Raw genomic sequence first — 111,312 nt, 5'->3', positions numbered from 1 at the left:
AAATGATATTGATAGGACCTCTCTGCTGGTCCAGTGGTTAAGAGTTCACCTTGCAATGCGGGGAACACGGGTTTGATCTCTGGTCAGGGAACTAAAGATGCCATGTGCCCCTTGCACCATGCCTGAGCCAGTGTGTGGCAAGGAAAGATCCCGCATGACAAAATGAAGATCCTGCATGCTGCAAGAAACACCTGACACAGTCAAATAAATAAATGAATATTTAAAAAGTTATTGACAAAAAGCCCAAGTTCTGGAAAAGTTGATCTTGGGATGCTGGCTTATTAGGAGACTGTTGATCCTGCTTCTGAGAGTGGAAGTGGCTGCAGCTGACAGTTCCCTGGGATGCAGACTGGGAATTCTGATCTATGACGAACAGTCTTTTTTCCCATTTTAGTGGGTAAAAGAGCAAGATGTCTTAGTTCTGGCTGCTATAACGTACTACCATAGACTGGAAGGTTTACACAGTCCTGGAGGCTGGACAGTCCAAGATCAAGTTCCCAGCAGATTGGGCCTCCGGTGAGGGCCCTCCTCCTGGTTTGCAGACAACTGCTTTCTTATTGTGTCCTCACGTGGTGGATGTTGTGTCCTCACATGGGAGCTCTGGTCTCCTCCTCTTATAAAGGCACCAATCCCCTCATGGGGGTCTGCCCTTATGACTTCTGACCTCATTTAAACCTGATTACCTCCCAAAGGTTCCATCTCCAAATACCATCACCTTGGGGATTAAAGCTTTTGGATTTTGATGAGACACATTTAGTCCATAGAAGAGACCATAAACTGCTGTGATTTATGTCAAACCTGTTGCTTCTTCCAGTGAGTTGGTGAGGAATCTTATCTTACAAGCTTGCCCTTTGGCAATCTTGGCAAATAATGTAAATAGAGCAGAGCAGATTTATGGAAACTGACACGTCCTCTCTGCATATTCTTGGAGACATTTTTCTTTCTCATTATAAAACCAATGTTTTGAATATCTAATACAGGTCCCAGGGAACTCAGGCTGGCATATACCATCTCTTCTGAAAAGCAACATTGGAACTCAGTCTTGGGCTGTGGAATATAAAAACCTGAATGCAGGAAAGGAGCAACATTAATATTAAAACCTAAACCTGCTGGGAGCACTTTATATATATTAGCTCATTTAATCAGCTTAATGACAATGTGAATAAGTACTATTATTAGTCTCATTTTACAAATGAGGAAATGGAGGCATAGAGAAACTAAGTGACTTACCCAACTTACACAGGTAACTGTTAGAGGAAACAATTCAAATTCAAGCCCTTTTGTTCGGTAGATCACACTTTTAACCACTATTTTGATATATTGTAGGTAGGCAATAGTTACTGCAATAGATAGCAATAGCATGACAATAGCATTTCTTGTTGATTCAAGGGCTTCCCTGGGGGCTCAGTGTTAAAGAACCCACCTGCCAATGCAGAAGACATGGGTTCAATCCCTGTGTTGGGAAGATCCCCTGGAGAAGGAAATGGCAACCCTCTCCTGTAGTCTTGCCTGGGAAATTCTATGAACAGAGGAGCCTGGTGGGCTACAGTCCATGGGGTTGCAAAGAGTCTGACATGACTTGGCGCCTAAACAACAACAACTGGTTCTAAAATTTTTGTTATACTTCATCTTATTAAAAAAATAAATCAACATTCAAGATAAGATTTGGTTACTGGAATGAAAACACAGTAATTTCCATAGCTCTTTTAAAAAGATTCAGCTGGGTAAATATGATGACTTCCTCAAACTGATCTTTTAAAATGGATTGAAATAAATGTTTTTCTAACGCTCCATGAATCTGCTGTGTGTGTTTGAATGTGTCTATGGTTATACCTGGCTTCCCAGGTGGTACAGTGGTAAAGAATATGCCTTCCAGTGCAAGAGATGCATGAGACAGGTTCTATTCCTGGGTTGGGAAGATCTCCTGAAATAGGGAAGAGGAACCCACTCCAGTATTCTTTCCTGGAAAAATTCCATAGACAGAGGAGCCTGGTTGGCTACAGTCTATGGGGTTGTTACAGAAAGGCGGGACCCCTTCCAGGGCCCAAAACTGGGCTCTTATCTAACACTCAGAAGTGAATTGTCTGAGGAGACACATGTGCTGTCAAAGCAAGAGATCTTATGGGAAAACGGCACCCAGGCAGAGAGCAGTGGGTAAGGGAAACCAGGAGAACTTCTTTGCCACATGGCTCACAGTCTCGGGTTTTATGGTGATGGGATTAGTTTCTGGGTTGTCTTTAGCCAATCATTCTGACTCAGAGTCCTTCCTGGTGGTGCATGCCTTGTTCAGCCAAGATGGATGCCAGCAAGAAGGATTCTGGGAGGTGGTCGGACATGTGGTGGTTCCTTTTGACCTTTCCCAAACTCTTCCAGTTGGTAGTGGCTTATTAGTTCCATGTTCCTTACCAGGACCTCCTGTCCACCCCCCCAAAATGCAGCTGTGACATCAAACCAATACACAGTTCCATTTGATTTCATTTTGAATGCATGTATGCATACCTGAAATATTTAAGAGGCCAGTTTTGATTAATGAAAATTTGATATTTCTGAATGTTTTAGATTAACAGTAATAAAAAATATTGTGTGTAGAATGCCAAAAAAAAAAAAAAATTAAAGATAAGAACATTCATTCAGCCTCCTTGACCTTCCCTGAGTCCCAAAGACCAGATTCAAATGGCTGCTATTCAGGGAAGGGAGGGGATACAGAAACAGAGGAGGAACAATCAAATGGTGGTACAGCCTTGAGACAGGGTCCTGGTTCCTACTCAAGAAATATGCATAGCAATGTCTTTGAGTTCTTCTGCAGAACAGGGGCCCCCACCGAGGTGGAGGATGGTAACTTCAGGCTGAACACAAGAGTCTTAGAGCACCACTCTGTTGCCTCACCACCAACCGATCAGAAAGAAGTCACACACCCTGCAGCCCTCTCCCCAGATGGTGCCTTCTGTTTCTTGGGACCAGGAATGACCATCCTGTTAGGTCTCCTGTTTGGCCCCTGTCTACTTCATCTCTGAGAGGAGCCAACAGTTTCAAACTAAAGTGCTGTTATTTACAAGGGTGAATGCTAGTTTCAGGCAAAGAATACCTTGACTTAGATCAGGTAGAGAGAGACATCTGCTCTGCTAGGCAGGCCTATGCCCATGCATAGTAGGAAGAAATTACAGAAGAAAGATACCTCCGCCTCAATTCCCAAGAAGTATCTTGAGTATGAAGTCTCTCAGGGGGGAGTTGTTAGGGGAAGCACACTGACTGAAACCCCCGACCCTGGCCAGGCACCATAGTAACCATTTACATGAGTTGTTTTAAGACAGGAGGTCCCGGTAAGGAACACAGAACTAATAAGCCACTACCAACTGGAAGAGTTCAGGAAAGGTCAAAAGGAGACACCACATGTCTGACCACCTCCCAGAATCCTTCTTGCTGGCATCCATCTTGGCTGAACAAGGCATGCACCACCAGAAAGGACTCTGAGTCAGAATGATTGGCTAAAGACAACCCAGAAACTAATCCCATCACCATAAAACCTGAGACCATGAGCCATGTGGCAAAGAAGTTCTCCTGGGTTCCCTTACCCTACTGCTCTCCACCCGGGTGCCTTTTCCCCATAAAATCTCTTGCTTTGTCAGCACATGTGTCTCCTTGAACAATTCACTTCCAAGTGTTAAACAAGAGGCCAGTTTTGGGCCCTGGAAGGGGTCCCCCTTCCCGCAACAGGATCACAAAGAATGGAACACAATTGAGCGACTGAGTACATACACACACGTGGGTATATCTACCTAGAAATATGTCTATCATGATTTTATCCTAAGGATATGAAACTTTAACAAACATTGACTTTTTAATTAACATTAATTTTCTAAATATTTTGGAGATTTCAAAATATCTTTCTGTTATTGATTTCTAGTTCAATTCCACTGTGGTTATAGAACATACTTTGAATGATTTTAATCCTTTTAAATTTATGGAGATTTGTCTTATGGTTCAAAATATGATCTAGTTTGGTGAATGCTCCATTTGCACTTGAAAGGAAGTTGCCTTCTGTTGCGGTTCAGTCGAGTGTTCCACAATGTCAATAAGGTCAAGTTGGTAGTGTTGTTCAAGTCTCCTGTATCCTTATTGATCTTCAGCCTGCTTGTTCTATCAGTTATTGAGAGTGTTGAGAGCTCCAACTATTGTGTGGATTTATCTATTTCTTCTTTCAATTCCATCAGTTTTGCTTCATGTGTTTTGAAGCCCCATTATTAGGTGCATAAACTTTTAGGATTATTCAGTCCTCTTGATAAACTGACCCGTTTGTTGCCATCAAACATCTCTTTGTATCTGATATATTCTTTGTTTTGAAGTCTACTTCATCTGGTATTAACATAGCTACTCCAATTTCCCTTTGATTATTGAAGTAGTATGTATAAACACTGTACATATAAGTAGACTTTATTTGTTAGGGTTCTTTAAATAAACGTGTATAAATATATACATGTACATATAAAATAAGTTTTATTATTAGGAATTGGCTCATAAGATTATGAAAGCTAAGAAGTCCAATGATCTACTATTGCATGCTATAGACCCCAAAGCCCCTGGTGTAAATTTCAGTTTGACTCTGAAGGCCTGAGACCCAGGAGTGCCAATGGTATAATTCTCATTCCAACATCAGGAGGAGACCAATGTCTCAACTCAAGCATTCAAGTAGAGAGAGAAAATTCAACATTTCTCTTTCTATTTGGGCCCTCAATGGGTTGGGTGATCCTCATCTATATTGAGGCCAATCTACTTCATTCTATCCACTTTCAAATGGGAATCTCTTCTGGAGAAGCCCTCACAGACACACCCAGAAAAAAGTGTTTAACTAGATGTTTTGCATCTTGTGGCCCAGTCAAGTTGACACAGAAAATTGACCATCACAAGTCCATCCCTTATTAAGTTTTGCACCCATGCACATCTCTACGCTATACTTAATCTCCAAATGATGATAATAATAAGGTCATAATTCCACCTAACTATCTTACATACCACTGAAAACATACTCATCCTTTCCCCAGAAGAGGAGGTAGAGAACTTGAGAGATTCTTACTTTTCTCTTCAATATCCTGTTAAGTACTATGATGCAAAATGAACAATACTTACATACATAATGTAAAGTATGTTGCATGATAGGGAAATAAGGGAGAAAAGAAAAAAATTATATTTGCTTAATATACATGCAGAAATTCATGACAAAGCAAAGAGAAAATATTCATGGCAATTATAGCTCTCATCTCTACTATACAGCTGGTCATGTGGTTGTAGCTGGTATTTTAGTTCTCTTCTTCAATTACCAAATCTGTATTCCCTCCGCCTTGAGCAAGCACCTCAGCTAGCTGTGGTTCTTTACCCAATGGAGTGACCTGCACCTTCGTTCCTAAATTGTCTGGGCCATTAGTAGCCCTGCCTGGATTAGGTTGTTGACCTTAATCACAGGGCATGATAGCACCAAGAGAAGCCCTAAAAGATCTCCTGTATTCCAGACATGCTCTTCTTTCCTTCATTGTGGAGTAGTAGTTCAGTTTCTCCTTGGTAAACAGGATCAATCACACCAGTCAGACAATTACTTCTTTCCTTGTCTGTTGATTCAGCGGCATGAAGAGCCCAAAGTGGCCAGGTGTTAGTCTTAACTTCCTGTTCAGCCAGGTGTTGGTCTTAGCTTCCTGTTCAATAGAATCATTGTTATGTTCCCTGGTGGAAACATTTACCCTCCAGAACAAAGAATTCTAGGCCTGCAGGTCATAAGATCATGGGAGCAGAAAACAGAATTTACTAATGGATTACTTGGGATAATAATAGTGAGTGACACCAGTGAGTGAGTGATGCCACCCCCATTTCCATCCCTTGGTTCTTGGATCTCTGAATAGTGGACGGGAGAAATAGTACCATTTCCTGGATTTGGATTCAGAGCATGTACATCCTTCTGCAGATTTTTTACTAGGAGCATGTGCCTGTTGAAGCACTTCTTTTGCTGTGAAGGGAGTTCCTAGATTAGAAGCAATCCTGTGTGGAATACCGTGACTGTGGATGAGACATTCCATAAGTCAACAGATGTTAGTTTTACTAGGAGTATTGGATGCAGAAAAGGCAAATCCATATCCATACTTAGTGTCAATTTCAGTAAGAACAAAGCACTGCCTCTTCTGTAATATAAACAGTTCAATGTATTAGTGCGCCCTCAGGCTGACCACCCTGGGAATGGTGCTATACTGAGGACTCAGTGTTACTCTCTTCTGCTGGCAGACTGGTCACTCCATGGTGGCTGTGGCCAGGTCAGCCATGCTGCTGAGTCTATGCATGACCTTATCCTTGTCACCACGGCCGCTTTGTTCATGAGCCCACTGAGTGATGATGGGACTGACTGGGGAAAGAGGCTGACTGGTACTGTGTGAGCATGCTAAGTCACTTCAGTTATGTCCAATTCTTTGTGACCCCAGGGACTGTAGCCCCCCAGATTCCTCTGTCTATGGGATTCTCCAGGCAAGAATACTGGAGTGGGTTGCCATGCCCTCCTCCAGGGGATCTTCCCAACCCGGGGATCGAACTCTTATATCTCCTTCATTGGCAGGCAGATTCTTTACCACTGTGCCACCCGGGAAGCCCAACTTGTACCATAGAACAAGTCATTCTTTCTGCTTGATTATTAAAGTCCTCCCCCGCTGAGATATACATTTTGGAGAGCATTTACATGGGACACAAACTTCTTCATTTTTTTTTTTTTTGAAAATTCAGAGAGGTTTATCCATGTTCCTCTTCCCTACATTTCCTTGGCACCAATTTTCCAGTCATGTCTTTCCATGTTCCTGACCATCTAGAAAATCATGGGACACAGCCTAAGAATCTGAGTATAATGCACACCTGGCCATTGCTCCTTCCAAGCAAAGTGAAAAACCAGATGCCCTGCTCAAAGTTCTGTCCACCAGGAGGGTTTCCCTTCCTGCTGCTTTCAGAGGAAGGGCTGTGGTGTTGCAGCCATCTGCTCCTGAGTGGGGACTGCAGACCCATCTGTAGACCAGGTCTGAGTTGTCCCTTTCTCTGTCAGCTGATCACGGCACTCATCATGCGCCAAGGGGTCATGGGTGCACACGGGAGAAAGAGGGCAAGATAGCAGGAGGAGGGATTATGGGCATTTGGGTCACATAGTCTCATAACTTACTTATGTTCTTCAGCCTGCTCAGGCCCAATCACTATACATCACTGCTATTTGATGATGGAGTGCTGCGGTGCTCATCAACTTTCTGGCTTTGTGGTCAGATAACATCCAATTCACAATGTGCAGCTCAGCTCACTCAGTAACTTGGTGACCCACGACTAAGTGTTCCATCTCTATTAAGGCCTGTGAAGTTGCTCAGTCGTGTCCGACTCTTTGTGACCCCATGGACTGTAGCCCACCAGGCTCCTCTGTCCATGGGATTTTCCAGGCAAGAATACTGGGGTGGGTTGCCATTTCCTTCTCCAGGAGATTTTCCCAACCCAGGGATTGAACCCAGGTCTCCTCCATTGCAGGCAGATGCTTTAACCTCTGAGCCACCCTATTAAGACCTAGTAATAGGCAAAGAAGAGGAATTTGCTTCTTGAAAGAAGAGGAATTTGCAGAGGATGGCAGGGCTTTGCTCCAAAATACCAAAGCCTGTTGTAGCACTTCTTTTGCTGTGAAGTGAGAGGCCCACGAGACGTTGTGCCTTTCTTAGTTGTAGGAGCAGCAGGATGCAATAATTTACCCTTCACCATAGATAGGATATCTCCACATGGTCCCATACCACTGGACCCCTAGACATGTCACTGAGGGAGATGTTCTCAGTTTAGGTAGATTTATTTCCCAACCTCGAACATGTGAAGGTCTTACCAATAAATCTAGAGTAGTTGCTATTTCTTGCTCACTAGATCCAATCAGCAATGCAATTGTGTGATGTGATATTTTGTAAAAGAGAAAGGCGATCTATATTCCCATGAATTGTTATGCCATAAATCCCACTTGAGCATATTGTGGTGTGTGATCCTTTTAGTACCCTATTGAACTTGACTTGCTAACATTTTATTGAGGACTTTTGCATCTATATTAATCACGGATTTTGGTCTGTAATTTTCTTGTCTTGTGGCATCCTTGTCTGGCTTTGGTATCGAGGTAATGCAGGCCTTAGTTTGGAAGTGTTCCTTCCTATTCTATTTTTTGGATAAGATTTTTTTTTTGAGAAAGATTGGTATTGATTCTTCTTTACATGTTTGGTAGCATTCACTGGTGAAGCTGTCTAGTCCTAGATTTTTGTCCGTTGGAAGAATGTTGATTACTGATTCAGCCTCCGTACTAGTAATTGACCCTGTCATTTCTTTCTTCTTTATTTTTTAAAGGTTTTTTTTTTTTTTATGTGGACCATTTTTAAAGTCTTTATTGAGTTTGTTACAACATTGTTTTGGACTTTTGGCTGCAAGGCATATGGGATCCTAGCTTCCTGAGTAGGGATTGAACTTGCACCCCCTGAATTAGAAAGTGAAGTCTTAATCACTGGATGGCCAGGGAAGTCTCTGTCTTTTTTAAAAATAACAGTCCTGAGTCCAAAAGGCTGTCACCTATGTCCAACTCGCCAGCTTATCTACTCTGTTAATTGCATGCTAAAATACTAGTTTTTTTATTTCATTACCTTGATCAAGAACTTCTTTTGGTTTCTTCCAAGTACAGTATAACTCAATTTGTCCTCCAACATTTGGCCCTTTGCTATTTAGCTGTCTTTATCTCATAGTAACACCTTTTTAATACAGTCATGGTGCTCCATTCCACACTCTATGACATGGTGCAGATTGCAAAATGGCCCCATAGACCTGTCTACACCCATCCACAGGCCTGGCACATTCTCACCATCTCAACTCTAAGCAGAGCCATGGAGAGTTAGATGTGAGAGAATTATAATTTCACTGGAATGAAAGTAAAGATAAATTTCAACTCCCCCATCTTTCTCAGAAAATTTTAAAAAGTCCTGGTGAACCTGTCCTGCAGACTAACAAGAAATTCTCCACGTTTCCTGTTTTAAGATAGAGTTTCTTTTTGACGGCCGTGCAATTGCGGTGTTAAGGCATTGGTCAATTTAATCCTCAAAAGTCACTTCAGAATATTAGGAGGAAGTGATAGGTAAGGTAGAGGGAAGGATTTCTTATCTTGTGTTTTTTGGTGGCTCTCAAATTGAAAAAGAAACTGTGAGTCACATATATTTAGAAAATTGTGTTCTCCAAATTTATCTTTCTTTCAGGATAAGCACCTAATTCTATAAATAAAATCCAGGACAGTGTGTCCAGAAGGAATACAAACAAGTAATATTGTTTCGTTGGATAAATAAAGTTTGGTAAAGCAGAGGGAAGAAGCAAATGCCATTTCTCAGGTCATGCCTTAGGGATTTCTCTATGTGCACAAACACACGTATTTTTATGATGAGCCCCACTGTCCTTCCGTCACTTTGCTCCTGACTCTTCCCATGTTTTATTCTGTCCTGGTTTTAGAGATACGTAAGGTAAATTAAAAAGAAAGAGAAATTCTGAAGAATGATAATTCTCAGACTGTAGCTGTTGAAAATTTCTTGCTAGAGAGTTTCTCTCTGTCAGGATGTAGATCAAACACTCTGATCACCTTACAGGTTGCTACCATGTCTGACTGACACGCGTTTTCTAGTTTTATATATAGATAATCTGAAGGATAATTATGGGGTTGGAGACTAAGTCAACTGAGAATATAACACTGTTAGAAGATGTTTGCTATAACCTTGTCGGAGTCTCTTGAGGACTCCAGAATAAGTACCTGGTCTTGGATTTTATGTTTTAAGAGTGTGGTGGTATGGGGAAAATCTCATTTAAGCAACCCCCTGGCTTCTTTCTCTGGAAGCGTGTCTCCTTCTTCCCATTTGTGTTTTTTTTGTTTTCCTGTTTTCTGGTAAAACTGCCTTCTTAGCAAAGTCAGCCAAGCTAAACGTCTCTGATTTACCAGCAGAACACTGGCTTTCACAGTTGGGTTAAAGGGCAGAGTGCTGAATTGCAAAATAATGTCATTCAGAGGGCTTCAGAGTAGTGCTGGCCCATTAAGCAGTCTGTGAACATCACTGAATCTCTATCTTAAAGTAAACACAAGTTGAAAAATGATTACATGTACACATAATGGTGAGGCAAACAGCAGGAGTAAGAGTGGAAAACAAATCTGTAATTTCTTCAAGAGTACTTGAATATATGTTTTCTCTATAACTCTTATTTCCCTGAGATCTTCAAGAAGCCTCTCCCCGCTGAGTAACATGCCTGTGTCTCAGCCATAGAAGTGAACCATGGAGGCCAGTGGGGGATTAACCAAAAGAGAGGCATCCAGGGGTGTAGGAGTGGGCAACTCTGAGAGGATGTTAGTGTTTGGGAGGGGTTAATGGAAATACTTGTTGAGGTGAGCAAATCTAAATTTCTCCTGTCACACAACCTGACTGTGACTTGTTCTGTACGTTATGAGAGCAAGCAAGAAGACATCAGTGGGAAATTACAGCCTGTAAGAGGCCGCCAGAACAGCTGAACTGGATCCTCTGACTAGAGGGGCCATGCTGTCTCCATCCTCCCAAGAAGAGCAGCAACATTCACTGAGCTAGGAATGTGCCACTTGGGGTGGGATAATCAGTTGGCTTTATATTGTCAGTCATGGAATTTATGTTAAGATTTATGATTCTCATAATAAATTTGTTACTCATTAATATTTATATTGTATAGTTGACATTTAGTTAATAATGATTCTGTGCCAGATTTCTACATTCTTTGCATGTACAATAATACATCTAATCTTCACAATAGCACCTTGAGGTAGATAAGTATGATCCCAGTTTCAGTTCAGTTCAGTCGCTCAGTCATGTCCAATTTTTGTGACCCCATGGACTGCAGTACGCCAGGCCTCCCTGTCCATCACCAACTCCTGGAGTTTACTTGAACTCACGTGCACTGAGTCCATGATACCATGCGACCGTCTCATCCTCTGTCCTCCCCTTCTCCTCCCACCTTCAATCTTTCCCAGCATCAGGGTCCTTTCAAAAGAGTCAGTTCTTTGCATCAGGTGGCCAAAGTATTGGAGTTTCAGCTTCAACATCAGTCCTTTCAATGAATATTCAGGACTGATTTCCTTTAGGATGGACTGGTTGGATTTCCTTACAGTCCAAGGGACTCTCAAGAGTCTTCTCCACCACCACAGTTCAAAAGCATCAATTCTTCAGCTTTCTTTCAGTTTTCTTTCTTCTCAGCTTTCTTTATAGTCCAGCTCTCACATCCATATATGACTACTGGAAAAAAATATATCTTTGACTAGATGGACCTTTGTTGGCAAAGTCAAGTCTTTGCTTTTTAATATGCTATCTAAGTTGGTAATACCTTTTCTTCCAAGCAGCAAGAGTCTTATAATTTTATGGCTGCAGTCACCATCTGCAGTCATTTTGGAGCCCCCCAAATAAAATCTGTCACTGTTTCCATTGTTGGCCCATCTATTTGCCATGAAGTGATGGCACTAGATGCCATGACGTTAATTTTCTGAATGCTGAGTTTTAAGTTAACTTTTTCACTCTCCTCTTTCATTTTCATTAAGAGGCTCTTTAGTTCTTTGCTTTCTGCCATAAGGGTGGTGTCATCTGCATATCTGGGGTTACTGATATTTCTCCCAGCAATTTTGAATCCAGCTTGAGCTTCATCCAGCCCAGCATTTCTCATGATGTACTCTGCATATAAGTTAAATAAGCAGGGTGACAGTATACAGGCTTGACGTACTCCTTTTCCTATTTGGAAACAGTCTGTAATGAGATCAGCCCTGGGATTTCTTTGGAGGGAATGATGCTGAAGCTGAAACTCCAGTACTTCGGCCACCTCATGCGAAGAGTTGACTCATTGGAAAAGACTCTGATGCTGGGAGGGATTGGGGGCAGGAGGAGAAGGGGACGACAGAGGATGACATGGCTGGATGGCATCACTGACTCGATGGATGTGAGTCTGAGTGAACTCTGGGAGTTGGTGATGGACAGGGAGGCTTGGTGTGCTGTGATTTATGGGGTTGAAAAGAGTCAGACACAATTGAGGGACTGAACTGAACTGTTCCATGTCCAGTTCTGACTGTTGCTTCCTGACCTGCACACAGATTTCTCAAAAGGCACGTCAGGTGGTCAGGTATTCCCATCTCTTTAAGAGTTTTCCACAGTTTGTCGTGATCCACATAGTCAAAAGCTTTGGCATAGTCAATAAAGCAGAAATAGATGCTTTCCTGGAACTCTCTTGCTTTTTCTATGATCTAACCGTTGTCAACAATTTTATCTCTGGTTCCTCTGCCTTTTCTAAATCCAGCTTGGATTTAGAAAATTTCAACAGTATGTGAAGTTCATGGTTCACATATTGTGGAAGCCTGGCCTGGAGAATTTTGAGCATTACTTTGCCAGTGTGTGAGATAATCGTGTGGTAGTTCAAGCATTCTTTGGTGTTGCCTTTCTTTGGGATTGGAATGAAAACTGACCTTTCCAGTCCTGTGGCCACTACTGAGTTTTCCAAATTTGCTGGTGTATTGAGTGCAGCACTTTCACAGCATCATCTTTTAGGATTTGAGATAGCTCAGCTGGAATTCCATCACCTCCACTAGCTTTATTCGTAGTAATGCTTCCTAAGGCCCACTTGACTTCACATTTCAGGATGTCTGGCTCTAGATGAGTGATCACACCATCGTGATTATCTGGGTCATGAAGATCTTTTTTATACAGTTCTTCTGTGTATTCTTGCCACCTCTTCTTAATATCTTCTGGTCCTGTTAGGTCCAGACCATTTCTGTCCTTTATTGCACCCATCTTTGCATAAAATGTTCCCTCGGTATCTCTAATTTTCTTGAAGAGATCTCTAGTCTTTCCCATTCTATTGTTTTACTCTACTTCTTTGCATTGATCGCTGAGGAAGGCTTTCTTATTTCTCCTTGCTATTCTTTGGAACTCTGCATTCAAATGGGTATATCTTTCCTTTTCTCCTTTGCGTTTTGCTTCTCTTATATTCACAGCTATTTGTAAGGCCTCCTCAGCCAACCGTTTTGCCTTTTTGCATTTCTTTTCCATGGAGATAGTCTTGATCCCTGCTTCCCGTACAATGTCATGAACCTCCGTCCATAGTTCTTCAGCTACTCTATCAGATCTAATCCCTTGAATCTGTTTGTCACTTCCACTGTAAAATCATAAGGGATTTGATTTAGGTCATACCTGAATGGTCTAGTGGTTTCCCCTACTTTCTTCAATTTAACTCTGAATTTGGCAGTGATCTGAGCCACAGTCAACTCCTGGTCTTGTTTTTGCTGACTGTATAGGGCTTCTCCATTTTTGGCTGCAAAGAATATAAGCAATCTGATTTCAGTACACCATCTGGTGATGTCCATGTGTAGAGTCTTCTCTTGTGTTGTTGGAAGAGGGTGTTTGCTATGACCAGTGCATTCTCTTGACAAAACTCCTCTGTTAGCCTTTGCCCTGCTTCATATTATACTCCAAGGCCAAATTTGCCTGTTACTCCAGGCATCTCTTTACTTCCTACTTTTGCATTCCAGTCCCCTGTAATGAAAAGGACATCCTTTTTGGTTGTTAGTTCTAGAGGGTCTTATAGGTCTTCATAGAACCATTCAACTTCAGCTTCTTCAGCATTACTGGTCAGGGCATAGACTTGGATTACTGTGATACTGAACGGTTTGCCTTAGAAACAGAGATCATTCTGTCATTTTTGAGACTGCATCCAAATACTGCATTTGGACTCTTTTGTTGACTATGATGGCTACTCTATTTCTTCTAAGGGATTCTTTTGCCCACAGTAGTAGATACAATGGTCATCTGAGTTAAATTCACCCATTCTAGTCCATTTTAGTTCACTGATTCCTAAAATGTCGATGTTCACTCTTGCCATCTCCTGTTTGACCACTTTCAATTTGCCTTGATTCATGGATCTAACATTCCAGGTTCCTATGCAATATTGTTCTTTACAGCATCGGGCTTTACTTCCATCACCAGTCACATCCACAACTGGATGCTGTTTTTGCTTTGGCTCCATCCCTTCATTCTTTCTGGAGTTGTTTCTCCACTGATCTCCAGTAACATATTGGTAACCTACTGTCCTGGGGAATTCATCTTTCAGAGGCCTATCTGTTTGTCTTTTCATACTGTTCATGGGGTTCTCAAGGCAAGAATACTGGAAGTGGTTTGTCATTCCCTTTTCTAGGGGACCATATTTTGTCAGAACTCTCCACCATGACCCATCCGTCTTGGGTGGCCCTATACCACGTGGCTCATAGTTTCATTGAGTTAGACAAAGCTGTGTTCCTCGTTGCCAGTTTACAATGTCCATGACCCCAGTTTGCAGATGTGGAAATTGAAGTAGAGGCAGGTAAAATGATTTTTCCCAAGTCACACAGCTAGTAAAGGGTGAAGCTGGAATGTGATAAAAAGAGTCTTGGAAATTGGTGTCAGGGTGAATCCCTCTAAGATCAGGGTTTGGACAAAAGTTCAGTTGTGGTATGTGTTTCACGTGGCCATTCTACCTAATTTCCACCAATCAATGATAAGGGAGGCTCTTCGCTGGTTGCCAGGGTGGGTGAAGTGTGATAGTGGTGATGGATATGTGAAGAAGTACCAGATAAGATCTTGTGTGAGTGAATTTACACTTGTTGAGAATGTCCTGTAGTTCTGGGTGGCTCAGCCCAAATTCTGTTACAACACTTTGCCCCCTATTCTGAAATTGTCTTGTGGGATACTGTAGCTGATAGGTACATGTGGCTACTTAAAATTAAAAACTTAATTTCTCTGATAGACTAGCCATATTCTAAGGCTAGTGGCTACCATATTGGCCAGTGCAGATATAGAGCATTTCCATCATTGCAGAAAGTTCTATTGGAAATGTCATTTGACTTAAAATAACCTGCCAAAGAGGTCAACTAAACCATATCTCTTGTCTTCTTGCTTTGTTTCATGTGTGTTAATGCTTCAGAATAGCTCCGACTCCATTAAGAATTTAATCAAAGCCATTACCCTAAAATACACCTAACCAATTATACACAGAAACTTGCATATGACTTCAGGTGGGATCACAGACTGTCTGTGTAATAGCTACCCATCAGTGCATAGCAAATTACCTTGGATCTTAGTGGCTTAAAACAACATGGATTTATTATCTCATACAGTTTTGTGTTTCAGGAATCCAGGAGTGGTTTAGCTTAGTGATTCTGACCCAGGACTCTGGTTAGATTGTACTGGAGTGACCAGATTTAGCAAATAAAAATACAAGATGTTCAGTTAATTTGGAATTTTAGAAAAACAATAAATAATTCTTTAGTAGAAGGGTGTCCCATGCAATAATCAAGACATTATTTTACTGAAAAAAGTACTCATTGCTCACCTGAAATTCAAATCTCATTGGGCATTCTGTATTTTATCTCATAATCCAGTCAATGTGTCAACTGAGGCTTCAATCATCTGAAGGCTTTGCCCAGGGCTCATGGATTCGTTTCCAAGATGGCTCTTTAACGAACCTAGCAAGTTAGCTCTGGTTGTTTGTAGAAGGAATCAGTTCTTGGCCACATGGATCTCTTTTTGGGCAGCTTGAGCATCCTGATGTTGGTAGCTGGCTTCCTCCACAGTGGGTGATTCAAGAGAGGGCAGTATCATTTATGACCTTGCCTTGAAAGTCACACACTGTCATTTCTGAACTTTTGTATTGATTGCACAGGACATTTCTATTCACTGTGGGAAGAGGGTTACAGGAACACCAGGAGACAAGAATCATTTGGAATCATCCTGGAGGCTGCCTCCATCCTCTGGAAATTATATACAGATGTCATAGAGTATAAATTTCATGAGGGTAGAATTTTTCTACTTTTTTTTCCTCATAGTTGTAGCCCCAGTGGCTATAACAGTGCCTTATACATTTATAGGCACTCAATAAATATTTGTTCAATGGATGAATAAATGAGACTCTGGTCTAAAATCTCTGACCTAAAAGACTCCTTTGGTTCCTAAAATGTTTGGTGGAAATGAAAGATATTTTCTCAAGAACTCGAGGATGAAGGGCTTAGAATATAGATTAGAGGAATTTATAAGGAGCCACGTCAGTTTAGTAAGTGTTGCTGTTGTTTGCAGAAAGAATCCTAGAACTTGTTGGAAAGCTGGGGATTTTTGAAGAAGGCACTAACATTCTGTTTCTGGACTGCTGTGCTAATCTATAGATTCTAGACTTGAACTGCAACACTTCCAGTCTCCAGCCAACCCTGCTTACTTCAGACTGGGCCCCATAATCTGAATTGGCAAGAGCCAGTTCCTTAATATCCTGTAACTGTTTGTCCTGAGTTCAGTGGTTTTTGTATACTGACAGACTCCTAGCTTTTCTCAAGTCTGGAGTCAAGAGGAGATTCTGCCAGCAACCAAGGACCTCTCTGTCAGTCCCGAACAGGTTTTTCCTCCAACTGCATGGCTTGTCCCTATGTTTGTGCTACTAAATATGAAAGGTATATAGTTATGATACCCCCTAGATTTTCTCTAATTGTTTAATGTACAGTGTTAAATACATTGCACCCTTAAAGCTGTCTATCAGTTCATCTTTATTTCAGAAATCTGAACAAAGGGCCAGATCATACTTGAACTCAATGTTTGAAATTTAAATGTCCACAAGACAAAAATAATAGCAAAAAATAAGGCTGCTAATGAATGACTGTGATGGTGGTCGTGTTAAATGAGTCCTGGACTCTGTGTTAGAAGTTTCTTTGTCTGAACATGACTTCCTGTATTTTCAGGTGTGCATTGTGAAAAAGAGTGAAGAGTTATGATTCAGATGCCATGAAGCAGGTTAACACAGATGCACTTGCACACACACAATTCAAAGAGAGGAATGCTCTAGGATAAAAATGGAAAGGAGATAGTGAGATTTAATACAATGTCAGGAAGGGTCTTTTGTAGAAAATTCCCTGGGGCACAATCTCGACACATAAATTACAAAGTAAGAACAGACAGGTTAAAGTTTGTCATAAGACTGTTTTTTAGAAAGAAAAGAGCCTGAGTAGCAAGTCAAAACTGGCAAAGATATGAAAAGGGGCTATGTGTGGAAAGTAGCAGCAGTCCTCTTCTCAGTGGCAGCAGAATTGTTTGATGTTCTTTTATTTTTTTGGTATCTGCTGGGATGTAAGCTTCCATTGAAGGCCATCCTGTGCAAAGGCCATGTGGCTGTCACCACTCACATCACAGGTTATTCCTTATGTGAACTGGTGAGTGTGGCTTTTGCTAACAGAAACCACCAGGGAGTCTAGAGGGTAAGGGATATACCACTACCTCTAGATCCCCACCCTGGGTGCCACCTCTTTCTTCAAGATATTATAAGTTTGTGAGTTGTGAGGATGAAGACAGGAGTCAGTTATAAAAAAAGCCTAGCAGTTTATTTCCTGATGGTTTACAGACGGACACTTATATCTTTACACCTTCTCAGGAGGGTCTGCATGGCAGCTTCAGCTGCTCTCTGGACACTGATACAAGGGTCCTGTCGAAGTGCTTGGAGCCCTGAAATGGGAAGAAGAGCAACGTCCACTGAGGGAAGAAAGCTAAAGCCCAAGCTTTGCAGTGCAGGGAAGCCTCCACTAAGGGTCAGAGCTACATGGGGCTCAGGTCCCTGGGCTCACATTTTGCCCTAATGGTTAGGATTTGGATCCGCAAATTTAGGAACTATTCTTACATTGAAATAAGGGAAGAGATGCTGACCTTGGGACCAGTAGGTTTATAAACAATCGAAAAATTGAAGTCTGTTGGGAATGGTGCCTACAATGGGATGGAGCTGGGGGTCACCTTACACTCTGGGGAGAGTCCAGTATATGGGGAGCATCAGAGACCACTGATGATGGGGTACACTATGATTTTACAGCTGATGTGGAACTTGGAGTGGCTCTAGTTTCTCTTTCTCTAAGAATATAACAGGGCTCCGGACAGAAACTAGGGTTGGTACTCACGCGTGGTCAGCTGTTCCCTGTCTACTAGCTCCACATATTGGTAGGTCAAATTGAGAACAATGGCATCTAAAATCAACAGGAAGAAAAGTTACTATTTGCTATAGAGGGATTGGCCACAAAAAGTCAGGGCAGACTCTGCACCTGGTCAGAAGTTAAGTGGTCTGAATAGTGAATGAACAAGCTAGGCTCCTCTTGCACCTCCAGGATGATGTGAGGGTGATGCGTGTGGGGTCTTGCATGCTGTGACTGGAAGCAGTTGATTGCCCGCCGCTTGCATGTTACTGGGAAAACTCACTATGTCCTCCAGGGGGCAGCACATTTTGAGCATGTATGGCCCCTGTCTTCCAAAAATTTACAACGTAGTTAGGGGGCTATGGTTTTTCCAGTAGTCATGTACGGATGTGAGAGTTGGACCATAAAGAAAGCTGAGCACTGAAGAATTGGTGCTATTGAAATGTGGAGCTGAAGAAGACTCTTGAGAGTCTCTTGGATGGCAAGGAGATCCAACCAGTCAATCCTAAAGGAAAACAACCCTGAATATTCATTGCAAGGTTTGATGCTGAAGCTGAAGCTCCAATACTTTGGCCACCTAACACGAATAGCTGACTCGCTGGAAAAGACCTTGATGCTGGGAAAAACTGAGGGCAGGAGGAGAAGTGGGTGACAGAGGATGAGATGGTTGGACAGCATCACTAACTCAATGCATATGAGTTTGAGCAAGCTCCAGGAGATAGTGAAGGACAGGGAAGTCTGTCATGCTGCAGTTCATGGGCTCGCAAAGAGTTGGACACGTTTTAGTGACTGAACAACAACAAAAAGGGGAACCTCTATAGGATCCAATAAGGGATCCTTAGGATCCTGGCTTTCCTGGTGGCTCAGACAGTAAAGAGTCTGCCTGCAGTGTGGGAGATGCATGTTCCCTAGGTCGGGAATATCCCCTGGAGAAGGAAATGGTAACCCACTCCAGTATTCTTGCCTGGAAAAATCCCATGGATGGAGGAGCCCAACAGGCTACAGTCCACAGAGTCGCAAAGAGTCAGACACGACTGAGTGACTTCACTTTCTTTCTTTCTTTCTTAAAGGTGGCCAACCCAGTGGGCCTATTCATTGTGGGCCTGATTAGATGGAATGGGTTTTGCGATAAGACTTAATCTTCAGTGATTCACTTACTTTCCTCTTTAATTTTGTAGATCAAACAAAGAGGCAACACAGTGAAATTAAGTGAATTGTCCAGAATAACCTAGTAGAGCCAAGGTCTGCTGGCCCTCCTGCACCCATACACTTTTCACTAGTTATCATGTTGCTGCTAAAGCTCTCAGCTTGAACTGAATTTAGAAGGTTGACTATGGTTTATGTTAATGGGTGATACAAAGGAAAACAATTTGGCAGGGGCTGCAAGCTTGGATCAAAGACCTGGGGAAAAGAGGGAACAGTGACCTGGAATCAGAAGAAGCAGGAAGGACCCAAATAGGGAGAATGGTCTGATGGAAAGAGAATGAGTGTTGGGAATTCAGAAGCTGCTACTGTAAGTTTGCAAAGAGAACAGGTTCTTTTGAGGGAAGATGTTGTTATACATAAAATGAATTTTCTGGCTTATTATTTTTTTTCTTTTGGTCATACCAATCATATTGGTCTTCCCAGGTGGTACTTGTGGTAAAGAACCCACCTGCCAATACAGGAGACATAAGAGACATGAGTTTGATCCCTGGGTTGGGAAGATCCCCTGGAGGAGGGCGTGGCAACCCACTCCAGTATTCTTGCCTGGAGAAGCCTATGGGCAGAGGAGCCTGGCAGGCTACAGACCATGGGGTTTCAAAGAGACAGGTATGACCGAAGCAACAGCACACAATTATACCAGCATTCATGCTGGGGTAGTTTCCAGGCAAAGCAAAACAGGATGGCAAGGAGCAAGCCTGTGAGTGGAGAGAGTGGACGTGGCCTCACCTGTGAGTTTGATGGCTGCACTCCTGATGGTCTCCCAGCTGCTACTGAAGAACGTGAATGAGTGTGTGTGGAGGATCCATAGGATTTCTTGGTTTCTCTTTGACTGGAAGAAATATGTGTTACAAAAAGGGCAACTGAAAGTGGGAGGGATGGGTGGGCAAGGGAAGAACTGGGGGTTTGGGATTAGCATATGCAAATTAGTATATAGAGAATGGATAAACAACAAGGTCCTACTGTATAGCACAGGGAACTATATTCAATATCCTGTGATAAACCAGAATGAAAAAGAACATGAAAAAGAATATATATGTATAACTGAGTTATTTGGCTGTTGAGTGGAAATTAACACAACCCTGTAAATCAACTATACTTCAAGAAATTAAAAAAAGAAAAAACACAAGGCAACTGAGAAGTGACTCTTTATGAAATTCAGCAACCTATAGGCCCCAAGAACAGACATCAAAAGGCCAGTGAGCATGCATACAGCCGTTAATTGTTCTGCTGGAAGGTGTCTTATGGCTATTTCATTCTGAATTTAATTAGGGTGGTGCTGGAGCTTATAGGACTAATCAACAGATGTTTCAGGAATCAAGAGCAGATTCCAGCTGGAACTTGGGGACAGAGCAGAGGGTGACGTGGCAGGATATCCAGTATCACTGTTCTTCCCAGATGGTTCTGGCTCTAGCTGGGATTCTTTGCTATGTGCTTTGTCTTCTGGGATTTGCCTGGACTCTTGGCCTGAATTTTTGGAAGCAGCACCTATTGCACACTCACCAGCTTCATGCAGAACTGCCTGTAGAAATCCCTGGCCCTTGGTAGATCCTGACCATCCAGGAGATGGTCTAATACCCCATAGAGCTCCTGGAGGCCCAGAAAAGGAATGCAGATGATCAGGACATCTCGGCAAGCCTGAAAAACAGAGTTTTCTGCGTCACAGTGCATAATGCTAGTTCTGCTTCCAGAAGGGAAGGCTGGCTTATTGGTGTGTTGGGAAATGAGCAGTAAAGAGTGATGCAAAGGCTGGACAGTCACTGCTACCACCTTCCCAGTTTCAAAGATGGAAGTGCAAACTCAGGAAGTGATGGCCAAAAAGGAACCCAGGATGGGATAACTGGTTTTCAGGTTCATTTGAGACTGCTGTCTTCAGATATGGCTGCTGGTCCAGCCAGACCAGGCTTCCTGGCACCTCTTGGCTATGGGCAGAGGAGGAGGTGCATCTATCTGTGCAAGGGCCACTTACAGTTCCAATCTTGGGATTGGGGTCCCAGAGGTGGAGAAGGAATGAAATCATGCTCTTTTTTATTTCTTCAGCAAAAAAAATCTTCCACCTTCTTCCTGTTAGGGATGCCAGATTCTCAAATAAGAGGATGGCAGTCAGCCTCACATCATCCTGCTCCTGTGATGACAGATGCATGTCGTTGGTGAGTCCCCCACACGGCCATTCCCAGCTGGAAACTCCCAGCCCACTCTGCCCCTTCCCATTCAGTAAAGGAGGCTGGAGCCCAGGCACTGGAGCTCACTTGTCACAGCCCCTGTATGTTCCAAGAATGCCCTTCCTTTCCCAGTATCTCTCCACCCACATGACATGAGTTTAGAGCTGGAGACTTGGTTTTTGACTTGGAGGAACTAATGAGGAAATGTGACCACAAGAATAATAAAAAGGGAGTGCTGGTGGCAGAAGGCCAGGGAGGGTTCTTATTTATTCTGTATTTTATACATATTAGTCTGATTGCATCATTAGCCTGGAGTTATGGGGCCTCTGATCTAAACTGCTCAGTGTCTAGGACACTTCTCCAAGATCCCATACACTTTCCAAAGGGATTACAGGAAGCTCAGAAATTTGGGCTTTGGGTCTCAAAGAGAGAGAGAGAGAGGATAAACAAAAAAGTGCTTAGCCCCACTATTGTATATATGAGGTTATGGAGCTCCCTTGCTTACTGTCCAGGAGGGTTGGCAATGCTTTTTAAAAGGCAAAAGATTTATGCGACCTCAACAGGTGGTGGAGAAAGATGGCCTTCTATTATCTCAGACACTTTGTTGATATGGTTTAGAGTTCTAACAAACTCTGATGAATTTTCCGGAGGTTTTCTTTTTTCTTTTTCTTGAGGGAGTTGGGTACCTAGAAAACTAGTCTAAAATACCTACAGGAAGGCAGAGGGATGAGGGGAAAGGTCATTCCAGGTAACAGAATATTATTTAGATTAGCAACAACCAAGGACAAATAAAAAAGCATTCCCATGGACATGAGGGGAAGAAGACAGAAGAGTTAACTTTGATAGCAAAATAAAATGTGTGTGAGAAGAGGGCATATAAACAACATTGTGAAAAAGGACACTAATAAAGATCTACCATAAAAAAATAAAGATGGCTTGTTGGGAAAAGGCTAGAAAAGTTAAATACATGCCTTGTAGAATGGAAATGGAAGTAGACATGTTCTTTAAATGTATAGAAGTAAGGTCGAGGTATATATTTAAAAGATCTCCTTTTAGAAAAAGAAGCAACCCAATGACAAAGTATCCAAAAGCTAGAGAGTTATTTACTTAAAAAAAAAGAAACCATTTGAATTTTCTAAAATCAAAGACCTAAAGATAGGTCTGCAAGGAGATCCAACCAGTCCATTCTGAAGGAGATCAGCCCTGGGATTTCTTTGGAAGGGATGATGCTAAAGCTGAAGCTCCAGTACTTTGGCTACCTCATGCGAAGAGTTGACTCATTGGAAAAGACTCTGATGCTGGGAGGCATTGGGGGCAGGAGGAGAAGGGGACCACAGAGGATGAGATGGCTGGATGGCATCACTGACATGATGGACGTGAGTCTGAGTGAACTCTGGGAGTTGGTGATGGACAGGGAGGCCTGGCGTGCTGCAGTTCATGGGGTCGCAAAGAGTTGGAAACAACTGAGCGACTGAACTGAACTGAACTGGAAGATAGGTCAAATAGGAATTAACCAATTGGGACGATGAGAAAGCAGAAAAGAGAAGGGTAGAAGTGTCTTGGGTGCTGGGAGAAGTATTAAAGTTTAATTTCCTGTTATAGAGAGTGATGTGAGAGCTTGGGTGCTGGTGTGGGAAATAGCAGTGAGAGGGGCCTGGAGCATGGGACAGCAGCTGTATTTTCTGTTCTACCATTTTTTCAAGGTGTCACCATATTTTTAGAGAAAGTATTTGAATAGTGAAGAAAAGAAAGAGAGAATTTGGAGATTACAGAATTGTATGTTTTACCTATAGAAAAATATAGGGGCAAAGTATCATAATTTATTTGCAGAAAGAGAGCATTGCTTGCATGTAGTTGCTTTAGTTGGTCCAACTCTTTACCATCTTATGGACAGTAGCACACCAGGCTTTTCTGTCTATGGGATTCTCCAGTCAGCAATACTGAGGTGGGTTGCCATGCCCTCCTCCAGGGGATTTTCCCAGCCCAGGGATCAAACCTGCATCTCTAAAGTCTACTACATTAGCAGGCAGATTCTTTACCACTAGCACCACCTGGGAAGCCCCCAAAAGAGCATTACAGGACTGTAAAGAACATGTCGTTATTAAGACTCAATTTTTGCCAAATTTTATGCAAATTTGATGAGGTTGATACCTACTAGAAATGAAAAAGTTCTAACCCAACAACCAGAAAGACTTTAGATTTTTTTCTTTTGCAGTAAAACTGAGAAACATTCTTTTGACCATAAAACTTGTAGACAGACTTGTGATTAATGAAGGCTCAGATCCAAGAGTGTTACTATCATTGAATCAACTATGGCCCAGGAAACCTAACAGGTAAGGCTCTCTGGAGCTGACTTCAGCTCTTGGTTGTTAAAGATTGTTTCAATTATCTGTGTATTGAAGAAAAGAACATCTTTGTTATTTTACAGAAGATACTGAATTGAGTGAAAACCCATAAAGTATTTTTGAGTACAAAATGAGAATACATTGGAGAAAGTAACACTAATACCAGCAGAAAGCTGCTTTCAAAGGTCAGGTTTAGACTCACACAAAAGAAACTGAAACACACAAAACTGGTGGACTATGGACTGAGGGCATGTATTACGAACTGAAATCTGGAGGTCGGGGTGGTTAATAAACTTCTGAAGAGTCAGGAAGAAAGGGTAAGATAAAAAAAAAAAAACTGGAGTGAATAAATAGGAAAAAATTGGACTTGAGAGGTGATTTTTCTTCAGATTCTATTCAATACTTCTCAGGCCTTATTTAGAGACACAACACAGTCACTGGCTTGTAAAATATTAAGGAGCTGAAAAATTAGGTTTATGGTGAATAATGAAGGAAATAAAGACTTTTCATTCTGGAGACTATCACTGAACAGGTAATTTAATAAAGCCTGAATGTTTAAGAAGGATGCACTTGAGGAGGCAGCTAACAGTTTCCATCTCCTCCAATCACACAATGGGAGCAGACAGGTTTAGATGATAAAAAATAGGTTTATGTTAGATGTGAAATAGATTTCTATATTAATGGCAGTGAATAAACCAAGAAGAAATAATAAAATCTAGTTTCCCAGAAGGTATAAAGAAAAATGACCTTCCTTTGCCTAGGATCATTGACTAATCTTTTCTGAAATGAGAGCTGTAAACCAGATCAGGGGTTGACAAAATTTTTCTGTAAAAGACAAAATGCTGAATAATTTAGACTTTGCAGGCCACATGGTTTCTGTAACAACTAATCAGCTCTGCAGATGAAGTGTGAAGGCTGCCATTGATAATATGTAACCAATGGGCATGGCTGTGTTCCAATAAAACTTCCTTTGCAAAAAGATGTTCTGGGTTGAATTTGGCCCATGAGCCACGGGGCGGTTTAATGACTCCTGGGATGAAATGAACTAAGCAAGTATTTTAAGTTTTTGAAATCTTGCACATGAAAAACATAGTGTTGGAGGCATCAACGTTTAGCCCTGTAATGGGTACTGTCATCATCTGTGTTCCCCCAACAGCAAACATTGAGGTAAGGATTGAAGTGTAAGGGATTTACATGGGAGGTGAGCCCAGGAAGCAAGATGGACAAGACAGGAAGGCTACGAAAGCAGATGGACACCAAACTGGTCTGCTGCAAGCACTGCCTGAACCTCTTTCTGTTCACTCACTTCTTCTGGGGAGGGAAGATTCCTGAACAGGTTCACTTACATCTTCAAGGAAGGTCCTTGTTTGCAGGACTATTTCTTTGAAGTAGAAGCTCACGTCTCTGTCTGTGAGCAGATCCAGGATCTTTTTTAGAGCCTTCAAGCTTTCACAGACGACCTCAGTGCGGGCCAGGTGATAGAGGCCTCTGATGACAGATTCTAACATTATCTGCTTGTGCTTCTTCACCTATTTTGAAATAAGGTTTCTTATTCTCGAAAACTGTTCTATGTGTATCTGGAATAGGGTAGGAGACCCCAGACAAGGGGACTGACATTCTGTTAGGGTCATGGATCCTTCAACGTAAGAGCCACTACTTCAGCAACTTATTTGGACCCATGTGTAACCATGGGGTGTGGGTTACTAAATAATTATTTTAAAACTCTACTTGTGTCCATGAATGCTCAGTTGGGTCCAATTCCTTGCAACCCCATGGACTGTAGCCCACCAGGCTCTTCTCCATGGGATTTTCCAGGCAAGAATAATGGGGTGGGTTGCCATTTCCTCCTCCAGGGGCTCTTCCCAACCCAGGGATGGAACCTGTCTCCTGTGTCTCTTGCATTGGCAGATGGAGTCTTTTTTTTTTAATTTTTATTTTAACCACTGAGCCTCTTGGGAAGCCTCTAACTCTACTTACATGAACTACTTTTTTTCCTTCCCTCAACCCCTTTTACCTTGTGAGGGGCTCCAGAAGCTGTATTACCGAGACCCCGGATGGCCATTTGCCTCAGGATGGGGTTGGAGTCCCAAGCACTCTGATCCATCAGGACAAGCACATCCCGTAGATTCCCATGCTTCCAAAGGATTGGCTCCTTCATGAGCTGAAAATGACATACTTCTCCCCTTTAGTTGAGGGAAGGGCCTCCCTTCAGGAGAGTTCTGAAGGCATCACAGCTATGATGAAAGGGCAGGGCCCCAGCTGCTTGTGGAGCAAAGGAAGAAGCCTTGGGTGAATATACAAATCTGTCAGGAACTAAGCTCTAGTGGTAAGCAACCCACAGGTCAAGGTTATGAGCTGATGAGAACCAAAACACCTAGTTAAGAATATATGTGCACGTGCTTAGTTGCTCAGTTGTGTCTGACTCTTTGAGATCTCATGGAATAAAACCCGCCAGGCTCCTCTGTCCACGGAGATTCTCCGGGCAAGAATACTAGAGTGGGTTGCCATGCCCTCCATGCCCTCCTCCAGGGGATCCTCCTAATCCACGAATCGAACTGGGGTCTCCTGCATTGCAGGCAGATTCTTCATCAGCTGAGCTACCAGGGAAGCCCAGTTAAGAAGATAATTCTGATCTAAATGGGAAAATGGAGCATAGGAAACAGGAGTAACTGATGATGTTATTTCTCTGGACTGGTTGGGCCAGCTTTTATCCCAGGGTGTGGAAGGACTGTAGTATTGATATATTTGTTGGTTATATTTTGTTTTGTCTTTTGCAGGTTATTTCTCTATCCTTCTCTGCTTTGGAAATTGATGTCTACAGACCAGAGGGCAGGAGGAGGATGAGGCTGGGTTCTTTTTCCTCTCTGTCTCTCTGCTCAGGTACTGTATCTCTGGCAGTCGTTGGGCCTCTCCACTCCCAAAGCTCCCAGTGAAGGTCCCTCTTCCATGGCTCTGGATCCCATTGAACTCCTGAGAGAGTTACCCCATGGGACCCAACAAGCCTGCTGGGGTGGCTTGCCTCAGAGAAGAAAGCTGTGCCCGTTATCCGGTAGTTCTCTGAGGAGGAGGTCAGGGATGGGAGGAGTTGTTCTGTGATGTCCAGTATGATTCCATGTTGCCACACAGCCATGCTCCTAGAAAACCAAGGCTCCCATTGTAGGGGAGACTTTTTTCTTTCTAAACAATGGAAGACACTTTAGTCTATTTCTCTATCAGGAAAACCAATAATTTTAAAAAGGGATGTTAACAAGGAAAGAGCACCAAGCCTTAAACTTTATAGCACCCTATCTAAGTGCCTGACGAGAGTGTTCAGTTCAGTCACTCGGTCGTGTCCGACTCTTTGCGACCCCATGGACTGCAGCCCGCCAAGACTTCTTCTCCATCACCAACTCTCGGAGTTTACTCAAACTCTAAAGTGTAGTTCACCTAAAACTGTTCATTTGTATCGCTATTTTTTGAGGAATTGTTGAGTTTGGAGCTGATCCTACCATGTCTTCCCAACCCTCTTTGCTCTTTCCTCTGTTTTCTTTTCTCCTTGACTCTAAGTCCTTGGTGACTCAATGGCTTTCAGTGAAGTTGCCTGCACTGCATTTTCACTTTGTCTTCAGCTTTTCCTTTGGTATCTAGTTTTGGAGTATCTGAACATTACCTGGCCAGTGCACAGACTCCTATGTGGTGGGTACTGGGGCTGCTGAGGAGGGTCCACACGTTGTCTCCCTCGTCAGATTCTCTGGTCAGCCCTTCTCTCATAGCCTGGGCCTGCACACACTTTAGAGCTGTAGTTGAGAGCCTGAAAGAGACAGTTGGCATCACAAAAGTAAGTCAACACCATGCAGGGAACTGTGAATTCCTCAAGTCCATAATCCATAATAAATACCATCAAGCTGTCTGTATTCTGTATTTTCATAGATTATATCTTGGCTCTGTATATTGACATGTATGAATCTGGTTACTTATAACCACTATGTGCTACAGAATAAATTTGGCACATTTTGTTTGTTTTAAAAAATGTTCCCCACAATGCTCCCTTACTTCTGGATGAATGGAGGCTGTGTAAGGAAAACACAGGCAGCCTTGATCTCACACTTTGGTGTTGGGGCCAAAGGGGATATTGACATGTCCTGAACTCAGTCAATAATCCCACAAAATCTTCACCTCTCCTGAGAAAATCAAGCCCTGAGGATAGAAAGTGTGAAATACTGTATTTTAGTGGCTCAAACACAGCACCTTGGAAACTAGGATGCATCTCTCAATGGATAGTGCATTGCAATTGTTGGCCAAACAGTAGTTGTGATGCAGTCGCTATTGATTGTGTATACAATTCGTGTACACAAACATATTCAGGTACGGCTCTTTGAGGTGTCCCTGGAGGAGGACCTGGCCACTCACTCCAGTATCCTTGCCTGGAGGATCCCATGGACAGATGAGCCTGGCAGGCTATAGTCTATAGGGTTGCAAAGAGACAGACATGACTGATGTGACTTAGCATGCACACATGCAAGCTTAGAGCTGTAGGTATTTATATATGTACATGTGCTGAGCCTAACTGCTTCCTTGGTGGTTCAGATGGTAAAGAATCTTCCTGCAATGTAGGAGACCCACATTCAGTCCCTGAGTCATGAAGATCCCCTAGAGAAGGGAATGGCAACCTACTGTAGTATTCTTGCCTGAAGAATTCCATGGACAGAGGAACCTGGTGGGCTACACAGTCCATGGGGTCAAAAAGAGTCAGATGGGACTGTGTGACTGAGTGCATGGGCCTGTACAGGCAAGCAAGTGGACCCAATCCCTTGCCCGCCCCCCCCACCCCACCCCACATGCACACTCACTGAGTCTAATTGCTCTTTAAAATGCCTTTTAATAGGTTGATTTGACTTTGGAATAAAAAGTTAGGCAAGAGAACAGGGAAGCAAAGCAATGTGTTACAAAATAAAAATCTACACTTAATAATCCTCCAAGAGCTCTATGAAACAATATAAAATATGAATTTAATAGTTTAAGAAAGCACTAATTTATGACTTAATTGGGATTTTTAAAAACTTTTTCAATGGTTCATGAAATAATATTACTTCTTTCAATTGGTGAAGTCTTAGATTTGAGGAAATACGATATTTATTTTTATTTTTCTTCTTTCCTTGTATGGTGTGTATGTGTATACTCGTGTTGGACTCTTTGTGATCCCATGGACTGGGGTCCCCGAGTACCCCCAGTCCATAGAATTTTCCAAGCAAGAATACTGGAGTGGGTTCCATTTCCTTCTCCAGGGGATCTTCCCGACCTAGGGGTTGAACCTGCATCTCTTGCACTGGCAGTCTCCTTCGTCGGGAGATAGATTCTTTACCACTAGTGCCACCTGCCTTGAATATTACAGAATTCCAACTTTCCTTGAAAGGTTTCAAGGAAAGAAGACAAAGGAAGTGGATGGGCCACTCTAGAGAAGAAGATGTTGCTGCTTGTAAGACTGTTCTGGATGACAGCGCCTGGGTACCAGTTCTGGGAAGAAGGGCTATGAGGCTCAGGGATGGAGGGACCTTGTTTCTAAATGGGTAGTTGAGGCCACACCAGGCCCTTTTCCGGAGTCTTGGGTCAGGGTGTCTCCAGAAGGCCCTCCTGCCTGGCTGTTTACCTGCAGGGGTCAGCTGTCTGCTGCCGCTCCCCCTGCGGCATCACCCGCCGGCGGCGGCTGAGGGTGGAGGTGGGCATCTTCTGACCAAGCGTGCAGCTGACCAGCTTCAGGAGAAGCACAAACAGCTCCGGGTACAGGCTCGCGACAGGGGTGCCCATTGACACCACTTCATACACGGCACAGGCCACCTGCAGGGAGGAAGGGTCTCGTGTCAGGTGGGGCTGACCTTCCAGGCTGTTTTCCCTCCGCAGGATTGCTTCCCAGGTGGACCACACTTGTGGTAAAAGCACACAGAAAGGGGAGAAAATGGAGGGTTTATTTTTCTGGGAACTTCTCAACTCAGGCTGTGTTTTTCTCTCAGGGCTCCCATGTGGGGTGACTCCAAAGTCTAGCTGGCACCACAAGGTTAGGCTTAGGGTCTTTTGACAACAATTATCTAGCTGGCACCACAAGGTTAGGCTTAGGGTCTTTTGACAACAATTAGATGTCTTGAAGGATAATTTGGAAACACAGAGGCACAGATTTTCCTTGGGCTGGTGAAAAATTGGCTTCTAAACATGATCAGCCACAAAGTCATTGCCATATCACTGCCATGATTGTCCAGTATAAACTGGAGTCGATTTAAAACCAGAGTGTAAGAGGGGGAGAAGTGTGATTAATGCTGTACCACCCAGTGCCAGGTGGGAACAAGCTCAAATGTGTGACGGGTTGTCCAACTCACAGATATTGTCTCTATTCTGGCTAGGTCATCTTCTAACTCGTTCTCCAGTTTGTCGACTAAGGCTCGCAAGAGTTTGCCACTGGAGGCTGGGTTCTCAGCCAGAGATTTCCACAGTGTCTTTGTGTCCCTAGTCAAGGAAGGCAGGAAGCTGATGAGGCTCAACTCTTTGGGAGATTCACTTTTCCATTGGATCCACTCTAAAACCACATTATGACTAATCACAATTGCAGGGATGAGTGGACATGCCAACGTGTCTGGGGATAATAAGGATGCTTTATTTAACAATCTAGCATTTGGGCCTTGGGTTGCTGAGGTTTTTTAACATCCATCAAGACAGAAACCTCTCATATAGATGCATTCTCAGCAACCAGAAAGGGGGGAAATAATCACTTTCTAAAACTCACTTACTCCTATTTTAAATATATATATATATATATACACACACACACACACACACATACACAAACATATATACATATACACATATCTAAAATTCTCATCTTCCAATGAGGACATATATTTGAAAAATACTTGGAAAACCATTACCTGTGATTCAAGCACTGTTTCTGAAATTAGTCAGGTGAGATGTTTTCAACTTTTGTTTGCTATCTTTCTCTCAAACCAGAGATTCTTCCCCAATGCCTTATAGAGGGGTCTTCCCTGGGAAAAGGGACCACCTTAGTTTGCATCTACCTGTCAAAGGGCAGAGGCTTCTGTAAAAGGTTGGCAACAACTGCGTCCATGTGAAAGCTGGCTATCTGAGAAATGGCTTCTAGCATAAACTGAAAACTTTCCTCCTTTTGTCTGAGGACCGGCATGTGATGGTAAATTACGCCCAAGATCTCCAACAGCTAAAAAGAAAAAGCCAATGCAGTCACTGAATCACCATTTTTCCTTGACATGGTTGACTTAGGTCATGTACAGTCAGCAAGTTATGGGTGGTGATCAATGAAATAGAAATAATGTTAAGGAAGTGATTGATTCTACACATGGCCTATCTCTTGCTCAGGACAATTATTGATAAATTAGGCATTTATTCTTAAATCAGTTTAGCAAACATTTAGTAAAAGGCAGCATTATGCCAGGTGCTGAGTTAGGCATTGTGGGGATTTTACCAGGGTTGCATAAGATGTAGCCCTTTCTCAAAAGGAATGAATCATCTCATACAGGACTTTGGCTGTACACCCAGAGGCTTGTACACAAAACTGTGTATGGAAAATGGTGTACAAGAGATTCACAGGACTGATAGGGGAATCCAGAAGTAACTGAGGTCACCATAGAGGGACATCTGGTCTGGGTCTCAAAGGATATATATCAATTCCAAAAGGCAAGGTGGAGATGGCGAGGAAAGGAATCCTCGTCAGAAGGAACAAGACAGGTAAAAATGCAAACAGAACACAGAGGGTTCAGAGAGCAGTGAAACTAATCTATCCTCCACTATTGGATACATGTCATTATACATCTGTCAACATCAAAACTAAAAGCTCTAATGTGAACTGTGGACTTTGGGTGATTATCAGTTCAGTTCAGTTCATTTCAGTTCAGTCGCTCAGTCGTGTCTGACTCTTTGCGACCCCATGAATCGCAGCACGCCAGGCCTCCCTGTTCATCACCAACTCCTGGAGTTCACTCAGACTCATGTCCATCGAGTCCGTGATGCCATCTAGCCATCTCATCCTCTGTCGTCCCCTCCTCCTCCTGCCCCCAATCCCTCCCAGCAACAGAGTCTTTTCCAATGAGTCAACTCTTCACATGAGGTGGCCAAAGTACTGGAGTTTCAGCTTCAGCATCATTCCCTCCAAAGAAATCCCAGGGTTGATCTTCTTCAGAATGGACTGGTTGTATCTCCTTGCAGTCCAAGGGACTCTCAAGAGTCTTCTCCAACACCACAGTTCAAAAGCATCATTCTTCGGCGCTCAGCCTTCTTCACAGTCCAACTCTCACATCCATACATGACCACAGGGAAAACCGTAGCCTTAACTAGACGGACCTTAGTCGGCAAAGTAATGTCTCTGCTGTTGAATATACCATCTAGGTTGGTCACAACTTTTCTTCCAAGGAGTAAGCGTCTTTTAATTTCATGGCTGCAGTCACCATCTGCAGTGATTTTGGAGCCCCCCAAAATAAAGTCTGACACTGTTTCCACTGTTTCCCCATCTATTTCCCATGAAGTGATGGGACTGGATGCCATGATCTTAGTTTTCTGAATGTTGAGCTTTAAGCCAACTTTTTCACTCTCCTCTTTCACTTTCATCAAGAGGCTTTTTAGCTCTTCTTCACTTTCTGCCATAAGGGTGGTGTCATCTGCATATCTGAGGTTATTGATATTTCTCCCGGCAATCTTGATTCCAGCTTGTGTTTCTTCCAGTCCAGCATTTCTCATGATGTACTCTGCATAGAAGTTAAATAAGCAGGGTGACAATATACAGCCTTGATGTACTCCTTTTCCTATTTGGAACCAGTCTGTTGTTCCATGTCCAGTAGGATGAGTCAATGTAGGTTCATCGATTGTAGCAAACGTAACCTGAGGTGCGGGATGTTGGAAGTCTGGAGATAGGAGGTGTACTGAAACTCTGTAACTTCTGCTCAGTTTTGTTGTGAACCTAATGGCTTTAAAAAGTAAAATCTAACATGTATACTATCATGTGAATTGAATCGCCAGTCTATGTCTGACGCAGGATGCAGCATGCTTGGGGCTGGTGCATGGGGATGACCCAGAAAGATGTTATGGGGAGGGAGGTGGGAGGGGGGTTCATGTTTGGGAATGCATGTAAGAATTAAAGATTTTAAAATTTAAAAAATAAAAAACAAAAACAAAACAAAACAAACAAAAAAAAAAACTACACGAAAGCCTGGTAGAAGCAGATGTAGAAAACTTTATGGAATAGGAGAATGGTTCAGTTTGGAGCACAGAAAGAATGAAGGTGAGAAAAAAGAGGAGGATAACTTGATAGACAAGACAAAGCTGAATCCGAAAGGGCATTGAGGGTCACCTTTCTGAGTTTGGGTGTTAGTCTGTGTGCAGTAGGGAATTAGATCATGCATTTGGATTTTTGACATGGATTAGGACATGTCTCTATGCTAAAGCAACTTTGCATCCAGTAGATATTTCTCTTGCTTATTTTGGATAGACACGTTTAGGTTAAATATAACATTTTTCATGGAATTGTAATTTCTTAATCATAAATATCCTGCAAGCCTGATTATCACACAGTCCCATACTAGTGATTCTTGGAAAACATTTAGGTCCCTAGCCTTTACCTAGCGTATGAACAACTTCCCCTTTTATGTTTAACACACAAACACATGGATATTCTAAATTTATTAACCTTTCATTCTGCCATGACTGGCCTAGGGCCTGCCACAGAGTATATACTCAATAAATGTTTTTGAAAACAAACAAATGGTTGGGCAGTAGTTAGAACAGAGGTCATTTGTAAAAGTCATGCTTTGGAGAATTCTTTAATTTAGGATGATTAACTCCTGGCTCTGGGGACCACGACTTCTTCCTCATGTTACCCTTGGGAAGGAAGCCTTTCTGAGTTAAAAATTCTTTCCTCATCACTGATCTCTGAATTGTTAATATTTTGATTGTGACTTTAGGAGAGAGAGAAGACAGCATATCCATTTGGAGCTCTTAACCAGACTTCCTGAATTTAAACCCAATTCTCTCTGCTTAATTCTCTAGTTGGGAGGAAGGATTGGGACTTTTCTTTCAGTCAGTTCCTCAAGGATAGCCTTCTTTACCAGAAAATACCTAAAGGGTGTTAAAGAGCAGCTCACAGGGTGGCAGTGGAGTTAGAAAACCCGCCTGGCCCTCAGTGGCCATCTCAAAGGTTCACGAGACCACTCTTCTGCTTGCAGATCTTACAACCCAGTTTTTCACACACCACATGCTTCTGGTTCAGATATTTTTCCTCTGGCCAGAGAGTGGCAGCTTGGCAAGTGGTCATCATCACAGACTAGAGAGGCGATTGAGTCAGGTGAGACGGGCCCTCCTCCTGAGCCTGGTTGCTCATACACAACTTGGGTCTCTGTTGAGGCCTCCTGAGGCTGTGTATGCTCTTGCCTGTGACTCATCAGAGGACCAATTGAGGAGTGATGACCTGCTTCTGGTACTGGCATTTCAGAAGCGCTAGAATCATGCTCAGTTGTCAGACTGGCTGTCAGTTCACCTGGTCTTCCAGAGTAGCTCCCTGCTCCTTCAGGGCGGTGATCATCCAGACGCCACAGGCCTTTGTACACGGGGGGTTGAGGCTCTCCAGACCATCCAGGGTTTCCTCCAGGAACATGAGCATTTCTTCACTGGGGATGAGTTTACTGACAATCTGAGAACAGATCCAGAAAGATTCCTGTCACCAACCCCTCACTTCATATCTGGACCCAGAAAGACTCCTGTCACCAACCCCTCACTTCATATTTGGACCCAGAAAGACTCACGTAACCAAGCCCCTCACTTCCTATCTGGACACCCAAAACATGCTGCCCTTTTTTAAGGATATTAGAAACCACTGGGCTTTCCAAAGAGTTAGCGTATGATCGAGGCCATAGAAACTAGAGAAAATATTAAAATAGGACATAGACACGACCTTTCAGTCTAAGTAAAACTTTCCTTGAAGTTGCTTTCTAAAAATCATTTCATATTTATTAAATTCTAGGTCTGCCAAGGCAATTTCCTCTCCAAACCTGAATTTGCAATATGCCCCATAAAGGAAAAATAATGTGTAAATGACAATTTAAGTGTTGTCAAGTACTTTCATATACATTTCATCTATCATAGAAATGTCTTATGTCTGCCAAAGAGTAGCTAGGAGCTAGGCTTGAGGATTCAGGAAATCTATCAATATGTACTAAGTGCCTGGCTAAATAGCCTGTGCCTTACAGTATCCAAACAGAGGGTGAATTAACAATGAACCCTGTCTTTTGCTTTTGTGTGTTTCAATATTGAGTAGTCAATAAAAGGTCAAGAAAATAAGACTTTGTAATTTTGGTCTCTAGACAAATAATTATATAGAATGTTTGATTATATATGTCTCTGTGTATGTGCGAATGAAAAGGCAGGCAGGGGAGGTGAAAAGTTAGCAGTCTGAATAAATTCCAGAAGCATTATCTGGGGCTTTAACCAAACAGGAAGGTCATGGTTATGAGTTTGTGGGTATGAAAACATTCCTACTCACAACTGAATTCCCTCTGTATTAAATGGCCCAGTGATGTGTGGTAGAACAATCTTTGAGAGGACATGAATTCCTTTTCATGTGCAGCTGTCTGTCCTAGCTGGATTCTGAGTTACCATGGCTCCAAGATCAAGGCCTAGACTCATGTGTCTGTTCTATGGAGCACCAAATGTCTGCCTGGGTCCAAGCTCAACAGTTATGTGTTTTTTTCTTTCTCATATTGGGATGATATTGGCTTAGGAATAAAGGAAGGAAGGGAACCCCTGTTTTTGACTCTTATCGTGCATCAGACACTGTCTTAGGCCTGGGACCTGGTTTCCCTCCCTATGCCCCCATGAGTTTCTCTTCTGTATACTCATCACTTTCTTGTCACTGCTGCTGCCTCTTTAGTCCAAGCCTCCTGAGCTCACACGTGGATTCTTACTCTTTCCTCCAAACTGACCTCACTAGTTTCACTCTTGCCAGCCTATAGTCTAGTTTCAACATGGCAGCTAGGTGACCCTTCAGAAATAAAGTTGTACCATATTCTTCTTCACAGAACCACCACTAGCCCATAAGGGGATTTTGCAATTTAGGAAAAATGCTTTGTTCTCAAGAAAGTTCCCTTCTCTCTGTTATTGTCATGATGACCAATTTTGTTGTTTACTGCCCTCAGTGGGTAATTACCATAGTACACATATAAATCCGCAATGTCTGCATTAGGAATAATGCTGTCTCACACAAGTTGTACATTTCACACCTGCCACATTATATGCAGTGGTTTTGACTCTTTTGTTCAAATCCCTCTGCTGGTGTTTTATTTTTATTAGAGTGAAACCAAGGTTCTTAAAAAGACCTGGAAGGCACTTCAATCAGCTCTGGGCTGTCTCTTGGATCTCATGACCCACTTCTTTCTCCACCTCAGGGCCTTTGCATATACTGTTCCCTCCTTTGCCTGGAATGTTCTTTCCAGATATCTTTGTGGTTCTCTCTTTCAGAGTTGTGATCCCTAGGGGATCTGCCCCCACCTTACTCTTCATTCCCTTCCTTGACTTTGTGTTTCTCACTTATCACTACCTGACATCATATTTATTTGGCTGCTCCATCCACTAGGACATAAACTCAATGAGGGCAGGCATTTCCATCCTAAGATCCTGGAAAATAGTCTGGGACATGGTAGCTGCACAGGGCACATGAGGTGAATGAATAAGTGACTGAATAAAAGAATGAATTGACTGGCCAGTTCTCACAGCAGCTCTGAGAGGGAGGTTATGCATTTTTTTAAGATGAGGAAATGGATCACATAGTGCACACACTTCAGGGGGTGCACAGAGAATACATCTGATGGACTCCAATGTCCTGTTTCTCTCATTTTACCCTACTACCTCCCTCACTTGGAGAGGACTGCATGGCTCCCCAGGTTTCCCAGAGCTTGAAATGAGATTGCCTGTATACATGGACCCAGATTTAATGAATGGACAAAAGTCGTTTATTTCACTAGAATGGCTAGACTGTTTGCCCTCCTCTGTAGAGGAGCGTACACGGCCGACTCATTTGAAAATTAACCCAGAATCATCCTTATGTCCCTTGATCAGTCCTCCATATCTATTACCTTTGCTATTTTGGAGGAAATCTTGATCTGGACCTGCACATCATCACATTGCAGCCCTTCCTGCAAATCCTGTAGTCTTTCCACTTCCAGGTGAACACCTATAATCAACAAAGGGTGACATGGGAGTTCAAAGAACTGATAGGGGTTGAAGAGGCTGTCTATATTTTGACGTCACACTAGTTCAGCTGCTGGATGACTTTCACAAATGCACGAAAGCTTCTCTGATGAGCATAAGAGCAAACACTGATTGAGGAGTTTCTGCATACTAAAAGCATGCTAAATACTCTGATCTCATTTATTACTCCTAGAGATCATCTGAGGTTATTTGCAGTTGAGAAGACTGACGCTGAGAGGTGTAAAGTCATTTGGCCAGGTCATGCAGGGAGTGAAAATAGAGCCCTGGGTTACTGCCCAGGCTCTAACTACTCTGCTCTACTGCTGGCTCTGTTGAAGTTCTATTCTGCAGTGAGCTTCTGTTGAAGGGAATGGTTAAGGTAACCACTGTAATCATTGCAATTGTGTGATTGTTGATATTGACTTGTAAATGCAGACCTCAGTGGTAATGTTTTTCTGTTTGTTGTTTGGAGTTAGTAATTGGTGGAAATTCACACCTGAATCACTCTCTGGGAGGTACCTTAGCCTCCTGGGCGGAGCACCTGGGCTCAAAGTCCAGCTTCACAGCTTTCAATTGTCCAAGCAACTGGTAAATTTCTCAACCTCTGATCTATTATCTGCATTAACAACAGACTGAACAACATCCACAAATATTAAGTGGGCATTTAATTCAGTAAAACACTAGTTACTTGTATCCAGTACAGATTTAATTTAATGATCATATTCTTTGTCTCTCTAACATGTTTATTTGATCAACTAGGAAAGAGTTAACATGAATAATGAAGTATGGGATTTCCTGCTAACAAAGAATATTTAAGAACTGGAACTTTGCATGTTTCAGGAAAATAAAGGAACCTAAAGGGAGAAATATAGATCTGATAGAGCGCCTGAAGAACTATGGACAGAGGTTCCTAACATTGTACAGGAAACAGTGATCAAAACCACCTCCAAGAAAAAGAAATGCAAAAAGGCTAAATGGTTGTCTGGTAGACCTTAAAATAGTTGAGAAAAGAAGAGAAGCAAAAGGCAAAGGAGAAAAGGAAAGCTATAACTATCTGAATTCAGAGTTCCAAAGAATAGCAAGGAGAGATAAAGTCTTCTTAAGTGAACAATGCAGAGAAATAGAAAACAATAGAATGGGGAAGACTAAAGATCTCTTTAAGGAAATTGGAGATACCAAGGGAACATTTCATGCAAAGATGGGCTCAATAAAGGACAGAAATGGCATGGACCTAATAGCAGCAGAAGATATTAAGAAGAGTGGTAAGAATACACAGAACTATACAAGAAAGATCTTCATGACCTGGATAACCACAATGGTGTGATCACTCACTTAGAGCCAGATATCTTGGAGTGTGAAGTCAAGCGGGCCTTAGGAAGCATCACTATGAACAAAGCTAGTAGAGATGACGGAATCCCAAGTCGACCTATTTCAAATTCCAAAAGATGATGCTGTGAAAGTGCTGCACTCAATGTGCCAGCAAATTTGGAAAACTCAGCAGTGGCCACAGGACTGGAAAAGGTGAGTTTTCATTCCAATCTCAAAGAAAAGCAATGCCAAAGAATGTTCAAACTGCCACACGATTACACTCATCTCACATGCTAGCAAAGTAATGCTCAAAATTCTCCAAGCTAGGCTTCAACAGTACATGAATTGAGAAGTTCTAGATGTTTAAGCTGGATTTAGAAAAAAACAGAGGAATAAGAGACAAATTGCCAACATCTGTTGGATCATAGAAAAAGCAAGAGAATTCCAGAAAAACATCTAGTGCTTCATTGACTATACCAAAGGCTTTGACTGTATGGGTCACCACAAACTCTGGAAAATTCATAAACAGATGGGAATACCAGACCACTGAACTTGCCTCCTGAGAAGCCTGTATGCAGGTCAAGAAGCAACAGAAAAGGACATGGAACAATAGACTGGTTCAAAATTGGGAAAGCAATACATCAAGGCTGTATATTGTCACCCTGCTTATTTAACTTATATGCAGAGTACATCATGGGAAATCCTGGGCTGGATGAAGCACAGGCTGGATTCAAGATTGCTGGGAGAAATATCAATAACATCAGATATGCAGAGGACATTATCCTTATGGCAGAAAACAAAGAGGAACTAAAGACCCTCTTGATGAAAGTGAAAGAGGAGAATGAAAAAGCTGGCTTAAAACTCAACATTCAAAAAACAAAGATCATGGCATATGATCCCCTTACTTCATGGCAAATAGATGAGGAAACAATAGAAACAGTCAGAGACTTTATTTTCCTGGGCTCCAAAATCACTGCAGATGGTGACTGCAGCCATAATATGAAAAGACACTTGCTCCTTGGAAGAAAAGCTGTGACAAATCTAGATAGCATATTAAAAAATAGACATTACTTTGCCAACAATGGTCCATATAGTGAAAACCATGGTTTTTCCAGTAGTCATGTATGGATATGAGAGTTGGACCATAAAGAAGACTGATGGTTGAAGAAGTGATACTTTTGAACTGTGGTATTGGAGAAGACTCTTGAGAATCCCCTGGACTGCAAAGAGATCAAGCAAGTCAATCCTAAAGGAAATCAGTCCTGAATATTCACTGGAAGGACTGATGCTGAAGCTGAAGCTCCAATAATTTGGCCACCTGATGCAAAGAACTGACTCAATGGAAAAGATCCTGATGCTGGGGAAGATTGAAGGCAGGAGGAGAAGGAGATGACAGAGGATGAGATGGTTGGATGATATCACCAACTCAGTAGAGTTTGAGCAAGCTCCAAGAGATGGTGAAAGACCCTGAAGCCTGGCATGCTGTAGGCCACGGGGTCGAAAGAGTCGGACATGAACAACAACAACAAAGGAGGACCAGGCAGAGCAATAATAGAATTCCTTTCTTCCTATGGGGTCCTTTTGCGGGACATTTCTTGTCTTATTAGAGTGGTCCTTTAATTCATTTTTTTTCTGGCTTTGATAAAATCATACACCCTTCATGAATTCTCTTCCCAAATCCCAAGGGACTGTCAGATCTATTCAGGTTCTGCTGAACAGTTTTTCCCTATTGACTGACTCTATTGTCTGCCCTCAACCAAATCCCACCTTCCGTCTTTCACACACTTTTAGCATGCAAATTTAGAATTGTTATATTTCTGTGTCCCCGCATCAGAACAGTGTCTGACACACAAAAAGGCACTCAAATATTTCCCTAGGGGCTTCCTTTGTAGCTCCTTGGTGAAGAATCTGCCTGCAGCGCAGGACACCCGGGTTCGATTCCTGGGTTGGGAAGATCCCCTGGAGAAGGGATAGGCTACCCACTCCAGTATTCTTGCCTGGAGACTTCCTTGGACAGAGGAGCCCGGCAGGCTACAGTCCATGGGGTCGAAAGAGTCAGACACAACTTAGTGGCTAAACCACCTCTTTCACCTTCATCAAGAGGCTTAGTTCCTCTTCGCTTTCTGCTATAAGGGTAGTGTCATCTGCATATCTGAGATTATTAATATTTCTCCCAGCAATCTAGACTCTTAATTCTACATCTAAAAGAATGAAGAGTCTAGTGTCGACATGAGTGGCAGTCAAGCTGGCTGGGGGATCCTGGCTGCACCTGGTCTGGAGGGAACTGTACACAAGGCAGGTCCCACCTCGGCAAAACACTTGGTGATTTAACCTGTATTTAATCAAGAAGCCCTGAGTGTTGGTTTCAGCCTGATATTGAGGTTTTAAAATTCCTTCTGTTTCCTGACATTGATAGGTATTTACACATTCCGGCAGAGCAGGCAGAGGTCCTGCTATGCAAGCTACAAAAATCTCCACAAAGTTACCTCTCTTAGAGAACTCTGAAATTCACTTAGCACCAGGATAATAGTATGATTTCCTCTGAAAGAAAACTGTGTGGTAGAAAAAGCTTTGCTAATATGTCCAATTGGTGTGTGATTTAAATCAGACACTCTCAAAACATTCCACCTGCTTTAATGGATCTTTATGACGCTTTGGTGCTATTATCTTTATTTTTAAAAAACCAAAAAGCAGTGTCACTGAGGAAAAAGGATCTAAGAGAGAGAGATAAACTGTGTAACATAACTCAGAAATGACTGAACTAGGGGAGGAGAAAGGGAGAGAGAGAGAGGAAGGAGAGAGACAGAGATGTACAAAGAGAAAAGCTGAGAAAAATGAAAACAGGTATCTTCTCTGCATCTGTGGGTTTCTCATCCTTCCCTCACCTTTTATAGAGAACAGACCAATAGCCGAACTGGCAGCCGACTGGCGGATAGAGGGCAGGGTGTCACAGGAGTGAGGAGCCAGGAGGCCAAGGAGTGAGCCGATCTTAAAATTCTCTGGTGCCTGCAGGATAAAGGAGGATCCCGAGGTGATGGGGTGGCTTGATGATGTTGCAGCATAGTCCCAACACTGGATATTAAGTCCTTGTTTCCTCCGTGCAGGTCCTTAGAATAAAACGGAATCTCGGACTTTCCAAGCGGACAGGCGAGCAAAGACAAATGAATCGCTTCACTCCCCGGCTCCCAATCTCCCCCGCCCTTCACCCCCCGGCCCCCGCAGTCCCTCAGCCAGCTCCTGCTTGGACTCACAGTGCTGTGGGATGGGGCAGACCTCAGGGTGGTTCTCTGAAAAAACTCCGCCTGGACCGGATATCCATCACACAGGAGTTTTGGATTCCAGCGGCCTCCGAGGTCCTTGCTGTTAGCAAGCAATGACATCCACCCATTCTAGGGGCTTACTCACCACGACATCATTTGTCAAAACGTTTGCAGTGATCTGGAAGGCTCTTTCTCTTTCCCAGTCTTTTGGTGAGACAAGCCACATTCGGAGAAGCTGTTGGTCAAAGAGTAAAAGTGCTTTCCTTCAGTTCAGTTCAGTTCAGTCGCTCAGTACTGTCCGACTCTTTGTGACCCCATGAACTGCAGCAAGCCAGGCCTCCCTGTCCATCACCAACTCCCGGAGCCTACCCAAACTCATGTCCATTTAGTCAGTGATGCCATCCAAGCATTTCATCCTGTGTCATCCACTTTTCCTCCTGCCCTCAATCTTTCCCAGCATCAGGGTCTTTTCAAATGAGTCAGCTCTTCCCATCAGGCGGCCAAAGTATTGGAGTATCAGCTTCAACATCAGTCCTTCCAATGAACACTCAGAACTGATCTCCTTCAGAATGGACTGGTTGGATCTCCTTGCAGTCCAAGGGACTCTCAAGAGTCTTCTCCAACACCACAGTTCAAAAGCATCAATTCTTCGGCGCTTAGTTTTCTTCACAGTCCAACTCTCAGGTCTATACATGACCACTGGAAAAAACATAGCTTTGACTAGACGGACCTTTGTTGGCAATGTAATGTGTCTGCTTTTTAATATGCAGTCTAGGTTGGTCATAACTTTTCTTCCAAGGAGTAAGTGTCTTTTACTTTCATGGCTGCAGTCACCATCTGCAGTGACTTTGGAGCCCCCCCAAAATAAAGTTTGCCACTGTTTCCCCATCTGTTTGCCATGAAGTGATGGGACTGGATGCCATGATCTTAGTTTTCTGAATGTTGAGCTTTAAGCTAACTTTTCACTCTCCTCTTTCACTTTCATCAAGAGGCTTTTTAGTACCTCTTCACTTTCTGCCATGAGGGTGGTGTCATCTGTGTATCTGAGGTTATTGATATTTCTCCTGGCAATCTTGATTCCAGCTTGTGCTTCCTCCAGCCCAGTGTTTCCCATGATGTAGTCTACATATAAGTTAAATAAGCAGGGTGACAATATACAGCCTTGACGTATTCCTTTTCCTATTTGGAACCAGTTTGTTGTTCCATGTCCAGTTCTAACTGTTGCTTCCTGACCTGCATATAAGTTTCTCAAGAGGCAGGTCAGAGGCTGATCTGGTATTCCCATCTCTTTCAGAATTTTCCACAGTTTCTTGTGATCCACACAGTCAAAGGCTTTGGCATAGTCAATAAAGCAGAAATAGATGTTTTTCTAGAACTCTCTTGCTTTTTCCATGATCCAGCAATGTTGGCAATTTGATCTCTGGTTCCTCTGCCTTTTCTAAAACCAGCTTGAACATCTGGAAGTTCATGTATTGCTGAAGCTTGGCTTGGAGAATTTTGAGCATGACTTTACTAGCATGTGAGATGAGTGCATTTGTGCAGTAGTTTGAGCATTCTTTGGCATTGCCTTTCTTTGGGGTTGGAATGAAAACTGACCTTTTCCAGTCCTGTGGCCACTGCTGCGTTTTCCAAATTTGCTGACACACTGAGTGCAGCTCTTTCACGGCATCATCTTTCAGGATTTGAAGTAGCTCAACTGGGATTCCATCACCTCCACTAGCTTTGTTCATAGTGATTCTTCCTAAGGCCCACTTGACTTCACATTCCAGGATGTCTGTCTCTAGATGAGTGATCACACCACCGTGATTATCTGGGTCATGAAGATCTTTTTTGTACAGTTCTTCTGTGTATTCTTGCCATCTCTTCTTAATATCTTCTGTTTCTGTGAGGTCCATACCATTTCTGTCCTTTATCGAGCCCATCTTTGTATGAAAGGTTCCCTTGGTATCTCTAATTTTCTTGAAGTGATCTCTAGTCTTTCCCATTCTGTTGTTTTCCTCTATTCCTTTGCACTGATTGCTGAGGAAGGCTTTCTTATCTCTCCTTACTATTCTTTGGAACTCTGCATTCAAATGGGTATAACTTTCCTTTTCTCTTTTGCTTTTCACTTCTCTTCTTTTCACAGCTATTTGTAAGGCCTCCTCAGACAGCCATTTTGCTTTTTTGCATTTCTTTTCCGTGGGGATGGTCTGGATCCCTGTCTCCTGTACTATGTCATGAACCTCTGTCCATAGTTCTTCAGGCACTCTATCTATCAGATCTAGTCCCTTAAATCTATTTCTCACTTCCACTGTATAATCGTAAGGGAGTTGATTTAAGTCATACCTGAATGGTTTAGTGGTTTTCCCCACTTTCTTCAATTTAAGTCTGAATTTGGCAGAGTTCATGATCTGAGCCACAGGCAACTTCCGGTCTTCTTTTGCTGACTGTTATAGAGCTTCTCCATCTTTGGCTACAAAGAATATAATCAATCTGATTTTGGTGTTGACCATCTGGTGATGTCCATGTGTAGAGTCTTCTCTTGTGTTGTTGGGAGAGGGTGTTTGCTATGACCAGTGTGGTCTCTTGGCAAAACTCTATTACCCTTTGCCCTGCTTCATTCTGTACTCCAAGGCCAAATTTGCCTGTTATTCCAGGTGTTTCTTGACTTCCTACTTTTGCATTCCAGTCCCTTATAATGAAAAGGACATCTTTTTTGTGTGTTAGTTCTTAAAGGTCTTGTAGGTCTTCATAGAACCTTTCAACTTCAGCTTCTTCAGCGTTACTGGTTGGGGCATAGGCTTGGATTACCGTGATATTGAATGGTTTGCCTTGGAAACGAACAGAGATCATTCTGTCACTTTTGAGATTGCATCCAAGTACTGCATTTTGGACTCTTTTGTTGACTATGATGGCTATTCCATTTCTTCTAAGGGATTCCTGTCCACAGTAGTAGATATAATGGTCATCTGAGTTAAATTCACCCATTCCAGTCCATTTTAGTTCGCTGATTCCTAGAATGTCTGTGTTCACTCTTGCCATCTCCTGTTTGACCACTTCCAATTTGCCTTGATTCATGGACCTAACATTCCAGGTTCCCATGCAATATTGCTCTTTACAGCATCAGGCCTTGCTTCTATCACCAGTCCCATCCAGAAGTGGGTGTTGTTTTTGCTTTGGCTCCATCCCTTCATTCTTTCTGAAGTTATTTCTCCACTGATCTCCAGTAGCATATTGGAGATATTGATCTCCTTTCCTCAGTATCTTTCACATTCATCCATTCTCGTTCTCTCGCTCTCACTCTGCCTCTTCTGGAGTAGGGTGCTGGCCTCCCCACAAACACTGTGTGAGTGGGCTGGCTCTGTGGTGTTGGCGGGGGGCTACATGGGTCAGGCTGGATGAGTCCCCGGGAGGAGGCGGAGTTGGAGGCTGCCCTGGAGCACAGGTTAGGGTCCATGGGACCTACTCACGTTGAACATTTCTTGGCAGTCCTCTGCTTTCATGTTATCCCACATCATGGTCCTCAGCAGCTTTCCGAGAGCATCCATGGATCGTTCGTAGAGAAACTGAAATGAAGTGAGTGACAGTGAGGCTGAGAGCATGCGTTCATTCAAGTTCATTCATTCTACCTGGCTCTTCACCCTCCTCCGGCCTCGCCCCCACATACTTGGATGTGCTCCTTGTCTTTGTCCGTCTCGCCCTCATTTCTGAGTTTTTCCAGGGGTGGAAGGGGCAGCAGCCTCCGAATATTCTCCTCAAGAATATTAAGATGGTCATTCAGTGAGAGTTGAGGCTTCAGTTTACTGAAATGAGAACCATGTGGAGGAGTGGATATTATATTGCCAAACAACACATATCTCAGTTGAGTTCCAGAGAACTGAGGATCTGAAGGGGCTTGAAGGGGTCAGAGGCATTTCTGATGGGAATGCAGTGTTGAAGGAGATGGTAACAGGAGTAAAGAGAGATTGGGGACATAAAACCATACTGTAGGTCTAATTTATTACAGTGATAAACAAGCCATTACTTAATCCTTTATTATATGATCTAACATGTATCTACTTGTTTTCTTTAGCACTCAAGTTATGTGTGTATGTGTGTGTGTGAGTGATTGAGAGAGAGAAGAGAGATTCCAAGTTTGGAGCAGTGGGTTTTATCCCTTTCATATGTCCTTTCATGTCATATGTAGTCCCTGATGTCTCAGTCTGGAAAGAATCTGCCTGCAATGCCAGAGACAAAGGGTTGATCCCTGGATGGGGAAGATCTCCTGGAGAAGGAAAGAGCAACCCACTCCACTATTCTTGAATGGGAAATCCCATGGACAGAGGAGTCTGGTGGGCTACTCCTGCAACTCATGTAGTTGCAAGAATGGAATTCAGCTTAGTGACTAAACACCACCTATAAATGCATGACTAAATGACACTGGAACCTTCCTTTTCCTTTTTCACTATCTGACATATAGTATAGACATGAGGATATAAAGAAACCTGGAAATAGTTTAGGAAAATGTAAGTATTCAATAAATATGAAAACCTCCATTTGTTATTAAATAAACATAAGTTAAGACAATACAACACTACTTATCTGCAACAAAATTAGCAAAAAAATAAAAAATGATGACACTGTCAGAGAAGGGTGAAATTGGTTCTCTTACAGGGCTTCCCTTGTGGCTCAGCTGGTAAAGAATCTGCTTGCAATGCAGGAGATCTGGGTTTGATCCCTGGTTTGGGAAGATCCCCAGGAGAAGGGAAAGGCTACCCACTCCAGTATTTCGGCCTGGAGAATTCCATGGTCTAGAGTCCATGGGGTTGCAAAGAGTCTGACATGACTGATAGATTTTCACTTTCACTTTCACAGAGGAGTAAAAGTCAATAAAGCTGTGACAGCTTTATTGAGTGTTAAATGTGTTGATATATAGTGTGCAATCTTCTCATCCTTATTGCCTGGCTGGCTATTTAAAAATATCAACTTATCGAGGCATAATTTATGCACAAGCTGCATCCATTTAAAGTGTGCAATCAAATAAATTTCACACTCATGAAACTACCACTATAATCAATATAGAACATTGCTATCAGCCCCCAATTTTTCCTGATGCATCTTTGCAGTTCATCTATTCCTCCACCTTGGCCCAAGGTAACCACTGATTTGCTTTCTGTCATTAGTCTTCAAGTTCTACAGATGTCTTGTCCATATGAGGGAAGCCGTTAGCTACATGTGGCTATTGAACTCTTGAGTTGTTGCTAGTTTGATTTAAAATACACTGTAATTGTAAAACACACTGGATTTTGAAGATGTAGTATGAAAATCATGTAAACAATCTTATTAATTCTTTATTTTAAATACATGTTGAAGTAGTATACTGAATATGTTAGATTAAAATAATTGTTAAAATTAATTTAATGTTTCTTTTTTACATATTTAATAGTGGCTACTAGAAAATTTTAAACAATAAATGTGACCTGTATTATACTTATTTCTACTCGACAGTGCTGTTCTGGAAACTGTTTAATTCTTAATTCATCTTCAAGATTTCTTTGCACTTTCTTGAAACCTCCCTTATCTTTATAAATATGGGAACTTGTGCCTTTCCCTTATTTTGCTTCTTACTGAATTTTAGAAAAATTATGTGGATGTGTTTTGAATTCATTTCTCTTTGTTGGCTAAAACTCCTTCAGAGAAAGCTCATATTTTGTTCAACATTGTCCTTTTAGAACCTAGCTCAATGTCTGATATGTGGATGCAACTCAATAATATTTATTGAACCAAATTGTCAGCTTTTATAATTAGATGTTCAAAGAACATTTTTTTGCATGAGGATGTTCATCAAAGTATTACAGGTTTTATAAACAAGAAATAGTTAAATGTAGCAATAGGAGGTTGATTAATAATTGAAGGTAACAATATGAGGCATATCTATGCATCAAGATATCAGGCAGTGATTAAAATATTTGTTACCTCAACATAATAAGGGCCATATATGAAAACCGTATAAGCTAACATCATTCTCAGTGGTGAAAGACTGAAAACTTACCCTCTAAGATCAGGAACAAGACAAAGATGCTACTTCTATTTAACATAATACTGCAAGTCCCAGCCAGAGTAATAGATAAGAAAAATAAATAAAAGCCATCCAGATTGGAAAGGTAAAGGAAAATTATCTCTGTTTGCAGATGACATGATCTTATATCTAGAGAATCCTAAAACATCTACAAAAATATTATAACTAATAAACAAATTCTTCAAAGTTGCAGAATACAAAACTGGCACACAAAAATCACTTCCATTCTTATGCACTTAAAACAGTGAACCATCAAAAAAGAAGTTAGCAATTCCATTTACAATAGCATCAAAAGAATAAAATACTTAGAAATAAACTTAACCAAGAAGGTGAAAGGCTTGTACACCAACAAAACCACAAAATGATGCTGAAGGAAGTTAAGAAGACACAACTGAAAGGAAAGGTGTTTCATATTTAGATTGCAATACTTATGATTGTTAAGATGTCCCTCTAAAGCAGTTTGTAGATTTAATGCAATCCCTATCAGAATCCCAATAATACTTTCTACAGAGAGAAAAATCCATCCTAAAATTCACATGGAATCTCAAGGGACCTCAAATACCCAAAACTATTTTGAAAAAGAACATAGTTTGGGATCTCACACTTTTTGGTTTCAAAACTTATTACAAAACCACTGTAATCAAAACAGTATAGTACTGGCATAAACAGACACACAAACCAGTGGAATACAATAGAGAGCCCAGAAATAAACTCTCGTGCATATGGTGAAATGATTTTCAACAAGTTCCAAGACCATTCAGAGGGGAATAATATTGTATTTGGCAATGATTACTTGGATATGACACTTAAAAGTACAAACAATGAAAGTACAAATAGACAAATGGGCCTACATCAAAATTAAAAATTTCTGTTCATAAAGGACACTAAAGATAGAGTAAAAAGACAACCTATGCAATGAGAGAAAATATTTGCAAATCATATATGTGATAAGGGGTTAATAACCTTAGGCAATGGCAACCCACTCCAGTACTCTTGCCTGGAAAATCCCATGGAAGGAGGAGCCTGGTAGGCTGTAGTCCATGGGGTTGCTAAGAGTTGGACACAACTGAGCGACTTCACTGTTACTTTTCACTTTCATGCATTGGAGAAGGAAATGGCAACCCACTCCAGTGTTTTTGCCTTGAGAATCCCAGGGACAGGGGACCCTGGGGGGCTTCTGTCTATGGGGTTGCACAGAGTCTGACATGACTGAGGTGACTTAGCAGTAGCAGCAGAATAGAAAGTATGAAAAGTATAAAAATATAAAGAACTACAACTCAACAAAGAAAAAAGAGAGAGAAAGAACTGAGACAAATGGACAAAGGATCGAATATTTTTCTCAAGAAGATATGCAAACAGGCAATAAGCCTATAAAAGGATGCTCAAAGTCATTAATCATTAGGGAAAGGCAACTCAATGCTACATTGGGACACCATCTGACACCCATTAGGATGGCTACTATAAAAACCAACAAACAAAAATCAGAAAGTGACAGCAAGGATTTGGAAAACTTAGGACACTTGTGTACTGTTGGTGAATATAAAATATATAGCCCTTCTATAAAAAGCAGTATGGTGGTTCCTCAAAAGATTAAAAACAAGCTTGCCATCTGATCCAACAGACTGACTCATGCGTATATGCCCCAAATAAATAAAAGTACGGTCTGGAAGAAATATCTATACACTTCTGCTCATAGTAGCATTATTCACAGTAGCCAAAATGTGAAAACCCCCCAACAGATGAGTGTCCAATAGATGAATGGATTAACCAAGTATAGTACACACATCAAGCAGAATATTGCTCTGCCTTCAAAAGGAATGAAATTCTGATACACCCTACAACATGAATGGACCTTGAGGACATTATTCTAAGGAAAACAGGTCAGGCATCAAAAGATGAATACTACATGATGCTAGTGGCATGAGTTACCCAAAGTATAAAATTCGCAGAGGCAGACTATAGAGTAGTAGTGGCCAGGGCTGGTGGAAGGAGGAAATGAAGAGTTGATTAATGGGTATAGCACTTCCATTTTGAACGATGAAAAGATTTCTGGAGATTGGTTGCACAATCATGTACAAGTACTTAACACTACTGAACTGTACACTTAAAGATGGTTAAGATGATAAACATGTATATTTTACACAATAAAAAATTTAATGAAAAATGAGTGATGTTTGTGAAGAATTGGTAATGACATGGGAATATGTAACATGAGGGAAAAAAACAGGATAAAAATTATATGCAGAGCAGAATCTCAGCTCTGTAATCAACATGGGCAATTAAGAATAAAGAATTGAAGAAAATATACCAAAATTTTGATAATAGGGTAGGGTTAGGTGTAATTTTTACTATTTTTAAAGACTTTCTGCAGTATCCAAGTTTTAACAGTGAACTTCTATTTCTTTTACTGCAGGGGAAAATATTATTTTTAAAATGTGCTTAAAATTATCATTTTCTTCAGGCATAGTGCTGCTAACCAAACCTGGGTGTGATTAAGGCTTTCATAAGTTTTTATGGAAAGATTAAAATTTGCCTATAGGCCAAGAGAAATTATTTTTGCACAGAAATTTCAGTCCTCATATATCAATAAATCTGACTTTTATAAGCAGTTTGCTAGTCCCTGTCAGTCATCAAATGATCAGGCTTTCAGTTAATTCTATCACTTTGGAAAAAGAAAAAGCTCCCATTTGAGATAACCTATTGATGTACTGGGCTTCCCACGTGGCACTAGTGGTAAAAGAACCCACCTGCCAATGCAGGAGACATAAGAGGCATGGGTTTGATCCCTGGGTCAGGAAGATCCTTTAGAGGAGGACATGGCAACCCACTCCAGTATTCTTACCTGGAGAATCCCATGGACAGAGGAACTCGGGGCCAATAGTCCACAGGGGCACACAGAGTCAGACATGACTGAAGCAACTTAGGTAACATGCACACATTGATGAACTGTGTCCTTTCAGTGATGGTGTGCTAGAGTCTGCACTGATCAATGTCAGTTGATCAGAATGAGTATATGGGGAGGAAAGTTTTTTTTTTTTCACTGAGAAAAAACAAAAAATTCTCTACCTGAGGTATCTGATGGCGATTAAGGCTTTCCACCGAATAGGGCTGGCCAAGGAATCCAGAGGCTCATCCCTGATGAAATCCTGCAACACACACAAGGCCGGTGAACCGTCTCAGGGAGGACTAGGGGAGTTTCTAGACACTTTGAGGTGGAAGCCTCATTGGACTGTTGGGTGCCCTCAGGCAGAACCATGGCAAAATTCTGTTCCTAGGGACTGGTGAGTTTTACCCACTTGAAAAAGAAAAAAGACAACTTGCTCTCTTGGTAATTAACTTCTCAGGATCTTGCCCATGTCCTTCCTGCACACTCACCAGCATGTAACCCAGCAGCACCTCCTTGTAGGAAAACTTGAACTTCTCATCCTCAACATCCTGGACAGCAATACCAATCTCTGTGATACTTCTGGTAAAACTCATCTGCAGATCCATGTCCTAAAGGAAAATGACTCACAATGCAAGTCAGGGTCTTAGGCACCGCACCTAGTTCTGCAAATGTTTGGCCTATGGTTGAAATATGTACCCAGACAGCAGTGACACTGTGCTTCTTTTGCCATTTTCACCTTAGTCCCAGATCCGAGTTGCAGGGAAGTTGAGAAACTATGGTTTCTCAACCCCTGCCTCCACCATGGACTGAGGATTTTCTAGAACAGTGGTTTTCAAACATTTCTAATCAGAATCAAAATAGGAAATAGTTTATAAATTTACCTGATACTTATATGAACTATATAAATATATATATAAAATGCACATATAATGTGGTATTGGAGAAGACTCTTGAGAGTCCCTTGGACTGCAAGGAGATCCAACCAGTCAATCCTAAAGGAAATCAGTCCTGAATATTCATTGGAAGGACTGATGCTGAAGCTGAAGCTCCAATACTTTGGCACCTGATGTGAAAAACTGACTCGATGGAAAAGACCCCGGTGCTGGGAAAGAGTGAAGGCAGGAGAAGGGGATGACAGAGCATGAGATGGTTGGATGGCATCACCGATGCGATGGACATGAGTTTGAGTAAGCTCCAGGAGTTGGTGATAGACAGGGAAGCCTGGCGTGCTGCAGTCCATGGGGTCAAAAAGAGTTGGACATGACGGAGTGGCTGAACTGAACTGAATGCATGTATATAATAGATAACTAAATGTAAAAAAAAAGTTTTGTGATACTTATTGTTATATATAATCATTTTTCTTTCTTTTTGTTTTTTAAATTATGAAAGTATGATAACACACTTACAGGAGACTTGGAAAATATAGAAGAAAGTTATATACAGTTTCACTATATATTACAATTATTTTTAAAGTAGAAAAATTATGATTTTTAGTTGGAGTTTTGATATCAAACTCTCAAAAATTATCTTCTATTCCTCTTTTTTTTTAATTACAAAAAATTTCTGGTTGTGATCTATTAGATATATTAAACTGATTTCCTGATCTACTGGTGGGTCACAACCCACAGTTCTAAGAACACTGTTCTGGTTTACAGTCAACTTCCAAAGCACCTAGAACCAAATACAGTTCCTTGTTCTGTCTTAAATTAGGCTTGGGAATCCTGACTTCAGAGTTGGATTAATTAGTTAAATTTTGGGATTCTTTCCTGTGGAATCAAATCAAGAGAACATTTATGCTTATTGTACTTTCAGGGAGCATAATTTGTATTCAAATATATTTATACTCAAACACAGGTATTCAGGTATATCAAATATATCACCTACCTTGTTCACCACAGACATGCCCAGAACCTGAAAAAAATCAGAAGGAAAGGCAGATACTAGAGCAGCAGTCAGAGTTCCTTTGCCCCAACCAAAGAACCACGCATCAACCTGAATGACAACAGTGAGACAGGGTGTTCAGCCTTTCCAAGTGGTGGGGGCCACCTCCCTCCCTCAGTTTCAAAGGGACACCTGTGTATTGCTGGATTCTTTGCCCTGGATGAATCATGACTAAGCTACAAAAGGCAGCACAAAGATCTCCAGCCTTTGGATTTCAGGCTTCTCATTTTAAAAAGGCTCTATCAGACCTTGGTAAGAAAAAGGGCACAAAAGCTCTTGGAAGAAAGAGCAATAAAAACTTATAAAATGAAAGTTAATGGAGAAGCTGATTTTGGAACTGAGATATAGTCAGTTCTCTGACAATGCCTGTGTTGAAAATGCAAATTTGCTACAGTGAAATTGATGTATGAGGGAATACTTTTAGCATATTCTGAATTTTGAGTTTGCTTATGTGCAGTTTTGTCTGTGAGTGCAAAAAGGTGAACCAGACGAACTGGGCCTGAGGAAGACTTGCACATACACCACAAACGTCATCAGCTGCCTCAATTTACTGTGTGTGATGAGCTGCTCTCACCCAAATCTGGCATTACAGCTGTCTATTGGATTTCAGATATCCTTCCTTCCCACCACCATTTCATAATAGCTCATAAATTGCAGTTGACTTCAGGGTTTTTTAAGGAAAATTTCTATCATTTTTTAGTAGTATTTATCTACTTCCTGTTTTTAAAATTTTGAAAATGAAATTGTTGTGTTTTTTTTAAACTGTATCATTGATGGGGTTGTTGAATATTATACCATTCATCCCATCTCCCCCATAATCCCTGTGGTTTTTCCTGTATTGTCTTGCACAAAATTTGCATTTTAGCAGAGCTGACCTATCTTAAAGTGTAGTGATCCTTATCTAAAACATCTTTATCTCCTTTCTATTTTATTTTTACCATAACTTTCATGGACTTAATAGTAATATAATATAAAATACCTTCTTAAACTATGTTTTCAGTTCTCATCATTATTTATAAAATTTTGGGTGTGTAGCATCACAATCACATTTAGAATCTGTCTAAAATGACAGATTCAGTGATCCATCCTTGAAGACTGATTCATTGTTGTTGTTTAGTCACTAAGTCATGTCCAGCTCTTTGCTACCGTATGGACTACAGCATGCCAGGCTTCCTGTCCTACACCATCTCCTGGAATTTGCTCAAATTCTTGTCCATTGAGTCCATGATGTTATCTAACCATCTCATCCTTTGCTGCCTCCTCCTTTTGCCTTCATTCTTTCCCAACAACAGGGTCCTGGTCAATGAGTTGGCTCTTCACATCAGGTGACCAAAGTATTGGAGCTTCAGTTTCAGAATCAGTCCTTCCAATGAACATTCAAGACTGATTTCCTTTCTGATTGACTGGTTTGATATCCTGTGGTCCAAGGGACTCTCAAGAGTCTTCTCCAACACCATAGTTCAAAAGCATCAATTCTTTAGTGCTCAGTTTTCTTTATGGTCCAGCTCTCACATCCATACATGACTGCTGGAAAAACCATAGCTTTGACTAGACACACCTTTGTTGGCAAAGTAATGTCTCTGCTTTTTAATATGCTGTCTAGGTTGGTCATACCTTTTCTTCCAAGGAGCAAATGTCTTTTAATTTCACGGCTACAGTCACCATCTGCAGTGATTTTGGAGCCCAAGAAAAGAAAGTATCTCATTGTTTCCATTGTTTTCCCATCTATCTGCCATGAAGTGATGGGACCAGATGCCATGATCTTGAATGTTGAGTTTTAAGCCAGCTTTTTCATTCTCCTCTTTCACTTTCATCAAGAGGCTCTTTAGTTCTTCTTCACTTTCTGCCATAAGGGTGACGTCATCTACGTATCTGAGGTTATTGATATTTTCCTGGGAATCTTGATTCCAGCTTGTGCTTCATCCAGCCTGGCATTTCACGTGATGTACTCTGCATATAAGTTAAATAAGCAGGGTGACAATATACAGCCTTGCTTTACTCCTTTTCAATTTTGGAACCAGTATGTTGTTCCATGTCTAGTTCTAATGGTTGCTTCTTGACCTGCAAACAGGTTTCTTAGGAGGCAGGTCAAGTGGTCTGGTATTCCCATGTCTTGAAGAACTTTCCACAATTTGTTGTGATCATACAGTCAAAGGCTTTGGCATAGTCAATAAAGCAGATGTTTTTCTGGAATTCTCTTGCTTTCTCTATGATCCAACATATGTTGGCAATTTGATCTCTGGTTCCTCTGCCTTTTTTGAATCCAGCTTGAATATCTGGAAGTTCTCAGTTCACATACTGTTGAAGTCTGGCTTGGAGAATTTTGAGCATTACTTTGCTAGCATGTGAGATGAGTGCAATTGTGTGATAGTTTGAATATTCTTTGGCATTGCTTCTCTTTGAGATTGGCATGAAAACTGACCTTTTCCAGTCCTATGGCTACTGCTGAGTTTTCCAAATTTGCTGGCATATTGAGTGCAGCACTTTCACGGCATCATCTTTCAGGATTTGAAATAGCTCCACTGGAATTCCATCACCTCCACTAGCTTTGTTTATAATGATGCTTCCTAAGGCCCACTTGACTTTTCATTCCAGGATGTCTGGCTCTAAGTGAGTGATAACACCATCCTGGTTATATGGGTTATGAGGATCTTTTTTGTATAGTTCTCCTTTGTATTCTTGCCACCTCTTCTTAATATCTTCAGCTTCTGTTAGTTCATACCATTTCTGTCCTTTATTGAACCCATCTTTGCATGAAATGTTTCCTTGGTATCTCTAATTTTCTTGAAGACATCTCTAGTCTTTCCCTATCTATTGTTTTCCTCTATTTCTTTGCATTGATCACTTAGGAAGGCTTTATTATCTCTCCTTGTTATTCTTGGAACTCTGCCCAAGATCTTACAAAAGAAACAAATCACTCACCTCCATTTCATAATCAAATTTTCTCTTCCCATATGTTCTCACTTTGCAGACAAAAGTCCCTATAGTCAAAGCTATGGTTTTTTCAATAGTCATGTACAGATGTGAGAGCTGGACCATAAAGAAAGCTGAGAGCTGAAGAATTGCTGCTTTCTAACTGTGGTGCTGGAGAAGACTCTTGAGAGTCCCTTGGACTGAAGGATATCACACCAGTCAATCATAAAGGAAATCAGTCCTGAACGTTCACTGGAAGGAATGGTGCTGAAGCTGAAGCCCCAATACTTTGGTCATCTGCTGCGAAGAGCCGACTCATTGGAAAAGACCCTGATGTTGAGAAAGACTGAGGGCAAGAGGAGAAGGGGACAACAGAGGATGAGATGGTTGGATGGCATCATTGACTCAGTGCATATGAGTTTGAGTAAATTCTGGGAGATGGTGAAGGACAGGGAAGCCTTGCCTGCTGCAATTCATGGGGTGGCAAAGAGTGGGACATGACTGAGTGATTGAGCAACAACAATATGTTCTCATCTTCCAAATGTATCAGATCCTATCTTCCCTTCTGTCTGTATCCTTTGAGGATGAAGATTTTGAAGAGCTGAGCTCCTGTAATGTTTGGGAACCCCAGTCTTGGAAATTGAAGTAGCCTTATGTTGGCTATTACCCGAGAGCACTGGCCGTAGAGAAACAGGACTTGGGATACAATGTCCTGATCAAGCCTGGTTAGGAGTTGATTCTTGGGTGCATGGAGGGCCACAGCTCCATAGATTACCATGACATCAGTTTTGCTCAGGCTCTTTTTCCCAGAGAAAATACCCTGAAGAGGAGAAAAGAGAGACATGAAAAATATGGCTGAAAGAGTTTCTTTTTCTCTCATGATTTTTCCTAATCCTATGGGCCACTATGGGGGTTAAGAAATGGGACTGGGATTATTAAAATGAGTCTGAAGCTGACGTGCTTGCTGATATCAATTTAAACACCCAGAATGGTGTGGTGGATCTACCAGGCTTTAATAGAGGTACTTGAGAGAGGGCTTGAGGTACTTGAGAGAGGGCTTGCATTCATTTCTACTCATTTATTCCTCTTCTTTAGGGGAAGCAGAGTGTATGCAATGGAAACTGTCCATGTAGCCTGAGGAGCCAGAAGAGGGATAAGACTAGACACACACAGAGCTCCTCAGGTCCTCCCAGGTCAGCATGACTGACAGGAAGTGGAAGAGACTTGTTATCTAGCTGGTCATTCTACAGGGCTTGGACTCAGATGGTTCCAACCTGGAATAAAGACCCGAGGATGGGAGCAAGTATGATATGGAGAAAGGATGCCTACTGATGGAGTCAGTGCCACTTGCCTTTGCAATGACCAAGGGCTTTGGAGGAGAAGGATATTCTTTTTACCTTACATCGATTCATGAAAAACTTTTCCCGATCTTGGAATGTTTTAAGAACTTTTAAGACAACTTCAAAGTGTTTCTCAGCACAGTGTCCTAAGATAGATGTTATTCCCTAAAATCAGAAAAGACAGGGCATTTTGATGCATCAGGAACTCTAGGTACTGGAAATGTAGGAGTCAACAGAACACACCAAACTCCTCATCCTCTTGAGTGTAAAACCAGGGGAAGTCACAAGGAAGTGACATAAAGTGAACATGCAAATCCAGTAAGCCTATAAATACATAGTATGTCAAATGGTGATAAGTGTTGTAAGAAAAGAAGGAAAAAGGGTAGCTTCTATAAGTTGGGGGAGTTGGCAATACAAATAGAGTTGCCAGACAAGTTGTCCATAAAGGGAGACATGGAGAAGAGCTCTGAAATAAGCAAGAGAGTGAGCCAATGGACTTCCTGGAAATGAGAGTTCCAAACAGAGAGAGTATGTGCAAAGGTCCTGAGGTCCACCAAGGAGGGCAGATGGAACAAAAAAGTGCAAGATGAGGGCAGAGAGAAAGTGGGGGTTGGTCTGAGTAACATCTTTTAGGCCACACTCCATACTTAGGATTTTTAATCTTAGACCAGTGGGAAGCAAGTGGAGGTTTTCTTGAGCTGGAGTTGACTATCATTTCTACAGGATCACTCTCCTGCTGAAACTTTACCTTGAAAAGTGAAAGTGTTAGTTGCTAGTCCTGTCTAACTCTTTGTGACCCCATGGACTATAGCCCTCCAGGTTCCTCTGTCCCTGTGATTTCCCAGGCAAGAACACTGGAGTGGGTTTCTATTCCCTTCTCCAGGGAATCTTCCTGACCCAGGGATTGGACCCAGCTCTCCTGCATTGCAGGCAGATGTTTTACTGTCTGAGCCACCAGGGAAGCCCAAGGTTAACTTCACCCTTAGGTGGTTAAAATGTTGAAAGCTCCTGTTTCACACTCTGTGTTCATATTTCCCCCTTGCCCACATTCTTTCCACCTCACTTGCTTCAGGCTCACTTCACCACTGTAACTTCATGCCAGTTTGTTAATGAGTCCTGATTTGTTTCATTTGGTTGCATAACCCTGCTAGAGCCAGAATGAGAATCCAGGGACTAGACTTATGTCATCAAGCTCTCAACCAGCACTGTTCTTAGATATCAGGTCTTCTTATCTCTGCTACCAGGAGATGCTTGGAAGAAATCTTTAAAGGCCGGTGGCCTGGTGTCTGTTCTCCTTAGTCATGGTTCCTTAGGTTCCTTTACATCCTAAGATGTAAACCTCTGTGTTTCTCCATCTCTGGGTCCTCTCACCTCACAGTGCTCTGTGTTTCTCCTCTCCTGACCCACCTTCCTAACTTCTTAACTCCCTCCCCAACTTTCCAGCGCTGACCTATGTCCCACTGTCTTTCTAACATCTGAGTCTGGAAAAACCCAGGCCCTGGATAAATCTGACTCTCATACTTGTCTATCACCTATTGCTACACCTCATTTGCTGGATGCTACCGGGAAAAAAATGCCACCACTGAGAAAATTGCTGGAGTAGAAGATGATTTCAACTCCCCAAGGGGCCCTCAAATCTGTACACGTATCCTATTTGTTTTCTTTAATCTATTTTCTCTCTCCAGTTCCTCACAGTTGTAATTTCAGATCTTCTCTCCTGAAACTCCTTACTAAGCATTTTCTGTGAAAAAGAACTTTGAAGAGTCTATTTTCCTTTATCTTATTTGGAGGAACTTGAGGGATGCAGGCAATGTGTTGTTGAGGCAGGATTTGAATCCAGCTGGTCTGACAACAGAATCAGAGCCTAGGTGTCACCTGAGTGAGACAGTCACTCTTGGGAGAAGGAAGGCCAGCTGATCAGTGAGACTTAGAGAGTTATATGTTAACTCCTCACCAACCCAGAGGCCATTTACTAAGTGATCTGAGTGTGCAGGATACACTCAAGAACTTGAAGCAAAGTTAAGTAAAAGAGGAATCTGAGAAGCTTAAGTGGATGTCATAAAGTTCATCTTCTAAGGCTTGTGAATCCCTCAGACTTTGAATGATGGCCATGTGGTCTGCTTGGATCTAAAATAAACTTAGTTGTTTCCTAGCCCAGAGCAGAACTAAAAGGGCAACTAGAAAGGAAATAATGGTGCTGGGAACAATGTCAATGAGAAATAATTGAAGGCTGAATATCTGAGATGGAAAAAAGAACTAATGACAATATAAAGTCAGTTTTAAAAGTTCAGTAAGTATAGTGTTTTCTAGCTATTTACAATAGGGAAAGGACCCTAAACACCTGAGAATTTCTGAGACGGGTATATAAAAAGACAGACTATGATAATTTATTTTTTGCTAGCTGGTCTTTTCTCCTGGGTGGTTTCTTAAACAGACGTCGTCTTTTTCTTCCACATTCACATATGCTCTCCAGCTTAGGCTAGGGTAGGGAATAGGCAAAAGCTCTTTGCAAAAGCTCTCCAGGTTATATGTTCTCTAGGAGGAAAACCAATGATACATACCCTTACTTTCAGCTTACACATTTAATGATTTTGATACTTACAATCATACCCTTATGTTACAAAGCCAAGGTCAAAATAGTTTTAAAATACTCTTGTTGAGTAGGAGTGACTGAAATTCATTTTTCACTATTTTCACAAATCTGATTAGATAATGAAGCACTGATTTTTAAATAGGGAAGCCTCAACCTAAATGTCCATCAACAGATGAATGGATAAAGAAGACGTGGTACACCTATATGATGGGATATTACTCAGCCATAAAAAGCAATGAAATTGGGTCATTTGTAGTGACATGGATAGACCTAGAGTCTGTCTACAGAGTAAAGGAAGTCAGAAAGATAAAAACAAATATTGCATATATTTGGAATCTAGAAAAATGGTGCAGAGGAACCTATTTGCAGAACAGAAATAGAAAACGCAGATGTGAAGAATATACTACCATGTGTAAAATACACAGTTAGTAGGAAGCTGCCATAAAACAAAACAAAGGGAGCTCAGCCAGGGAAGAACCGTGAGTGAGAGGGAGGCTCACGTGGGAGGGTATATATATGTATACATATAGTTGCTTCATGCTGTTGTACAGCAGAAAATAATGCATTGTAAAGCAATTATACTCTAATAATAATAAAAAATAGGGAAGCCTCATTTTTCTGAAAAACTCTGTTGGACTATTTTGAATGTATGCATGGATGATTCTGGATAAGCAAGATATTAATGTAAGAACTGCCCGAGGTTTTCCAGAGGGAATTCATTATCATTGTCACGAGAGGAAATAGAGAGAAAGTGGTCCCACCTGTCGTTGGTCCCCCAGGTGGTGGGGAGCAGCCAGAAATTCCTTAACCTGTGAGCTGACAAAGTCCACATCTTGGCAGGATGCTAAGGTGGTTCCCAAGGCTTTCCAAAGAAATTTCTGGAAAACAAAGGAGAAGCAACAGAATGTTAAAAGTTGGAAAGCAAGACTGATAAAAAGTAGAAAGAGTAAAAATAGTTATTCAAATAAGAAAGACATTGAGTTGACTTAGGACTGCTTGCTTATCAGGCACTTTTATGTACTTCCTCTTCTTCAGAGTGTTCCCTGCCCACAGGCTCTGTGCTGCGTGTGTCCTCCTGCCCTCCTCTATGCCATGTGCCCTGCCATCATAATAATACCTTTTATTACCTACTGGGTTTTTTAATGCTCAGAATTTCAGTTCTTGGTAGCAGAGGTTTTCACTGATTATCTATGTACGAATAAGTGTTAATAAGTCCTTATTGAATAAACATGCTCAATGAAAATTGGGTTATTTTGAAGACAGTGTCATCTGATATTTTCAAACTTCACAGTATATTGACTTGGTTTATAGTTTAAGAGATTTAGCAGTAGTTTTGAAAGTAATACCTTGGCTTTTCTACCATTATCTTTCTCCGGAAGTGTTGTCAGACTGGTGTTAGGAATTAAGCAGAAAAGTCACATAAGAGCTTTCACATACACATTGTGTCTTCAGTAATGAACGCTGAGTAAATTGGGGAAGGAAAGCACCCAGTGGAGGAACACTGGTGATAGAGCATGTCAGAAATCATTCTGTGGCTTCCACCCCCTCTAGAGGTGGTGAGAGTGTTGGATTCATTATGCCAGCCCTACGCTGGGCACTTCTGTAGTGTTGGGGTGGAGAAAAGGCAAGTAAGACAGACACTGCTTCCTGTCATCTTTCACTGGAGGCCATGTAGGGTTATTGACTAGGGGCAAGGGACAGCCCTGCAGTAGCTTGTGTTTGAAAATTACAGCACATGTCTGGCTGTAAATAGGTGTATGAACATGCAGGTATACAAAGCAATTTATACCAGACTGGCATCTTTTAATTTAGAATGTCCATCTGGTCACAGAAAGGAGAAAAATTGGCCAGTTGGAAGCCCGCTCCAAAAGCTCAAAAGATTGTAGCTCTTGAGTGGTCATTAGTGATCAGAAAGGATCTATGGCACAGGAGGAATGGAAAATCTAGGTGTAACAGATAAAGTCAAGTTAGTACATTCAGGAGAAATTGTACAGATTAATCTGATTGGGGGCCATGAGGCTATAAAACAGGTGGAACAGGCTAAGAGTAGACCTGATCAGAGTAAGAATCTGATGAGTGAGCATCCACTCATTCTCAGTTGTCTAGGCAAAAGATCCCCTGAGTAGGTCCAAAGCTGCCAGAGTCTATTTAGCTTCATCTTGGGAGAAGGGCAGGAAAGAGTTGGGAAAATCTTGTGCTGCAGGAATATTGATTTGAGAAAGAAGGAAAATATATTATATTATAATATAGCTTCAGTGCCTCCCAGCACTGCTGACCTTTTGCCTATCTGCTGAAATTTGTCAGATTCAATGAATAGTGCATTCACACCTGGGGACTTGGTTAGGAATCCCAGATATCAGAAAGCCCGAATTGGGGGGAAATTGTGGTTGATCATAAAATAGCCATAATCTTTCTATCTCCCTTCTGTCCACGCTTCCCTGTTATGGAAGTTTGCGATTCCTATCAAGACAAGTCTATTTCTCCATTCTTTGCATCTGGGCTTGCCTTGCAACTTGCTTTTGTCGCTGGAATGCGGTAGAAGTGATAGTATGCCCCTTTTGAGCTTAGACCTCAAGGATCTTGCACACATCATTGCCATGAGAGCAAGCCCCCGGTAGCCTGCTGCAGGATGAGGGACTGCAAGGAGCAGAAACAAGCTGTCCTAGATGAGATCACCCCAGACCAGCCAATCCCCAGTACACCTCAGTGTGGCTAGTTGAGATCAGAAGAGTTCCCAATTGAGTCCAGCCCAAATTGTCAACCTGCGAAATCCAAAGCTTTTTAGGTGCCCTTTATTTTAAGTCATTAAAGTTGTCATGCTTTTAAAGCTACTTGGTACACTCCTAGTTTTCTGATGTTAAGCATAATAGTTGAGAGCCATCGAGGCAGCTCATTGTTTGAATTGTTTTGTCTACTCACACCACCATTATCTTGAACTAATCTTGTGGGTTTGGGAGCCATTGGATGAATGGCATTACATAAGATGCAGATGGGTGGTTTGTGTATAAGATGAGACATTGCTCACCAAATCTTCCTGATGGGTGTGTCTGCAGGCTGGGTAGGCCAATTTGGAGAATCAGTCCTCTGTACCAAATTAGAGAGTCAATCAATGAGGGGAATTTTGAAAATTACATAGAAGAGTTGCAGGTTGCTAATAATTTGTGGAAAGACACACTTAATCCTGGGAACACAATGATTTAGGAAATGGTTTTTTCCAGGAAATAATTTAGGATTTGAAAATGATGAAAGAGAGTTGTAGGTTGATAATAAAGGATTTGTGGGAAGAAAAACTCAATACTGGGAACCCTTAATGACTGAGGAAATGTTTTTCCAGGGGGAAAAAAAATTTGGAATGATATAACCACAGTGATAACCATAATCTACTTTTTATTGAACACAGGCCACATGCCAGACACTTCACTAGGGTCTTTATATACTTTATCACATCGAACCCTTATAACAATACAATCCTCAGAGAGAGAGAAAAATTTCCATCTTATTGGTCAGTATACTGAGGCTCTGAAAAGGTTAAAAATTTTACCAAAAGCTGCATTTGTAGTTAAGTAGTAGAAACTGAATTCAAACTCCATTTGGAATGGACGGTTACAATGTGGAGGGTTTGGTAGAGGTCATGTGTAGAGAGAGGAATGAAAATTCGTAAATTTGTAAAAATGTAAATTTGAGTGCTCTGTGTTTGTTTTCTTTTCAATTAAAAAAAAAAAGATAGATTATTTCCCGCAGCCAGCCTCACAAGAGTGGCCCAGTGGAATGGAAACTAAGACATAAACTGGCATTAAATCAGTGCTATGGTTAAGAGGCTGCTATTTGCTCTCCAGTTTTTTTTTTTTTTTCCTTCTCTAGAACAGAACCTCCAAATTTTTGTCAGGCATGTATTTATCTTAAAGGCACTATACTCAGCAGTTTTCCTTGCAGATAGGCTGTGTCCCTGTAACTTTGGGCCAAATAAAGGTAAGCAGAAGGGAGCGTTTTCCTAACCCCTTCTTCTTCCTTTGCATTGCACTGCAGACAAGCTGGAACTGGCACCACAGTTTCTAGTCATAAATTAGAAGGCATGGTCTCTGAGCTGAGAAACCAACCTTCTCAACAGAGGTGTTGCTGTAACTGTCCATCTGCTGGTTGAAATCCTGACTCAGTTGAATGGTCCAGGATACATCACTGATCTTCCATAACGATTCTTTGAGCAACTGGTATAGGAGGTAAAAATCAGATATGAATGTGACTATTTAATGTGTTTTCTTGCTACTTTTCTGTTACAATATATTCTAGAAGTATAAATTGTATATTATATGGGATTATTCCTTTTCCCATAAAAACTTGATTACTTTGAAACTTTTCTTCTTATTTTAGAAGGCATACTCTGTTTTGTTCTGAATTTCCAGTAAGAATCAGATCCACAGGAAGTGGAAGTTAACTCCAGGTAAGTGCCTTCTATTTTCCTTTTAAATAAAAATTGCTAAAAGACTTACAACAGAAACTCATCCAATCTGAAACTTAAATTGAAGTTAACAATTTTCAAGGTTTCAGTAGATTTGGAAAAACTCCATTTGTCAAAGTTAGTTTGTTTTATTATATACTAAGAAAAAGAGACATTTTTGGAATAGTGAATTAAAGGCCTTGAAGAACCAATTAGATGTACAAGAACAAGTTGCCAACTTCAACTGGAGTAATGAAATATTCCTCATTTCACCAATTATTTTGAACCAGGGCCACAATCAGTCATCTGAACCCATGTCTTTCTTCATTGAACCATAAACGAAGAGGTGTTTTTGTCTTTTTGGATGGCAAAATCCATTGCAATTTCTAAAATCTATGATTTCTCCTGTGTTTTCTCTGTCTTAAGCTTAGAAAGAACACAGTGTCAAAACCTTTGAAAAGGTTTGTGAACGTGTTTTCTTAATAAGAATTCATTCAACGGATCTTTTACAAAGTAAAAATTGTACAACCTTGGCATTATAAGGGAAGAAAGCAAATGTAGACAGTTTTGGAAAAAGAAGCCAAGAAGTATACTCAAGATTGGAGAAAGGGAAAGTAATGTTCTTACGGCTTCAAGAAATTTCCTTCCTAGTAAGAACAGTTATTTTAAAATGGTAAGTGGGGAAACAAGGTAGAAATTTTGACAGAGGGAGGGAGAGATAAAGGAACATAAATATAGGAGGAAGATAGATTCTAGACTTAAGGAACAGGAAGAATAGAGCTGTTGCTTTCAAACCTCATATTGGATAAGACTCATTTGTGGGTGTCATTAAGACCTGTAAGCTGTCAGGTACCCCCTCTTGGAGATTCTGATTTTAGAAAGGGGGGTGTTAGGGGTAGAGGTGCTGTGGAGAGGTCACTGAAATATGCCATTTTATAGAAATTATAGTTCACATGAAAAGATGCTCAGCGTTGCTAATTATTAGAGGAACACAAATCAACTCTAAATGTCCATCAGCAGAGAAATGGATAAAAAAGATATGTACCTATATACTGTGGAATATTACCCAGCCATAAAAAGGAATGAAACAATGCCATTTGTAGCAACATGACGAATCTAGAGATTATCATACTGAGTAAGTCAGAGAAAGATAAATATCATGTGATATCACTTTTATGTAAGATATAATTTTTAAAAAAGATACAAATGAAGTTATTTATAAAACAGAAGTAAACATAGATATCAAAAACAAACTTATGGTTACCAAAGGGAAACATAGGAAGGGGAGGGATAGACCAGGAGCTTGTGATCAACACAAGTGCATCTACTGTATAAGATAGCCTACACGGGGGGCTTCCTAGTGGTGCTGATGGTAAAGGACCTGCTCACCAATGCAGGAGATGAAAGATATGTGGGTTTGATTCCTGGGCTGGGAAGACCCCTTGGAGGACGGCGTAGCAACCCACTTCAGTATTCTTGCCTAGAAAATCCCATGGACAGAAGAGCCTGGCCGGCTATAGTCCATAGCATCACAAAGAGTTGGACACTACTGAAGTGACTTAGCACAGCTAACAAGGACCTACAGCATAGCACAGGGAACTCATCTCAATATTCTGTGATAACGTACATGAGAAAATAATCCAAAAGTGAACGAATATATGTGTATGTATAATTGAATCATTTTGCTGTATGCCTGAAACTCAAACAATATTGTCAATCAGCTGTACTCCAATAAAGCTAAAATACTAAAAAAATCTAGCAAATTTTATAATCAAAATCCTAAAAAGTTACTTGATAGGTACTTTTTAAAATATAAATTTTAAAATCATTAAAAATACCCTTAGCTTACTTTTAAAAATACACCTTTTCTGTAATAAATAGTAATAAATACACTCCCTCAAAACTGCCCCCAAACAAAAACAAACTACAGCGAGGTACTACCTCACACTGATTAGAACAGCCATCTTTGAAAAGTCTACAAATAACAAATGCTAAGGAGGGTGTGGAGAAAAGGGAACCTTCTTACATTCTTGGTGAGAATGTAAGTTGGTACAGCCCCTGTGGAAAACAGTATGGAGTGTCCTCAGAAAATAAAAAATAGGATTGCTATATGATACAGCAAGCCTGCTCTTGAACAAAACTATAATGCCAAAAGATACATGCAGCTCTATGTTCATAGCAGCACTATTCACAATAGCCAAGACACAGAAGCAATCTAAGTGCCCATAAATACATGGAAGGGTAAAGAAGGTGTGGTACATATGTACAATGAAATACTACTCAGCCATATAAAAGAACAAAATAATGCCATTTACAGCAAGATGGATGTGAGTAGAGATTATCCTACTAAGTGACGTAAATCAGAAAAAGACAAGTATCGTATGGTATCACTTATACGTGAAATCTAAACTATGACACAAGTGAGACTATTTATGAAATAGAAACAGACTCTTGGATATGGAGACCAGACTGGTGGTTGCCCAGGGGGACAGGAAGAGGAAAAGGATGGAGTGGGAGGTTGGGATTAGCAAATGTAAGCTTTTATATACAGAATGGATAAACACCAAGGTCCTACTGTATAGTACAGAGAACTATATTCAGTATCCTATGATTAACCATAATGGAAAAGAATGTTAATAAAGAATATATATGTATATATATATATAGGTATGTATAAGAGAATCACTTTGCTGTACAGCAGTAAATCAATAAATTCAATAAAAAATTAAGGAATAGTTAATTTCTATATAGATGGTTTATGCTCTGAAACTCTGTTGGATTAAAAGCTTCCTGGCTGCGGGCTCCTTGATCTTCTGTGGACTCCTAAAACCAATGTGCTGTTTGTAATGCTAATGTCCAAGTCCTATGTTGCAGTTTTGGGGATTTGACATTATGGCACTGTTGGCTGTCAAAGTCCAAAAAGTTATGGATGAGAGTAAGATTCTTTTCTGGAGAACGGATGCAATGTGGTCTTTTAGTGTTTAGACATCAGGAAAAAGATAATGAGAGGCAGATATAGGAGGAAATGGAGTTGTATTTAGGAGCAAAGAAGTGGAAATTATGTTGATTTCTGTTTCTCTGTATGAATGGTGAAAGAATGCAATTGCAAGAAGAGGAGAAAACTTAAAAATTAGATAAGATTTAAGAAAGAGGGAGAAAAATATTAGTAAGTGAAATCTTCAAAACTGTCCTAGATTCTGAACCACATTGAAGACTAAAGACTGTTGTTCAAATTATGGTAATTTAAAGAGCACAATGTTGACACGATCACATTTAATAGTCTAACAATTTTCTCAAGAAAAGGAAATGCTGTTTCCTGCCCTTGGGAATCGAATTCTTTCTGGTCAAGGTGAGTAATTTCAGATGGTTTCATCACCCCATCATCAACAGTTGGTCTGGGAGCCATCTTTACCTGAAGCAGCATGGTCTCCCACAGCACGATACTAGTGTTCTTTCCTAGAAACAGAAATTGATGCAATAAGGGGATAAAAAAAATTTAAGATGTACTTCTCCCTTGCCAGGTTCCCTCTGGATGCTAATGTTCCATTTTCAGTTTTCTCCCTACACAGGATGGTTATTTCCGATTAAAATTACTATGTTAGCAATCTTAAATTGCTAGTTCATGATAAAAATCCAGGCTTTTTGCCAATTTCAACAGTACTTACTGAATGATAGTATTTTAATATTCTAGCATAGATGAATAGTAACATTTTAGAATAATACCAAAAGAAAACTTCTCTAAATACAAGAAAAAGACCAGATCACAAGTAAAAGTTCTTGCTAAGTATGTGACCCACCTGGCCTTCTTACAGTATAAGTATCTGGTAGAGAAATGGAACCTGAGGAGTCTAGGACAAAACAGAGCTGTCCACCTTGCATATCAAGGTCACTATTTTTATTGTCTAAAATGAACACTCATGGCTTAAGACACAGAAGAGGTGCCTTGTTCTTTGTGCTCTTGCCTCCTTGAATAAGACCTGATCCCATGCACTTGTACCTTCCAAAGGCTGTAGGAGTTCAGGTATGCGTGTTTTCCACAGCTCTACTAAATTTGGGTGAATTATCTCAGGCAGTATCTTCAAAAGTCCTATTGCACCAGCCCCACACAATTTCCCCACACTAGCGAGCATAGATATTACCTGGAGGATGGAAGAAAAATTAATGATCAACTCAGGGGTATTTAAAAGGCTCACCGACATTTTCCTTTTAATCATTGTTCTGGATTCCCTAGAATCCTTCATTAGATAATCTCTTAACAGACCATCACAGACGATCCTTACTTATTCTAGAGCAAAGGTAACACTTAGACATCCATCTGTCCAATTTTTTTCTGCAGATAAAAGTGAAAAAGTATATGGAAGGCATCAACTGAAAATAAATGAAATGTACTAACAGATATACCTGTGAATTACATAAGGGCACGTGGAGATACAACTGGAGTAATTGACACATATGTGGCCAAAAGGAGAGAGAGAAATCTAAACAACAGATATGCAATTTGCTTGAATCGTTCTTATGGATCAGATTCAGGTTATGCTTATTTAAAAATCATAAATGAAGTTTTAACAAAAATTTCAGAGTTAGGAGATAATCTTGCCAGGAGTAAATTTTCATGAGTGTCATTAATATAGCAACATTTCTTATGCCCTTTTAGTGTTTCTTTGGGTTTGGAGTATCTTTGTCGCTTTTACTATCATTTATTTGGAACTGGAAATATCTTCATTGGTTTAAATTGATCCCACCTTGGTTTTTCATAACTCACTCACCAGAAGTCTGGCCAGTAGCTGTTGTGGTGAAGGAAGTTTCACTAGAAAGAGAAAGCAATTTTCATTACTGTTATGGGGGCTAGAAAAATTCAAACTGGGGTTGGGTGTACAAGTGAAGCCCTGTAGCCCTTCAGGAAACGAGTCTCTCATAAGAGAAATATTTTGCTTTGTACAAACCAGCTCCTGTAGAGATGACAAGTGCTGTTGATTCTTTGGCATTATTCTTCTTTCTTTCCTCTGCCATAAACAGAATCCTGATGATATTAAACAGGTATTCCAGCGTTCCTGTATATTCCGCAGGTACCACGAAAGTCAAGATTCTGGGCCATAGCACCTGTAGAAAACAAAGGCAAGGTGCAAGTGCTGCTTGTTTTTTTCCATGATTCCTCCCTGGTCCTCACTGTGTGTTTCCCTCTAGTTTAGAAAACTTCCTCTCACTTGCTCTTATTTTGCTCTTTGGGCCAAATCAAAATGAAATCATGAAATCCAGTCTCTGGTGGGCACATTCTTTTTCAAGTGCTACTTGCCATGAGTGTCAGTGTTTCTCCATGGGGTTGCTGCTGGAATCTGGGACAGGACAACTCTTCACTGTGGGTCACTGCAGGAAGCGCCAGGCTCCACTCACCAAGTGCCATTAAGCCCCTTGTCAATATGACAACCAAAAATGCCCCATATATTTCTCCAAACTCCAAGACTGGAGTGGAACTCTCCAAAGTGAGAATGATTGGGAATGGATAGCGAATGGACTGTGTTGCTGTCTGTGCTCCAGGTGCTAACTTCTGTAGTCTGTGTGTTTCACATCCCTCGGAAAACTTGAATACGGTTCATGTCCTAATGGAAGCCTAGGTATCAGCTTGGACTCTGCCTTTTGTTTTGCCATCTGCATTTAATCACCAACATGCTGAGTTGCTTCAGTCATATCTGACTGTTTTTGACCCCATGGACTGTATCTTGCCAGGGTCCTCTGTCCATGGGATTCTCCTGGCAAGAATACTGGAGTGGTTGCCATGCCCTCCTCTAAGGGATCTTCCTGACCCAGGGATCGAAGCCAAGTCTCTTATATCTCTTGCATTGGCAGGTGAGTTCTTTACCGCCACCTGGGAAACCCCACTGAATCACCAAGCCTGGACCTTGTTTTCATTATAAGATTTCTCATGCCCTTCCATATTTCCCTTCCTACTTTTATGACCCATATCCAGTCCCTATGAAAGTCATCTCAATCTCTGTGCTTAGACTACTCATGTCAATTCACCGACTTCCTACAGTTAGCAAAAGTTCAGCCCTTGCTTAAAATTTCCAATGGCTTATCAAGGACAAGGTAGGAATTTAGCATTTCAGACCCTTTATGATTCTGGCTCTAGACTACTTTTTCATCATTTACTGCTACTGCTAAGTCACTTCAGTTGTGTCCGACTCTGTGCGACCCCATAGACGGCAGCCCACCAGGCTCCCCCGTCCCTGGAATTCTCCAGGCAAGAACACTGGAGTGGGTTGCCATTTCCTTCTCCAATGCATGAAAGTGAAAAGTGTAAGTGAAGTCGCTCAGTCGTGTCCGACTCTTAGCGACCCCATGGACTGCAGCCCACCAGGCTCCTCTGTCCATAGGATTGTCCAGGCAAGAGTACTGGAGTGGGATGCCACTGCAGATCAGAAATTCCCCAAACTTTAATATGCATCAGAAATGTTGGAACTTATTTGCATGCTGACTCATGGGCCCCATGCCCAGATATGCTGACTCATTTAGGTCTGCCATGTGACCTGGAAATCTGCATTTTAAATAAATATTGCAGGTAATCTACAATCACACCTTAAAATACCATCCTAGATAAAGCCTCTGATTCACTTAAATTGGTCTGTAGATTGTTTTCTGGCTGTGACATGTATTTGTGTCCATTAAATCCTTTCCCAGGTTGTTTTTCTTAAGCAAAACGCAGATCCCAAAGTTCCTGAGGTTCAGGTTATTTCAGACCTCTAGTGAGGTCTGAGAATGTGTGCTTTTAACACATTCCCAGGTAAATGGGGGTAAGTTTAGTATACACTGCACTACTACTTGACAATATGTCTAAATACATTGGGGGAAGAAGAGAAACAATATATTAAGATGCTTAAAAACTGCCATTTGCCTCCAGATATAAAAGAGTATGTAGCTAATTTAACACCTGTTTTTGAGAAACCATTATGTGCTGGCCTTGAATATTCTCATATAATTTCTCTGGCCAGAGCATCAAAAAGCTGACGACAGATGGAGTACCAACTTCTTTATTCCTAAATGGACAGAGCTTTAGAAAGGTGATCAAAGGAACTATGAGTGGTGGCAGAAGGCTCCTTACCTGAGGCATACCAATGACCAGTGGGTCCAGGGTTTTTAAGACTTCCAGGCTTATTTCTCGGATAGATGTCTCTCCCTTTTCAGTCTCCTGGGAGTTAGGTTTTATTGGTTTCTCCTTTAAGAAAGATGAAGCAGGTGACTTGTTAATAATCCCTGTTGTTGGTCTCCTCTGAGCTTGGGTGTGTTCTTAGTCTCTGGGGTGGAGGATAAAGTCACTCAGCTTAAAGGGCTTGAGGAAGCCAGAGACCTTGGTCTCCAGTATCTAATCCCTGCTTTTAAGTGCTCTTTGGAGGAATGGGGAGACAAAAACGCCTCTGGCTTTTTTCATAGAAAAACAAACATTGTGAACTTCAATTACCCCCTTTCTCACTCAGGCCTTTCCCCATTTCTCTCTGGGACAAAAATTTCCACTACTTCCTATGGAGTGGACTGCAATTTCACTTGCAGGGAGGTTGTAAGATCACTGAGATCTTAGACATGTGTTTCAGGCTCTTCATCCAAAGGAACCAACGTAGAAAGGATGGATGTTTCCTGTTTTCTAGAAACAATTCGCTTTCTCTGCCTCTCTGCAAACCAGCCCCCAGCCTTGAAGGCCAGGTTGCCCCCTCTCTAGGGAAAACTGTGATTTAACCTACCTTGCATTTATGATAAGTTAGAAATGGTATCAGTGGAAGGGAACTGAGAACACTAGACGCTGAAAAATTTATTAATAAAAGTGATAAAGCTTAACTATGACTTCAGATACTAAATTGAACTGCAGATATTTTTAAAAATCCAGTTGAGTCAACTGCACTCGTTGCAGAGCAGCACTCAGGATGGCACCCTCTTCGTACCAGATTCTTGCTGGACACTGAAAACTGGGTGAAGATGTAGTCAATCAATGGCCAGCCTTCCCGGGCTTCAATGTAGCATTTTTCACACATGGTTTGGATGAGGAGGAGTGTGGAGTTCCTCACCTAGAGTAGGGAAAATGCATTCAGAATATTTAACTTCTTTGGGCAGAATGGAAATTTAGATACTCCTATTCTGTAACATTTATGGGTCGTTCAGAGGGAATCTTTCAAAAAAAAAAACACAACCCTATAAATTGAATGATATTACTGTAATAGATGGGGCTTCTCAGGTGACTCAATGGTAAAGAATCTGCTTGCCAACCAGCAGACCCCAGGTTTGATCCTTGGGTCAGGAAGATCCCCTGGAGAAGGAAATGGCAACTCATTCCAGTATTCTTGCCTTGGAAATGCCATGGATGGAGGAACCTCGTGGGCTACAGTTCCTGGGGTTGCAAAAGAGTCAGACATGACTGACCAACTAAACAACAACAACAATTAACCCCTGTTGGAGCAGGAAGTAATCTATAAGGTTATGATTTAAGTGTCACTAGCAAAGCTCTCTTTAACCAAACTCTTTCTTTCTAGTTCCCATGACATATCCTGGCTAAAACACTCAGTTCAGTTCAGTTCAGTCACTCAGTTGTGTCTTAATCTTTGCAACTCCATGTACTGCAGCACTTCCCTGTCCATCACCTACTCCCAGAGCTTACTCAAACTCATGTCCATTGAGTCAGGGATGTCATCCAACCATCTCATTCTCTGTCATCCCCTTCTCCTCCTGCCTTCAATCTTTCCCAGCATCAGGGTCTTTTCCAAGGAGTCAGTTCTTCACATCAAGTGGCCAAAGCATTGGAGTTTCAGCATCAGTTCTTCCAATGAATATTCAGGACTGATTTCCTCTAGGATTGATGGGTTTGATCTTGCAGTTCAAGGCACTCTCAAGAGTCTTTTCCAGCACCACAGTTGAAAAGTATCAGTTCTTTGACTTTCAGCCTTCTTTATAGTCCAACTCTCACATGCATACGTGACTGCTAGAAAAACCATAGCTTTGACTAGATGGACCTTTGTTGGCAAAATAATGTCTCTTCTTTTTAATATGCTGTCTAGGTTGGTCATAGCTTTTCTTCCAAGGAGCAAACATCTTTTAATTTCATGGCTGCAATCACCATCTGCAGTGATTTTGGAGGCCCACCCCCCACCAAAATAAAGCCTTTTCCTTTTCTGTTTTACCCTATGAAAAGGCTAAAAACACTGCCTCACTTAAAAAATCCTCAGTGAAAGATGGCACATTGAAATAAAGTTCCACAATTCCTTATCCACAAACTCAAACTCTAAATGACACTGAAAACTGGAATTTTTTTTCATAAAGTTGGTTGCAACTTGGTGGAGAAACTCAGGCTGAGCTGTTTTAAAGCTATTTGTTGTTATTCAGTCACTCAGTCATGTCTGACTCTTTGCAAGCCTATGGATTCTAGCATGCCAAGCTTCCCTGTCCTTCACCATCTCCTGGAGTTTGCTCAGACTCATGTCCATTGAGTTGGTGATGTCATCCAACATCTTTACCCATTCTATGTAGTGTGAATATGCATACATTTTCTTGAAGAAATCTTAATAGGTTTGATTGTGGGCTACTATCACAGTAACACTTTTTTCAAATCTGAAAAATGGTAAATTCTGAAATGTGTCTTGCTCTATGGATTTGAATAAATGGTTATGAACCTGTGTCACAAACTTTTTAATAATTTGACTTCAATTCATTTATTGGATTATTTCCCTGGAAGATAGAAACCTCAGATCTAATTCCTTAGTGAATGGGTCTTTTAATGGAGGGTAGGAAGAAAATAATTTTTCACAGGGAACCAGGATCACAAGGTTGCACACACGGACTCTGTAATCTCCCTAACTGAGGAGAAAGAGGTAAACTTCTCTATATTTGCCCAAGGAGTGAGTGCTTTCTTGGAAATTTCTGTCCTCTTTTATTCTACCCGAAATCCTAGCAATGCTTCAGTTGATTTGCTCAATTACTGGATCAAGTTTTTATATATAATCACTCTATTATTATTTATTGCATCAGTTCAGTTCAGTTCAGTCACTCAGTCGTGCCCGACTGTTTGCAACCCCATGAATTGCAGCATGCCAGGCCTCCCTGTCCATCACCAACTCCCAAAGTTCACTCAAACTCATGTCCATTGAGTCAGTGATGCCATCCAGCCATCTCATCCTCTGTCGTCCCCTTCTCCTCCTGCCCCCAATCCCTCCCTGCATCAGAGTCTTTTCCAATGAGTCAACTCTTCTCATGAGGTGGCCAAAGTACTGGAGTTTCAGCTTTAGCATCATTCCTTCCAAAGAAATCCCAGGGCTGATCTCCTTCAGAATGGACTTCAGAAGACTCTCAAGAGTCTTCTCCAATACCACAGTTCAAAAGCATCAATTCTTCGGCACTCAGCCTTCTTCACAGTCCAACTCTCACAGCCATACATGACCACTGGAAAAACCATAGCCTTGACTAGATGGACCTTAGTCGGCAAAGTAATGTCTGTGCTCTTGAATATGCTATCTAGGTTGGCCATAACTTTTCTTCCAAGGAGTAAGTGTCTTTTAATTTCATGGCTGCAGTCACCATCTGCAGTGATTTTGGAGCCCCCAAAACTAAAGTCTGACACTGTTTCCACTGTTTCCCCATCTATTTCCCATGATTTGATGGGACCGGATGCCATAGGTTTGATTATTTTAACCATAGTTATTGGTGACCAAAGCCTCTTGGGGGAATTTTCTCCTCTTCATTGGCTTCTGCGTAGGGCTTTGATCCAAATAAAATATGATTTTCATATAAAATAATACTATAATTGCTAATTTAAAAAATTTCTCCCATAAAAGTTCTATGTCTGTTCCAACATGAAATACTTTAATCAGATAATCAGGAGATATTGAGAAATCTATTCTGCATGTAAGACTTTCTATAGGTGCTCCCTGACTGGAAAATAGGATATCTCTGCTCAAAATAGGGTTCAAGGGTTATTATTTTTGGAGGAAGAAGTATCATCTTTATAATTAACAATTAAGTTTTAAACTATTTAACTAGCATAGCAGAATCACGCTCTAGGCCAAAATCTTTTTTTTTTTTTTTTCTTTTCCTACTAAGAAGCCCTTGAACTGAATGTGCTTCAGAACTTTATTTTGATAGAGTTTATCTTATTAGGGAAAGATGGAGTTCTTTTAAAAGTAGAATTGATCTACATGGAAAACCCTAAAGACTCCACCAGAAAATTACTAGAGCTAATCAATGAATATAGTAAAGTTGCAGGATATAAAATCAACACACAGAAATCCCTTGCATTCCTATACACGAATAATGAGAAAGTAGAAAAAGAAATTAAGGAAACAATTCCATTCACCACTGCAACGAAAAGAATAAAATACTTAGGAATATATCTACCTAAAGAAACTAAAGACCTGTATATAGAAAACTATAAAACACTGATGAAAGAAATCAAAGAGGACACTAATAGATGGAGAAATATACCATGTTCATGGATTGGAAGAATCAATATAGTGAAAATGAGTATACTACCCAAAGCAATTTACAAATTCAATGCAATCCCTATCAAGCTACCAGCCACATTTTTCACAGAACTAGAACAAATAATTTCAAGATTTGTATGGAAATACAAAAAACCTCGAATAGCCAAAGCAATCTTGAGAAAGAAGAATGGAACTGGAGGAATCAACTTGCCTGACTTCAGGCTCTACTACAAAGCCACAGTCATCAAGACAGTATGGTACTGGCACAAAGACAGACATATAGATCAATGGAACAAAATAGAAAGCCCAGAGATAAATCCACACACATATGGACACCTTATCTTTGACAAAGGAGGCAAGAATATACAATGGAGTAAAGACAATCTCTTTAACAAGTGGTGCTGGGAAAACTGGTCAACCACTTGTAAAAGAATGAAACTAGATCACTTTCTAACACCGCACACAAAAATAAACTCAAAATGGATTAAAGATCTAAATGTAAGATCAGAAACTATAAAACTCCTAGAGGAGAACATAGGCAAAACACTCTCAGACATAAATCACAGCAGGATCCTCTATGATCCACCTCCCAGAATTCTGGAAATAAAAGCAAAAATAAACAAATGGGATCTAATTAAAATTAAAAGCTTCTGCACAACAAAGGAAACTATAAGCAAGGTGAAAAGACAGCCTTCTGAATGGGAGAAAATAATAGCAAATGAAGCAACTGACAAACAACTAATCTCAAAAATATACAAGCAACTTATGCAGCTCAATTCCAGAAAAATAAACGACCCAATCAAAAAATGGGCCAAAGAACTAAATAGACATTTCTCCAAAGAAGACATACGGATGGCTAACAAACACATGAAAAGATGCTCAACATCACTCATTATTAGAGAAATGCAAATCAAAACCACAATGAGGTACCACTTCACACCAGTCAGAATGGCTGCGATCCAAAAATCTGCAAGCAATAAATGCTGGAGAGGGTGTGGAGAAAAGGGAACCCTCCTACACTGTTGGTGGGAATGCAAACTAGTACAGCCACTATGGAGAACGGTGTGGAGATTCCTTAAAAAATTGCAAATAGAACTACCTTATGACCCAGCAATCCCACTTCTGGGCATACACACCGAGGAAACCAGAATTGAAAGAGACACCTGTACCCCAATGTTCATTGCAGCACTGTTTATAATAGCCAGGACATGGAAACAACCTAGATGTCCATCAGCAGATGAATGGATAAGAAAGCTGTGGTACATATACACAATGGAGTATTACTCAGCCGTTAAAAAGAATTCATTTGAATCAGTTCTGATGAGATGGATGAAACTGGAGCCGATTATACAGAGTGAAGTAAGCCAGAAAGAAAAACACCAATACAGTATACTAACACATATATATGGAATTTAGGAAGATGGCAATGACGACCCTGTATGCAAGACAGGGAAAGAGACACAGATGTGTATAACGGACTTTTGGACTCAGAGGGAGAGGGAGAGGGTGGGATGATTTGGGAGAATGACATTCTAACATGTATACTATCATGTGAATTGAATCGCCAGTCTATGTCTGACGCAGGATGCAGCATGCTTGGGGCTGGTGCATGGGGATGACCCAGAAAGTTGTTATGGGAAGGGAGGTGGGAGGGGGGCTCATGTTTGGGAATGCATGTAAGAATTAAAGATTTTAAAATTAAAAAAAAAAAAAAAACAAAATACAACGGAAAAATAAAAAAAAAATAAAATAAAATATTTGCAGTTAAAAAAAAAATAAAAGTAGAATTGATCACTGAGCTCTTTATAAATCAGTCTTATAAGCACATCCTTAAAGAGTCAAAACCATTTCATTTACTCCTAAAGCTATCATTATCCAAGTAAAAGTCCCCATTAATTCTCTTACTTTAATACTGAGGTCACCCATGACGACTTTGACTGCTTTTTCAATTGAAGTGATATGATCCCTCAACTTGGGCTCTGAAAGACAGAGAGAGAAATTGATAGGCCTGCTTCAGTAGGAGTACAGTATGTTCTGGAATTGTTGAAAACCGATTAGAGTTATGTCACATAATTGCAAAGTCTCTTGTCCTTAACATTTTATGTTGTTCACTTCCTTCCTACCTTCTCCTTTTTCAACTCTTTATAGATGTTGACTATTTTTTTGGTTCTCTGTTACACTTTGTTTAATCTTGTTTAAATTGTTAGATTCTTAAGTGCAGTCAATACATCATACCTAATGGATTAGCCTTAAAATTTGAAGACCACCTCAGGTTTTTTCTGCCAATTCTTCAGTAAATCACAGGGCAAACTGATTTTTTTTAAAAAAATTATTTTATTGTACAAAAATGAATGATCATATTTTATTGAATCTAACATATTAATTTTATGAGGCCTCATTAGTTTATATTGCACCAAGAGTGAAAAACTATAGTGGCTAATGAGAATTAAAGATGCTATCAATTATAAGATGCATTCTGAAATTGCAAAAATAAACAGTTTTTGGAGTTAATGAAAAATGAAAATGTATTAAATTCTCTTTTCTAAAAGTACAAATTTATAGAACACTGTGCATTCTTATACCTACCCTCAGTTTATTGGGCCACTTAACCAATACCTCTTTTCAATTCCAGATTCAATTCTCAAATATTCTATTCCTTTACTGACTGCATCCATAAATATCATGAAAGAACAGAGGTAACTGGAAATGCCTATTTAAAAGTAGTAGATTGATTATAGACAACTAAGAAAACCTAGCTTTACTTGAATATGGGCTTCCCTGGTGGCTCAGAGGTTAAAGCGTCTGCCTGGAATGCAGGAGACCTGGGTTCGATCCCTGGGTCGGGAAGATACCCTGAGGAAGGAAATGGCAACCCACTCCAGTACTCTTGCCTGGAGAATCCCATGGAGGGAGGAGCCTGGTAGGCTACAGTCCATGGGGTTGCAAAGAGTCGGACACGACTGAGTGACTTCACTTTCACTTTATTTGAATATGATGTTCTGTAAACTTTCCAAAGACACAGGATCAAATTAGAGGCAATGCACAGGTTTCAATTTGCTTCTTAATACAAAAGACAACTCCGGTGTCATCCCTATTCTTACCCTCCGCATTGATAGCCGATCTTAACAAAGTCAAGATTCCCATTCGAATGGCTTCATTATTATTTCTCATTTGTTCATCAAAAAAATCCATCAGGTCTGCAGGGTTTGAATGGGCTGTGGGATAAGAAATACTGGAGTCAAAAGAACTCATTTTCGCCTTAGGTAAAATTCTTGTGAATGGGAAGACGATCATTCTACGAAAATTGTCAAAGTCACCCTTTGGTTGGTAATCAGATTTTATTAGGCCCATACTTCTTTAGTATACAGAATTTAACAGCTTGGTCCCTAAGAGAGCTAGGCCCACTTCTGTTAATACCTGTGAATGTAACCTTATTTTGAAATTATGTTCTTTGTAGACGAAATCGAGTTAAGATGAAGTTGTATTAATTCAGTATAGCTGGTGTCTTGAGATGAATAGAAGACACGGACAGAGACACAGATGGAAGCCTTGTGAACATGGAGGCAGAGATCAAAGTGATGCTTCACCAGGTGTGCAGCTGGTGGGGGTAGCGAGGAAGCAGAGAAAACTGAAGAAAGGTCTGGATAGAGTGGGGAGGTGTGGGCTGGAAATGATAAAGCGAAGTAGTTAATTAGGCTGGCACATAGAGAACTGGAAAGCATAGAAACAGAGGGGCTGATTAGGAGAGAACTAGACCATACTAGATGGAGAAGGCAATGGCACCCCACTCCAGTACTCTTGCCTGGAAAATCCCACGGACGGAGGAGCCTGGTAGGCTGCAGTCCATGGGGTAGCGAAGAGTCGGACACAACTGAGCGACCTCACTTTCACTGTTCACTTTCATGCATTGGAGAAGGTAATGGCAACCCACTCCAGTTTTCTTGCCTGGAGAATCCCAGGGATGGGGGAGCCTGGTGGGCTGCTATCTATGGGGTCACACAGAGTTGGACACAACTGAAGCGACTTAGCAGCAGCAGAAGACCATATTAGAAAGGTATGCAGTGAGATAGTGGAGATGACATATTTTGGAGAGGGTGCAGGTATGGGAGGCATAGGATTGTTCTTGTCCCTTGCCCTGAGAAACTACACTAGGACATAGTTCTGTTTCCTGACCCTGGGACCCCAGTGTTTGCTCTGCAACCTGCGTCAGGTTGTAGATTCTAACACGGTGATGGGCAAGATTGTGATGTGAAAGCAAGAGGAAAAAGGAAAGTGAAGGCTGGAGAAAATGGTAGGGGATAAATACCAAGAGTTGACAGGGAAGAAAAAAAGTGTAACATTAGTTTGATAGAGTTTCTAATAATCACAAATACCAAGAAAAAATGTATTTCCTAGGCTTAGGGCTACCAACTCACACTGGTTTGCTTGGAAATAAACCCAAGCATATATGGTCAATTAATTTTCAACAAAAGATCTGGGAATATATACAATGCAGAAAGATTAGTCTCTTCAGTGAATGGTGCTGGGAAACTGAACAGTCATGTAGAAAAGAAAGAAATCTGATTGTTACCTCAAAAAATACAGATGCACACAAATTAAATCAAAATAGATTTAAAACTTGAACATAAGACTTGAAACTGTATACCTTCTAGAAGAAAACATAGAGACTAAGCTTCTTGACATTGGTCTCAGCAATGATTTTTCATTTGATTCTAGAAGCAGAGGTAACATAAGCAAAAATAAACAAATGGGATTCCATAAAACCAAGAAGCTTCTGCTAAGAAAAGGAAACCATCAACAAAATGAAAAGGCAACCTATGAAATGGGAAAAATATTTGCCAACCACATACCCAGTAAGGAGTTTATATCCAAAATATGTCTGGGACTTTTCTGGTTTTAAAACTGAAAGTTCTAATTTCCCAGAAATCCTTCAGTCCTGGGCAGATCAGGATAATTGGTCACCCCACCTACTGCACTCCTCAGAACAGGTAGGGTATGAAAAAACAGACTAGTGTGAGTCCAAGGAACATTTGGTGTGTATGTGTGAAAGTGACGAAAGTGGCAGTTTGCTCACACTTCATCCTTGTTGTCATCACCACTCTGAGACACTTTAATTAAAAGCCTACTGGATGCTGAGTCCTACCTAGAATGAGGAAACAGTTTGAAGCTTCAATTTCATTTTCTTTTTCTGGAGGCTCTGGAACTCTGCACACCTGAATGAGAAGAAAAAAAATTAAGGGGCTAGACATGAAACACAAAACTGGTGACAATGAAACAGGTTTGACAGCATGGTCTTCTTACCTGGTGGAGTAAACTGATGAAGATGGCCTTCCTCAAGGCCTTCGGGAGGCTGACACCGTAAAGGACTGCTGCGGTCAGTATCTGTCTTAGACTCTGGAATAAAAGCTCTCCAAGGTCAGTTGGAGCCTGTCTGCGGAGCGGCAGCCCAGGATGTGGAAGGCAAATGATCATGTGCTGTGAGGAGAACATACCCCTATCCTTCCAGTGGTTACCCGTTTTCTTTCGTGATTCTGGCTGCCTTACCTTGTTCAGTGCCCCAGCAGCTTGAACAGGAATTCCTTTCTGGAGTTTCTGCCATCTCAGAGGCCTACTGCTTCTCTACCTCATATTTCCGGGGAGGTATGTAAATTCAGCTGCCCCAAAACATGTTTGAGTTCCTTAACCCCTCCTGAGAATGAACATCCTTCAGGATGATCTTTGGACAACCGTGGGAATCAGTTTCTCTGATGTGGCTCTCACCTGAGTGACGTCAAAGTCAATCTCTTTGTCTTTGTACTGGTTAAGGAGCCACGGGACCTGGCCAAGGGCGTATTCACAGAGGTCTTCCCGATGGAGCAGCAAGCTCACTGTGGGGCCGTGAGCCTTAATGATGGCCAAAATCTGCAGAGGCAGCAAACAAATACTTAGAAAAAGTATAATACTTAATTACACTTTACATAAGTATAATATACTTATGTATGTTATACATATTATGTATAAGTTTAGTATATTTATTTAAAGTATAATATATAACTATATATTAATAATATATATAGTAACTATTATACTTTACATAAGTACATAATAAAATATTTCACTTTGCTTTTTGTACATTTCTCAGTATAGTACTCTTGCCTGGAAGGTCCCATGTATGGAGGAGCCTGGTGGGTTATAGTCCATGGGGTCGCTAAGAGTCAGACAGTACTGAGCGACTTCCCTTTCACTTTTCACTTTCATGCATTGGAGAAGGAAATGGCAACCCACTGCAGTGTTCTTGCCTGAAGAATCCCAGGGACGGGGGAGCCTGGTGGGCTGCCGTCCATGGGGGTCACACCGAGTCGGGCATGGCTGAAGCGACTTAGCAGCAACAGCAGCAGCAGTATACCAGGAAGAGCTTTTGTCAGTTCAGTTGCTCAGTCATGTCCGACTGTTTGTGACCCCATGAATTGCAGCACGCCAGGCCTCCCTGTCCATCACCAACTCCCAGAGTTCACTCAGACTCACGTCCATCGAGTCCCTGATGCCATCTACCCATCTCATCCTCTGTCATCACCTTCTCTTCCATCCCTCCCAGCATCAGTCTTTCCCAGTGAGTCAGTTCTTCACATGAGGTGGCCAAAGTACTGGAGTTTCAGCTTTAGCATCATTCCTTCCAAAGAACACCCAGGACTGATCTCCTTTAGAATGGACTGGTTAGATCTCCTTGCAGTCCAGGGGACTCTCGAGAGTCTTCTCCAACACCACAGTTCAAAAGCATCAATTCTTTGGTGCTCAGCTTTCTTTAGAGTCCAACTCTCACATCCATACACGACCACAGGAAAAACCATAGCCTTGACTAGACGGACCTTTGTTGGCAAAGTAATGTCTCTGCTTTTCAATATGCTATCTAGGTTGGTCATAACTTTTCTTCCAAGGAGTAAGTGTCTTTTAATTTCATGGCTGCAGTCACCATCCACAGTGATTTTGGAGTCCTCCAAAATAAAGTCTGACACTGTTTCCACTGTTTTCCTATTTCCCATGAAGTGATGGGACCGGATGCCATGATCTTCGTTTTCTGAATGTTGAACTTTAAGCCAACTTTTTCACTCTCCTCTTTCACTTTCATCAAGAGGCTTTTTAGTTCCTCTTCACTTTCTGCCATAAGGGTGGTGTCATCTGCATATCTGAAGTTATTGATATTTCCCCCGGCAATCTTGATTCCAGCTTGTGCTTCTTTCAGCCCAGCGTTACTCATGATGTACTCTGCATACAAGTTAAATAAGCAGGGTGACAATATACAGCCTTGACGTCCTCCTTTTCCTATTTGGAACCAGTCTGTTGTTCCATGTCCAGTTCTAACTGTTGCTTCCTGACCTGCATATAGGCTTCTCAAGAGGCAAATCAGGTGGTCTGGTATTCCCATCTCTTTCAGAATTTTCCACAGTTTCTTGTGATCCATACAGTCAAAGGCTTTGGCATAGTCAATAAAGCAGAAATAGATGTTTTTCTGGAACTCTCTTGCTCTCTCGATGATCCAGCAGATGTTGGCAATTTGATCTCTGGTTCCTCTGCCTTTTCTAAAACCAGCTTATACATCTGGAAGTTCATGGCTCACATATTGCTGAAGCCTGGCTTGGAGAATTTTGAGCACTACTTTGCTAGCATGTGAGATGAGTGCAATTGTGCGGTAGTTTGAGCATTCTTTGGCATTGCCTTTCTTTGGGATTGGAATGAAAACTGACCTTTTCCAGTCCTGTGGCCACTGCTGAGTTTTCCAAATTTGCTGGCATATTGAGCGTAGCATTTTCAAAGCATCATCTTTCTGGATTTGAAATAACTCAACTGGAATTCCATCACCTCCACTAGCTTCGTTCGTAGTGATGCTTTCTAAGGCCCACTTGAGTTCACATTCCATGATGTCTGGAAGAGGTTTAGATACTTCCAAAAACCTTTCCTTACTGCTTTCAACCAAACAGGGTTTTTTCAAAAAATATTTAGGCTAAGATCACGGTATTCATTGTATGATGAAGAGTTATATTTATATTTGTATCTACATCCATATCCATATCTATGCTCATTTCAATGTTTGCCCCTCCCTTCTATTTCTTTAATCTCATTCTAATGGTCAGTTTATTTTACTATATTAACAAATTTGTTAAAAACTTGTTCTCTTTCTTTATTTTTTAAATTACGAAAGTATGATAATAGCACAGTTACAGGAGACTTGGAAAATACAGAACAATGTTACATGCAGTTCCACTATATATTACAATTATTTTTTAAGTAAATAAATTAAGATTTTAATTGGAGTTTCTCAATATTAAACTCTCAAAAATTAATAGAATATACAGAAAAGTAGAAGGATATAGTAGATCTGAAAAGCACCATGCGCCAATCAACATAATTAAGGTTTAAATAATTTTCACACAATAGTAGGATATAAATTCTATTCAAATTCCCACAGACTAAATTGTTTTTAATTAATTTTTTTTCATGAAACATATTTAATTTTCTTCAGTATTCCTCTGAATATTATTATTATTCTGAATAATATTATTAAACATCATGGTGCTTAAAATGTCAATAATCTAGAAAATTTACTTATAAGTTTATTTTACGAACAATGTAGATTTTTTCCATTTTGGGGGGGGTTTCTTTTTAAATGAACTTTTATTGGGGTATAGTTGCTCTACAATATTGTGTTAGTTTCTGCTGTACAGGATGATGGATCAACCATATGTATATCTCCTTTCTTTTGGACTTCCTTCCCATTCAAGCCACCACAGGGAATTAAGTAGAACTCCCTGTGCTCTGCAACTAATGAGAATATATTAACAAATTAAAAATCTCCCTGACATGAAAAATTCTTTGAGTCCATATCACTTCAACCCCACTGTTATCCTCACCCAATTCTCTTTCTCTTTTCTTGCTTGCATATCAAAGTTTATTGAAGGAGTGGTCTGCCTTTGTTATCTCCACTGCCTACCTTCCATTTATTTCTCAGTCCACAATACTCTGGCTTCCACATGACATGAAAAGTGAATACTCACAAAATATAAATGCAATATATATTGATGATAAAAATTTAGAAATCACAAAAATTAGGATGAAGCCGAAAACATAGTACCCGCAGTACTCATGGATAGGCAGTATTGGGTATGTTTTTAATACATTTTTTTTTTACTTGACCTTTTCCTTTCTCTCTTTTTCTCTATGTATTTTAATTTCTTAAAAACTGACATCATTCTTTAATCTGTAGTTCTATATTCTGCTTTCTCTACCTAATATTATATAATTTTTATCTATTAGTTAATTTTTTCTATAGAGCAAACCATCTCAAAAGTTAGTGGCAGTCACAGAAAGGAATAAAATTGTGTCATTTGTAGTGATGTGGAGGATCCTAGAGTCTGTTACGCAGAGTGAAGTAAGTCAGAAAGAGGAAAACTCTTTGCATATTGTATATTGTAATATACAATGCAATAATATTGTATATTAAAACATATACTTGGAATCCAGAAAAATGGTGCCAATGGACCTATTTGCAGGACAGGAATAGAGATGCAGATGTAGAGAACAGACTTGTGGGCACAACGGGGGAAGGAGAGAGTTGGATGGATTGAGAGACTAGCATAAGCATATAGACACAGCCTTGCATAAAACAGAGAGCTTTTGAGAGGCTGCTGTATAGCACGGGGAGCTCAGCTCAGTGCTCTGGGATGACCTACAGGGGTGGGATGGGGTGGGAGAGAGGTTCAAGAGGGAGGGGATATATGCATACACGTATCTGATTCATGTTATTGTACAGCAGAAACTAATACAACGTTGTAAAGCAATTATACTCCAATTAAAAAATAAAGAAATTTTTAAAAGCTTAGTGGCTAACAACAGTAAGCATTTATTTCACTTAAGACTGTATGTCAGCTGAGAGGTGGTTCTACCACATTTCCATGCAGTGGACCTGTTTTAAGATTTTCCTTATTTGAGCACCATAACAATGGCCTCTGTAGATCTGTTTTTGCTTTTTGAAAATCACTCCTTAGTGTCTAAGATCTCATTCTTCTTAAGTCCTCCCAAGTTTTCTTATTTCTTAAAAAACATCCTGTGTAGAATTCAAGGCTCTTTATTCTGTTGGCCAAGATCACCATTTGGGTTTCTTTTGTTTCTGCTGCTTTATATTCACGTTCCTCACCCTACTTCCCCTCCTCCCACTTAACTCACTCAAGTGCCACGTTATCCCATCTCCAACCTACGCTTCAGTGAGTTTTCCCCTCTGTAGTGACTGCATCTCCCCAGCAGTAGATGACCTCATAGGCTGCAAGCTCAGGTCTAGTGTCACGGCCTTTCCAGTACTCAATGGGTGTGAAGTGTTTCTCCCCCTGCGCTCTCTTACTCCTTTGTGCACCTTCTTGTTACTTGCCTAACTCTTGTAGTGAGCAAATTTAAACTGCATGTTGCTTTTCAAGTGGCTTCCATAAAAGACCTCTACAGAGTATTTTAAAAATTTCATGTTTGCTCACGATTTCACCATCTCAGCATGTTACAAAAATTAATAGCTCAAAATATAAAGAAGAAACTAGAGAAGGTAGCTAAATGTTAAATCTTTTATAATATAGCAATAAAGAGATTAAAATAAAATATAAATAAGCTTACTTAAAAAATTATAGCAATTAAGCAAGATTAGGATGGGATTATATATATGAATGCACTTTGTAATCTATTCTTTAGAAGGCATTACACTATTATGAAATGGTCATTCTCATTCTTTAGATGTCATTTTAACTCATTGTGATAGTCATAGACACAGCAAATTTCTGTGGACTGGTGTAATCAGTGACTCAGTCCAAATATGGGTTATGATATAGCTAACATTCAATATATTTTGCTCATTTTAGTTATTTATTGTTCTCTTCACACATAGGCATGTCAGTTCCATGAGAGTGGGGATTTGGGTCTGTTTAATCTCTGCTGTATCTCCAGTATGTGGAATGATATCTGACATGTCATGGGGACTCAACAAATATTATTTGAAATAAATGAGTAAATAGTGATTTGAAACAGGAAAAACAAAAGACTTAATAAACCAGATAAAATATAACCCATCACTTTCCAAAAGAACTAAGTTGAATTATCATGTTAAAAAGAGAAGAGGAAGTTCAATCGGGATGCGAGGAGAGCTAGGTGAAGTCACACTGAGCCCCACTCACTTGCATGGGCGAGGTCGTGGAGGCCCACTTGTCCATGATATACCGGAACAGCATGAAGATCTTGTCAGAGAGGCGGTTGGCATCCAATCTGGGGTAGGGGAAATCTCTCCAGTGGTTGACATACTTGTAGATGGCTCTGCTGAACTTCTCTAGGGCTGCATTTAAAAACAACCACAGACTGAGAACAATATCAAGAGGGATGGGCCATAATATAATCTGAGAAGAGCGTACTGATGATTAACAAATGTGTGTTAATTTCTATAAAATCTATGACAGTACCAAATGAATTTATAAAAAAGTGCTCCAGCCACTTTAGTGAAATGTAAATTGAAACCATAATGAGATACTGCAACATACCATCCGGAATTGCTACCATTTCAGACAGTCAGTGTCAAGTATTGACAAGACTAAAGTACAGCTGGTATTTTGACATTTTGCTAGTGAGAGTATGAATTGCTGCAAACACTTTAGAGAATGGTTTGACATTATCAACCAAAGTTGAATATGCTTTATCTAGGACTCAGAAATTCTGCTCTGAGGTATACAGCCCTTAGATATGCATACATTTAGGCACTAAAAACCTTGTACAATAATGTTTCTATTCACTTTTTGGTAATAGCTTCAAACAGAAAACAATCCAAATTATTTGTCAACAGGTAGGATGGAAAAACTACCATATAGACATGTAACTGTAAACAGAGATGAAGATGGGCTCCATGGACACAAAACAACGTGCATGAATCTCACAAATAGGCGAAGTTAACCTGTGGTGTTAGAATCCACAATTGTGCTTACTCTTGGAGAAGATGGAGAGGGTGATGATTGGGAAAAAAGACGAAGGGGGCCTCTAAGGAGTTAGTAATGTCCACAGTTTTAACCTGAGTGGAGGTCAAATGGATGGCTGACTTTGTGACAACTCAGCACTTTGTATACTTATGGTAATTATGTTTTTCTCCATGTACATTTTACTTTAATAAAACTTAAAAATCTTGAACCTGCAAAATATCATATATACTTGCATCAGGGCATTAAATAATTGTTTTTTCCTTCAGCTCCTCATGCTATCCCTTGTATTAGATACTAAAAAATTATACTCTCTCAAGGATATGTCACACAATACTATGGAAAAGATGCCGAGTAGCTTAGCTTTAGAACTGATCATTTATTGGTTTATTCCTCTCCCTCCAGACTCTCTCATATAATCTCATGTTCTCAAATCTATTTCTGCATTTTCTCAAGTCTATTTTGTGCATGTGGTATACATACCTTGTTTGTTGATATTCTGAAACAACAAACACAACATCTGTTTCTTTGCTGATTGATTGCACAGCTAGATGGATGGCTATTAAATTGTATATATTTTCTTTATAGTATAGACATGTAACCTTAACTGGCAGTCAGGCAAAGTTGCTTTAGGACCAAAGAGCACTTAGATAACTTTATAATACACAGATAAGAATTCCCTTATTCATTGCATTGTGATTTCTGATTTTATTTTCTTTTACCTTCTTGGTTATTAATACTGGAGGTAGAAATGCACTTAGCGGCACCAAATGTTGTTTTGCTGGAACACAATGTTAACTGTGATGGTAAGTAGGGAAAATAAAAAAATATTGAAAACTGCTATATCTAGTAGAGTAGTTTGAGTCCTTAGACCATCATACTTCACATCTTGTCTCTGCCAAGTATTGGTTATGTGATTGCAAGCAAGCTGTTTAACCTTTCTAAGCCTCAATTTCTCATCTGTAAAATGAACTGAAATAGTTATCCACTCAATGCAGTAACTGTGAGGGTTAAGTGAAAGAATAATCTAAAAATACCCACGGCAGTACCCAGGTAGATAGTAAATTCTCAATATTTATCAGGTACAAATCTTACCTTCACTGAGGACAGACAAGAAGAAATGGGCAAAATAGAACAGAGAAGACTTGGATGATAAGTAAAGAAGACAGTTCTGACAGCATGGGCCTTAAAATACTATAAAATAATAGTCACAGAGGTGTCAGTGGTGGAAGGAATCCCAGCAGTCACTTCATTTGTTGTCTTAAGAGGTGAAATTGAGGTTGAGAGAAGGACAGAATCACCTGATGGCTCAGTGACTGGTCAGAGGAGAGAGTCCAGGTCTTCAGACTCATCCCAGAAACCTCTTGTGCAGAGAATGCTTTTTCCAGGAACTGAAGGGCAAGTCATCCTCGGCAGACTGTTGATTACTATAGATGTCTTTCAGTTTTGAGGTAGAAGGGGCTTGTGACCATACTTTGTTTACCCATTTTCCTTGATTTTATGATTGCTTGTATTTTTATTAGATTGTCTACTTATCATTTTCACAATATTGCATTACAAAGAGATACCAAAATTTAGCCCATAGCTAAGAGCTAGTAAGATCTCATAATCACTAGAGAAAGTGTGGTCCAGTTGAAAAAGGAGACTAGTAGAAACTGACTACGTAGGACAGTGGAAAGAATATGGACAGGGTGGTCATATAGATCTGAATGCCACCTCTCCATCACATTGACTGTCATGACTTTGAGAGAAAATCGCTTAACTCCCTTGACCCTCAGTTTCTCATCTGTAAAATGGGCTAATAGTACTTTGTAGAATTGCAGTGAGGATGGATAAGGGTAACTCCTCCTGGCAGAAGGCCTTCCAAGTAGAAGGCCCTCAGTAAATGGTAGATACTATTACTAGAAAGGATAAGAGTAAAAGGAAAAATAAGGCATTTGCTCCACTTATAGTCTAGTTTTAACAAACAAAGGGGAAACCACAGGGATACCCACCAATGCAGAAAGCGCCTTTCATCCTCTCCTCCTCGGTCAGCCTGAGCATGGTTTGCATGGTGAGCAGGGTCATCATCATGAAGGGAATACTCTGGGACACTGCAGGAAGGGCACAAGAGGAAGCTCTGTCACAGCTCTGCAAACCATCATCAGTTAACAAGCATTTCAAAGCAGATGAGGTGTGGTGGGAAGCCATTCTGCCCCATGCCCACTCCCCAGTGCCAGGCTGTACAGTGAGTCTCCTACATATGAATTTTCAAGTTGCAAACTTTCAGAGATGAGAATGTGCAATTGCATGTCCAGTCTCATACGTTAGTTCATGTGTCTGGTATACAAGGTCATGTGCAAGCAGATATGTTCTTTACCGTCCAGTACTGTAGACAGTACAGAAGTATAGTGTTTTTATTCCAAGCCCCTCATGTCTGGAAGCAAGCACAAAAGCTCTGGTGATGTAGCTTGAGATTACTGTACTTTTCAAGGTATTGTATGGTAAAATTAAAGTATTTTCTTCACATTTTGTGTTCATTTTTTATGTATTATTTGTGTGAAAATTATTATCAACCTATTACAGTACAGTACTATACAGCAGAACATGCTAGGCTAACTTTGTTGGACTGAACGAACAAACTGGGTTTACAAACACGCTCTTGGAATGGAACTCAGTCACATCTGGGGGATTTACTGTAGTTAGAGCACCTTAAAATAAGGTGCCTCTATCAGTTGTCTGTACCTGTTGCTTCATAGCAATTACTTACTTGGATAATTATTTCATTAATGTTCATCCCTCCCACAAGAACTTGCCTGTACCCCCAGGGCCTAGCACAGGTGATAGGTGCTCCATAAATATGTGTTAAATAAAGTAGTTTAGAAAAAAGCATCCTAGGAAACCCTTACTTCATGTAAGAGTTGAGTGGTTTGCAGAATATGGCTTGTGGAAAATGTGCTTCTGCAAAGCCAGATGAAAGGAAAGGTGAGGGTGGGAGAAAGAATCCAGCCAAATTCAGAGCAGCGTGGGCCCATGACTGGTGAGCAGGCCCATCCAAGCTCACAAACAGTAGCCCAGACGTCGCTGTCAGTATTTCTTTAGTACAGAAGGAAGTAGAAGAGACCCTCCCCCTCTGCTGTTTGCTTCCATTTGGGTTTAGAAAATTAAAATGATGATTTCCCAGGGAAAATGTGGAGGCTATTCCCTCCGTACCGTAGCTGGTTGCCAGTTCAGCCAGGGCAAGCACAACGAACTCATTTGGTAGCTCCAGAATCCTGAAGTTACTTTGTAATTCGTACATTACAGAGTTGAAGTCATGTGCAGCAAGAGACACCAATACCTCCCCAGCTAGCATTCTGATTTCTCTGAGGATCTGAAGAAGAAAAGGAAAATAACAGTAACAACCAGCAAGAATCAGCAGAGGGGAAATAGTTAACGTAATATTTATAAGTTCTCTACCTTTTCAAACAAGGGAGAACAGGCTGTCACAAACCATGTGTGGAAGACTCTAGGGTAGATGTCAGCAGCTGGGAAGCAGAGGTAATTCAAAAGCACCTCAAAGCCAGGTTTTCATAGAGTTCTTGTAAGCTCAAGGCAATGCATATTTTCTAGCTAATTAATCAGGTACCGTGAACTTAAGATTTATGTTTAAGTGATATGAATTACTGAAGGGAATGGAGAAAGAAAAATGGGCTGGGAGTCCAGAGCTTTGAGTTTTAGTATTGTCCTGATCTAATTATCCGTAATGGAGATATTTGGAGGGGCCTTTGCTTTTGGTAATGGTGAATGAGGTCAATTTGGTCCATTTTCCTGCTGAGGAGAAGAAAAAGGGCTGGGCAAGATATTAAAAAATATACTTATAGAAACATCAAAGACAATCACAATATAAGGTGGAATGAATTACTGAATTGCAATCTGGACAAGACTGCAAATCCAGAGATATAAACCCTGCCTTTGAGAATGCTTTGCAGCTTTTTGGGACAATAGTCAGAATTCAGGGCCAACCAATAGTGAGATCCTGGTCATCCTATGTTTTACTTTTCAGGCTTAAGACCCCAAAAGGCTGCACTGATATGGAAGGTTAAATTGGCTCTCCATAGACTATTGAGTCACGGAAGTTGCCCAGAAAAATCCCAAGCCCTGAAATTAGATTGCTTGTGCCTTGGCAGGTAAACAAGCAAAAATCCTTTCTGGAAGGAAATAATGTAAGACTCAAATTACTTCTACAAATAACTTTTAAGATACAATGCTTAGTATACATGGACAATTAGGCATATGAAGAGATAGGAATTCACATGGGAGCCAAGAAATTTGGGTTCTAGTTTATTCATTCTGTTGATAGATAGCTGTGTTACTATGCAAACAGTTTCTCTAAGCACCAACATCCTCATCTAAAAGTGAATGAAATATTATTTCTAAAACTTTTCAAAGCTCTACCTTGGTTTCCTCATCTATGATGGGGTAAATAATATCCAAGTTACCATGAAAAACAAATAGAAGTGATCTATGGTCCTTGTAGTGATGTAAAAAAGTTTCTGGATGTCTACATGGGTGCAGTTGCATCACATAAAGACCTGTTACTGGCCCTGACACTGATGCATCATTGAGGATCAAACTTACATTGTCATCTCTCATGTCCTTAGAAGCATAATAAATCAACCTTTGGACAATTGCATCATCCAAGATGTCGGTATTCTGAATAATGGAAGTGAGATGACCATAAATGTCTTCCTGTGAACATACAAAGTTATACACAGAAATTTGAGTTGCAAAACTAAAAGAGTCAGATAATGTCCAGATGAATAATACCATTAAACTAAGCAATGTATCCCTGCTACTGCTGCTAAGTCACTTCAGTCGTGTCCAACCCTGTGTGACCCCATAGATGGCAGCCCACCAGGCTCCCCTGTCCCTGGGATTCTCCAGGCAAGAACACTGCAGTGGGTTGCCATTTCCTTCTCCAATGCATGAAAGTGAAAAGTGAAAGGGAAGTCGCTCAGTTGTGTCTGACTCTTTGCGACCCCATGGACTGCAGCCTACCAGGCTCCTCTCTGGGATTTTCCAGGCAAGAGTACTGGAGTGGGGTGCCATCGCCTTCTCTGAATGTATCCCTATGAGATTTTATATATCCTAATTGAGGCTTCCTTAACATAATATGGGCTTCCCAGATGGCACAGTGGTAAAGAATCTGCCTGCCAATGTGGGAGACCCAAGAGACGTGGGTTTGGTCCCTGGGTCCGGAAAATTCCCTAGAGTAGGAAATGGCAACCCATTCCAGTATTCTTGTTTGGAAAATTTCAAGGACAGAGGAGCCTGGCAGGCTACAGTCCATGGTGTAGCAAAGAAGTGAACATGATTGAGCACACATGCACTTAACATAATATGCATCTTTAGGAATCAAAGGCTTATAGGTAACGCAAAGTTCATTCTAAAACCTGTTTTAATATGATTATATTTCTAAGGCAATATCTAACTGAAGGCAGGAATGGGCTACTTGACATACTAAAGTCTCTTGAAATTCTCTGTTGTAGGGCCCTCAGGGCAATGGAAATGCCCATCACCCTAATTGTTGCTTTTACTACCAAAGAGCACCTATAGCATCAAGGAATATGATGTGATTCCCAAAGAGGCTGCAAAGTTATGCAACTTGTTCCTAAAGGGGATTTGTAAGCCCTTACTTCATCTATGCCTTTGTGGAGGAGAATTTGTGAACTCCTTTCCACTGAGCTGCAGCCTCTGGGAATGACATGGCTTGAGCAGATGTTGTGTGTGAGGGCTCTTCTCAATCTCTTAGATGGCCACAAGGCCTTTGGAAGATGAGAGACTGGTCTTCTGAAATCTCCAAGAGCCTCATAGTTACCTTGAGGTACTATGCCTGTGTTTAAGGTGTGAGATAATTCACTTTGCGTACAGGATTCTAATATGGAGTCAGGGTTGAGAACCTCTGGATTAAGAGATAAAGGTGTAGGCACTGCCCTTCACAGGGAGGTTACATTGAATAATGATTAGAAACATTATTTTGGAGTCAGATGGGCTTGTCTACGGTTCTCAAGCATGTTGCTTCTCTGGGCCTCAATTTTCTTAGCTGCCAAATGGAAAGAACAATACCTATATCACAAAGTTGTGAGGAGTGAGCATAATACAGTGCATAGTTGTTTGGAAAGAATCAAGTGCCCTAGATAAGTGTTCTATGAAGGGTAGCATTGTTATTTTACAAAAGGTTATTGAAGCCAGAAAAACCTTCAAGTCTCAGAGAAATCCATCACTATTGTGAAATAGCACTGTAGATGGGTCATTGCTGTCTGTTGTTCTGTTGCTAAGTGCTGTCCTTCTCTCTGCGACCCCATGGACTGCAGCACACCTGTCCCTCACTGTCTCCCGGAGTTTGCTCAAACTCATGTCCATCGAGTCCATGATGGACACACCACGTCATCCTCTGTCACCCCCTTCTCCCACCTTCAACCTTTCCCAACATCAGGATCTTTTCCAGTGAGTCAGTTCTTCCCAGCAGGTGGCCAAAGTGTTGGCTCCTCAGCTTCAGCCTCATTCCTTCCAGTGAATTACTCAGGGTTGATTTCCTTTAGGATTGACTGGTTTGATCTTTGAGAATTTTCTCATAGGAGCCCTCAAATTCCTTGCAGGTCATTTGGTCCTATCCAAAACATTCATAAAACATTTGGTCTGCACCAAAAAATGTCTGCTAACCCTCAGAGTACACAGGAGTAGGCTCTAACCCACGTGGTTGTGACTCTGACATCCCCTTCTTTCCACATCTGTCTGCATAAGGATATGGAAGGGGACATTCTTTTGCTAGCTTCTACAACTGGATATTCTGAATCCTCAAATGCCAAGTGTCATGGTGGAAACATTAAAATGACTGCCATGAAAAGTGCATTTTCTGAAAAACTGAATACCACTTAAGAAGCCCAAAAGAAAAGAAGTTGAAGCAAAGAAGGATGCAGATGAAATATTGCAATAACTGGACTAAAAAAGTGAGTGGGGAAGAGATTTTTCTCTGTTTTCCTTACCTTGCTAATATTATCTTCCTTGTTCAGCAAGCCAAGAGTGAGGTTAATATCTCCCAAAATCTCTAAAATGGATGGGAAAAGAATTAAATATGGCAAAAACTAATACAACATTGTAAACATTAAAAAAAAAAACACCACATGCTGAAATGCCCTCCTGTTAATTACTTTGCAGTGTTCACTTCTCTCTCCCTCTCTTTATCTCCTTCTCTTTCTCTCCTTCTCTGTCTCTCTCCTCTCTCTTCTTTCCTTCTCTCTCCTTTCTTTTCTCTCTCCCTCTCTCCCTTCCTCCTACTTTCCTCCTCTTCCCTCCTGACTGCCAGCTCTTTGACAGCAGCAACAGTGTCATGTGTATTTCATATACTTGACAATAGAAGATGCTTTGTACTTTTTCTTCAAAACCTAAATTAAACACGGAGGGGAAGACACAAGATGCTATGTCCCAATTTATGCCTCCAGTCATGTAGGTATCACTCTATATCCTCTTCAGCAAGGTTCAGCTCTCAGATTCCATGAACTGAGCCCCTTATGCCTGACTTGAGCAGGGGAAGGCAGAAGTGTAATAGAGCTGGTTATTTTCTACCTCCTTCCTCCATGCTCCCCTCCATCTTAATTATTCGCATCCTCTTTTTCTCTGACTTCCCTTCTGGGCCTGCCAGCTCTTCTGATACCATGCTCATGCAACCTTGTTCTTTTCTGAAAATGATCCAGATATTTTTGACTTGCACATTCCAGGAATTATTTGAATAAACCACATTGGAAAACTGAAAAGACATATTTGAGTCAAGGGAACTGAGAAATTTCACACCACATGGCAAGTTGGTAGGAGGGATCTTTTTGGATGTAATGATTTTCCACAAGCCTCCAAATCAAACAACATCACCCTTTCATACAGTCGTTTTTGGCAAAGCAGAATATTTCCAAAGGACTCTGCCAGCACTGAAGATTAAACAAGAAACTGCCTTTGTGTTGTAGCCACTTTCTCTTCAAATAGACTATACATTTTTAAAGAGGTAAAACACAATCATCTCTCAGGCTCCCTGTCCATCACTGGTCCTTTATACTTATAATTTATAATCTGGTGATTTTTATTATTTTGGAATAAAGGGAGAGTAGAGAGAAACAATCTTACTTTAATATAATTTTTCATAAAACCTTTTCAGGTGTACAGATCTCCCTCAATCATGCTCACTATCCCCCACCATATGTATATGGTCACACAGACACAAAATATCTAACTCCTCAGGGTCCAGTGATGCTTACCTGCAGATTCCTCCATGTCCTCAGCCATGTCTTGGCTGTTTCAGGCTCTCTAAGAGACAGCACCTAAGTATCAGAAACAGTAAGGCTAACAAGTCCAAGAAACAGGTTTGCAATTTTCTCACATAAGGCTCACATAAGGGTCTCTAAATGAAAGTCCCTCCAACACTCGATTGGCACAATGCTCTGGAAACTTCCAGCGATGGGCTGCTGCTGAGGAAGATGATGCTGTATTCTACCACTGGGACATTTTCTTGCTTCTGAGCTCCTGCTGACCAACAAAATGGCTTCATCTCACCAAATAGTGTCCTTTTGGTGGAGACCAGAGTATCTGAGAAGGAGGAAATTAGAGACTGAAGCTCAAACCATTTTGGTAGACCAAAGGAGTTCTTCTCCTTAAACGTGGGTCCATTGATCACAAATTTGGAAATTGTTTTCAGTGGTCACTTTACTGGCCTGGTGTTGGTCAAAATTTTATGGTGACCTTGTTGATTGTTCTACCTGGTGAAAGTCAGTCACACAAACTAGGCATGTTCAGTGGACTGGAATGCCCACCACGGGCAGTTGGATGGAATGTCCAACCGACAGCAGTAGCCCAGACCTTCTCAGCCTCCCTCCCCACTCCCTCTGTCGCTGGCTTGATCTGGATACTGCCCCCACTCCAGGCTCAGGGTGTTTTTTGCTCTGACTTCATTCTCTCTTCTTATTTTCAAGTCATTCTTTATCCAGATCTCTTGGCTATAATACTTTCAACGTGACTAGTACTTCAGTCTGTTCTCCCCGCACCGTCAAACTTAAACCTATTCACCATTTTCAGTGTATGTCCAGATTGTATGTTAAGGTGGTAGATGTCAGAGGAAGTGCGAGTGGGATACCAGCAGTCTGTAGGTCTGGGTGTGAAGGGGCTGAGGAAAGGGGCCCAGGACAAGTCTCAGCTACTGCTGCTTCTCCAGCTATCTTCCCTTCATTAAGGATATTTCAGATTCCAAGGCTGGATGCTTTCGCCTAAACCTTTGGATTCATTGTCCTTCTTATAGGTATTTTCACTCTGGATCTGTTACAGAGGTCTTCAGTAAGCTGCTGATTAGAAGCATTGTCAGCTTCCCAAGTCACCATCACTGTTTCTCAAAGTGCGGTCCACAAGTGTGTTATATCAGGAATCACCTGTTGTCCTTATTTAAAAATTTCCACCCCCAGGGACACCTCATACCTGGTAAATTACAAAGGGGCTTGGAATTTGTATTTTGAATGATTACTCTGACTGATTCTTAGGTCCACTGAAGTCTGAGATGCACTTGCCAAGATCTTTGTGCAATCACCCATTCATGGATAATTGAAAATTTAGCACTTCCTTGGAGGGTCTTCATTGTGTTTTGGTGAGAATAGCAGCTGCTCATCTTCAGAACAATGACTCACTCACCCATTGGAGGAAAGGCTAAGAATTAGCGGGTCGGAGAGGTGATGAGGTGATGAGAGGAAACCCGAATCTCTTAATGTCTTATAGCGAAATGAAAATGTTAGAAATGATGTGCTTTTAGAATCTTAAAGAACACTGTGAAATAGAATCAATACTAAGGAAGACAGTGATTCAGGTGATTGTTACAATCAATTTCTTATTCTTTTCATGAATGGTGGCAAATGATCTTTTTGAGTGTCTGTACATAAAGATTTTCTTGATTTCACAGAGGTTAGGGAAGTTGGGAGATGACTGATTTATGCTGACTTTGTAATTTATTAATCAGGGCAATCAAAACAACTTTTTGTTAAATGTTCTTTCAGATAAAGCAACTTACCCATAGATCTTTCTTTTCATAAAGTAGTGTTGCAGATATATATATATATAAAAAGTCATTTTCCTATTATTTCCTACTTTTTGTGCTAGGCTAGCACAATATGGGTTTGATTTCTCTGAAGCCCTAGAAGCATGCTAAACCCTAATTCTCAAAGCTAGTAGGATGGCATGTGCTAACTAATGATGTATTGTTTCTAGATGTTTGATTGCAGGGGAGCTGATGTTCAACTTGCTAAAGAACTAGGGTGTCTCTCTGCGTATGATGTAACCATCCCCTTTCAGTGTGACTTGTCAAATGATACCACTCAACCCTATGTGTACTATGGGAGCACTATGTTCCCAAATGCTGTGTTATTGGACAAGGATATTAATAAGGCAGTAAAGGAAAAATATAAGGCTATGTGAGAATAGATATGTGAAAATAATATAAAAACATAGAAATTAAAATTTTATGAATATAAAATTTTAAATTTTTGTGGTTTTAGTGGTTTCATTATAGAGTACAATTCCTTAAACCTTAACACAAATCCTTTTGTTCTTTAAATGAAATATTGAATCTTATAAAAGATATCAAAAATGAAATTTAGGCTCTGAGTTTTTGTTCAGTTCAGTTCAGTTCAGTTCAGTTGCTCAGTCATGTCCGACTCTTTGTGACCCCATGTATCGCAGCACGCCAGGCCTCCCTGTCCATCACCATCTCCCGGAGCTCACTCAGACTCATGCCCATCGAGTCCGTGATGCCATCCAGCCATCTCATCCTCGGTTGTCCCCTTCTCCTCCTGCCCTCAATCCCTCCCAGCATCAAAGTCTTTTCCAATGAGTCAACTCTTCCCATGAGGTGGCCAAAGTACTGGAGCTTCAGCTTTAGCATCATTCCTTCCAAAGAAATCCCAGGGTTCATCTCCTTCAGAATGGACTGGTTGGATCTCCTTGCAGTCCAAGGGACTCTCAAGACTCTTCTCCAACACCACAGTACAAAAGCATCAATTCTTCGGCGTTCAGCCTTCTTCACAGTCCAACTCTCACATCCATACACGACCACAGGAAAAACCATAGCCTAGACTAGATGGACCTTAGTCGGCAAAGTAATGTCTCTGCTTTTGAGTATGCTATCTAGGTTCATGGTATAAGCCTAATCCCTTGTACTCTAGTACCCAGAAGGGCAAGAAATATGAGATGGTAATTTCACAGACAGATTAAGTATGCCTTTGTTGTAAGTAGTTTCCATTTTCCTATTTTTATTTTCCCGTCCTTCTTTCCTTCTCTCTCCCCCTCTCTCCTCTCCCTCTTGTCCTCTTTTTGCTCCTTTCCTCCTCTCTCGTCTCTCTTCTGTCTTGTTTCTCTTTCTCTTTCTTTGCTTTTTCTTCTTGTAGTAAGCAATAACAACTAAAGAATGATGTCCAGTATAGTTCACTGTGGTTCAATTCAACACACATTTACTGTCTACTTGTTGGGCAAGACGCTCCATGATGGAGGTGCTTGAACGTATCATGATGAGAGGCTATGTTGTAACCTCAAGGAACTTGCAATCAGAGGGGCAAAGCCACCCCATTGACACAACTGACTGACAAATGATCCAGTGTAGTGATAGTTACACTAAAGGCATAAACAAAGAGCCCAGATGGATTGTGAACTCTGTCCACAGAGCACCGGGTAGTGCTTGAGATAGTCTATATGACAGTGGAGACGAGTCCTCTGAATAACATACAGAGAAACACACTTCCTGTTTTTTCTAAGTAGAAGCCCACAGACATTCTAATTAACCTATTTTGTCATCAACATGAATAGTAAACATAAGTAATAGCATTTCTTGATTTTTATTTAACAAGATTTAGACTGCTACTCTTTTCAATGCAAATGTAAAATATTCAGCCATGATACTGTGATAAAATATATATTCAAAATTCTTTCTTTCTTCAGAGCAGAATTCACATAGGAAACAAAAGTGAAATGAAGAAATAGTATGAGACTTGGAGTTTAGGAACTTGGAGTATGTCTAAATCCTGCTACAAATTAGTTGTTTTACTCAGGGAAAAATCAATCTCTCTGGACTGAATTTGAGTTTTTTAGTAGCAAAGATGAAAGGATCTGGTTAGTTAACCTGAAAATCTTTCCCTGCAGGAAGCAACTTTGTTTTCACTTTCTCAGTGATACCAAAACCATGCACAGTGTTGTTTTGCATTTCCAAACACTAAATGTATAAAGGGACGACAGAGGATAAGATGGTTGGATGGCATCACCGACTCAATGGACATGAGTTTGAGGAAAATCCAGGAGATGGTGAAGGACAGGGAAGCCTGGAGTGCTGCAGTCCATGGGGTCACAAAAAGTCGGACATGACTGAGCGACTGAACAACAAATGTATAAATGAATTGTTTAGACTACCCTTTTGTGGACAGGGAATTTCTCACCCTCTTCCCCACATAAACCCAGCACGGAGCCTTCCTTCTTCCTTGCCCTGATGGCAACAGTGATGTTGGGCAGTGGTCCCCAACCTTTTGGGCACCAGAGACCAATTTCTTGAAAGACAATTTTTCCACGGACTGGGTCAGGGGGATGCTTTCAGGATGATTCAAACACATTACATTTATTATACACTTTATTTCTATTATTATTATATCAGCTTCACCTCAGATTGTTAGGCATTAGATCCCGGAGGTTGGGGACCACTGATGTACAGAGAGGAAGTCGGAGGAGCATCTAAGGATTGAATACAAGGCAACCATCGCTATGGACAGCAAGGGAAGGCACATGAACAAGTTTTCACAAATTACTGAGCTTCATTTGGTGATTCTTGATTAATAACTCTCAGGAGACATTAGTTATGAATTGCTAATGTGAAACACGTATAAACAGCAGTTACTCTTCTGTATGTTATTAAGCATGCAGCATTTAAAAATTGAGACTATGGTTTTAAAGTTATCTCTCAGAAATTCAGAAGAAGCTTGAGTTTAGTCTTGACAAGGGAACTTGCTGATGGATTTATAAAATGGCTTCACTCTCAAGTGACAGGTGATTTAAACTCCTGCCGATGAGTAAGTAATTTTCTAGCAAATTCTTTCCCCTTGGGCTTCCCAGGTGGCTCAGCTGGTAAAGAATCGGCCTGCAATGCAGGAGGCCTGGGTTTGATCCCTGGGTTGGGAAGATCCCCTGGAGAAGGGAAAGGCTACCCACTCCAGTGTTCTGGCCTGGAGAATTCCATGGACTGTGTAGGCCATGGGGTTGCAAAGAGTCACACATAACAGAGAAAATTCCACTTTCTCATAGTAGGCATTTCTATTTTAGTTTTGTTACTAACTGATGTCAAGAGAAGAATACAGTCTGTTTTTGTAATTTGGAATAGTGAGAGACATGACAGGAGCCCTTTGTGCCTCTAAACACCCTGCCTCTCTTGTGGTCTGGCATCACAAGAGTTTGCTTTCTGCTTTCTGGAGCCAGTTTGCCCTTAAGAGATTTTAGAAGGACTGAGTTTTAACTGTCAGTGACTTCTTGGATAGTCTGGTTGCTTTTTTTTTGTTTGTTTTGTTGTTTGTTTATTCTCTAAGTTGTATACAACTCTTTGCAACCCCATGGATGGCAGCACACCAGGCTCCTCGGTCCTCCACTGTCTCTCAGAGTTTACTCAGATTCATGTCCATTGAGTTAGTAAGCTACCTAACCACGTCATCCTCGGCTGCCCCCTTCTCCTTTTGCCTTCAATCTTTCCCAGCATTGGGGTCTTTTCTAATGAGTTGGCTCTTCGTGTCAGCTGGCCAAAGTATTGGAGCTTCAGCCTCAGTATCAGACCTTCCAATGAATATTCAGGGCTGATTTCCTTTAGGATTGATGGATTTGATCTCTTTGCAGTCCAAGGGACTCTCAAGAGTCTTCTGCAGGTTGCATTAGTGAGAAATACAACATTATCTTTCTGGTTGAGAAATTCATCTTTAACAGTTGCTAGATAATTCAAAGTAAGATTCTTGCATTACCTCAGTGTTTCAGAATGGATTACTTGGGTCCTGTAACTGCCCAAGTATATAAATCTTAGAAGAAACAATCATCAGTATATTTTTAAGGGATAGAAAAATAGTTCTAAAAATATACTGTGATAATCTTTTCAACTGTTCCATTCATTATGCTCTTATAACACCAACAAATATTTTTAATTAAGTTGAGTTCAGTCACTCAGTCATGTCTGACTCTCTGAGACCTCATGGACTGTAGCACACCAGGCTTCCCTGCCTGCCACCAACTCCTGGAGCTTGCTCAAACTCATGTCCATTGATTTGGGGATGTCATCCAACCATCTCATCCTCTGTCGTCCCCTTCTCCTCCTGCCTTCAATCTTTCCCAGCATCAGGGTCTTTTTCAGTGAGTCAGTTCTTTGCATCAGGTGGCCAAACTATTGGAGTTTCAGCTTCAGCACCAGTCCTTTCAACGAATATGCAGGACTGATTTTCTTTAGGATTTACTGGTTTGATCTCCTTGCTGTCCAGGGGCCTCTCAAGAGTCTTCTCCAACATCAGAGTTGGAAAGCATCAATTCTTTGGCATTCAGCCTTCTTTATAGTTCAACTTTCACATCCATACATGGCTACTGGAAAAACCATAGCTTTGACTAGATGGACCTTTGTCGTCAAATTAAGTTCTGCTGTATTAATTTTTATAATTGACTGTTTTTTACTATAGAGAAAAATAAATTAGAAGTATCATCAAAAAGAGACAATTCCATTGCCTACAGGTAATTATCTTGTATTTACAAAATCCTTTACTTTGATTATGAAGAAACAAATGGGATTCTGTTATTTTTTGTAATAAGTAATCTTACTTATGGCAGAAAGTGAAGAGGAACTAAAGAGCCTCTTGATGGAGTGAAAGAGGAGAGTGAAGAAGTTGGCTTAAAACTCAACATTCAAAAAACTAAGATCATGGCATCTGGTCCCATCACCTCATGGCAAATAGATGGGGAAACAGTGGAAACAGGGAGAGACTTCATTTTCTTGGGCTCCAAAATCACTGCAGTTGGTGACTGTGGCCATAGAATTAAAAGACACTTTCTCCTTGGAAGAAAAGCTATGACCAACCTAGAGAGCATATTCAAAACTAGAGACATTACTTTGCCAACAAAGGTCCATCTAGTCAACTGAACTGAATTGAACTGAACTGAACTGAATCCTACGTTTTGTAAGATTAAACACATGTTTCTAATTCATGATTTTAATAGTTCCAATGCTTTCTAGATATGCCATAAAAATGTGGATATCATAGCAGAAAAACAACTCAATCAAAAGTGGTCAAAATACCTAAACAGATATTTCTCCAAAGAAGACATATGGATGGCTAATAAGCACACGAAAAGATACTTAACTCTACTCCTTATTAGAGAAATGCAAATCAAAACCACAATGAGGTATCATCTCACATTGGCCAGAATGGCCATCATCGACAAGTCTACAAACGACAAATGCTGGAGAGGGTGTGGAGAAAAGGGAACCCTCTTACACTGTTGGTGGGAATGCAAACTGGTACAGCCACTATGGAGAACAGTATGAAGACTCCTTAAAAAACTGGGAATAGAACTGCAATATGACCCGGTAATCCCACTGCTGGGCATACACCCCGAGGAAACCAGAATTGAAAGAGACACATGTACCCCAATGTTCATTGCAGCACTATTTACGGTAACTAGGACATAGAAGCAACCTGGATGTTCATCAGCAGATGAATGGGTAAGAAAGTTGTACATATACACAACGGAATATCACTCAGCCTCAAAAAGGAAGGCATTTGAGTCAGTTCTAGTGAGGTGGATGAACCTGGAGCCTATTATACAGAGCGAAGTAAGTCAGAAGAGAGAGACAATTAATTACTGTATATTAACGCATATATATTGGAGAAGGAAATAGCAACCCACTCCAGTATTCTTGCCTAGAAAATCCCGTGGACAGAGGAGCCTGGTGGGCTGCTGTCCACAGGGTCGCACAGAGTCAGACACGACTGAAGTGACTTAGCATGCATGCATGCATTGGAGAAGGAAATGGCAACCCACTCCAGTATTCTTCCCTGGAGAATCCCAGGGACAGAGGAGCCGGCAGGTGGGCTGCTGCCTGGTGGGCTGCCGTCTATGGGGTCGCACAGAGTCAGACACGACTGAAGCTGCTTAGCAGCAACAGCAGCAATGCATATATATGCAATTTATAAAGAGGGTAATGACGATCCTACATGCAGGGCAGCGAAGGAGACTCGGATGTAAAGAACAGACTTTTGGACTCAATGGGAGAAGGCGATGATGGGATGATTTGAGAGAACAGCATTGAAACATGTACATTACCATATGCAGAATAGATGACCAGTGCAAGTTCAATGAATGGAGGGCACCCCACACCTGTGCTCTGGGACAACCCAGAGGGATAGGGTGGGGATAGGGTGGGCGCTTCAGGGTGAGGGGGACACATGTATACCTGTGGCCAATTCATGTTGATATATGACAAAAACCATCATGATATAGTAAAGTAATTATCCTTCAGTTAAAATCAATAAATTAATTAAACAAATAAACCTCTTAGGGGGGAAAATGTGGATATCTTCAGTTTAGAAACTTTTGCAATTCTACAAATGTTCAATGAATTTTGTAAAAACAACAATAAATAAAACTATTCAAAACATTTTAATCAACAGCTATTAGGTAAAATTTCAAATAATGACATTTCTGGTTACAGAATAGGGATTTTTGCCAGAAAGAAGGTGGATCACAAGACTCTATTCTAGACCCAGGATTTAGAAGCAAAACATAACTTTCATGGCTGGTCCTGTGCTAACGTATGTCAGTCTTCTTCTGCTTCTATAGGGCACAGAGATGAGCACACACATTCAAGAAGAGGAACCTGGAGCTCATGACAGTATTTTGTGCTGGCTAAAGTAGAAAATTGGAGAAGGCAATGGCACCCCACTCCAGTACTCTTGCTTGGAAAATCCCATGGACGGAGGAGCCTGGTGGGCTGCAGTCCATGGGGTCGCTAAGAGTCGGATATGACTGAGCGAATTCCCTTTCACTTTTCACTTTCATGCATTGGAGAAGGAAATGGCAACCCACTGCAGTGTTCTTGCCTGGAGAATCCCAGGGACAGGGGAGCCTGGTGGGCTGCCGTCTATGGGGTCACGCAGAGTCGGACACGACTGAAGTGACTTAGCAGCAGCAAAGTAGAAAATAGACATATTCATTAATAAATAATAGAGATGTTTAGCAATAAAGTTACTTGATCTACCCAAGGCTCACTTACATCTTCTGTAAAATAGTTAGGTGAGAAGATTAAATTTTGTTTAAGTTATCATTTCCTGTTATTTTGTGTTGTTCTGGTTCTTGTCAAATTTGTAGTGTAACCAAAGAACAGACTAGTCAGACCACATCAATCTAGCAGCATTATGCTTATTGAGGTTTTAAGAGTATGGTTTCTGATTTCAAAAAAACACATGCTTTTCCAGGACATTTTATGAAATAATCATACTCATGAATGTAATCCTTACCCAATTGTGGTTACTTCTTAAGCATTCCTCATTTATATTATATTTTGTTAAATAATATTCCTTAAATCTTCATTGCTTCCTGATGGTATATTAATTCTATAAAAGCAAAGATACAAATCACTTTCCTTGCTGTTTTCATCCTAAAGAATGTGATTTCTGTTTCTCTTTATTGATTATGGTTATTTCTCTTATTGGTCATATTTTCCTGCTTATTCAAATGTTTTTATTTTTTCCCATTAGATGGCAGACATTATTAATTTTTTCTTGTTGGGTACTAAATATTTTTGAGCTTTGTTCTGTGACACAGTCAAGTCACCTGGAAACAATTTGATCCTTTTCAAGCTTACTTTTAAGTTTTATAAGGTGTGGAGGCCAGGCAACCTTAATAAAGATCTAATTTGGTCCCACTACTGAAGTGATGCCCACTGAGTCCTATCTGGGTCCCATGAGTTATGAAGTTTTCCACTTTGGCTGGTTTCTTTTCAAGAGTTCAACCCATCTGTAAAACTACCTACTCAAAGATAGTATCAGATTCCATAGGCAGAGGGCTTAGTTCCAAGACTACTACATGCCAGTCACCAGCCCAGATTACCGTCCATGCTGACCTGCTCCAGGTGGTGCTAGTGGTAAAGAATCTGCCTACCAATGCAGGAGGCACGGGTTTGATCCTTGAGTCAGGAAGAACCTTTGGAGGAGGAAATGGCAACCCACTCTAGTATTCTCGCCTGGAAAATTCCATGGACAGAGGAGCCTGGCTGGCTATAATCCATGAGGTCACAAAGTGTTAGACAAGACTGAGTGTGCACATTCTGACCCACCAGCTATAGATCAGAGGTTCCCATGAACCCTTCTTCAGGTTCCACTGATTTACTACAGTGGCTCACAGAACTCAGGGAAACGTTTTACTTAGTGGATCACCAATTCATTAGAAAAAGTTACAACTCAGGAACAGCCAGATGGAAGAGATGCATTGGAAGAGGTACAGGGGAAGCGCACAGAACTTCTGCCCTAATCTTCCAGTGTGCACAAAACCAGAAACTCTCGGAACCCTCTCTTGTTGGGTTTTTATGGAGGCTTCATTGCAGGGGCTTAATTGAGTAAACTGTTGACCAATGGTGACTGAATTCCATCTCCAACTCCTCTCTCTTCCCCAGAGGTCAGAGACTGAAGGTTTCAATCCTTTTAAGTTGGCTCCACTGGCAACTTGCTCCATCCTTTGATGCTTTCTGGAAGCCACCTCACTGACATAACAAAAACTTCTTTATTACTCTCAGTACTTAGGAAATTCCAAAGGTTTCGGAAGCCATGAGCCAGAAAAATGGCTAGAAACCAAATATATATGATAACTATGTTTTCTTATCTGAATGATAAAATATGTATTTTTAAATACATAAACAATATTGCTTATTGTTTTAAGGGCAACAAGAAGCAAAATCTACTACTGCCCACTGTTACTTAACAACATGTGGGCTATGACAAAATAATTCTTTTTCCCAATTTATAAAACATTGGTGTACCTGGAGAAAAAAATGATATTAAGGAAAAGAAGAGAAAATAATCTTGAAAACAGTAACACAGCACAGCTAAAGCTATAAATATTTGCTTTACAAAAATAAAGCATACAACATAAGAAGGAGTACTTCTAAAAGCATGTATGTGTGTCTATGTGTTTGTGTCTGTATATGTACGTATATACCTTATTTGCATTAAAAACTGGCAAAGTATCTCATTCATAAATTATAGTATTCAGACAGATTTGCAGTTCTGAAGTTGGCACTTAAATATTTCCCTTGCTTGTCAAGAAATGTCACTGTTAAAATTTATTAAGTGAATACCATATGCACATCTAAATTTAGACAGTTTTTATTTAAGTGACTGAACTAGAAATCCTCACAAGGGCCATTTTGCCTCACTTTGCGCTGACTGCTCTGTTGTTCGATATAGCTTTCTCCATTGCAGGATGATCATCAGGTTTCTTTGAGTATTTTTTAGTGCCTGGGACTCTCTCTCCTTCGTTTGGTATATGGTAGAGTAGCAAGTATTGATGAGCGGACTTTAAAATTGGAGAGGATGTTAGATGGTCATACAGGCTCACATATGTCTGACGGCAGAACTCCTTCCCTCCTCCTCAGTTCCTAGCAGGTGGCATCTTGACCTCTGCTGGAAACCTTCCAGGGACAGAGACTTTACTGCTTCCACACAGCTAGACTTCATTGCTTTGATGCAACTTAGTCAAAGTTATTGGAAAGCCCAGCTGATGAGTTTCTTTGGTTTTGAAAGCTTACATTTGCTTCAGATGTGTCTTTTGCAGTAGGAAAATTCTGTTCTCGCTTCCATATGATAGCACTTCAAATATTTGCAAAGGTTTCCAGAACCTTGGTATCCCTTGCGGATTTCCTGTTTTCCAGGAAAACATCTCTAAAGGATCTCTTTAATAGTTCTCCCTCCTCCCCACCCCCGATAACATGATTTCCATGTCTCTTACCATCTTTCTCATTTCCTTCTGATTACTTTCTAGTGTTTAAAAGCCCCTCTTCATTGTTTAGAATGGATCCCAATATTTCATTCAGATATAGACACTGAACTTCTCTTACTTCAGTGTTTTTTTGCTTTGGTTTGTTGGTAGTTGTTGGGCTTCTATGCTGTGATGAACTCAGACCTTTTTCACTGGAACTGCCAGCATACCAGATCTTCCCAACTTATATTTAAACAAAGGAGTTTTAAAAGCCTATCACCAAATATATTACTTTTCTAAATATAGTTTTATTTATTTTGATTTGTCATAAAATTTACTTTGATCATTTTGTCTCCTAACTTACTGAATATACCTCCTAGATGTTAGAAAATTTAAAAATTAAATATATCGACCTTAAGTGAGGGCAGGGAAATTTACTTGTTTATTCATTTATCTGTTTGTAGTTCCTAGAATAGTGCTAGGAAAGTTCTCAGAAAATATTTGTTGAATAAATACATTAAAAATAAACATTTCAAAAATATTTTAGAGCCCATAAATTGGATGATCTCACCCATAGGAATAATTAGAAACTGATAACACTGGCCAGCCAGTAGGGAGAGAATATTAAGGCACCAGAGACATGTTTATTGAGATGAAGGATAAACATTCTTAGAGATGTAAGAAAATATGCTCACACTGATTCGGAAAGATGAGCAGACTTCTGGATCCTGGGATTTCAGGTGGCAGACAAATAGAGAATAAATCATAGCTACAGATGACATGAGGAGAGAGATCCTTGTTAGTGGGTAGGAGAAGTGAGTTTGTGAGGGCCAAGGACTGTCCTAGGGAGGAGCACAGTAGGAGCCTGGAGGCCTCCACAACCCCAACCCAACAGGCAAAACATAGCTACTAGGGGAACAAAGCAGAACCACAACTAATGGAAAACGCTTAGGATCATATAGGTTTGGCTTCATGGGGAAGAAAGTGGGGCTAGCACTGAAATTTGAGGACTGCTACCCAGGTGCCCAAGATTTACTCCTAGTTCTTGAGATTTGGGTATAATTGGCTTCAAAGAAGACCTTGAGGGGTAGGAGAGTCAGTGTTGAGGACTGATTACTTGTGGTCCCTCAAAATTCTTATGTTGAAGATGGACCTAGAGATTATCAAGTTAAGTGAAGTAAGTCAGAGAAAGACAAATACCATATGGTATCACTTATATGTGGGATCTAAAACATGATACAGATGAACTAATTTATGAAACAAACAGACTCACAGAGAACACACTTGTGGTTGCCAAGGGAAAGGAGGATGGATTGGGAGTTTGGGATTAAGATGCAAATTGTTAACGATTATAAATAGGATGGATAAACAAAGGATCTTACTATATAGCACAGGGAACTGTATTCAGTATCCTGTGGTGAACCATAATGGAAAAGAATATATATATATGAATCAATTTGCTGTATAGCAGAAATTAACACAACACTGTAAATCAACTGTACTTTAATAAAATAAGTTTAAAAATTTGCATGTTGAAATTCTAACCTTCAGTTAAGTAGTGGAGCCTCTGGAAGGTGATTATGTCATAAAGGTGGAGCCCTCGTGAATGGCATTAGTGCCCTTATAAAAGAGACCCCAAGAGAGTTCCCTAGCCCTCTTTCTGCCATGTGAGGTCATAACAAGAAGCTGGTGTATATTCTACTGTCAAGATTGGCTTGGGAAAGGGGAAGGGTTCTGGGCTGCTTAAAGGGAGAATTTGGAGAGTCACTTTCTAGAAACAGGGCAGATGGAACAAAGAAAATCAAGCAGGAATTGAAATTTGAGGCTGGAGATTATTCTATGTATATTGACAATGATGAACCAGCTATTTGAGGATTTGTGCTCAATAATTCTTCAAATTTTTCTTTCTGTATGTCTCCATTATAGAGTTTTCTCTCTTGACTATATGGTCGTGAGAATTTTTGCTAATTGTCCAATTGAAATAAAACTATGCTCTTTTAGGCACTCATAATGTATTTGCTACTGTTTTATAGAGATTGTACATTTATTTATGACTTTCCATATCTATCAAAGTGACTCTCTCTGAGCCTAGTTCTCAATATCACTTTTACTTTTTCCCTTTATTCCCATTCTTCCTTCTGCACCCTTAAACATAAAAACATCAAAACATTGTACAAGAAAGTTATTGAGGACATACTAGATTCTAAATATGATGTCTTGGTGCATTTAATTATTTTAATATCTAGTCTTCCAACAGAAGTACAAGGTATTGCTATTCTTATTTCACAAATGAGGAAACCAAAGTTGACAGAGGTTGTAATGAAAGGGACTTTGAAAGAAAGATAATTAAGTTTCAAAGTCAAATCTTGTCCTTCTGATCTAGAATTGAGTCAAGTGGTTAAGCAGAGGAAGTTTCTCTATAGTACTTGCCTTCACATTTCCCTTTTGGGACCGATTCTAATGTCTATCCTCCTCGTGTCTTACTCAAGCACATAAGTAGTTTAAACCTGAATTCAGCCCAAATTTACTCAAGTTGTATCCCATTCTCTAAGCTATTTCATCCACATAGCAAGATCAGAATGAAATAATTTGATCCCCTTTCTGCATCTATTCTCAAGTTTCAACTGTTATCAGTACTGGGTACATCTGGGTATTTTTAGGGGATTTCTGGAGACCCCTGAAAATGGCAACTGTTTGAATATCAGGTATTATAAATTGGGTTATTCTGAGATTTAAAGGAGGAGTGAAGTCATGAACACAGCACAATTTTAATTGTCTTTAAAGCATCCCACAACCAGTGTGTTCAGGGAATACCTTGATTCTCATGCCTTTGGCTTATGTAGTGTATGTTGTCATCTTTAAAATGCTTTCACAAACTTCATCTCATTGAAACTCCACAGGGTAAAGAAGGACAGCTATTTTAAACTACATTTTACTGTTGAGAATACCAAGGCTTCCACTGACATGGCAACTTGTTCACATCTCCTGACTTCATGAATAATTCTCTTTCTTAATTTCTTTTTCTTTAATTGAAGTATAGTTGCTTTACAACATTGTGCTAGTTTCTACTGTACTATGAAGTGAATCAGGTATATGTGTACATATATCCCCTCCCTCTTGGACTTCCCTCCCATGCCCGCCACGATCTCACCCATCTAGGTCATCACAGAGCACCCAGCTGAGTTCCCTGTGTGATAGAGAAGCTTCACACAAGCTATCTATTTTGCACATGGTGGTGTATATATGTCAAGCTTAATCCCTCAATTCATCCCACCCTCCCCACTGTGTCTACCTGTCCACTCTCTACATCTGCACTGCTATTCCTGCCCTGCAAATAGGCTCTGTACTAAAGCCAGCAGGTGCTCAGTGTGAGCTGGAAAATCAACTTTCTGGGTGTTTAAAAATTTTGTTATTTTGCTGAACACTGAGGAGTAGCACAGGATCAGGGCACTTCTAGGGGCTTACAAGCAGAGCTGAGAGTTGAGTGAGCATCCTCTTGGGAGCATCTAGGTGTCGAGGAGGCAGCAGTGTAGAAAAAAGGGCAACTAGCCAAGGAGGCAGGGGACTGAGTGGGATTTTGTAGGAATATAGTCATTAGATATAAACAATAAAATAGGACAAAAACATGTGCAGAATGGAAACCTAAAGCAGAAACCACGGTTCTGTAAAATATCTTGGATAATGTGTAATCCAGAAATGCTATTTTATTTTGGACCCGATGCTCCTGACAGGAAAAACCTACTCCTTTTAATTTACACCCAGCCTCTTGGCACAGCAATGGTAATTTCCCAGCATCCTCCTCCTCAATTTCTGCTGAGTGCTGACTGGTGGGATGCTTTTAATGAAGTCTATTATCATTTTGGCAGCTCAAGAAGATTTTCATGAGAGAAGCAGAGAATATGGCTTGGGACAAACATATCTCAAAGCTGTTTCCTATTATTCATACTGACTACTCAGTTTTCTTCATAAAAAACTAGACTGGAGTAAAAATTAATTGTTCTATCAATAGAGCATGCGTAAAAGGCATAACTGTGGTGCCACGAAGCCAATATACTACATTTCTGGGTGGCATATTCTTCACAAATTCCTTAGATTTTCCCTCAAAACAAAAGATAAACAAGGAGAGCTAGTGTTGGTGTTTGAGTGTTGAGAAAAAGCTCTTTGTGTTCTCTTAGGACTTATCTTGGAGAAGGTAATGGCACCCCACTCCAGTACTCTT

General features: G+C 40.8%; 1 protein-coding gene across 1 annotated transcript; it reads right to left on the bottom strand.

Moving 5' to 3' along the window:
- Positions 1-17,419: 17,419 nt before the first annotated feature.
- On the bottom strand, positions 17,420-95,375 carry MROH2B (maestro heat like repeat family member 2B). Its single transcript, XM_069556579.1, has 42 exons — positions 95,348-95,375; positions 94,088-94,149; positions 91,680-91,790; positions 90,273-90,432; positions 89,075-89,173; positions 86,298-86,452; positions 80,875-81,015; positions 80,416-80,508; positions 80,258-80,327; positions 78,216-78,329; positions 77,020-77,093; positions 71,593-71,715; positions 70,761-70,874; positions 68,608-68,764; positions 68,431-68,471; positions 67,662-67,803; positions 67,077-67,120; positions 63,327-63,434; positions 59,991-60,107; positions 56,694-56,801; positions 55,964-56,116; positions 52,327-52,353; positions 50,931-51,050; positions 50,622-50,701; positions 45,165-45,300; positions 44,968-45,063; positions 41,664-41,753; positions 41,144-41,264; positions 36,836-36,933; positions 34,246-34,398; positions 30,764-30,921; positions 30,071-30,197; positions 29,350-29,537; positions 27,373-27,513; positions 26,743-26,857; positions 25,738-25,884; positions 25,070-25,252; positions 21,186-21,341; positions 20,720-20,854; positions 19,946-20,048; positions 18,002-18,067; positions 17,420-17,558 (listed from the first exon to the last, which is right to left on the bottom strand). The coding sequence occupies exons 1-42, from the start codon at positions 95,373-95,375 to the stop codon at positions 17,452-17,454; spliced, it is 4,761 nt and encodes a 1,586-aa protein (XP_069412680.1). The 3' UTR covers positions 17,420-17,451.
- Between the last annotated feature and the right edge of the window lie 15,937 nt (positions 95,376-111,312).

This window comes from Ovis canadensis, chromosome 16 (assembly GCF_042477335.2).
Source record: "Ovis canadensis isolate MfBH-ARS-UI-01 breed Bighorn chromosome 16, ARS-UI_OviCan_v2, whole genome shotgun sequence".
Lineage (NCBI taxonomy): Eukaryota > Metazoa > Chordata > Mammalia > Artiodactyla > Bovidae > Ovis > Ovis canadensis.
The sequence above is the reverse complement of the archived record's forward strand: the minus strand, read 5'-3'. Positions and strand labels throughout refer to the sequence as shown.

Excerpts from the sequence above, each read along its gene's own strand:
- MROH2B (XM_069556579.1), bottom strand. The coding sequence starts at position 95,375 with ATGGCTGAGGACATGGAGGAATCTGCAG. Across the intron at positions 68,472-68,607 it reads TGTCATCTCTACAGGAGCTG|TGAAACTTCCTTCACCACAA; the intron begins GTTTGTACAAAG and ends TTCTCTTTCTAG. Across the intron at positions 17,559-18,001 it reads CAGGGAACAGCTGACCACGC|GGCTCCAAGCACTTCGACAG; the intron begins GTGAGTACCAAC and ends TTCCCATTTCAG.